Genomic DNA, 119,728 nt, shown 5'->3' on the forward strand with positions numbered 1-119,728 from the left:
CCCAGTAATCCCTTCTTTTTTTCACTCTAAAGTCAGAGCCACATGGCCAAAGCTGCCGTGTTGTGCTGCTTTCTGGGGCTTGAACATGGCCCCGCTTATTCTATTACCAGCTTTCTGCTCCCTGACTCCCTCTGTGTCTCAGATTGGCTTTCCTGGAACTTGCTCTGTAGATTGACCTTGAACTGAGAGATCTGCATGGCTCTGTCTCTCCTAAAATTCTGGGATTAAAGGTGTGTACCACCACAATTGAATTTAAACTTTTCTTCTCCTAGAACCTGCTTTGTCCCAGGCTGGTCTTGTCTCCTGGGATTAAAGGTGTGTTACCACCATGCCTGGATCTAAATTTAACTAGGTAGGATCTTGCCCCCAAATCCCTTAATGTGTTATCTCCTAAAACATAGGATTCAGTTCCATTTCACTTCCTGGTGCCCCTTTAATACTTGAACTATATATTTTACATTTTTCCTTTCTAAGCTTGCTACCCTTGTTCAAAACATTCTTCATGAGACTTAACCAGAGAACAAAGTCTCTGATGGGTATTTCTGAGACTTCCTTTGTCAGTGCAGTTAATCTAAGACTCTTCACCTTAGACTCTTCATCAAAATACCGTAACAAACAAACTCTAGGCCACAAACTGAAATTCTTCTCCACTGAAATCTCTTGGGCCAGGTCAGCACAATTCAAACCACTCACAGCAACGGAGTCTTCCATATTCCTTCTAGAATAGCCCTTTAAGCTCCACATAAAACATTCTAGTGCTTTCCAAATCCAAAGGCCCCAAATCCACATTCTTCCAAACAAAAGCATGGTCAGGCCTATCACAGCAATACCCCAGTCCCTGGTACCAACTTCTGTCTTAGGGTTTAACTGCTGTAAACAGATACCATGACCAAGGCAACTCTTGTACAACAACATTTAACTGGGGCTGGCTTACAGATTCAGAGGTTCAGTCCATTATCATCAAGGTGGGAGCATGGCAGCATCCAGGCAGGCATGGTGCAGGAGGAGCTACATCTTCATCTGAAGGCTGCTAGCAGAATACTGGCTTCCAGGGAGCTAGGATGAGGGTTTTATAGTGCACACACACAAGGACACACCTCCTAATAGTGCTACTTCCTAGGCCAAGCATATAGAAACCATCACAGTAGTATTGAACAGATATACCTGTGTAGTCATGATAATTATGTCTTTATTGATAATAGTCAAGACATAAACTCCACCTAGGTGCCTACCAACTGATGAATGGGTAAATAAAATGTGGCTTGTATACACGGTGAAATATTATTCAGCCATTAATAAGGAAATTGTGTTCTTTATCTGGGAAATATGTGGACTTGGTGCCACTGCTCTGCGTTAAATAAGCCATATTCAGAAAAGCAAATACAATGTTTTCTTTCCAATATACAATCTTTTCACATATTTTATTATTTCTGAGTTTCATATAATTTTCTTGGATCATATTCACCTGTCATTAGCCCCCCACAAGTCTACAATACCCCAACTTCAATCCTAATTTTTTCTAAGTGATCTGCCAAGTCCAACCTGTGAGATGTGTGTGTGTGTGTGTGTGTGTGTGTGTGTGTGTGTGTGTGTGTGTGTGTGTGTGTGTGTGTGTGTTTTAATTAATGAGGGAGATGCATCCACTGGATCATGGTAGACCTACCTGAGGCCATACCTTCAGGAATACTGACTCTCCGCTGATGTCTGAGGTGGAGAACTACTACTTTAGTATTTATTCAGCCTATTGCAATTTTTGCCAAGGGAGAGTGCAATTAAAAACGTTGAGTCTCATCTTCACCTCTCTTACCTACACCCTACTCAGACTGGCTTTTACCTCTTACCTATCCTAGTGATTCTATTTTGAAAAATTCACAAAATTAAAATTAGCAAAGGTAAAAATGTGAGAACCTCCATGACTGTTTTCAGAAAAGAATACACACATGTACAAATTTCAAATGTTATGTGTCTGTGGTTATAGCTATTTTATAGTCATCTTCCACAATTTATTCATGCATGGGGTCATAGGCATTACATAAAATCTAGACCTCTCTAAGAGTGGCAGATCATAGTATCAGATTTGTTCCAGCCTCCTGGTCCATCCCCAACATAAAATAGTTTTGTATTTGTATACAAAGCAACCCATGCTCTTAGTAACATTTCTCAGTACTAATGGCAGACTCTGCAAAGTAAAGGCCAGCCAAATCTGACATGGTGGCCACTTTGCTGACTATGACAAAGCCACTACAGTTCCCAAGTCTCAGTGAAACAGACATAATCCACTAAAGCTCTGGCTCTCTCCATCTCAGCTCAGACTACAATCTAGGTTCTGCAGTTGCATCATAAAGATAAACTTTGTGTCCTTCAGGGATGACTGCTCCTTCCTTCCTGCCTCCTTGCTCCAAAGTCACACTGCTATACTAGATCAATGTCCATGAGTCATTTCCTAAAGCCACCCCCCCACCCCAAGTCTCCACACTCATGCCAGCTAGAAGTGAGCTGTCAAACCTAGGAAGCCAACTTAATCCACAGTTATAAAATATCATTAACAAGAAGCCTTCTACACACCACACTTAGAAGTGCCAGAAGCTACTGAACAGAGCTCACAGGAGACATTTCAAAGGACACAAAGACTGGCAGTAAATTCATTACACCAAGGTGCTTTGTCACCCTGTCTCTTGGGATTTGCTGATTACTATGAACCGATGACATTTGAATGTTATTTTACTCTGTCTCTTTTCAAATGCAAACACGCTCCCTGCTTCTTAATCATTGCATGTGATTGTGCTTCGAGGTTGAAACCTATATTTAATTTTATATGTCACTTAAACTTGGGAGCACAAGGAGGCTTGATAGAAAGAAGTGAATGGCGATCTAGGCTTTTGAGAGAATGAGAGGTATTTACGAGTACACTCCTAGTTTCTCTACCCTTGCTTGAAATGACAGTTATACTTGTCATTTTTAAGATTTTTAAATATAATCTTATACTTGTAAGATTTTTATACTTAATGTTTGCCAACCCAAGAGGTATAATTTATATAACAATGTGAAATCGGCTCGCTTTGTACACTGAAGTATACTTGAATATTCTTTCTGACTGTGTAGATATGCTCCTTTGTGATCTGCATAAGCACATTATGTTTTTATTGTGTTGGGGGGTTATTAAGCTATAGGAGCTCTATGTCTATTATAGTCACAACCCCTAACTAGGTTCATCATGTGCTTTATAAATATTTGTTCCAAATCTAAAAGAATCTGAAGACATTGCTCAAAGATTCTTTCATCTTATAAACATTTTATTGTCTATTTTCTCAGATATGGTTATTTTAAAAAATACCCTATAGCATTTATTATTGTCATTATTATCATGGAGTCCACCCATGAATTCTACCTATATTTTGTCTCACAGGTATTTTTCTAGAATCCTTTCCACCATATACACATGTTAGTTAACATGTTAAATTAATTAATTAGTTAAATTAATTAGTTATTAATTTTTTGTGTATGGCATATAGGAATTCAGTTTTATTGCCCCGTAGATGAACATTTGTGCCATAACAAACCATTAAATTAGCTTTTTCCCTATGCGTTGTACCCAAGAGAAAATGTTCTATATTGGGCACTATCAATAACGTAATTCATTCCTCTTGCTAAGGATGGCGTCATGCACACAGAAGTGGGTCAGCAAAGCATTAACTGATAAACAGTCACTGTGCCTCTTCATTCAGCTTGCTTACATGCCAGTCTTAATGTGGCCCATACATATACAGCCACCCAATTAGACAAGATGGATGAAGCAAAGAAGTGCAGGCCGACAGGAACTGGATGTAGATCTCTCCTGAGAGACACAGCCAGAATACAGCAAATACATAGGCGAATGCCAGCAGCAAACCACTGAACTGAGAATGGGACCCCCGTTGAAGGAATCAGAGAAAGGACTGAAAGAGCTCGAAGGGGCTCGAGACCCCATATGAACAACAATGCCAAGCAACCAGAGCTTCCAGGGACTAAGCCACTACCCAAAGACTATACATGGATTGACCCTGGGCTCCAACCTCATAGGTAGCAATGAATAGCCTAGTAAGAGCACCAGTGGAAGGGGAAGCCCTGGGTCCTGGTAAGACTGAACCCCCAGTGAATGTGATTGTTGGGGGAAGGGTGGTAATGGGGGGAGGATGAGAAGGGGAACACCCATATAGAAGGGGAGAGGGAGGGGCTAGGGAGATGTTGGCCTGGAAACCAGGAAAGGGAATAACAATTGAAATGTAACCCAAGTTAATAAAGATGGAGAAAAAAAGAAGAATGCTGGCTATTTTCTTTGGCTTTGTCTATGTTGATGGGTATTAACAAAGCTCTACTCTCTAACTCTTATTTACTAATTATTGGCATTTCCAAAATATTTTCTATATAGTCACAAAAGAGTAAGGATATCCTGCATTTTATAATACATGTTTTTGTTTGCTTGTTTTAATATGCTAATTTATGGTGAAGCTGTTATTAATGTTCTTTTATTGAAAATGATGAAACTGAGTATTAGAGAAGTAAAAGAACTACTTCATGTCAGAGGCTCATAGGAAGAACCAGGATATATTAAATGCTCTCTCTGGCTCTCATGCTTGTTTCCGGGTCTACAGCAGTGGCTTTCAAGGGATGGTTCCCAGACAAGCAACTGGGTATGCCTATAATTCCAGTACTCAGAAAGTTCAGGGAACAGGGTTGAGAGAACAAGACTAGTCTAGGTGATATATCAAGATGGCTTCAAAATAACAACAAGGGAGAGAGAAAGGAGGCATTTCTAGTATTTACTTCTATTTTCTCTATTGTAATTATAACCTCTGAAGGAAATTCCTACTCAGTTCAGTATTGAAATGACAGAAAGTATAGACAGACAGACAGACAGAATGAATGAATGAATGAATGAATGGATTTTTTCAGCAAGTAAAATTTTTATGAAAGATATTATATGTCTTAGGGTTTCTATTCCTGAATAAACATCATGACCAAGCAGCAAGTTGGGTAGGAAAGGGTTTATTCAGCTTACATTTCCCCTTTGCTGTTCATCACCAAAGGAAGTCAGGACTGGAACTCAAGCAGGTCAGGAAGCAGGAGCTGATGGAAGGATGTTACTGACTGGCTTGCTTCCCCTGGCTTGCTCAGTCTGCTTTCTTAAAGAACCCAAGACCACCAGCACAGGGGTGGCATCACCCATAATGGGCCCTCCCTCCCTTGATCACAAATTGAGAAAATGCCTTACAGCTGGATCTCATGGAGGCATTTTCTCAAGGGAGGCTGCTTTCCCTGTGATAATTCCATCTTGGGTCAAGTTGACCCACAAAACCAACCAGTACAATGTATTATCCTAGAATTTAAGTGAAATTGAACTTGTCGCTTCTGTATTTTCTGTGCACAATTTTCTTGGCTTTAGTTGATCTCAGAATTCCTACAATACTCAGTTGAAAGTGCCTGTCCCTTTCCTCACATGTCTCTCAGGAGACGTGCCCTGTGCCCTACATCACCTAAGATAATGTGGACAATTACATTCATTACCTTTTGCAACAAATTTCTTACTGCCTGAATAAAATTAAGAAGGGACTCCACATGCAGTCCTGTTAAACTAAGAATTTGGGGGAAATGGAGAAAAAATTGAAGTCAGATGGAAAAGAAAACTAATGCATTTTGTTGGGTAAGATATGCTTATCCATTAAAATCGGAAGTAGGCACAAATTTAGTAAGTAGAAAATTGTGAGTGGTATTCTCATTCTAATTCGTATAATGCTGAAATATTGCAGTTACTAATTCCTCCTATTAGAGATAATCCCAGTGGAGCACAGTCCATATTAGAAATGTAATATATTTGTTTTCCATGACAGCAGTGCCCTGCTGTGAATCTGATGAACACTGCCTAGCTCTCTACTAATCCATATATGATTATATGATTTTGAATTCATAGAGTTTTCCCAGAAAGTTCCACATACTTAAGAATTATATCTAAAGGGATTCTGAGAAATAAAAGATACTCTACTCTGTCAAAATATCCCACTCTCCCAAAAGTCAGGAAAAAATGCATTTACCTGATGTTTAAAGATGTTTCAACCAAACAAGCAGATAAGGCATATTGTAATAAAACATAAATGCTAAGCATATGCACATACAGAGAGAGACAGACAGACAGAAAGACAGAGACAGAGACAGGGAGACAAAAAGACAGAGAGACAGAGACAGAAGAGAGAGTCACACATATGGAGGTCAGAGGACAACTTGGAGGAGCCAATTCTTCCTTACTACTACGTGTTAGCTGGGGTCATAATTCAAATCTTAGGCTTGGCAGCAAATACCTTTACCAAGTGAGACATCTCACCTGCCCTCACATATGGCCCACTCTATGTAGTAAGAGCCCTTTGTTGAAGACACCACACTCTTTCATTACAAGACACAACTTAATCTGGGACTGATGAGATTCCATAGTGTTAGAGGTGCTACGCACGTTGCTGAAGGAGAAGAGAAGTCAGTGGTCTTAAGCAATTATAGACCCTTTGTGCTACAGTGCTTGACCTACCAGGCAAGATGTGCATGCTGGTACAATAGCGACTAGACAATTTATGGGGGTAACCAACAGGTCTCTTGATTGGATTTCAGACCCGTTCTTCAGGAGGAAATTCATGCCCGTCCTATAAACTTGGTCAAAACCCATCGTTAGGGAGTCATCATAGGTCTAAGGTAAGAACCTATTGATGTTGCTTTAGTAAATGGTCATGTTGGTCAAATTGCCTTCTAAATACTTGTGTTTATATTCATAGATTGGTGCTGCTCTCATCTTTGGTCAGAGAGGTTTCTTACTACAGTGAGTAGAGGTTAATGCAGAGGCTAGGAAGTGTTCAAAGTGATGAGAACCGGCAACTTTGCACGTTCAGCCATAGATAAAACATCTGCACCAAACCTCCCCTCCATAGAGGCTCAGAGAAGACTTAGTAATGGGGGCAGGAGGAATGCAAGAGCTAGAGAATTGGGATGAGTGTGATGAAAATTTGTATTTAGGACATGACAAGGCTTCTGTGCATGATGACCCGCACAAGACTAAGCTTGTTTAAAATACCAGCATGGGGGACAGGGGGCTCCCAAGTCGCCACCTCTGACTGAGCAGCTATTAACTGTTTGATGGCTGGTGGCAGCCCATGCTCCACTGGATGACTGCACACCCATGCACATATAGGAAACACTAACTGGACTCACTAGGTTATGAAAACGAAGGACGTGCAGTTGGGAGGTACATGCGTTTTAGGAATTGGAAGGGAGTTGATGAAAGGGAGAGAAGAAGAGGGATGTCTCAGATTAAGGTACAATGTATAAATGTCGAAAATTTTCAAAACATACAAAGAAGCCTGAGTCAAAAGCATTTAACATCTGATTCCCAGAAGGTATGCTGTAATGTTTCTTATTTTAAGCAGTTTTAGCAAAAAGTTGTTAATCAATGACAATCAAGATAAGAAACCATAGAAAAGGCTGAGGAAATGGAGGCATGTAAGGGAAAAGAAATATTTAAAAGGCATGTTCTAGAGAGCTTAGCATTCAAGAATGAAAATTCCTTATTTGTTATTTATCAAGTAAAGAAATCTAAGATCCACTACAGCATTTATTTGTTACTATAGTTACTGGTTTATCTATCTTCTGTACAAGACTATGAGAAAAATGAATGTGTATTTATACACGTATTCTATTCTATGTACATAGAACGTAATTGTCACTTAAGCATTTAGTTAATAGATAAGTGAGTCAGAGACTCTAATGGATTGGGGTTCCTTTTTGGTTTTTTAAAGATTTATCTATTTATTATGTATAAGTACACTCTAGCTGTCTTCAGACACACCAGAAGAGGGCATCAGATCCCATTACAGATGGTTGTGAGCCACCATGTGGTTGCTGGGATTTGAACTCAGGACCTCTGGAAGAGCAGTCAGTGCTCTTAACCACTGAGTCATCTCTCTAGCCCAGTTCCTTATATTACGGAATCATGCTGAATTTATCAGATCACACAGGAGGAGATATCTCAATTTAAGAGACATTGAAGGATTTTCTGGTTCCATTTAAAATGGTGTGAACCCACTATACCCTAACTCTTCTGATTACAACTCTTAAAAATGATTTTCTGGTGACTTTGAAGAAACTGGATTCAGATTACATTGTATTATGTTTAATAGGAAGAAAGACTAATATATATATATATATATATAATCAAAAAGAAAGAAAACAAATAAAGCCAGCTTTATTGATGAAAAAACTCAAACCAAAAGAAGAACCTGTACAGTGTTAATTCCAACTTAATGTACACCAAATCTTGGGACTCAGTAGGTCTGTGTAGGAAAACCTCTAATAGAAACACTCACCCTGAACAGAAGACTAGAAAGGCCACACTCTGAAATGGAATACCAAGAATTAGAGAAGAAATAACTGGATTCAGTTTGTTTTTTCTTCTTCTCCATTTCCACCATTACCCTAGATTACAAGATCTAGTAGGAGGAAACGGGTGAGTTCCAAAGGCCTCAGCAAAAGTTTCAGTCACAACCCCAAGGAAGAGTTCTTCAAGAAGTGGGAGAAGCATGGGCTTTTCTCTTCTCACTTGTGCGTGTGCCACACACACTCAGTAGTGTGAGTTGCTGTAAGGGAGCTAAACTTCGGTTAGGGCAACTCTCTAGCCACAGATCTGAGATAAATAGAAACCCTTGAAAATGGGCATCACAGAAGCTAAGGAATGAGACCCTCTGGGCCTGCATACCTCTCTGTGAGCCATCACAGTCCTTAGCCTCACTCCTGAGATGCAAGACAGCTCCAAAAGAAAAGCAGCAAGTGCTTTAGAGCTCATAGAAGTGTAGACCACACCCAGGTACCAGCCTAATGCTCAGTGGCATACAAGGCATGGATCCAGGTAGCGATAATGGTTCCAAAAGCTGGACCACAGGCAGAGAGGTAGCCTCACCAGTGCCTGCTAAAATAACCACGACGTTCATTAATTACAGCAAATTTTTTCCAACACTCACATACATTCAAAACATTTGGGTACTGTACTAAAAGTTCTTTCTATAAAAAAAAAACCTCTAGAGAAAGTTACCACTAAATGCCAACCTTAAGATGCCTGATGCTGGATGATTAGACAAACGTTTGAATGCAGCTATTAAAGTCATCTCCAAGAAACGCATTAGCCTGCTTTAGATTCTGAGGCACCAATACACTGCCTATCTCTGACCCAGGGGCCTCCAGAATCTATGTGAACCTGTTACAGTTCCTTACACTGTCTGCTTGACAGTTTAATGCATATTGAGAATTATAGAAGAAGTATTACTACAGATCGTAACAGACGTTTTTAAAAACAATAAGAGAATGATGTGAACAAGCCCATTCACTCAATAATGCATTACAATTCTTTCCATCTTCCACACAATAAGAATCTAGCAATATGTAAAAAAGCACACCACTTATCCAAATATAGTTTATCCCAGAAATGCAAGAATGCTATTAACACTAAAAGTTGATCAATATAACTCACCACCTTACTAAAATAGAGGGGAAATTATATACAGTGATCTCGGAACATCAAAAGGCATTTTACAAAATTCTGTAAAAAAAAATAATAATAATAAAACCTCATTCATGAAAAATTCTTTAAGTTTTCGTCGAGGGTATAAAGGTTTTCTAAATGGGGTTTAGAGCTGGAGCGATGGCTCAGTAGTTAAGAACATTTACTGCTCTTGCAGAGGTCCTAGGTTTGTTTCCCAGCATCCATATGTTGTCTCACAACCTTCTGACACACGTAGGCTTGTAAACATATGGTGGGCAGACACATAAAACTAAATAACTAAGTATCGAGTAAGTGATGTCGTCTCCTACAATTGTGTAAATTTATGATTATAAGTATTCTTACAGAATAAGAAAAAAATGAGATCATTAATTTAGAATAGGAAAACTATGGCCCCAAAGTGGAAACGAGGGAGCCTATTCAGGCAGCCCGCACTCCATAGACACAGTGAGGACAGTGGCTCCAGATGTAGACACTCAGTGCTGGCTCATGCAGTGCTCAGAGGCAGACTGAGATCCCTTCTGGGTCCAATGTCTATCCACCGGTTAATGCTGTAATCTTGGCAATACTCATAAATGAATTTTTTGCTCCAGCTTATTAATTTGCAAACATAGAAAATACAGCACTAGACTTCTGAAAGGATTAAGGAGCCACAGTCCCCTTAGCATTCATGACATACCCGGGTAGAGTAGACCCTGCAGAAAGGAAACCAATGGATAGCATCCATTGTGTGCTTCTGCTCCCTGGTCCCTTTCGTGTCTAATCTAATCACAGGGAGAATGAAGTAAGCTGTGATACAACAGGCAGTCATCCCACTCAACCCTCCATAACCACTGTGGAATAAGTACTGATTAATAAAAATTGAATTGACTTACAATGTACATCACTAATGAAGTTATAATCACATCTTGTTTTTACTTGTGAGCCCTCTGTCTTCCTGAGTAGTCTTTTCAACACCTAACCCTGAGTCAGTCTGCTTTGATTGTATAGGTTGACTTTAGAAGGGAAGAAAATCACAATTCCAGTATTTTACCCTTCATCCTGAGTGGAAATCCTCTGTCACCCTCACCCACACATCCACCACTTTCCCCTTAAAACATCTTATTTTATAGACTTTTACTGAGTCTGCAAGCTGCTCCAGGAGTTCGTCCATTTTGACTAAGTAGTGAATAAACCATGAGACATACGCAGAAATGTGCCTATATGGAGTGTTTACTGCACATGGGAGTAAGCATTCTTGGAGTGGTTGTGAGGGCAGCTTTCAGAGGTCCTTTCCCACATCACTAAAAGAAACACGGTGTAAGTGCACATGGGAGATTCTCCTCGCTGTTTGGAAGCAGCCTTGGCTGTTTTGGAATGTTTTCTTAGAAATAAGTTGATCAGTTTTTCTGTACTTTATGCCAATGTCTGTGTCAGCATGGCTGATTTGGAGGCCAATTACATGATTTCAGAGCTATTCTGAGAAAACACGAGCATGCTGGAAATAGAGTGGGGATGGGTTTGAGAGAGTTGACTGAAAAAAAAAAAATGGAGACAAGCCAAGTTGTTAATGATTTCCACAGCGCTTAGCAGAAACCATCGTCTGTGGTCTCTGTTGGTACGCAGGACGAAAGCTTTCCAAACTATGGTTACTTAAGAAGTGACTGCATGAAGTCATCCTCTTGTCCTTAAAAAAAAAGAATCTAAATTTTGTTTTAAAAAAAACAAATATTATTCAACAAACACTTTATTAATCAGATTTCCCATTAGATACTATGTAAGTGGCCTATAGAGGCGCTCATGCAACAGTAAATTAGAAGAACAAAAATTTCAGGAAGATCTTTAAAATCAAAAAGAAGAGGTACATGTACTCATAGCAGATCTTTTTGGGGATATTAAAGAACTCAGGTCAGTTATTTTGAGTGCCTTTTTTCCTATACCAACAGTAATAAGCAGGTGACATCAGGTAGAACTATACACTCACCCTCTAAAATAATTTAATTGTCGAGTCCATTAACAATCATTTCAAATAAAAAAGATGCCAACTCTATTTGCCTTTGACAATAAAGAAGTCTATGCTATCAAAACCCCAATTCCCTCCTGCTATTAACTCTGCCCTGTGCGAAATAGGTCTCAGTCTCAAGCCTATATAATGTAACCTTCCCTACTGGTAGCAGTAATGTGGATACCATAAAACCAAATGTATATTAGATCTCAACATCTGGGGGGGGGTAGATGTCTCTTCTGACATTTTCCCTAGATTGCATTTTTGTTACCTTTCTTTGAGCTCAGCAGGCACCATTTTAAATGTCACTGTTCTGGTCTAGTTATGCACCAGTTACGGTCATAGGAGGTACAATCGATCTAACCCAAGGCAGACTGTATGTTCTGCAACAGACACGCCATGTGAGCCCACCCTTTATTATGCAACCACTGACCCTCCCCAAGTGGTCAGCTCGTCTTCGGAGTGTTTTCAGAACATGTCATCAAGTGTCCTTTGTCAAGACCAAGGCGGCCCAATTACATTTTGGTAAAAGTGTTTGGTAAAAGTAGTTCAATTTTTATTTCCCAGAGATGGTTTATTTCCTTTTGTGAGAGGAAAGCCCACCTTCCAACCTAAATAGTAACGGGCGGAGAAACTTTTGTTCAAACTGATGCTTTCAATATTAAAGGACAGCTTTCTTTTGGGAATCCTTTCTTTTGTCTACTTTCCCATGCAATGTCATAATATCCCTTGTTTCCTGCTACTTTTACCCTATTAGTGGAAGCAGGAAGGAGATTATGGAAGTATATGGGATCGACATGCTTGATTAATCTGTTAGTGTGAACTATGAGCAAACTGGGTTTACACCTCAGCATGGATCTGAAGAAAGATTAGATGGGCTGCCCTTTCTGCTTCCAGCATCATGTTATGGCCCTAAGCTCTCTGACACACTGGGCTGGCTCCCAGTCTTAAAAGCTTACCAATGTGATGTACAAAGCACCCACTACACCTTCTAATGCAGTTCACCCAGACTGACATGTAAACTTCAATAACTGTGCGTTGATCTGCAAATGAAAGTTTGTATTGCCCCTGTTTTCCTGGCCTACCTCTTCTTTACCTATAGGAATGCTACCTCGGAAACTATATTATAATCAAAAGACTTTTCAGTGATCAGAGCCTTTGAAAAGGTGATGCATTTTGATTCTGTCTCTCCTGTCTCTAGGCACAGCCCCCCCCCCCTTTGTCACTGTGATTCTTCTCCTTATGAAATTTCAGGGCTAGCCAAGTTCCACATCATCTCACTAACACAGTATTTACTTTATCTGTCACATGCATTCAGTCAGATTGCAGTTGGACACTATCTGGCAAGCCAATAATCTTTTATCTTTTACAGAACATGCTGCTCTTTTGTGATCTGCTGAGTTTTACTTCTCCGTGGGCAGCCTAAAGTGTATGGGAGGAGGAAGGAAGCTGATCTTCACACTCAAATATTCTTAACAAGCAATGATGTTTAATTCCAAAACTTTCCTCTTTAATGTTCTCGAGTCTTGAAAGAGTTGTTTAGGGAAAGACAAAACAAAAAGCAAACAATGTAGGTGGTGCCAGTGCTCTAATACCACAGATTGTATTAGCTACGGGTTGTAGGCATAATGCTTTTGTGCACCATGTAAACATTATCCTTGTATTATTCAAATGCTAACTTCTCTGCCCCTATATCACAATCTGGACATGACATTGCAATACTTATACTAAGAATCCCCCTTCTCATGTTTGTGAGAAGCATTGCTCCCCATTGATTCCCTGACTTGTCAATAAAAGCTCATCATCAGCCAATGACTAAAGAGAGAATAAGGCTTGGCTTCTGCCAGAGAGGGGAAGGAGAGAGAGAGAGAGAGAGAGAGAGAGAGAGAGAGAGAGAGAGAGAGAGAGAGAGAGGAAGAGAGGATTCAGCCACATTCATCCACATTCAGCATTGAGAGGAGACATCATGGGAAAGCATCTGAAGCTCAGAGAGCAAGACCAATACTAAAATGAAAATACCTCAAGGATTTTGGCTGGGAGGTAGCCAGAGTAGCTTAGAGAAATAGATTAGGTTAATAACTGCACGGCTAATGTGCTCTGAAGCTTATCAAAAAGTTGTGTAGTCTTTGTCTCATTCGTTTGGTAGCTAGTCGGGGGACAAAGAAAAACTGTCACTTTTAAAAATGCATTTACACCATATGGTCCTCATGCCAAGGGGTCAGAAGTTCAAAATCACGTATAAGATGAAGCAATCAGAAGTCATGATCCATGAGCAGTGAAACTGAGGATAGAAAGTTAGTCAGAAAACTGGTATAGGTGGGGACCGAAGGAGGCAGAGGAGGATTAGAACTGAAAGAGATCTTTGAAAAAAACAAAATGTACAAGTGGAAACTAAAGTAACTAATACATTTTTTTCAGCAAATAAAAAGAAAAGAACTGAACCCCTGGACAATTCTACAGCAGACCTTGTAAATAGAGCCTGTAAATGGTTGCTCATGAACACCATATTGCAGAGGCCGGGTACAAGAGAGAAAGGTTAGAGAAGATTCAGACAGTTATATAAAGATGTACACAGACATATACACATATACATCGTACACATATATATCATATACACATACATATGCAAGGCAACTGAAGATGGAAAGCAAAACAGATGTTGTGAGGCCACGGCACTGAGAGGACTGGCGATTCACACGCTTTGTCTAAGTTAGGAAGCTTTGCTCTAGTTCCACAAACGTAGGAAAGTCATTGCCGAGCTGGTCTGAAATAACAAACTGAAACCAACTATAACCCTAGCCATGAGGAGAGGTGGTGGGGAAAAGAGGCTGGGTAAGAAAGATGGCCACTGTTTGTGCTTCAAGTTCCACAGCTGACTATGGCGACGGTGCTGAGCACATGTCCTGCTCTAGCCTAATGTGTCATAAAAAAAAAAAAAATCAATGGCCAAGAAATGTTTAGGAAAGGAGTATAATGTTTACGGGGCAGAGATTTACAGTACGCAAAATTTTTTCATTATTCCTAATAAAATATTAATGGTTTTGGCATATGGAATACTGTTTTGGTAACTGTCATGTGAGGTGACTACTTAAATCTTTCTCATAGAACTGGTATATGTTGCTGTAAAAATTCAAAAAAAATGACAGAAATGGTTCCTGTGAATTCCCATTCTGTGAGGATTTGCGTGCTCTAGCTGTTTCTCTGTCAGCCACTTTCACACACTGTCCCCTTGGCGGGTTGTTACCATGCCTGACACATACTTCACGTTCTGCAGGCCATGCTAGCGTGGCCCCATGCCACATTAGCTCCAAGCATTCGAGGGCCTAGCACAGCTTCTTGTCGGGGACTCCGCTCACACTCCCAACAGCCCAGTGACGTCATGACTCAGCAAACTGTAACCCAACAACCAGATGTACATGTTAAATACTCAATGTACAATACATCCACACAGAAAACTTAACAACCAATCGATAAGGATATAAACCACCCTCCTAGATAAGATATAATTTGCTCATCTAGACACACAAAATCCTATACACATCTTAAGAATAGTCATAACAACCTGTAAATGTGCAGAGAAATCTTAACATCTGCCACCATGTTGTCTTGGCTGCTCCCCCTCCTCTCTCCAGTCTCCTCTCCTTCTCTAAAACTTTCTCCCGCCCATCCTTCCTTCTCATCCAATGACAGGCCTCCTTCTATCCTGTTCCTGCCTTTACCTGCCTAATGACACGAACCTACAAGGCATACACTTAGGTTTAGAATGTATTCCCAATCAGAGGCAATGAAGGAGGTTAAGGGGAAACCTGCCAGTAAGGAAAAGGTTTGAGCTGTTGAGAGTCAACTACAGTGATCTAACTCTATTAAAATGTCACGCTCTTCTTCATTCTAGAAGCACGTACTCATGGAGACGACGAGGGCCCACCAGTTCGTGAGGAATCTGACCTTTGACCTTTGATGTCATATTTCACGATTCTTGCTGATCACAGTGACATATGTCTGTAATCCTAGAACTGAGGAAGGCGGCAAATAAGGAGTGGCCTGAGCTACATAATAAGACCAAGGAAAAAAGAAAAAAATAGAAGACTGAGAGAGTGAGAGACAGAGACAGACAAAAGAAAGGAGGGTGAAGGCAAGGCAAGAAGAATGGAAGGAAAGAACAAGGAAGAAGGATGGAAGGAAAGAAAGAAGGAAGGAGGGAGGGAGAGACAGAAAGAAGACGGAAAGAGTTCACCATTCTCACAGCATCTGTCCTCTGATGGTTAATTTTATCTGTGTGCTTACCCAGGGCATGGAGTCACCAAGTTAGGCATTACTTCTAGGTATGTCTGTGAGAGCGTTTCTGTAAGAAATAAACAGTTCAATCAGAAGACACAGTAAAGTCAGCTCCCTCTCAGTATCCAGTCTGTTTGTTTGAAAGAATTGAATTAACACCATCAGTCCTAGTTTCCAGGCCTTACAACACAGGCTGAATTGTACTACCAGCTCTTCTTTCCTACAGATAATAGACAATGGGACTACTCAGCTCCCATCACCTCGAAAGTCAATTCTTCAATGTAAATAATCAGGCAAACGCTCAGCAACTCTGTTTCTCCGGAGAGCCTTAATACATGCTCTCTAAGTCACAGAAGGAAGTCAAGAAGAAAGGGCACAATGAGATACAAAAGCTGTTTCCCAAGTTGAATCAGCCTATCACAGGTTGATTTTAATTGGGGTAAAATTTACATTTTGTTCGGCAAATGTTTTGAGTTTTACATGAGGATATTTGTACCATTAACATCTCCATAAAGGAATAAAATATTTCCATAATGGTAATAAAGTTACTGTCTCCTTCTACTTAGTTACAGTTCTCAGACAGCCACTGTTACCACAGTCTAAACTTGTCTACTCTTCAAGCACCTTATAAATTTGAGTAATAAGTTTTCATGTCTTAATCAATCCTTTCAACATATGACTTTGAAGTGTATTTGTATGATAATATCCGTCATTTCGTTCGTTATGTTGATTTTATTAAAAAAAAAGGTATGCAGGTTTGTTCACTCGTGAATGGACATTTGGAGGCTAGAGAATGGCGTCAGGTGTCTTCCGCTGTCATGCTGCACCTTATGTCTTGAGGCAGAGGCTCTCCTTAAACCTGGAGCTCACCAGTTTGGTTAGACAGCCAATTTGGCCCGTGACCCCACAGGGTCCGCCTTTTCCCTCCCTCTAAGAGTTACGGTTTCAGATGTGTCTGTGCAGTCACGCACAGCTTTTATGAGGATGGCAAAGAGCAGGACTCAGGTCCTCAAGGATTTACCCACAGGGCCATCTCCACAGGACTCGTTCTTTTTCTTTTACTCCTAAAATCAGGTATGAATGCATGATAATATTCATGCATAACTAGTCTAGCATAGTCTCTCTTTAAAATCCTGCTCACTCAGAGAGCCTAAGAAGGACAACATTCTGATGCATCTAGTGCACAATTCTTTATTTTTTTTTCTATTTTAACATTGTAATATATGGTGGTTTGAATAGGCTTGGTCCAGGGAGTGGTCTTGTTGGAGTGGACATGGCCTTATGGTGGAAGTGTGTCATTGTGGGCATGGGCTTTAAGACCCTTTCCCTAACCATGTTGGAGCCAGTCTTCTAGCAGCCTTCAGAAAAACATGTAGAACTCTCATCTCTTCTTACACTATGCCTGCCTGGATGCTGCCATGTTCTTGCCTTGATGATAATGGACTGAGCCTCTGAACCTGTAACCCCTGTTGAATGTTGTCCTTACAAGAGATGCCTTGGTCATGGTGTCTGTTCACAGCAGTAAAACCCTAACTAAGACATAATATAATTACATTTCTTACTGTCATTTCCTGCATCCAAACCCTCCTGAACATCCCTCCCTGCTCTCCTTCAAATTCATGGCCCCATTTTCTTTTTACTAAGTGCTATGGCATGCATATTTGCACATGCATATATATTTATAAATATAACTTGTTCATTCATTATATATGTCTAAATTCAACATGTTCAGCCCACACAATGTTACTTATATGTATGTTTTCAGGGCTGGTCGTTTGGCTCTGGACAATCAGCTGGTGTGCTTTTCCTGAGAAAGACCACATCTCTAGCTCCCTACTTTCTTAAGTTGTCTACCTATCATCGTTTGTGTAGGATTAAGGGCTCATTGGTTTTTCCCTGTCTCTTTTGGCCTATCATTGCTGTTATTCTTGCTCAGCTCACATTTGGGCAGCCATGCTGGTGAGACAGCATGGCCCAGTAACCGTAGCAGTGGTGCACATGACTTGTCAGTGACCAACAGCACTCTAAGTGGACTTAAGTCTCCATCAGCAATACAGAAATCACGGCTAGTACCCGAGACCCAGATAACCACTCAGTGCTAATGAAGTCGTGGCTATTGGAAAAGAATCTGCAGCCACTAATTTACTCACCCAGAGTAATCTTTAACAACAAAGGTGAATGCTATCATTAAACCACTGAACTGAGAACGGGACCCCCATTGAAGGAATCAGAGAAAGGACTGAAAGAGCTTGAAGGGGCTCGAGACCCCATATGAACAACAATGCCAAGCAACCAGAGCTTCCAGGGACTAAGCCACTACCCAAAGACTATACATGGACTGACCCTGGACTCTGACCTCATAGGTAGCAATGAATATCCTAGTAAGAGCACCAGTGGAAGGGGAAGCCCTTGGTCGTGCCACGATTGAACCCCCAGTGAATGTGATTGTTGGGGGGAGGGTGGTAATGAGGGGAGGGTGGGGAGGGGAACACCCATAGAGAAGGGGAGGGAGGGGTTAGGGGGATGTTGGCCCAGAAACCGGGAAAGGGAATGACAATCAAAATGTAAATAAGAAATACCCAAGTTAATAAAGATTTTAAAAAACCAACAATATAAAAATGTTTATTGTTAAACCCACAGATAAGTGTGCTCTTCATTCCTCATCAAGGAAATTCCTCTATGACACAAACTAAAACCACTGGAGTAAACCACAATCAAATGCAGAGATGCAATGATTATATCTAGGAAACACTCCCACAGCTAAGCCTTACAAAGACCACAAGAGCCAAAGACCAGGGAATTTGCAGTGAGACTGTATCTCCACTTATTTCTTTCTCCATTCCATTCTCCACTAAAAGGAAAGTAGTTGATTCTTGGAGAAATGGCTGATTCAAGGATGCCACATGAGCCAGGAACCAAAGAATTGGGCTTTGCTGTTGTTTTTGTTTTTGCTTTTTGTTTGTTTGTTGTTGACGTAATTCTTTAGAAATAACATTTTTCATAATTCATAAAATTATATGTGTGTCTGGACTAAATAAAACATATAAGAAATAGGAAAGCTATGAAATTCCAATGGTATTCCTCTATGAAAGTTATTAGTAACAGTGAAAGGGAGAAGTAACTTTACAGTACAAAATAATTTTCAGACAACACGTTCATAAACATTATGAACTATGTGATAGGCAGAATTCAGCAAGAATTTCATACTCTCCTGCCCAGGAGCTGTCGATGTGTTAGCTGGGTGGCAAAAGGGATATTACATGTGATCACGGATCTTAGGATGGGGTGCTGTGCTGGTTGATCAGTGGGTTCGAGGCATAACAGGATCCTTTATCATGGAAGAAGAAATAGGTATTAGAAAAAGAGATGTGATAAAAGTAGTGATGACTGATAACTCAACTTTGAAGAGCTGAACATTTGAAAATTTTAGACGAAGAACCGAGCAATTTTAAATGACCCCAAACAATGTAATAGAATTATCCCTTGCACTAATCTTTCTGCAGTCGTCTTTCTGCAATAATCAAGGTGGTTGCTGGCTCTGGAGACTCAAGAGGCAACATAGATCAAGGAATCATTAAAAAGGAAAAATAGATCCTGCCTAGAAGAATTATGCTATATTGATACCTGACTTAAGCCTAATAAACTCATTAAAGGCTTCCCATGTGTATAGATGAGGTTACTGTTTTAATGTTTTAATCCCTAAATTTGTAATAGATTTTGATAGCAGTGGGAGAAGTGAGTGCGAAAGGATAAGTGATATTCTTGTGCCACCCAACAGGTTGTAAGAACAGAACTCTGATTTCTGGCCAAGTCACAGCGCCTGAATATACTCAAGTGTGAGGACATTGTACAAAACAGTGTTTGCAATTTTCATGTCAAGGATGGGAGAGTCAAAGGACTCTTGCTTTATTGAAATAGACTGAAGAGGTGTAACAACATCTGTGGTTTTGTACTGAATTTTTAATAAAAGACATAAAGAATAATTAGTAAAACTAGAATGAAATCTGAGAATCGAATAGCAATGCGGCAATCAAAATTGTGTAGGAAAGCATCACTGTAGGAAATGCATGTTGGTACTCAAAGGGAGAAGAGAAATCAACCAGCAACTTAGTCTCAAATGACTTGCCACAGTTCATAGTGCACTTCATTATCCTACACTGGCAACTCTTTTACAAGATGATATTGATTCTACTTTGACTTTTAGATGGAGGAAATCTATATACATAGATTATTCCTTAGTCTACAAAATTGTATTGATTTCAAGACTGACTTTAACAGAATTAAGAAGGCCAGATAACTAGTGACACACATTAAAGGACTCGCAACAAGCATGACAAAATGGAACATTAAATAACCATTAGAAATGTCTAAACTATACCTGCAAAGATATTTCACTGCAGGGGATATTTCTATTCTATTATTTGGGATTATTTAAAATTGGCCTTCATCGAAAACTTCCAAGTGTTCTGTTCTTCAAAGTTGAATTTAAACTGAGTTTCTGATTCCAGTCTCATTGTGTTGTTCAAAGCAGGCACGTGGGTATCTTTGAACTCTTTGGATTTGGCTTAACCCAAATCCAGTTCTTCAGTGACAGTGGGAAATGCTGGAGAGATGAGGGGTAGCAAGGACGGGGAGAGCTATTCTTTCCCTGGGTTCGGTCCCCAACTCCGAAAAAAAAGAAAAGAAAAAAAATCATTTAGTCTGGCTGTCACTCAGTACATTTTGTATACTATTAAAGGATTTGAGAGGGGGTGAGGAGGAACTGAGAAGAGCAGAGGGGAAACAGTATTCAGATTGCATCATGTGAGAAAAGAATAATACACTGAGTAAAAGGGGACAGTAACTTACATCATGACTCCACCAGTTAACATGTAAAGCACCAGTGTGCCCACCATATTCTCTGAATGCCGTCTGCACCACCTTTGTCTTAATATCCTTCTGCTTCTTTCTTGACAGCTCATCTGAGGGCTGACAGCTCAAAGAGGCAGCATATGCTCCTCATTCATTCTTCTCTCAGACAGCTATTTGAGCATTTATTAATCACTGATTTTCCATTTGTCAGAAGATCTTTCATTCGTGGGTTTAACTCTCAGATCCGACTTAAGAGGCCCATGTGGAAGCAGTGGAACCTTTTCAAGTGTCCTTTTGGTCGACGGTACTGAGTCTCGACTTTCTCCTGCCCCTTTCTTTCCTCCCTCCTTCCCTCTCTCACCATTCTCTACCTCTGTCAGACAAACACTCTGCTACCTCCCTCTATTACATTCTGTTGCATTTCTGCTCTTTCATAAAAATCTCTCCACTTCCAAGCACCTCTAAAACCATTCTCTCAGGTGTAATAATGGTTAAAATGCCTTCCCTGCTGACGCTTTAGCCTTGCAAGATGCTAGAGTTGGCTTAGTTTCACCAAGTCCTGTTACGAGAGCAAAGCCTTTTCCTATCATTACTCGTTAGTTGTCTTCATGGAACCTCCTTTACGTCTGATGTCACCTATGTCTTACTCTTGTGTACTCTAGCTTTGAAGCTATGTTAACTATGCATGAGGTCTACATGACCTCCACCACTTTTATCCCTGTGGCAATGCAATGAGAACTTGGGCTACTCCTGAATGACACTAGTTTAAAGCACTGTTAACTGATTACTAGATTTTACTTCCCCGTATACTCTGTCTCCAGCTGGCGATTTCATAGGTGACTACCACCACACCTAGTGTGGTACAATTATCACGTGGTGGACAGACCAGGGAATGATGGCAAGCAGTATCTTCCTGAAAAAAGTGTTCACTCCTTCCCCTCCCCTTGAGATTATTTCCTTTTTTTTTTTCTTTTTCTTTTTTTCAGAGCTGGGGACCAAACCCAGGGGGCCTTGCGCTTGCTAGGCAAGCGCTCTACCACTGAGCTAAATCCCCAACCCCTATTTCCATATTTTAAGCACTATTTAAGCCTTAGCGCATGTTTTCCAAGTAAGCTACCTTATGATCAGCATTAATTAGTGAACACTTGGAGGAGAAACTGGCTTTAGTTGGGTGATATAAAGTGAGGTGAGTCAGTAAATTCAGGGCAAACAAACAGAGCAGTGAGGCCCGGTAGAAGAAAAAACAAACAAACAAACAAACAATGTGAAAATCTAAAGGCAAAATTGTGCAGGTGTGTTTTTTTTAATTTTGCAGCTATGCTAATATATTGCACACCTGGAACAATTTAAGCAAGAAAACCAAATAATGTAGTATAAACCTATAACCTAGTATGTGTGATAAACACCTGTGAATTTGCATTGATGTAACTAAGAGAGTAAATTAATAAATTGGCAAGAAAAATGAAATCTCCAGTGTAGAGTAAGTCCTAATAATGAATACAGACTCTCCACTCTCAAGGAGGAAAGTGTAAAATAACTTGCCACTTGTTAAATGGAGTAGAAACATTGCCCTTCTAAAGAGCTCAGGAAAGGGAAGGTGGAAGATTGTGGGGAAACTTAAGCAGACTCCCTGGGCCAAGTGATCAAGAGTAACACCCACAAGGCATAAGTGGGAAGCTGTGTGGAGAGCACCTACATCTAAAATGTGATGCAATTAACTCTTTACCTCTATGGTCTTCCTCCCCAAAATTATCATCCAAGTCTAAATCACAAGAGTTCCTGATGAATTTCAATAAAGCAGAAGCCTACACAGTATTTTGGCAGCATCCCTCAAAATGCTCAGTCATCAAACATGCAGAAAGTCTGAGAGACCCGCCATTGCTAAGAACAGCCCCACAGATGCGATAGCTAAACGTAATATCGATCCTGGGTAGGATACTAGAGGTGAAGGGGGCTCTGTAAAATCTACAATCTAAACACAGCATGGGCTTATGTTAATAACTCTGTCAGCACTGATTCATTAATTATAACAAACATGCCAAATTATAAAGATCTTCAGAATAAGGGATATCGGATGTGGGCATTGGGGGCATGTGTGCATGTGTGTGCACATGTGTGTGAATGAATGTGAAGATATTTGTTCTCATACAGGAGCATGTGGAGGCCAGAGCAGGATGAAGACTGTCACCCTCTATTGCTCCCTCCATGTGATTGCTTTGATCCAGGGTCCCTTCCTGGTCAGAAGCTCACCTTTCAAGGTAGGCTGCCTGTGGAGTGAAACCTCTGTGCCCTGAATGCTGGAGTAAGAGGCATAGACAATCATGCCTGGCTTTTGACCTAAGTGCCAAGGATCCAAACACAAGTCCTTATACAGAGCAATTGCTTTTACCCACTACACCAAACCCTAAAATCTCAAACTGTTCTAGTGAATGAAGTCTATTCATGGAAAATGACGGCACTGGGAGCAGGATCTGTGGTTGATCTCCAAGTCTATGTTCTGCTTTCTTCAACAAACACCAATTAAAAGTCCAAGCTTCTTAGTATCTTAAAAAATGAAAACTCTAGGGCTGGGGATTTAGCTCAGTGGTAGAGCGCTTACCTAGGAAGCGCAAGGCCCTGGGTTCGGTCCCCAGCTCCGAAAAAATGAACCAAAAAAAAAAAAATGAAAACTCTAAAAATATTGTCCACTGATGATTTTTCAAGTTTTCCCATGGAACAGTGAAGGCTTCCTTTAGGCTCTTTTTTTTTAATTGGATATTTTATTTATTTACACTTCAAATGTTATCCCATTTCCCGGTTTCCCCTCTGCAAACCTCCTATCCCATCCCCCCTTACCCTGCTTCTATGGGGGTGCTCACCCACCCACTCACTCCTGCTTCTCCACCCTAGCATTCCTCTACACTGGGACATCAAGCCTTAATAGGATCAAGGGCCTCCTTTCCCATTGATGCCAGATAAGACCCCTTCAGCCCCTTCAGCTCTTCCCCTAACTCCTCCATTGGGGTCCCTGTTGATCAGTCCCATGATTAACTTCGAGCACCCGCATCTGTAATGGTCAGGATCTGGCAGAGGCTCTCAGGAAACACCTATATCAGGCTCCTGTCAGCAAGCACTTTTTGGCATCAGCAATAGTGTCTGGGTTTGACGTCTGCATGTGGGATGAATCCCCCAGGCGGGGCAGCCTCTGGATGGCCCTTCCTTCAGTCTCTGCTCCACTCTTTGTCCCTGTATGTCCCCTAGACAGGAGCAATTCTGGGTTAAAATTTTGGAGATGGATGGGTGCCCTCATCCCTCAATTGGGGGCTAAGCCTAACCTCTGGATATGGTCTCAACAGTTCTCCCTCCGCTTTGTGGAGTATTTCAGCTAATGTCATCCCCATGGTGTCCTGGGAGCTTTCCTGGCATCTGGGACTTTCTAGTTACTACCCACAATTCCCCATCCCCCATTGCTACACACCTCTGTTCAATTTCCTGACCCTCTGTAATCTCCTCCATCTCCTCCCATACCTGATTCTGCCCCTCTTTTTCCCCTCCTTCTCTCTTCTTCCCAAGTCCTTTCCACCCTCTACTTCCCTTGATTATTTTGTTCCCCCATGTAATAGGATTGAAACATCCACTCTTGGGGCTTCCTTCCTCTTCAGTTTCCATGTGGCCTGTGAATTGTATTGTTGAGTATTCCAAGCTATTTTTTGCCTAATATCCAGTCATCAGTGAGTGCATATCATGTGTGTTCTTATGTGACTGTGTTACCTCACTCAGGATGATACTTTCTAGATTTACCCATTTGCCTAAGAATTTCATAAATTAATTGTTTTTAATAGCTGAGTAGCACTCCGTTGTGTAGATGTACCGAATTTTCTGTATCCATTCCTCTGTTGAAGGACATCTGGGTTCTTTCCAGCTTCTGGCTGTTATAAATAAGGCTGCTATGAACATAGTGGAGCATATGTTCTTGCTATATGTTGGAGCATCTTTTGGGTGTATATACAGGAGTGGTATAATTGGGTCCTCAGGTAGAATTATGTCCAATTTTCTGAGGAACTGCCAGACCAATTTCCAGAGTGGTTGTACCAGCTTGCAATCCCACCAACAACAGAGGAATGTTCCTCTTTCTCCGCATCCTCGCCAGCATCTGCTGTCACCTGAGTTTTTTATCTTAGTCTTCTGTGTTGCTCTTTGAATGTTATTGCCATAAAAAATAGACCTGTGCACTAGAGTGATATCATGGAAGTGAACTGAACCACACTTTCAACCTCTCCATCATACAGTGAATAGACCTGTGCACTAGAGTGACATCATAGGAATGAACTGAAGCACACTGTCAACCTCTCCAGTAGACAGAGAATAAACCTATGCACTAGAGTGACATCATTGGAGTGAACTAAAACACATTGTCAACCTCTCCGTCAGACAGTGAATAGACCTGTGCACAAGAGTGACATCATGGGAGTGAACTGAAGCACACTGTCAACCTCTCCAGTAGACAGAGAATAGACCTGTGCACTAGAGTGACATCATGGGAGTGAACTGAAGCACACTGTCAACCTCTCCAGTAGACAGAGAATATGGCCATCCAATCCCAGTTGATCTTCCAGGTGACTCATACTACTGATTTGGGATACCAAATGTTGGGTGTTTTGTTATACAATAAAGCATCAACTCTGATCTTCCTATTACTTTATCCACCAATTTTAGTCTGTGTTATCCACAATTTCTTAATCTTCTACCCAAACAGAATGTATTTTTATTCCTTTTGGAAATATTTTAATATTCACACATTCATGTGTTTTGATCAAATACACCCCTCTTTAATTCTGCCTCTATCTCCCCATTTCCCCCTTCATCTTCTCCCTCCCTTTTCTAATACTGAAGAGTTGATTCAGTATATGTACATCGATATGCAACCATCAGCTGGAGCATGGGTAGCTTCTCAGCATCTGCCTCACTGAAGAAAACTGACTCCCTCCCCAAACATTAAACAGCGGCTTTGTAGTTTTCTGTACATTATAGAGAGAAGGGTAGAACTTCAAGGTACCATTCTCCATTTCTCTTTTGAAACACTTTGCCCTTCCTAGATGCTCACTCACAACATTCCTTTCTTATATACCAATTTCCTTAAAGAAATTATCGCTCATCTTCCCTGCTTATAAAAGTAACATATAAATATAAAAAGGAGGGAAAAGTTTGGTTTCCTTGATTTCCTCCTAGAATAAAAATCCTATTTTTAAGGGGCATGTTGACGTTAAGAGAAATTATCTGAAGGTCATTACCTTGATTGGTCTATAAACTCAGTCATAGACACTCAAAACATGAAAATCTAAAAACAGTATGAAATTTACTTCCGTCTCGCATAACAGGCAAAATATCATCCAAAGATGGTTTGAGGACTCCAGAAATGTAGTCATTTTTTTTTCCTATTCCTGGTGCCATTATCTATAAAGTACAAGATTTTCTTTATAGCCACATCCACATTACAGCCAAAAATAAAAATAAAATAAAATAAAAAGAAGGAAAGGTGAATTAAAAGGGCAAGCACATTCCTTCAGGAGGAAATCATGTGCTCTTCAGCTTTGCCTGGATCACATTAGTCAGACAATTACACTTGGATTCACAGGGGACTGCAGAATATATTCAGTATCTGGCACTTACATATTCTCTTACTGGGGAAGGAAGTAAAATAGAATGAGAACGAATGGAGTCATTATTCCATACAGAATGCTAGTCTGCTCAAATGCTATGGACAGACTAGGCAAGAAGATGAGATAGCTCCGCTACTGAGAGAGAGCAGAATCATCAAGAAAGAAGCAAGACAAAAGGTAGGAGGCGACTTCTCCTTTGAAGAGTTTGATTCTCATGAATTTGTTCTAAATTCTTTCAATGAGTAGCTGCATAGCGAAAATAAAAAAGACTCGGCTTTTCAAGAGAGCATATGCCTTAGTGCAAGAATTAGAGGGAGAGACAGCTATGGTCCCATTAAATCTTGAAACCTATCAGAAAAATAGGGAAGTCACTAAGTGACTCTGGACTTTGGAATTATGTATTAAGAAAATATCACATTGATTTTATGAGGTCAAAGATGTGAGACACTGGCTGGCACTAAGTATCATCCAAACCCAACAGCACTGAAAGCAGTACTAAGAACAAATAAAACTTACAATTTCTTTTAACAACAACAGCATAGCATTCCAATGATACCCTTTCTACATTTTTGTTTCTTAAATTTTTCATGCACTGTATTTTGTTCATATTCCTTCTTCTCCCCCATGTCCTCCTAGATCTTCCTCCCCACCTCTCTGCCTTCTTAATCTCATGTTCTCTGCCTCCTGTTCTCAAAAAAGCCAATAAAACAAAAGCCAAAAGGAGAGCGAAAACGCCGAAGAATAACAAAGAGCCTACAAAATATCATGGAGTCTATTTTGTTCTGGTTCACTACTCTTGAGTGCATGGCCTGTCCTAGAGTGTGACTGAGATGCCCAGTGCCATTCTATTGAAGAAAACTCATGAATTCCTCACTCCCAGTAGTTAAGAAAGAAGTCTAATTAAAGGGGGAGTGAACACAAAGTCACAGTTATACTTCTTACAGCAGCCATAAAGTCAGCAATTTAAGAGCACTTTGGTTAGGATTAACATAGAATTAGTTTTAGTCACCGAAAAGTAGATCTTGGCTGAAATGTAGACTTAATGCGGCCAGATTTTAAGAATACTTCCAAAATTTTACTACTGTATTTTGTGTTCTGGTCATGATTAATCAATGGGGAAAACAAAATGAATTGGTCAGTTTCTACTCTTTCCAAAAGATCCTGAAGAAACTATAGTTTATCCTTTGAGTGAAAATTATACAACAGATGGAAAACTATGCATATCTGACAGACTGAGATATGCCTGATTACAAAATAATTCATTGCCTAATGGGCCTCGGTACCCTTGGAAACTCTCAAGGAGAAAGCTTAGCTAGACTCAAAGAAATGTAAACCAAGCTTCATTAAGACACCCTGAGACAGAAGAATGACCTTTTTAGTTGACTGGGCAAGACCATCTCCTTAGATGCTTGTTTTGACAAGTCGGTACACTCTTTCTTAAGTACACTGTAAAAGAGGAACTGAGACTGTCTCATCAGCCAAGAATAACATCCTGTCCTGTTTGGGCCATTAATGACTCTTTAGTCATATTCCTAGATAGGTAAGTTCTGTCTACTAATTATTAGCATATAGTTGTGAGGTCACTTCTGTGAGTGCTTGAATTTTTAGTGACATAACAAAGGAATAACTAGTATGTTCCAGGTATTTGGTTCCTGCCTGCACTATAGCTTGCATGGGCTTGTGTAAACTATATTTAAAAATATGTTGAAAATATATGTAATAATGTTAAGCATCAAACATAAGTTTTTCCAAACTCCTATTGGGGGGGGGGCTGGATTCAATATCACTGAATCATGCCTAATACCATTCTGATCTAGTCTCTGTACCCCTCAAAAGGACTCAGGTAATTGCCCTTTGGGAATTCAGAGGCATCTGTATAGTCTAGGATATTCTGCATATTGTTTCTCTTCTAAAAACACCAGTAATTCCCAGGTACATATTCCTTTCAACCTCTACTTCTATGATACAATGCTGAAGACAGGAATTCCAAGACTGAATATAATTCCAGTGCAAAAAAAAAAAATACTGCATATCTGAGTTAGCAGATATGCCATTTACCCTGATATAACTATTGCATCTGTTTCCTGAGAAGCTGTGCCAGAACCTGCCAAATACAGAGGTGGATGCTTGCAGCTAACCATCAGACTGGGCATGGGAACCCCAGTGGAAGAGTTAGAGAAAGGACTGAAGGAGCTGAAGGGGTTTGCAACTCCATAGGATGAACAACAATATCAACCAACCAGACCCCCCCCCCAGAGCTCCCAGGGACTAAATCCCCAACTAAAGAGTACACATGGAGGGACCCATGGCTCCAGGAGCCTATGTTGCCAAGGATGGCATTGTCTGTCATCAATAGGAAGGGAAGCCCTTGGTCCTGTGAAGGCTTGGAAAAGAGTGTTGAGGTGGGAGTGGGAATATCTTCACAGAAGCAGGGGGAGGGTAGATACAAAAGGGGGAAAAGGGGATAACATTTGAAATGTAAATACATAAAATATCCAATAAAAAGAATTTGGCAAAAAAATAACTATTGCATCATCTGCAATAAACTCCATAGATATTTATAATTATTTTATATCTATTTCATGCAACTATTTACAGTTCCACATATGACTAAGAGCAATGGTTCTTGTCTTTCTGTGGCTTTTTATTTCCCTTAACATAATGATTCCCAGCTCCATTTATGTTGTCACAAGGGGCAAGATTTTAATTTTTATGTTGAGCAGTATTTTTCCCACATTATCTCTCTCCCCTTATTGCTCCATGGATACCTGACTAGTTTCTGATTTTTAGCTATCATGTACAGCAGTACAATAAATATGAGGGTCAATGTTACTTTGACATGCTGACTACCCTCCCTTTGTTTGTATACCTGCAATAGGACTGCTTGATCTGTTCTGTTCTCCATGACATGTAATCTAACTTATATTCCTATCAACAGTGTGCAAGGGTAAGAAATATAATTCTGAAATTCCCTAATTTTATCAAAATGTTCTCATGGTAAAAAGACGGGTAGGGATGCATCATTTCAGTTGTACCCGTTTGCAGCAGTCAGTCATTAGAGAGTACTTTATTTACTACTACTACCACTTCAAACAACATACTATTATGTATAGGGCATTATTGAATTATTAGATGTGTTTCCTTCAGTTGATTAGCAATGGTAGGGGCAATGGGTTTCTTCTCAGAAAAGTCAAGAAAGTTTAGTCAAGATCAACATTCTCCTTAATAGAGAATGACAGCACTGCATAGAGTTCTTTGGCAACAGTAACGAAAGAAAGAGTGAAGCATCATGTGAAAAACGGCTACGTTAAAAACAAACCACCACCAAGAAAACCCATAGCCTATCTAGTCACAGTAAAATAAAAGGATTTCACCTTATGTCAGGCAGTGCCTATGATAGCCTTCCATCTTTCTATACCAGGTTGAGCCAATACAAAGAGCTAAGTTCTACAAACCTTCATTTGAAATATAAATAGATATAGGGAAAATTTAGCAATTTTTCTTACTGCTGAAATCACCTATGTCCTTACCCAGGCTTGCTAAAACAGATATAGTACTGATACAATGACTAATTACAAAATATGATTACATATATATTATCCTCATGTCTCGACAGATGGCCCATTGAAATCCCACATTTCTAATCCTGTTGGTATAATTTCATTTGATTAACTGTATATTATTTGTCTGCACTACCTACTTAAGATGCAGTGTGACAAAATATTATGCTTTTAAGTTTAATAGATGGCTATATTTAGTACAACAGAGATATTCATAAATTATTACAGAAGTATTAAAAAAACAGGTTGAGATTTGGGGAGATGCCTTAGTTGGTAAAGTGCTTGCCATAGTATAAACTTCTAAATTTTACTGTCACTATCCATGTAAAATCAAAACAAAAAATCAGGGAGCTAAGGCAGGGCACCTATAGTAGGTACCTATGAGTGTGAAAGAAGCAGAAAGAGGAGACATTTTGGGCTCACTGATAGACAAGTCAGTCTAAACAAATTAGAGAGCTCTGTGTTCAATGAGGGAGCCTGGCTAAAAAGAAAGTTGAGAATAATTACGGAACACACTTAACCTCCGGCCCTCACATGCACCCACCTGTGCCACACTTCACCCCTGCACCTGTGACACATGCACACATGCACACATGCATACTTGCACACACACACACACACACACACACACACACACACACGCATATACACGTCAGCAGCAGCAGCACCATCATCATCAGACACAACAGTTCTCTTGTCCCATGATTGCTGCTTCGTAAAAACAAATGATCTCTAATACCTCAGAGCACAGACACCACTGACAATGCATTTATTAAACAAGAACAATGGACAGAAGCCATCTTTCCTAATATTTGCAGTTTGGCTTAACATGGTGATAGTAAGTAATTTGATTCACATATTGTAATCATTCTTCATTTGTCCCGTGCGACCTCGCCAGCAAGAAAACACGCGGGGACATACGAATCCTTGCTGCAGCTAAAATGTTTATTGAATCTTAAGGAGAGGCCCTGCGCGCCGGAATGGTGTGGCTTATATACACCCTAGCGCGGCGCATCCACACCTGATTAGTTGCTTACCCATGATCTCATTAGGCACGCCCCGGAGTGGGCAAAGACCTGGCACGAAGGCACTCTTGCACATGCGCACACAGTTAACTTACTGAAAGGAAGTCGGCTGGCGCGGCGGAGGCCAGCGCCATCTTATAATGGCGAAAGCTATCCTGGCCTTCCACGTGGGGCGCAGTGGAAGCCAGCGCCATCTTGTGGTGGCGAATGTTATTGCGGCCCTCTACACTCATTGAGTTAATTAGAAAAATGTTTATATGCAGTTACTAGTGATGTAGTAAACTGGCATCTTAACCACAAGATATTGCTTGGTGAGAGCTAGATATGTCACGGTAGAGGAGTGGTTCTGAAGCTTTGTTTAATCGAGAATCTGCGAACACTGACAGTGAAGGTCCTTGTCCCTAACTGGTTCTTGGTCAATTGATAAAGATGCCAGTGGTTAATAGGTGGGCAGAAGAAAGAGGAGAAGAATCTAGATACTCAGTTGGGAGAGAGACAGAACAGACTCAGAGTTGCAGGAGAGATCTTCCAAAATGTCGGAGGAAAGGGAAAGTGGCCCATGGGCTTCATAGAAGATAAGTTGGCAACTAAGCTGAGGGCAGATTTAGAGGTGTTGAGCTAGGGATAAAGGTAAGGGCATGCTAGAGAGCCCAGCCACAGAGCAAATAAGGCAGGTTAAAAAGAAGCTTGTGGGTGTGTGGGGGGGGGGGTGTGTGCGCGCGCGCGCACACATGCGCGCATGCGTGTTTCACCTGCGGCTCTGTGATAGCTCCTAGACAGGTGCACACCTGTGTGCAGGCAGGAACACAAAGGAGAACAGTCAAAAACTACCTACAAGATGTCATAATGTGAGCTGTCCCCTAAAAAATAGATTCCATGAAGGCAGAAATTTCATCTAGCTTGAGTTACAACCATATTCTCTGTTCTAACACAATGCTGAGCACAAAGTAGCTTCTCAGGAGTATCTGCTGACTAGAATGTGTGAGCTCCTGGAGGTGGTGAAGGCATCCATTTTCTTTCTCTTCTGCTGTACCGTGACAAAACCTCTGCGTATACTGACTGAAAAAGAAATGAGCATCGATCTACAATACATCTCTGCCTTATTTGGATTCAGAGCACAGTCCCTACTCTTGGGGTTTCATTATTGAGTTTGGGCCTGAGTTCTTCTCTGTGATCTTCTACACATATCACTAACAATTCAAGCCTCCATATTTCCATCTACTGATAATGCTACTACTCTGAAAAGTTCTCACTGAACAATAGAGACACCTGCTGGTTAAATGATATGCTTTAAAATGTTGCATCTAAATCAACAAGAATTGAGCAGCAGATGTGGCATAGTGTTAACATTGTCCCTCCTCTTGAGGAATAGTAAGTGACAGCATTTAATTTCTTCTTAATGTGGTGATGCTCTGAGAAAAGACTGTGTTCTCCTGCAGACAGACACTACTGCCAAAAAAAAAAAAAGTTTAGCTCCTAATTCTTTTGGTTAAAGACAATTTTTTATATCATGAACAATTAAGTATCCAATAAGTTGAAATATTGTGCCATATGCTGGCAAAGTAAAGCTCTTACATGATAGAGGGGGGCAACATATCGTCTTGGCTCTGTCAGGGCATGTACGCAGCTCTACTCTTAGATGGGAATATTGTTCTTTAAAAAGAAGGAAATTCTGCAACATCTAACAACAAGGATAAACTGTGCACATATGGTACAAAATGAAGTAAGTCTGTCACAGAAACAAATACATTATTGCACTTAAATGAAGTATTTAAAATAGTCAAATTTGTAGAATCAAAGAGCAATGTGGTAGTCACGAGGGATGGCGAGGAGGAGCGAGGAGGAGGAAATTGGAATTATTTATTAATGGGCATAATATCTTAACAGATGACTAAGCTCCAGAAACATTCTGTACGAGATTGTACACACATATTGTGTGTGTGTGTGTGTGTGTGTGCGTGTATAAGAGAGAGAGAGAGAGAGTGTGTGTGTGTTAGTGCTTCATACATTAACACTAGCAAGATGGTTGATCCTATGTTACATTCTTTCCGAAAGGAAATAAACTTTTAAAGTCAGTTAATATCTGAACAGGACTTGGTCTATCACGTACGTGAGTTGTGCCCTTGTTATTTTGTGTTTTATAGGAAAGTAACTTTCTATAAATATGTTTTTATTGCACTGGTATGGACAAACACCTTTCATCTCCCAGCCCTTTCTATGATATCTGTGCTCATTTTTCTTGGCTCTGCTTACTTTCTCGGCAAAGCCTGCTGTTCCCTGTGTAAAGTTCACTTTCATAGCATCCCTGCTTTGATCCTCACTGGATAGAAGTGTATAAAACTGAGACCTCCATCCCCCTGACAACTACTGAAATTTTCCAGTTGTTGAACAACTGAAACACATTTCATCAATTTTCTTTCCCAATGACCCAATCAGTCTCAGCATCATCTGCAAAAGAAAAGGAACTGAAAAGGATATATAGAGAAGTGTTTTTTCAGATTAAAGGATTAAATAGAGTGTAGAAATGAGACAGAGACAAAAAAGGACTTGGAGAAAAGGGGTTTGGGGCTGGAATTTGCTTATGGCTCAGAGGAAAGCCTTTCAGAAGAATAAGAATAGGGCTGAGCCAGAGTGAGGTGGGGATCGAATAGAGCAAATCGCTCATTACTCTGCTAGCATCAGGATCCCCATCAGCTCTCCCAACGTTTGGAAATGTCATCAATGTATTAATAGGATTCATATACTGTATGGAAAGAAAAAAATTACATAGTATTTTTCTTTTACTTTGAAAAATGTCTTTTGTCTGTAGCATACCATCTACTTCCAAGTTTGAATACGTAGTAAAGATTATGAAAAAGAATTCACACCTTAGTAGTCCAAATACTTTTATGTTAATGAATTAACTTTTCAAAAGAGAAAATTAATTTGTATGGTGACATGGGCCTGTAATACTAGAAGTCAGGAGACTGAGACAAGAGGATTATGAGTTCAAGGACTCAAAATAAGGTGGGTGGGAGTAGGGGGTGGGGATGAAAAGAAAAGGAAATATCGAGGGAGGAACTTTCCCCAACATTGAATCTATGATAATGTTCACGAGTCTTATACAACACATGAAACAGTAAATCACATATAGCAAATGCCATCAATGTGCTATGAATGTTTTTATGCCATAATTTCTGCTAGAGAAGCTGATATCTCTCATCTTTAGTTTTCTATAAAACATTTAAATTCCAGTTACTTAAATTCAAGTATATTTAAAATCTAACTGCACACTGATTAAGAATAGTAGTAGTTAAGTGTAACTGCAGACAGGTATTCTGGAATTCAAATCACAGTATAAAAAAAATCCTTATCATAATTATTGAAGTTAAAAATCTAGAGGTATTACTTTAACAATATATTTACATCTTAAATATCAATATTATGACTTCATGTTTTGTTATGCTTCCTTAGTCAAAACTCCCAATCCAAGGCAGTTGATAAAAACTAGATTTGTCTTCCAAATATCAGTTGATGCTGAGTCCTGCACGATCATGGAAAGGACAGCGTGATGTGGTTTCCCAACCCTGGAAAAGAGCCAAGAGGATGTGGGCCTCTATGAGTATTGATGATTGCAGGGCATGAGGCTTGTTTGTATAAAAATATATAGATATGTTAGTTTATGGTTCTCTTTTGAGAAATAGTCTCCCTGCTGAGGTTATTGGGAAATATTCTCCTTGACATGATTATCAGGGAATATCCTCTCTACCAAGGTTAATGGCTCCATAATGATCAGAGACAGTATAAGTCTGGGAGGTGAAGGTATGTCTATGTTCCTAGCGAAAATGGTAAACACTGTGACCTTCAGAACAGTTCTTCAGGCTGTGGGAATGAACGCTGAAAACATGAGTTCAAAAATACATAATTTCTCAATTGTGCAAAATATAAGGATGCAATATGAATCATATGAAGGGCTTCATGAACTTAAAAGAACAGAGGCAGCTACACTATGAGCTGAAGGGCCCTAGAGGCTTTCATCAGCCTTACACCCACCGCCTCAGGTCAAGGCTAGGCCAAGTTCCATTCTCCACCCATAGTTCTCCGGAGGAGCAGGGACATTTTTTTTTTTTTTTTTATTAACTTGAGTATTTCTTATATACATTTCGAGTGTTATTCCCTTTCCCGGTATCCGGGCAAACATCCCCCTCCCCCCTCCCCTTCCTTATGGGTGTTCCCCTCCCGACCCTCCCCCCATTGCCGCCCTCCCCCCACCAGTCTAGTTCACTGGGGGTTCAGTCTTAGCAGGACCCAGGGCTTCCCCTTCCACTGGTGCTCTTACTAGGATATTCATTGCTACCTATGAGGTCAGAGTCCAGGGTCAGTCCATGTATAGTCTTTAGGTAGTGGCTTAGTCTCTGGAAGCTCTGGTTGCTTGGCATTGTTGTACATATGGGGTCCGAGCCCCTTCAAGATCTTCCAGTTCTTTCTCTGATTCCTTCAACGGGGGTCCTATTCTCAGTTCAGTGGTTTGCTGCTGGCATTCGCCTCTGTATTTGCTGTATTCTGGCTGTGTCTCTCAGGAGCAATCTACATCCGGCTCCTGTCGGTCTGCACTTCTTTGCTTCATCCATCTTGTCTAATTGGGTGGCTGTATATGTATGGGCCACATGTGGGGCAGGCTCTGAATGGGTGGACATTGAACTGCCTGAGGATCCAGCTATACCTCTCTTGGGCATATACCCAAAAGATGCCCCAACATATAAAAAAGACACGTGCTCCACTATGTTCATTGCAGCCTTATTTATAATAGCCAGAAGCTGGAAAGAACCCAGATGCCCTTCAACAGACGAATGGATACAGAAAATGTGGGACATTCTTGAAAAACCACAGAATGTACTGACTGATAGTCACCTGACCCTCTGGTCCCAGATAGAGTTCGAAGGCATGCCACATGCTTGCTAGCCAATAGATTCAAAGCCAATAAGTTTAAACTCTTACCTTGCTGATGTAACCTGTACCACTAAAAAGCATGAAAACTGCTTGTTAGAGCCATTCGGGATCACCTTTTAGTTACTCGCCAGGAGGGGCTGATTGAAGGTTAACCTCAACAGGCCAGAAAAGAAACCTCTTGCATTTGCATCGAACTCCGTTCTTGTGTCTCACTTGTGGGGGGCTCTCAGTAGTTATGACTCACTTTGAGTTTTACAGAGCCAGCTTGACAGAAAGATAAAAAGTCAGGCAGATACAAAGGCAGGCAGATTCCTGGGGCAGAGTGAATTTAGGTGGTCTGGATGGTAATCTCAGGATGGGATCCTCCCCAGCTAAATTTATTGTCTGGGCTTACAAAAGCAGGCAGATTTCTGAATTCGTTAGCAATGCTTTAAAAATATGCTTGCTGTCTTTATTTTATTTTATTTTTTCGATCGGGGGGCTGGGATCACCGAATGTTGATTTGTAGGAGAGTTAAAAGGGAACAAGGAGTATGACTGAATTGATATGTAAATAAAAGGCTGGGCCTTGGCCTTTGAGAGCTGGATGAGCTCTCTGGAGATTTTCAGAGAAAGCTGTCTCAAACTGCAATCTTTCCTTGCCTTTCTGTTTTCCAGGCAGAAATAAATTTTCTTGCCTATTTTATCTGAAAGTAAAGAATAAGATGCCTATAGGAAGGATCCCAGTTCAAGGCCCATAAAATAATGCCATACAAAGAAACAAAAAGAACCAAACCTACAAGCCTTGCTACATTTTCATGTTCAGAATCTTAGGGTCTGATCACACCATTTTTCACAATCATTCATTTGCATTTGGCATCCATAAACCTAAGGTAGGGTTCTGGATTGCTTCTAGATATCTGAAGATGGCATGGAAGCTCTGCACCCTTTCCTCCATATTTCTCCCTACATATCTTGTCTGTCAGCAGAGTGCAAGATTACCTAAGATTCCATGGATAAGAATGAGCTTGAAGGGGCTGGGGATTTAGCTCAGTGGTAGAGCACTTGCCTAGCAAGCGCAAGGCCCTGGGTTCGGTCCCCAGCTCCAAAAAAAAAAAAAGAAAAAAGAAAAAGAAAAAAAGAATGAGCTTGAAGTCTGCAATTTAAATGTGACTACTACTTTGGCTTAGTGAACAGACTTATACATATACATATATGAATGGTCTGAAGTGTGTGTGTGTGTATAAATCATATATAATAAATCAATAAATATTAAGTGTTAAATAAATATACTATATAATATATATTAGTGTGTTCCTTCACTAAGCCAAAATAGTAATATATGTATATACATTTACATTCATGTATATATACATATACCTATATCTATATCTTTACTAAGCCAAAGTAGTAGTATACATATACAAAAAATATATGCATATTTTTGAAACTGTTGCTAGGAACCACTTTCTCATAAACATATCAATTATTCTTTAGGTGTAATTATTATTTCATGAGAATTGCTAGTTCGGTCTTTTTTGTTTGTTTGTTTGTTTGTTTCTCTAGTTTAGGGCTTGCTTAGTTTCTACTTTTAATGTCGGGCTCCCTAAATAAGGTATGCTATCTACATTATTCTACAAAGTAAATTTTATCTCCAGAATCACAGTAAATGAAGCTTGGAGATATAACATCATTAAACAATAGAGGTAGTATTTACTCTTAAGTCTGACTCAGTAACCACCATGATACAAAAATGATTTATATACTCATAAAGGTTGAAAATGAAAGAATTCTAGTAAGACACAGAGTGCCACAGGTTGGTAATAAAAATATCAATATAATAACATATTGCTTCAAATTGAATTCTGAAAGCGTCCCCAGACATCAACTTCCTAATTAACTAAATCTGAAAACTGGTTATATTTTGTTTTCGTCATGAAGTGACTCTTGCCAAAGTGTATTTTTGAACTAGATCAGGGTGCATAAAAAAAAAAAAAAAAAAAAAAAACAGGCTCTAGGGCTGAGGTTACAATTCTGACTCTACCATTTGCTTGTGTGACCTGGACACTTTCTACGACTTCACTTTGGTCCCTGGGTAAGATATGATTCACTTGTAGTACCTTCGATGAAGTATTTGTCATCTCTAAGGATTACATGAGTTAATACATATGGATGGCGCACGGGAACACAGAGATGTTGACTTACATTATTCAAATTCAGGGTTATTTAGCCCTTTCTTACCATTTTTTTTTTTAACACAGACTTTTTTTTTTTAACATTCAGAACAAAATTAAGCAGGAAGTTCAGGAAACTCCTACGTGGCTTCAAACATACACAATCAAGAGTGAACATTTGTTAAAATGACCTATAGGATGAACCTATACTGACATACCATTAACTCAGAAAATACAGTTTATGCTAGAATTCATTCTGAGTAGTGTATCTACCAGACCTGTGGGTTTTGCTGCAACTGTAAAAGCATGCTCCTCTTTCAGCACCACATAGAGCTATAGGAACCCCCGCACTCTATTCATTTTCCCCACCCCTGGCAGCACTAATTTTACTGTCTCCATAGTGATGCCCTTTACAGAGTATCATTGTGGTAGACCGAATGAGAAGAATGGCCTCTGTAGGCTAACATACTTGAATGCCTGGTCTCTAGCTGGTGAAATTCTTTGGGAAGGATTAGGTGTGGTCTTGTTGGAAATGTCTGCCATGTCACTGAGTGCAGACTTTGAGCTTTCGAAAGCCCACAAATACCCAAATGGCTCCGTGCTTTCAATGTGCAGTTAAGAATGTAGGCTCTCAACTACTGCTCTAGCCCCATTCCTACCTGCCTGCTGTAATGATCCCCTCCATAATGATTATAGACTCATCATTTAAAATTGTAAGCAATCCCCCAACTAAAACTTTCTTTTGTAAACTGCCTTTGCCAGGGTTGTCTCTTCACAGTAATAGAAAAGTAATCAGAATGGCATGGTCTTAGCATGCAGAGCCTTTTGGATGGTTTTCTTTACTTAGTGACATATATTTTGATTTTTCACTACTTAAGCGCCAAGTAAAATCCTGTTGTATGGATGTGCCTGTTTCTTTATCCATTCACCTGCTGAAATAAATCCCAGTTGATTGCAAGTTTTGGCAAATGTGAATAAAGCCACTGTAAAAGACATGGGAGTCCAAACTGCACCGACCATCAACTCCTATGAACTGTGCCAGACTGAGTATGCCTGATGCATCTAATTTCACTCCACTGGACAAACACTGGTTTTCTCTTTCCCAAGATCTATCATCTGCAAACGGCTTCCTGATTAGGAATGAGACTCTGTGTATCACTAATAGTAAAGGAAAGCAAAGTATAATATATCTTGATTTTATAAAAAAAAGTTAAATGCAGTTGAATCATAAAAGGAACACCAATCGGAACCCCACTGCTCAGCACCTTAGATCTTAGAACTACTTTTTTGTTTGGTTTGGTTGAGATGTGTTCTATGCAGACAACACTGCCTAAAACTCCAGAATCTTCATTCTGCCTCAGTCTCTTCTGTGTTGAAATTACAGTGTAAGCCACTGTACCCAGCATGGGGCTCTTTAAATTAAGCAAAAAGCAGCTTTTTTTTTTTATGTTTTCACCATAGAGTCTGCAGAGTTTATGGCAGAAAACCACAACTGACCAGTGTGCAGTTATAGACTATAGAGTGCCTATCCCTGAAAGAATAAAAAATGCAGCTAAGAAGTCAGAAGTTTAAAAAAGCCCTAAATACCTCAAATTCCAGACCCTGCCCTCTACCTGTACTAGCTGACCATAAAGTTAGATTAAAATCTTAGAGAATAATTTTGAGAAGCAGGAACCTTCTCCCAGGAACTGATGGACCATAAAGTAAACAATCTTGAGAAACAGGAAGCTCCTCCTTGTGATTTTTCACTGGTATTCTCGACATTTTCCAATGATGCCCTCCCTACCCGCTGGGGTTGAGGTTTCTTCCTTTAAATTCCCCTTGTCTTAGTTACTGGGGGTCGAACTCCACTGCCCCTGCGTGGGATATGAGTCTCGACCCCAGTGCACTGGTTCCTGTCAATAAACCTCATGTTTATTACAGCAAGGACGGTCTCAGGTGAGTTCTTGGGGGGTCGCATCATCCCGAGACTTGAGTGAGGGTCTCCCCGCCCCGGGGGTCTTTCATCCCAAAGTGGGACATAGGACATTTATGACACAATCCTTACACCAAAGGTAAGGAAATGTCACTGAAGATGGGGGCAGCAAAAAACAAACAACAACAAAAAAAACCTGAAAGAGGTGGGGAATGGGGAGACTTCTGTGAAACACCCACCACGCAGCAGCTGTGGTATCCTGCACACCACCACTCCAGTCAACACTGCAGCATGGATGGGATGCTGAGGAAGAATCAATTTCCTTCCTGAAGAGACCAGATTGTTTTCTTATGTCCAAGTGCGCAGCCCTACACCCAAGAACATCTGGCTTACATGTGTAGCCAGGGAAACACACACACAGACACACAGACACACAGGAACCAGGACATGAATTTGAGTGGGGATTGGGGATGTCAGGGAGAACACGGGAAGAATTGGGAGTGGATATAGTCAAAATGCATTTATTCATATAAACTCTTAAGGAATCTGATTCTTAAAAGATTGGCATGGGGGCAGGGTCCAGAAAACAGAGATGCAATCGGTGTAGACACCAGCATTGAACTTTAAATCCATGAAGAACTGTAGTCTCCTAAAAGCGAGGTCACACTCACGGAGGACACCTTTCACAATAATTATACCACAGGACCAGAAACCAAGGAGCAGAGAGAGACACCCTGCTTTCTTCTGTACTCTTAAGGCCTCTTCTTCCCTTCGGATCCTCCGGAAACTAAACGGTGCAGACACCTGCTAAGGAAAAGACTCTCCTCTATATCATCCGCATCAGCTAGGCAGGGACTATACGACCGTATTGCTTGCTGAGAATGGCGGTCGACTCCGCAGCAACCCATCAGCTTGTCGACGCAGACGGAAGTGACGTTCAAGGTGGCGCGCAGGTCCGCCCCACGGGAGAGGCGGGCCGGAGAGGGGGGGTACTGAGAGGGCGGGGGCGGGGCGCGGCCGTGGCTCCGTTTCCGGTGGCTGGTTGCGCTCGCTCACCCCAGCTGCAGCCACTCTCTCCCGTGGCTGCTTCCTCCATCCTGGTATTTTTTGGAGCCTCCATCCTGGTTCTTCCAAAGTGCCCGGACCCAAAACAGGAAGTAAGTGCGATGGAACCTTCAGGTCCGGGCCTCTGTCGCAGCCGCTCCGCCCAGTGCGGCCGAGCCGGCCCCTTCGCAGGCCTTGGCTGCCGCCGGCCGGGTGCTGCGGGCGGGGTCGGAGTCCGGTCTTCGTCTAGCCGCCGCGGCAGGCCCCGCACGCTGCGCCCGCGGTCTCCGTCGCCGGCTCATGCAGGTGCTGGCGGCTGGAACCATCGAGCGATCGCTGGGGCGCAGCGGCGAGCCGGCGGGGGCGGAAAATGGCGGCGGGCTGGAGGAACTAAATGGCGCCGGGACCCCTGGGGGTGGGCCCGAGTCGCGGAGGACGGCGCCAGGGGCCCGCGGGCGTGTGCGTGCTGGACGGCAGAGCTTCCAGCCTAGCTTTGCTGGATTCGCGGTCGACTAAGCCCTCTACGCTGCCTGGGCGTGGGTGCGGTTGGCAGGGTAGTGGGGGCGGGGGTCTCCCCAAGCCCACCCAGTTCTCTTTTGCTTGCTTGGCCTGTATGCCCCTCGCCGGTTGTACGGTCTGGCTGGACTCAGCGAGGGAGTCATGGTTGCTGGCCGGACTTTCTCTTTAAAGACTGCACGGGACGTGGCCTATGGTGCGGGGAGAGTCCTCGCCCAGCCAACTAGTAATTGTCAGGATCGTGCGGAGCAAACCTTAAAGCGTTTCAAAACCCTCTTTGGTACTCTAGCGAGAACTTTTTTTGAGAATCTCCCCTCAGCCTTGAGAGTTTTACTCCGAAAGAAGTGGTCCAGTGCCATCCTGTGCTGTTGAATGATACAGCATATGTTTTTATAAAGACTCGGTGTAGCTAAGGAAAGATTGGTAGCCCGTGAAATGGATATTACATCCCTTTCCCCAGCCTAATGCTCGTGATTGATTTTCTGAGATCTTGTACCCCTTTCTGACAGCTAGACTTCCTATTGGAACATCCTCGAAAGAAAAGAGCATTTCAGTACTGTTTCTGATATTTTATGTCTTAAGCTAGATGTAATGCCATTTGAGACTTTTATTAATTAGACCTATATTTTATTTTGTAAATAACTTTTAGGCTATAAATTAAAGAAAAGGCCTTTGATTATGTTGAAAGGTTTACAGACACCAAAGGCTATTTTCCTTAAAGATTTTTCTGGTACTTCAAATTTCTTTAGGGCAGTCATAAATGTACCTTAATAATTCGAGTAATTTACAATAACATTTAAAACTACAACTATAATAACAAAGTCTTATTGGTTTTACTGGGATAGAATAGTAATAAAAAGTGTATATATTTGGATAAACTTAGACTTAAATTACATTTCAAAAATTGTTACGTTGAGTGTACCAAGTTGGTGAGAGACTAATGCTGTCCTCCACCGCAGTCAAAAAATATAAATAAAACCTCCACAGCAGTAAAAAACACAAATAAGGGTTTGAAGAAAATTGTTACTGTGAAGATGGTATTTATTTTATGCTTCTATCCCATTACTTCACTGTCTTTCTCAGGTGCTTTTGAGTACCACCAAACAAGCTAGCATTTCTTCATTATTTTAGATTATGGTAGACTTAACCCAAACTGTTGCTCAGGGGAATGATCTAGAAACTTACCTGTTCTGTTTTCTTGTCTTCAGCATTTACTCTGAAAGTACTGGGTCTTGCATACTTCTTAAGAATTTAAATGTGTATGTTTAGCAGTTTGGGGAAAACATACAAAATAAACCTTTTTCTCCAAGTATTCAGGTTTTAGTTTTTTGAGGGAGGAAATCAAAGTTTTATTCTTAGGGTTTGAGCTTGAAAATAAGAGTGTATCTGGGAAATGGTTACTAGTGCCCTCTGGTCTGTCTGTCTGCCTGCCTTTTTTTTTTTTTTTTAAGTTGTGTTTGCCTATATCATTCGATGTCCCTAACAAACGGCCTTGTTTTACATTTATTAAATAGGGCAGAAAATATCGTGTGGGAAAGAAATTAAAGGATAAGGTTTTATAGAAACAGTTTTACCCTGGAAGAAGTTACCTTAATGACCCAGAGTAGCAAAACGAAACCATGTTATCAAATTGTGTCCATATTTAGCATTCAATATTTATGGTAAATATGTTTTGTTTGGGATTGCCTTCAACCTATTGGTTGCTTTCAGCAATGATTATCACAATATACACAAATTCTGGGTCACCAGCACAGACAAATACATAAGATTAAAATTATGCATTTAGCTTAGGTTGTAAAAGCTAATTGCGTGGGAAATCCACAGCATTGTAAGGTTGGTTACATTTTTATCATAAAGGCAGATTAAAATTAAACAGGCTGAGCACACAGTGGGATAGCAGACTAAGTACACAGTATTAAATGTTCTCAAGGAATGTTATTAGCGTGACTGCAAGAACTGTTAAAAGTTCAGTCTTTTTAAAGATGGGATATTTCCAGAAACCCTACAGTTTTTGTCTCAGTCTCTTGAGTGCAGTGGTTTTTATTAACGTCTTAATAATAAACAAGCCTCCCAACTAAGAGTGTACAGCCAGACTATCAGCATTAGGTTAGGGAGAGAGCCAAGTGTTTTTGAAAGCATTGAGGAACTGGGTGACTTTCTTTAAATTTGTATTTGTAAGTTGCAAACACACCAAGATTTTAGAAGAGCATAGAGGTTAAGGAGGATTCTGTGGTGACCACCTCAGCCTGGTAGATCAGCATCTACTCTACACAGCTGAGCTCCAGTGTTTGTAGAGACTGTGCTAATGTTCTCTCAAACTTAAGTTCTCATTTTACTAATTGAGTACATTCTCTTTTTGCCATAACTCCACTTGAAAGGATTAGAAATTTGTGTGCTTAAATGATACAGTTTCAACAAAGGTGGTACATAAATCCAGAGCCAAATGTTATCTGGATGGAGTGCAGAGGCATGTGGAGTTTGATGGCTCTTGTATCATTGTACATTTGTCTTGATGGTGCTTTTGCTTTGTGCCAGAATTCTTATAATAAAAATTAATAAAAATCAGTTTGTTTGCTTTGATGCCATAAAGGTAAATTGGTTCAGTTTCAATAAAAGGTAACTATTGTGTCTGCTTTTTTTTCTAGTTTGTGGAAAGATAGATAGCCCACTCCATGATTAAAGTTGTCAAGAACAAGTATGTTGGCAGGTCCTATATAAACTTTTGTCATACCTTTTGAAACATCATTTTTTACTATTTGTACCGTGAGGCCATTCCTTCTAGCACTGGTGTTTAGAGCTAACCCTTCACTCCCCTTACAAAGTGTTTTATGCAAAAGAAATGTGTGTTAGGTTTATTCACTGCATAGTGTGTTACAGTGTTTGGTAAAGAAATGTGATTTTAAAATAAACTAGTGGAAAGAACATGGTGATAATTTGTGATAATCTAAAAATCAGATTGTGTTTTTTTAAAAGTGCTGTTTTGAAAAGATAGAGTATAATAAAACACTTAAGTTCTTATATCATTGTTAGATAGGCAATACAATTTTATTGTCAGGCCACTCATGAAGTTATGTGCCTTATTTAAAATCACCCATATTACCATGTAATTTACTCTGTTCAATTACAGCATCATTGATAATTAAGTCAACACTTAAAGCAGTTGAAGCATTACTTTAAATTTCATTTAATAACATATTGACACTTGATGATATGTAGTATTGGCTTACCATCTTTAAATGAAACCATTATGTTCCTTAGTTCAATATTCTTTACCTTGATTTATAAATCTACTTTTCAAACTTCCTCACACAGTCAGTATACAAAAGGGTTTTAAGGGTCCAGAGCTGTTACTGCTAGCAGGGAATCTTGCTCTGCCTGGATAGAAATCCTGAATAGGCAAAGAATATACTTCCAGCAGCGCTGAATTCTGGAGTATCCACGACTTAGGGTCTGGACTGCCATGCTTCACAGTGGTGAACCCCAAGCACTAGAGGCCTATTGACCAAGTTTTGTATGAACCCAAGATACAGCTCTCCCAGGCCTTCAGGCTAAAGGCTGAATGAGTGCTCCTGATTTAACTGCCAGTGGCCACAGCCCTTGACAGCTTTGGTTTGGGGCAGTCTTGAACAGCAGAGGTAAGCAGTACTGTTAGTCTTCCAGCTTTGTCACAGAAGCAGCTATCCCCATCCTGTTGTCAGGGACTAGTGTTAGCAGTCTCACTGTCCAGAGCGTTTGAGAGCCTTGGCTCTTTGGCAGCTTCCTGGGACTCTTTAAATGCCAGGACTCCCTTTTGGCTCTCACCTCTGTTCCCTGTTAGCTCTGGAACCCTTCAGGTCTCCTTACTACTGCCACTGCCTCAGCCTCTTCCTTCACTTCCACTTGTAATTTACTTTTTTCGTGTGTTACCAACTAAGCCTGTAAGAGAAGATGACACTGGAGACACTGGGTAATGATGCAGGTGATAGTGTAGGAATGTCTCCTAGCTGGCTCACAAATGTGGTAGGCTGTGCCTCATTCACAGCAATCCAAACAAATAAGGACAATGTTTGTGCTTGTTGGGGCAAAGCTCCTTATGTAAATGCTTATACCATCACAGGCCTTTAGCTGGACCACCAGGGGAGATGCTCCCTTCTGGCCTGGGTTGGAACAGCTGTGGGGTCATGAAGAGTTCATCAAAGCTTGTGATGGCAAAAAGTCTGGAGGTTGTACTTCAGCAAGCAGGTTGGTTGATGTAAAGCTTTTTCAAAGCTGTCTGTTTAGAACGTTCAGGACAATTGGTGGTGCCATAATGCACTTAGCTGGCTGCGTGGTTGTCCCTTGCTCACGGCAGTGACAGCAGTAGGGAAGGGTCTAACAGCTGTCTGATTAGACAGTCAGATTTGAAGGAAAACATGAACAGGGGTGCTCACAGTATAGACATCCTTACAATGAATGGTGTTTCACACTGTTTAACTCTTAACCCAGTGCCTGAGGAACAGAGGACAGTCTGATCTGTCTTATAGCCATTCCAAAGCATTGCACATCAAGTGCAGAGGGTTCCCATAGGAAGTAGTAAGTACTTCTGAAGATGTTATTCTGTAGGCCTGTATGTTTTCTAACATTTCTATATGCATCCAGGTATGAGATCTAAGAATTTAGATCTTTGTTCCTTTAGGGAAAAAAAACATTAAATATGTTTTTTAAATTACACATTAATAGATAGATATTGCTGTGTGTGTGTGTGTGTGTGTGTGTGTGTGTGTGTGTGTGTGTGTGTGTGCGCACGCATGAGAGAGAGGGGGGGTGCGTGTGAGAATATGCTGGGCATAGAGGCTCATTAAGGAGGGTTTGTAAATACTGTGACCTCAAACTCTCTCCCCCAATACTTCCTGACTAGACAGGTATTCTATACCTATTGAAATGGTGGGAAGTAATTAGTAGGGGGAAAGAAGAAAAAAACATATGCATTTGGGCATGGTGATACAAGCCGGTGATCCTAACAGTGAAGAGGCCACGTCAGGAGAATCATAAGGTCAAGGCTAGCCTGCGTTACACAGTGAGACTTTATCTTTTTTTTTTTTTTTTTTTTTTTTTGGTTCTTTTTTTCGGAGCTGGGAACTGAACCCAGGGCCTTGCGCTTCCTAGGCAAGCGCTCTACCACTGTACCACTGAGCTAAATCCCCAACCCCGAGACTTTATCTTAAAAAAAATTTTTTTTCATAATATTGTAAAAACAAAAGTTTGGTGAAGTATAACCAAAAATTTGGAAGGTAATCATTAAAATGTTTAAGAGAAATAGGTAATTGTTAATACTATATTGGGCCAGGAAATCTCAAACATGTCCTTGTCGCCTTCAGTTCTGTACTCCACCCCCCACCCCCACCCCAGATAGTATTGTATGCCCTCCCCTTCCCTGCCTGTGGATTTTCCAGCATTTTTCTGTGTGACCTTGGCCATTCTGGAACTTTGTATACCATGCTAGGCCTCGAACTCTGATTCACCTGCCTCTGCTCTTCAGAGTGCTAGGATTAACGGTGTATGCTACCACTGCTTGGCTTTATTTCCCATATTAAGAGTATCCTCACTAGTGCATTTTCCTATGCCATCTAACTGCACTCTATCTTCCTAGACAGACTTTGTCATCTCAGGTCAGCCTATGTTACCTCTGGCTTTATATGATTACCACAGGTAGTGTCTGTGCTTAGAAACTGTTAATGAAGTTGACCTCTAAAGAAGACATGAGGCTTCCTGGATTTATTTCCTTTTAATGAATTCTTGACATTTAACTGCCCTAAAATTGAGGGCAATAGAAGACCCAATGGATATGTGAGTCTAAGGACTTTGTATCAATACTGAAGTGAAGGGGAGCATGAGAGATTCATTCTTTAATTTTGTGCTAAATAACAAATGTTGCTATGTTGTAACGTACCCTGTTTGTTCCACCAAGTTACTGTATTCTAGTGAATAGGGACATCTTGGGTGAGCATGGTAACACAAACTTGTACATAGGAGGATAATCAATTTTAGGCTAGCCTGGGCTACATTATGATACTCTGTTACATGCTTTCTTCCCCTAATCCCGTTAGCTGTAAGTGAAAGGTTTATCTTTCAAATGGGGCATATGCAAGAGTGCCATTATACATGTTTTACACCATTTTCAGGTTCCTTTTTCTTGAAATTATTAAGGTATTTATTGTCTCAAGGTAATTCATCAGGGATGAGAATATGCCAGAATGTCAGTTTGTCGGGTAAAATGTTATCTGTCTGTCCTCCCTGGTGTCTTATTTCTAATTAGTGTAAAAGTGACATCACCCCTGATTTGGGGGAAGGCTGAAGAGGGTGATACAGCTGTGTGTAGAACATCCCTGGCAGTGTGCAGGTGGAAGGGCTCCTGCTGCAGCATCATTTTGTGTGTAATGAGTGAGAGTAAGCTCTAAGTTCCTTCACCCCAGTTGCTGTGATTGATTTGTCAGCGTGTTTCTGTTTAGATGAGTATTTCTGACTTTTAACACTGGCATGACCTCACTTCCTTTTCCCACTCTCTTTACCTTCAAAGTGTGTCTTGTCTTCTGTATTTTGGATTCTCTGTTTGCCATCCACCCCCAGTCCACTGAAATTACTTCTGTTAAGGTCATGAGTGTTCTCCATATTTATTGCCTGATCAAGTAAGCACTTCTCTGTCATCTTACTGGCAGCTAGTCATTTCTATACCCATTGAATACTTACTAGGTTTCCTTCTGTGTCACTAGCTAGTCCTTAGTCTGCTCTGCTTGTCTTCCTCGTTTTTTTTTTTTTTTTTTAAAGATTGATGAGTTTTACTTTATGTGTGTTTTTGCCTGCGTGTGTGTATCTATGTACTACAGGCCAGAAGAGAGTGCTGGGTCCTGGAACTGAGATTACAGAAGGTTGGGAGCTGCCTTGTGCTTACTGGAGACCAAACCCAGGCTCGCTCGCGCGCTCTCTCCCTCTCTCTCTCTCTCTCACTCTCTCTCTCGCTCTCTCTCTCTCTCTCTCTCTTAATAGTTAAGGGTAAATTTCATAAAGACTTTGTTTTGTAAACAGTTTTTGTAATTGCACTGATTTGTTCGTCTCTTTGGAGTGAGACGTTGGTGTGGTGTGTATCGGGGAATAACTTGTGGGACTTAGTTCTTTCCTTCTACCTGTGGGTCCCCAGGACTAACCTCAGCTCAGCAGGATTGGCTGCGAGTAGTATCTGTCCATAAAAACTTCCCAGGTTATCCAACACCAATTGAAGGGTCACTGTAATAAGGTCAAATGGAAGGAATGACAACATGGCTCAGTGATAAGCAAGTAATAACACTTGCTGTGCAATCTGTAGACTTCAGATCAGAACTCAATACCCAGCACACACAAACATGGAAGGACACAACTGACTCCTCATACTCACTGTGACATGTGATTACACTCCCACCAATTAACGAGATGGGGGGGCAGAGGCTGGAGAGAGGCTGGAGAGAGGCTCAGCAGTTAGAGAGCTGACTATTCTTCCAGAGGTCCTGAGTTCGATTCGAACCCGAGTTCTCTTAACCTGAGCCAGTCCTTGTCTTCTGTTCGTTCTGGAACTAGAATCTAAGCCTCCAATTTCTAGGTATCTTTAAAAACAACTTGTATACTATATTAAATCAGATTTATAGATATTAATTATAACTGCTGAGCACAACTTAAATGTTCAGCCATTCACTTGGCACCTTAAATACCGTATATATTACATTTAGGTATCAATTGTACTAATACTTAATAAAAACAGCCCATGTCTTGAGTTGAAACCAGAAGCCCAGGAATCATCCAGAGATGGTGTCCTCTTTCTTAGTCGCAGTCTCTTCAGTCATAAAGCCTTGTTGTCTCTGCCCCCAAAGCAAAGCTATTCTCTCCTTCCTCTCTTCTTGAGTACTGTGATGTTTCCAATTCACAGTCACCTCCTAAACACAGTCTTTATAAGTTACACCTTCTGTCTTCTCCATCCTGAGTGATCTGTTAGAAATCAACTATCCCCAGATAAATAAAGGTTAGTTGGTTGGTTCCCACGGATTCCTGAAAAGGGTTGTTTACTTGTCCTCTTGTGTGGTTCCTGATTGAATGGATACTATAAATGGTTTTTAATGGTTTAAGATGAAATAAGGTATTTCAGAGGTGTTAATGTATCATTATAGAAGAACGTGTTAACTGGAAATGTTAATTAGTGTTTCATATGCAGTAAGTTTGCACAATGGTCCCGAGGCCGAACCACTTGTATACCTAAGCCTGTTTTCAGAGGACATCTGACTGTTTGCTGAGTGGCCTATGAGCTCTAAGAGGATAAAAAATGGATTGTTTCTGTCTTTGCTTGTACAGTACTGGTTTGCAGACAGATTTCCATAAAATGCATTCAGAAGAAAGTTGTGCTTCTGTCTCACGTTGTGGGTAAGACATCGGGTGTGAGGCCAGAGTGCTACAGCATTATAACTGGTAGTCAAATACTACTTGTTGTGTCTAAGCCTCATACTATACTGTTACTGTTCTAGAGTGTTGCAGATGCACAAGCATGGAGGAGAAACAGTCTGGATAACGTGAGTGATGCTGCTGGCCAAAGCACAGAGGCGTGATTCTATGGGAAGGGCTGTAGCTAATCTATCTGTGGTCTAGGTAAGCCTCTCTTTACTGCAAAAATACACCCAATGGTTTGCAGACCTGACAGAACTACATCATGATATCCATTTACCTTTATCTTGAAAATGGTGTCATTACAGTTGTAAAATCATGTTCTTTGATATAGTAAGCTCATACTACTCATTGAATCTTTACCATGTAAATACTAATATATAGTTGTCTTTTTGCCAAAGGAAAATATTTTTTAAACAGAATATATATTAATACACACACACACACACACACACACACACACACAGGTTAATATCTATGTGAGCCAAATATTGAGTAAATAAATATACATCAAGACTTTTGTTGGTATTATTAGTAAAAGATATGTAGGAAAAAACTGTTGAAACAAGATGTATAAGATTCGGGGTTGGGGATTTAGCTCAGTGGTAGTGGTAAAGGCCCTGGGTTCGGTCCCCAGCTCCGAAAAAAAGAAAAAAGAAAAAAAAAAAAAGATGTATAAGATTCTACATACTTTAATCAGGCGTTGGTAGTCCAATACTTTGATCTTTGCCAGCCACAAGACACTGACCTTGTTCTAAGATTCCAATTGTTTAGTCTGAGAACAAGCACAACAGCTGGGCTATTGCATAGGAAAGAGCAAGTGAGGTTACCTTAAACAGAAATTCTCTTTGTCAGGAGTAGGCCCAACCCCAAACAAAAGCGTTTGCTTTGGTGTGGTTAAGTATACTGGTTTAATACTATGGGGAGAAAAGAATTATTTAGTGTTCTTATTTTTCAGGGCTTAAATACTCAAAAGGTGCTTACAATCAAGATGGAGGTTTTGGTTAATTTTCTGCTAAAAATACCAGGCTTGAAATGTAGTTCAAAGACAGACCATTTGTCAATCACTGTGGCTGAGAAGACAGGGTGGCAGGCCTGAGACAGCTGGTCACGTGCATCCACATTGTGTCTTCGGCCAGGAAGCAGAGAAACATGCATGCTGCTGCTCAGTTCTCTTCACTTCTTCTACTTAGTCTGAAAACTCAACCCTTGGCATGACGTCACTCAAATTTAAAGTGCATTTCCCAGCTCAACCTAATCTAGAAAATTCCTTATAGTCATGCCCAGAGGTTTATTTCTATGGTGATTCTAAATCTCACATTGACGGTGAAAATTAACCACCACAAAATGTAAATATTATAAGAAAGTTGTTAGAACTAATCAGAGTTGGTCAAATTCTTACAGGTTATAGAATCTCATTAACAATGGGTAGAAACTAAGAAAGGCAGTTGGTGAAATCTGAACTCCTTCTGCAGGTTTATATAAAGACTGTAACGCAGATATCTAGATCAGTTTCATGTACTGTCTGGAAATAATTTTATAAATCCTTACATGGTCTCTTATACAGATTTGAGTATGAGCACAGTTGAAGAGGATTCTGACACAGTAACAGTAGAAACTGTGAATTCTGTGACGTTTACTCAGGACACAGACGGGAACCTCATTCTTCATTGCCCTCAGAATGGTAGGAGAATTGCTAACTAATACTGGGGATTGATCAATTCTATCTCTCCTTTTGTCCATCACTGACACGTAGTTTAGACTTGTGTGCTTGAAAAGGCCATGACGTCTTCAGATTATAGATTAATCTTAATTTATAAAAGTCTTTTAGTTCTTCTTAATGAACTATGACTTTTAGTCTAAGCGTGTGTTCATATTCTTTACTAATCTGCTTTCTGTCTTCTGACTGTTATTTCATCCTGGATTATTTCATTCATTCATTTTACCTAGCATGTACCTGTTGGGGCGGTTCACATTTCTATCTCTATTATGAATTCTCTATACTACTTATAGGCACCTTGGATTTTACATGGCCCAAGGGCTTCTTTCCAGATATTTCCTAAACTTCACTTTTCCTTTTTAGAATCTCTGGTCACAGTTAGGAATAAATTCCTTGTGTCACGACCTAACTGGTGGTATGCTGTCCTAAAACTCCATTTATCCCTGTTTTGGGTCCCTCTTGATTAGACCAGATTATCTTTTCTCATCTGGGTTACTCCAGCCTTTTATCCGGTTTTCCTACGTGTTAGTGCCATATTGAAAGTCTAGCGTGGTTTCTAGAATATATAACTGCGTGCTTTGAGTCCCTCCTGCCACAGCCGCCATGGCGGTTAGAATTCTCAGGCTTATGTTCTTCTAGTAGTTCATAGTTGTTTATTTTCACAACACTTTTTTCCACTCTTCAATTCTACTGCACATTTTTCTCTAACTGCCAGAAGGGACAAATGTTTCCCTGCTTCCATTTTTTTTTTCAAGTTCATGACACCTCCATAGGAAATCTCCCTTCACTTCTAGTCTAGGTGTCTATCTCCGTGCACTCATGACAACTTCTTCATTCCACAGTCACAGCTCTGAGTACACTGTTGTGAAATTGTTGGTTTAGTTATTATTCCACCAGAACTTCCTCGACAGGACATCCTTCATTGTTCTGTCCCCAGCACTTAGAACCAACTATAGACATTTAGTAAATGTTTGAATGAATCCATGAGCAGCCCTTCTCTGTGTGTGTGAAGTCTTTGGAAAACCAAGTTAGTTAGAAGGTGGGACTTGTATCCACAGTGGTGGTGGTTATAAGAACAGGACCTGGGTACTACTATAAGCAAGGAGAAAGCAATGACAATGAGTCCTTGTGGAGCTGGGTGAATTTAAGTGAGCAAGTAGGGGAAGAATGGTTTTAGTGGATGCGAAAATTGCTGCAGAGACTGATATACTAGGTAGAGATTTGTTATTTTTGAAATTGATTTGAAGTTTTGAGCATTCTCTTTGGTTTGTTTTCCCCCTCCCATTAGACCCTGATGAAATAGACTCAGAAGACAGTACTGAACCTCCACATAAGAGGCTTTGTTTGTCCTCCGAGGATGATCAGAGCATTGATGACTCTACACCGTGCATATCGGTTGTGGCACTCCCACGTAAGTCTGTTAAGGAACATGGTTACCTTTGGAATCGGACTGTAGCTTGCAAGAGTCAAATTGGCATTTCTAGAGACCTAAGCTCTACTGTTACCTACTTAGTGAAGAAAATACGTTTTTAAGCTAATGCTTATGAGTGTTTACTGTGTGCCAAGCAAGCATAACTCTTAAATTGCCTTTCCATATTGTGTAATCTTTTCAACACTTCTTTACTCTCGACCTGCTGCTGTGGGATTTGAAAGGAGTATTTATTGTGCCTTATATCTATTGAGGCTCTCCTTGTTTTTTAAATGGATATGTGTTCATCCCTATTTTGTTCAAGAGTTTTTAAACTACACCCGTCCCCAAACCTTTCTCCAGTGCTATGCAGTAGATACAATTATCATCATATATTGTAATGAAAAAAATGAAGCTCAGAGACAGGACATTAGGACGCTCCCAGGTAGTCTAGTTCCTCTAGGCCACACTTTCACCTTTGTGTTGATCTGCATGGAAGTTAGGTAGATGCCTAGGTTTCTTACCCTAATAAGGTTTTTAGTATGCTTAGATTTTGATATCTCTTAGAAGATAGAACAGTTCAGTTGAATGCCATTGACCGGCAAACCAGCAACAATATCACATCCTGTTTCTGATTTAAGTATCAAATGAAATCAAATCTTTATCTAGTCAGTGAAGTTAGGACTAGGTATTTAGCATAGACGATTATATCTTAATAAGAAACAGGCACAGAGCTAATTGCTTCTCAAACTGAACAGACACCGTTTTATTTCAGATTACTGTGTATAAAAAAACAGTTAAGAGTAACATATCCATGCTTCAAACTTTGAACTAAATGAAGTTTCTTCCTGTTGGTTCATGTTTTTAAGTGTTTCTTACTGTGTTTTTGTCACTTTTTAAAAAAACTTGGTTGGCCTATCTATACAGATATAATCCTATATGAATATTTTATAAACCAGAGTTTTTGAACAATTCTCTTGGGCCAAGTTGTGACTAGTTAGTTCATTATTTAAAATACTTGGTTCATAGGTTGGGTCTCTACTGAGCACTTTGTTCTGTTTTATGGTGTGAAGTTCCTCTGTCATCTAATAAATGTAGGTGTGGTGACACTAGTGTGCATGTGTGTGCACTTTGTTACATTTGGGACATGATTAGAAGACTTGACTTGGACTCTTGAGTGTGTTCTCCACATTGATAAAAACTGTTGATAAAATCAACTTAGAAACATTTGTCTTTTGTTAAAAATAAATAAATAAAAACCTATAGTAAAGGCACAGAGTTTGGCCACTTAGTCCCCTCTCAGCCCTTAGCTCTGATGAGTAGCTAAGCTTCCCTGCCTAAGAAGTTTAGGAACAAAAGCAGCCACGTGGTCCTGTCTTCATCCTCATCACCCTGGAAGTGAACAGGTCGCCTTTGCAGTCTTGTGAAGGTAATGTGTGTAGCTTGTACACACCAATGGCCATTCTTTTCCTGTACCCACCAGAGCAGCTTCATCTCCATAGACATGAGTGAATTCTTGGCCACACTCTAGTTATATGTTGAACCTACTGGAATAGATGTGTTTCCACATAGCCTTTAAAAATTAGCAGGTACTTTATCTCCATAACCACACTGACTACATCTTACCTACAAGGGACCATACTGGGTGACTTCATCATAGTTGACAACATCAACCACAGAAACTGCAATTGAACATGTGATGCCTAGATCCACTTGCAAACCACCCCCAACTAGGAGAGATGCATCTTAGCAGGTAGGATAATCCCACTCATACACTGTGGTCTAGGCTACTGAGTCACCCATAGGTTAACAAGTACTGGTTAACATAAACACTTAACTACTGGGCCTCCCTGGATCCAAAGCCAGAATAGCCTGCCCAACACAGCCAAGGCACATCTTTAGGGAAAAAAAATACCTCTACTGCCTGTAAAATTGGTAGAACCAATTTAATGTACATATTTACACACACACACACACACACACACACACACACAAAGACATGAAGAAGGTAACATTACTGCCCAAAGAAATCAGCCAAAGGTCTCGATTTCAAGGAAAAGGAAATACACCAGTTACCTTTTTAAAAGTTTAGTTGTTTAAATAATAACTATAATCAAGAAAATGCAAACAGCTCAGTGAAGTTAGGAAAATACCTTTTGTTTTAAATAAAGAACCCAGAAAGGATATACATTATAAAAATACACAAAATTTGGAGCTAAAGAACTTGGCAAATGAAAATTTAAAATCAAGCTTTAACAAACTAGATCAAGCAAAGCAAAAGCCGCTGATTCCAAATTTCTTGAACTTAAAGTAATAAGTGTTTAAAAATAACTCAGATCAAAAGAGTAAAAAAAGATCCAAGACTTACAAATAAGACTTAACTTTAAGAAAATGATTGTGTTACGGGTATTCTGTAATAGAAGGGAAAGGGACATATAAAAATGAATTCAGCAAAATAGCAGTTGAACATTTTTCAAATCTTGAATTAATCTCAGAGACCTCTAATAGAGTCACTCAAGGAAGGTCTTCTCATGCTGATCGGTGGTGGCACTCAGGAGGCAGAGGCAGGTGGATCTCTGAGTTCAACGCTACCTTAGTCTACAGAGCAAAAACAAAATCATTACATAAATAGAAATGCTCAGTGGCAACATGAATATATTACTCTGTAAAGTGCTAGCATTGAAAGAGAAAATGCCTTTCCAAGACATGAAAAACCAGAGAGTCCACTTCTATCAGGCCACACCAGCTCTACAATGCTAAGAGATTCCTTTCCTAGAATCAAACGAACTATCCCTCACCCAAAAGCAAAAAGAACAAAAACCTGCAATTAAATTCTACCAATACAGAAAAACAAGCTATCCAAGAGGGAGGAGGGAAACTACCACCTAGAAAGCAAACTCCAAATTTAACAAAGTAACAAGAATACATGTTAGCAATACTAATACCATAAATGTTTAGTATGGCAAAACGGATTTAAGGGCAAAAATCTCAAGATATTAGCTTATTTATAAGGACACACAATAGACCAAAAATTAAGGAATGAAGAAAATAAATGAAAAGCATCAGAAAGTTATTATAAGTAAAATGGATTTTACTTATAGTTAAGAGACAACAAAGGTAACCTTAATTATTATAAAGGGATCGATTGAACAGGTGAATCGTTGCAAACATGTATAAATCCCAAGCAGTAGAACTGCTAAATAAACCAAATGTTGGCGTAAAGAGTACTTAATAAAGTAATGTTTGAGAGTTCCAGTTTCCCACGTTGATCTCTGGACAATCAGATAGAAAATCAAAGAAACATTGGCAATATACTATATTATAAGACAAATGACTCTAATAGACTTTTATATATAATTTTATCATGCAGTGAACTGTAGAGTGTCTTCAGTACAAGAAACACTTCTTCAGGATAGACCATGCTTATATTAGGCCACAAAACACATTCCAACAAATTTCAAACTGAAGTCATCAGATCACCATGTGAATGAAGTTAGTTATCAACAGTATGCCATTGAACGATTAATGGGTCAACGGAGTGACAATGTAAAACATGAAGATGGAAATAACAACATACACAGGAGAAGTAATGCTGAGAGAGAAGTTAGTAACATTAAATGCCTACATTGAAGAAAGAGTTCACATAACCAGATGATGTCCTCAGGTATCTAGCAAAACAAGAATAGATCACACTTAAAATTATAAAGGAAGAAATAACAAGTGTCAGAAATAACAACTGGACCCTAAAAGGTCAATATAACAGCTCAGTTGAACAGCTGATTTGTGAAAGCATGTGTATTGAATGGATAAATCATTAGATTTATCAGGAAAAGGAGACTCAAAATTAATACAACAGAAGTACAAAGAGTTAGAAATACTTGTATTTTTAAGCTATTCTATGCTAATGAATGGGAAAACCTCCAAGTAAGTTTTGTGGACATGTGTCCACAAATTGAAGCATGCAGACAGAAAATTTGAATAGACTGATAATGGGTAATGAGATCGATCGGTGCACACGAAGCAGAATGACTATAACTACAGTGTTGACAAGGGCAGAGAGAAGAAGGGCTCTTGTACACTGTTGTTGGAAATATGAGTACATCCATCCTGTAAGACAGTGTGGTTCCCAGAGTAGAACTGATAGGTGATCTACCAGGAGATGCCTTCATTTCCCATTCCCCTGCTTATAGCACTGTTCACAGTAGGCAGGATGTGCCATCAGCCTGGGTGTCCACCCACAGATGAAGAGACTGTGACACATAGACATTGTGAAATATTAATTTAGATATAAAAGAATAAAGTGCTGCATTTAAAGCAGCAGCATGTCTTGGGTGAAGTAAGCTAGGCACAGGAAGCTGAAGATTGGCTTCTTGGAGTAGGGAGTAAAACTGTGGTAGCTGGAGTTGGGAATGGTTGGAATACGGAAGGAGGTTGAGGAAAAGATACCAGGGTGGGGGTCGACTGTAGTGTGATGTAGTGTGATGAAGCTAGTGTTCCCAGGGATACTTAGACACAAAGCTGGGATATGGGAACATGAAATGCTACATTGCATACTAAGCAAAGCATTATTGGCTAGACTTCATGCAGCTCTGTTAGTACTAAGTTATTTAACAAGAAACTCAGGTTTTACATACTTTTTAAAGCTGCTGATTCATCCTCTCAGCTTAGTCATTCTAGCTTACTCCTTTGTGGTTATCTGCCTTTCTGCTGCTTCTCACGTGTCATGGTCATTTCCTGTTGTCTTGGTAATTCTGTTGAGAGTCATTCATCTTTTTGGTCTCCGTTTGCTTCTCCCTCTTGCTGTCTTGGGTTACTTGTTACTGGTGTGCATTTGTGACCTTTCAGACTGGTTGCCTCCTCTTTCCAGCGCGGTCTCCCTGCAGAACTCCAGTAGTCTTTTCAGTTCCACCCCCACGGATTTGCCAGCTTTTCATTGTTCCTTCTGCACTGTCTCTCCCGCTCTCCTTACCCGTTTGCAGTTCTGTGAGCACGTTCACTCTCTTGCAGTTACTTCAGATGCCTTTCCTATCTTCCCTTCCATTGACCTTTGGAAAACTAGAAGCCTATGTAAATTGGTTTTGCCTGTATATTTAACACAACTAATGGATAGCCTTAGAGAATGGTAGCATGAACAATGTGACTTTGCTCTCTCCCTCGTGAGTGACAACATGATCTGTCATGTCACAGCAGCCTTACTCATCCACCCTGAGAATATTGTCTCATATGTCCCCAAACCTGACACCTACGTCTTTTGTACCCAGAGGACAGCCTTGCTTTCTATTTCAAAGAAAATTTACTGTATTACAAGAACGTACACTCTGCATCCCATTGAGACCATTCAGGCTGCATATGCCCGTGTGTCCTGGTGTTCTTCTCCCCGCTGGCTAAGGCTGGCTCTTCTGCTTCCCGGCTCCAGGTCTTTGCAGACTCACAGATGTTCCTGCGGTTCTTAGGTCTTTCTTCTGAATCACTGGTTGCTCGTTCTCTACCTGGATGACTCCTGTTAATGTTAAGTTCGTATTTTTCTGTAAACTAAAGACCTGAAGCCATTTTTGGCCACTATCCAACTGCCTGCCCTTGCATCATGTCTCCTCTCATTTCGCTTTAACATACTGTGCGGTTTCATCCGTGGTCTCCCAGGTCTCCAGAGATCTAGTATCTTTCTTTTTCTCCCCTCTCTGAGTTTGTCTTTTATGTCTATCGTTTAGTTTGACTTGTGCACATCATACCAGCCTCTAAATATGGAATGCCCTAAGACTAAGACTCAACTCTTAAGAGTGCCTCTTCTGTTTTTACTCGTGATCTTAGTTTGTGTTTTTTCTTTCTGGTGATGATGGTCTTACTAATTTTAGCCAAACTTCTCTTAGAACTGCTTGGTACAGAGAGCCACCTTCAGATTTTTCCCAGAACTCTTGGTGTTTAGTAGCTGTCTCAGTCATGTATGTAAAAGTGACTGCACTGCCTGAAAATTCACAGATGCTGAATGGTAGTCTATTCCGGTTGCTTAGATTTAAAAAGAAGGGGGCAAAGCAGTCATCTTGATCTTTCCAATTTCTCACACATCTTGTTTGTTTTCAAATCATACCGGTTCTGTCACTGACATGCGTTCACAATTTGAACTATGTATGCTTCCACCTAGTCCAAACCACTGGCCTTTCCTACTGTGCTGACTCTAGCCCTTCTGCCCTTCAGAATGTCTTCCTCACAGCCACCAGAACAGTCCTGGTGATGAAAGTGAGCTTATGCCATTTTTCTGCTCAGAATCATCCAATGCCTCCTTTCTCGTCTTTGCTGCAGCCTGTGAGGTCTCTTTCCGCTCTTTCTTCATCTGCTGTAACAACAATGCACGGATCACACTTGTGCCATTGTACGCGTGCCCTATCGCCAAGTTTTGTGCTTGTCTTTCCTTAAAGTACGGTCCTGCAAGACTAGCTTCCTTCCTTTTCCCAAGTCGGATCACCCTAGTTCGTACCTAAAATTTGGGACATACTGCCTCACTCTACTCCATTCCATTCCCTGCTTTATCTTGTCCTTGGCTTATATGAGTATTAGCCAACATAGAATCCTGTCCATTTCTAGACTATAAGTCCCGTGAAAAAGTTTCCTACCTGGTATTCATGTCTGTTGAGCAAATATGTGCAGTATAATGATTGGTAAGAAGTGGGTTTGGAAATTAGATGAGCACATTTTCACCGTGGATTTTTGTTTGGGTAATTAGATCCTACAATTACTACTGTGCAGATGAATCATTATTTTCTTGAAGTTTCAGAAAATGATCAGAGCTTTGAGGTGACCATGACGGCAACTACAGAGGTGGCAGATGATGAACTTTCTGAGGGAACTGTGACACAAATTCAGGTATAGTACATATTTTAAACTGGCTTCTGTGAGGAACATGGTTATTACACACAACTTAAGTAAAAAATGATAAGGATATACCTTGACAACATAGTGTCAATAAAGCAAGGCCCATCATCACTGAGGTTTCTAGTCCCAACATGTTGTAAGCAGAAATAGATGCTCATTGTGCTCCCTGTAGAGACCATGGTTGGAATAGGAAGTGATGGGTGTGCCTTCATCTGTGTCTAGAATCCTGCTTGGACTGTGAATAGCAGTGATTACCGTTGTGCTGTTCCGTTGGTGCTTGTCGAGCTAGATAGGTTTTCTCATATGCTGTGAGGCTGACTGGTAGCCAGGCCTTTCTGCTGTTCTTACTGTGAACTTCTTTTGCTGTCTTACATAGTTTGAATCTAAAATGAGTATGTATTCTAAATTTATGTCTACCTGATTGTGCATCTTTTGCTTTTAGTTGGCTTATTCTTTTACTTCATATCTTCATTTAATGTCTGATATTTTTGAATTGAAAATACTTGAACATTTTTATGAAGTATCACAGTGCCCTTTCGCTTAGGAAGTATAAGACTTCCGGGTTGATATGTAATATTAAGAACTGAGAAGTAATAGAAAAATTCTTTCTTCAGATGAGGCTTATCAAATCATTTCACCTTTTTAATATAAAAATTGTATGAGCTTTACTATAAAAAGTCTTGTAAATAAAATAAAGATCACAGACCAAAGTTTACCAGACTCCGTGCCTGTGCATTTCAAAGAAGTTCTCGTAGCTAGGCCATTCTGCTGCTGTGGAGCCTCACACTGAGGCTTACACTTTCACTGCAGAGTTTGTGTTTATACACATAATCTACCACCAACACTGAGTGCTCTCTGGCAGGAGGAGAGTGGGACCACAGCCTTATATCCTGTGTAACTCATGTTCAGCACCTGCATTCAGTCCTTCCTCATCCCTTAGAGTCAGCATTTCTTACTCTCTTTTCTGAGTTATACTTTACTCACATGTATGCTCATGTTACATATATTATGGGCTGGATTCCGCATATGAAGGAGAACATGAAGTTTTTTTTTCTTTCTGAGATTATATGATATATATTCAAAGTCTATCCATTTTCCTGAAACTTTTGTTACTTCATTTTTTAGAGCTGAATAGTATTCTAGTTTTTAAATTTTCATCATTTAGTATTATTTCAATTGATACTGAAAGGGCATTTGACAAAACTCACCATGCCTTTATGATAAAAGTTCCGGAGACTTTAGAAATAGAAGGAACATACCTCATTCACTCACTTAGTCAGTCAATGAGTCAATCAAATAAATAAAGGCTTTATGCAGTTAAAACCGTTGAGACTTGTACTTGTTCCATTAGTTTCTTATATGTTCATATACACACACGCATATCATTTGTTTACACATGTGTACATCTGTGCATGCTACAGCACACATGTGAAAGTCAAAAGATAACTGATTCTCTCTTCTTCCACAATGTGGGTTCTAGGATTCAGGTCAGCAAGTTTGAAGCCAGTCTTTATCTTCTGAGCCATCTCACTGGCTATCCAGTGATTTCTAGCTAGACTGAAAGTCACTTCCACAAATAGTGTCACAAGCAGCAGCCATAGAGACATGGCTCTTTCTCATTGTGCTCTCATCTTCCACTGACAGCTTTCTCTATTCTCTGAAAAATGGGACTGTTCTTCAGATTAGAAATTCAGTTTTCTGTTTATAAGAGAAATAGTACATTCATTCTTGGAACTTACCTCAAACTAGTGACAGCCTCGTAGTTTATTCAGGCCAGAGACTAAACTGAATGACAGTTATCATGTGGCTCTCTGATGTGTCTGTGACAGCCTCATACATACAGTCGCACACTGACCAAGTCGGTCCTTTTTCCAGTATGGCTCCCTTTAAGCCCATGATCAAGCCTGTGTCCATGCCTCATTTACCTGAGTGCTAAAGCTGTAGCCATGACGACATAAAAATCCGTGTAGCCATTACTGTCAGAGTTCTCTGAGAGGAACATACACCAGGAGCCTGTGAATCTTTACCCACTAACACAAACTCCTCAGGAGGTAAAGCAGACAGTGATTCTGCAGTGATCTCTTTTAATTTAGTCAGATAATCTTTTAGAAGAAGTTATACTATGCAAGAGAAAAATCTCTTGAGGACATAGACCAGTCATAACACCCAAAGACAGGAGATCTTTTTCCTGTCTGTAACTGACACCAACTGTATGAAAAAGTTCATTTTGCCTATAAAGACACCTACATGACTTTGGAATATATTCTTTGTTTGTTTGCTTGGTTTGGTTTTTGTTTTTTGAGACAAGTTCTCACTGTGCAGCTCTGGCTGTCCTGGACCTCACTCAGTACACCAGGCTGGCTTTGAACTCAGATCCACCTGCTTCTGCCTCTGCCCTTATGCCCCTCTGCCTCCTGAGTGCTGGGGTTAAAGACGTAGGCACTGCACTCAGCTTGGAATATCTTAACTTTTCTTTTTTGAAATAAGACCTCACCACATAGCCCAGCTGGCAAACTTAAAATCCTCCTGCTTTAGCCTCCCAAATGCCAGGATTATAGTTTTGTGTCCCAACGCAGCTTCCTTAATGATTTTTAATTAATGCAGTGCTGATCAGATTATAAAAGGCAGTATGCACACAAAGTGAACACTTTCGTTAGAATTTTACAATTCCTAGCATCAAAACAGGTGAGTCAGCTTGGGTATTAAATCAAGCTCCGCCTATCTCTCTCTCTCTCTCTCTCTCTCTCTCTCTCTCTCTCTCTCTCTCTCTCTCTCTCTCTCGCTTTTCCCCCTACCCCCAACCCTACCCCCTTCTCTTTTAAAGATTTTACAGAATGATCAACTAGATGAGATGTCTCCATTGGGTACTGAGGAAGTTTCTGCAGTTAGCCAAGCATGGTTTACAACTAAAGAAGACAAGGATTCTCTCACTAACAAAGGTAAAGCAGACTGGATTTGAGATTGCAGTACCAGAAGCCAGGAGTCTAAAGGCTTGTTGTCATCAAGATTCTGTTTCCCTTATGAATACTGACGCACAAATACTCAATAAAATTATTGCAAACCCAATTCAGGAACACATCAAAATGATCATCCATCATGATCAAGTAGGCCTCATCCCAGGGATGCAGTTCAAGATTCTGCATTAGGACTTCATTGGTGGGACAGAGTAGTGCAATCTTTGTATCTAGTGGGTTTAAATTTAGCCTGAATGAAACCATAATGCTATTTATTTTAGAATAACTATTTCTGATACAGAGTAAGTTTTGTTGTGTTTTGAGCATTATATTGTGGTGGTATTTAAGAAACAATACAGTTATTGCTTTTAAGAAGAGAATGTTTTACTTTGGCTTGAAAGTCCTTTAGAAGCTTAAAGTGGGATAGTGTCACATAGCTGGGGATACCATTGCTGGGAATAATACCATAGCTGGGGAAGCTGTTAAAAAACAAAACAAAACAAAAAAAAAAACCACCCAAGTAACTGAAATGCAGCTGTATTACTGTAAGGAAAGGAAGCAGAGATACGTGAGTAATCTCCCTTGCTTAACAGTGAACACTGGTAACAATCCATCCACTTGATATCCAGTGTCTTATGCTTATCTAGCCCCACAATTATTAGTGCTTGTTTTTGTACCTATAAAACAATTTCGTAATGAAAGAAATCTTTTGAGTATGATTTGATTCTTTCCCTTTGTCTAAGCAGTTTTACTTCTGAAAGAGAAGTAGCAATGCTTTAACAATCTTCTGTCCCCATTCAGTTAGGTTACAGTAGTGACTGCACTCAAGGACACCTCAGATGAAAGGCACACACACAAAGGAAGGCTATTTGCTTTGTTCTCCTCAAAGGGGAATGTTTATGTAATAGTTCTTTTATTTATGGCATACTAATATTTCTTTTAAAGGACATAAATGGAAGCAAGGGATGTGGTCCAAGGAAGAAATTGATATTTTGATGAACAACATTGAGCGCTATCTGAAGGTACACCATGATAATGTTTTCACATTTCAATAATTTGTTTATTGATGGTGGCAAGAATATCCAGGTAGTGTTTTGTGTGTAAACTATGAATATCTTACTGACTTTCTTAACAGAAAATTGCTGCCTTTATAATTTCAAGGTCTGTGAACTTACTTGTCACAGTGCTCCCTCCTCAGCCTCTTGCGGTACTGTGATTACAGGTACCTTTTGTGTGTACCAAGGTGGGAGCTGAGAAAGGCTGTGGACTTGAAAGGGTAGGAACTAAGAGTGGGTCAGATATAGCAAACACTGTACATAACTGCTCAGTGGCAAGAGAGCAGGGTCTACAATTCAACACATGTAACCTAACTCTAACTGGAAGCAAGGTACGTAGCGTCCGGACAGCTGCAGAAAGTCCAGGTCAAATGACTAGAACTTTATTTACAAAAATGGGAGGGAATAAAACCTTGAAGGAAAACTGATAGTTTAGGTAAGTGGTAGACTGATGGTGGAAAGCTATACTCGTTACAGAATCCTCTCCAGAGCCTTGCTGCCTTACCCTTGAGGTGGAGTTAGACTTAGTGTTTGAAATGTCGGTTGTTATCATTGGTTGGATAGTAGGATATGCGCTCTTACTGGCTGTTATCATCTGATATACATAAAACACACTGCTGCCTGCCACATCTGTGTTCCTAAACTGAATGTTAACTGCAGTCTTCCTAAGGTAAGCTCTGTAAACTGTAAAGAGCTTTTAAGAAATCTTTCATTCTTTATAAACTCTACAAATGATAAATGGAAGTGCTTTCACAAAGTCAATTTTGAAGAAACAGTATCAACAAAAAGTCAGTAAATGTTGAGAGTGAATTTAAAAGTTGCCCAGTGGTCACACATTCAGTGACAGTGAATTGAGGGTCGCTGTAGGGCAGGGATTCCAGGTTACCTGGTGTGAGGTGGCATGGGCCGCCAGAAAATGCCAAAAGTCTATGTACAGCCATAAAACAGGGTAAAAAACACCAGATTTAGAAAACTAAGAACACAGTTTCTTGTTTAGCAGATTTGAGCAATCTCCTGGGACCCTTCCATTGTAGTGGTCCTGTCTGAGGTTTGAGATGTTTGACAGGGCACGTGTGAGAACAGCAGGAGCTCAAACTGGCGGGAAAGCCCGTCAGCAAGCACTCTGTGCGCAGTCCTAGTGAGGAGGAACTGCAGTAGCTTAAACAGAGTTGATGTTAGGTCATCTGGGGAATAATGGTATGGTAGGATTGACTGGAAGAGGCACTGTTGAAAAGATGGGTCAGTCCTGGGAAGGAGAAGAGATAATTTGTCGTTAGTTCTTGATCCTACTGTGTGATACTCATAGAAGAGTGACGAGGAGCCTCTTGTAAATGTCACATAGTCTATGTGTTGTGTGAAATGATAAACAGAAGTGACTGCCACCAACAGCCTGAGAAGGGCCGACATGGTTGACATGTCTGACAGCGCCAAGATTATAGGTATGCGAAATCTGGCTTTAGTTGTGTGCAGTACTAAAACTATGAATAAATGATAGAAAAGATTCCAAATGTTTTAGAAGATGTTTGAGTATGATTTGACTCTAATTTCACTGTAATTTTACCTGGGTCTCACGGTTATAAAAAGAGATGGTATCTTGTGCATTGTTTCTCTTGCTCCGTATTGTGATTTTTGTCAGACATCGTTTATCGACTTGGTTAGCTGTATTTCACTGAACGAATAAATTTCAGGTTGCTCATTACCCAGGAAATGCTAATTTTCATTCTTTTATGTGTATATGTTGATTTCAAGTTAAATAAGTTTAGATGCTTATTGACCATTATATTTCTTTTTAAAATTTTCTTTGTACTTTCTATCCATTTTGCTATGGGTTTTTTTCTGCCAGATGTTCACAATATATGATATATACTAAGGGTTTATTGGTTCATTACAGGTACTTTGTCAAAATTTAGGGCCTGTCTTTTCCTTCCCTTTGGATAACTTTCCTGGCTTAACCAGTGTGCTGCTCTCTTGAACAGTAACACCTGACAGGGCCGGTCTCTTCCCACTGCCCTATCTATGTTTAGCACTCTTCTCTTAAAAACGTAGTTTGTAGAGAATAAAATCCTGATATAATTGTTATTGGAACTACACTGACTCTGTATAAATATTATAATATTTTATATTCTCTATGACTTGTAAGCTTTGTAGAGAAATGCAAATTTCTATTTATTGGCAGCTTGATACAGTGCTTTGCTGTTTGGTTTATTTTCTCAATGGTTTTTAGCTATCTATGTGTATAGTATTCTCTGAAAATAATTATTTTCAAGTATGTATTTCTGTTATGTTCTTTATTATGGCCACAGCTAACCCTGACACGTTTTATCATTTATGAGTATTTTCCTTATATTTTAAATTTTGACATGTTTTCTACAAATATGCTGATAGGAGTCATCAGAATAATGATTATTTTGAAACTCAACAAGCTTCTACTGCTGGGTGGACTCACATCGATAAATTAACTTTCTTATAGATCTCTGGTTTCAGTGTACTAATTTAGTAGGATTTCGGGATCAATATTGAGTGAGCTTTCAGCTTTGCCCCAAAATTATTTTCTGAGGTTTTTCTCATTTGCTTCACTATTGAAGTTTTGCTGGCCCAATAAAATCAGAAGTTACCAACAGTTACTTACCTCTTGACTGTGTGCAGTGTTCACTGGTAATACCACTTGCGCCTGGCACTTTCATTATGGAAAGATTAGTAGTAATGGTTTTTTTTTTTTTTTTTTTGGTTTTTGTTTTTTCAATTTTCTGGTTTGTCTATTTGATTTTCACTTTTCCAGAACCCATTTTGGTAAATTGACTGTTGAGGGATTTAGCCATTTTATGTAAATCCAAACTTTTATAAAGTAGTTCGCAGTGCTCATTTGTTGATTGGTGTCTGGAACACCTCTACCTACGCCTTTTGTTGTTGTTGTTATTGGTGTTCATTTCTGGTATTTAAATGTGTCTTAATTCATCCTTTCAAAGAACCAATTTCTAAACTTATCTTTCAATTTATTTGATTGCTGGTGGTTAATTTTGCTTTTTTGATTTTCTTGTACCAGTTTCAAGTTTACTTTTTAAATTTTTAATGATTTTTAAATGAGTTAAACAGAAATTGAGTTATGAGAATTGAATAGTTTGTTTTTGTGCCCTTAAGAATCTCATGAATAATTAATGCAACATTATGAAGTTTATATTTGATTTATTAGCAATAGAGTCTTTCTCTTAATGTCATTGCTGACCTTTAACATTAAAACTAATTTAAAAGCATACTATATCCACATACATTGTATTAGAAATCCCTAAATCAAAGAAATGTAACCCATTTAGGCTCGCGGAATAAAAGATGCTACAGAAATCATCTTTGAGATGTCAAAAGACGAAAGAAAAGATTTCTACAGGACTATTGCGTGGGGGCTGAACCGGCCTTTGTTTGCAGTTTATAGAAGAGTGCTGCGCATGTATGATGACAGGAACCATGTGGGAAAGTATGAAAACTGTACTCTGCATGTTTTCACATAACAAGGGGGAGTGGCTAAGAACTGTCAGTTTTTTAAAGTTAATTCCTGAAGTGGAGGCAGCTATGACTCATTACTGGTAATCTTATAATTTTGTAGGTATTGGATATGTGGAGAAACCTCGCAGTAAGGACTTGTTTTAATTAGAGCCTGAACCACCTTACCTTACTTGATCAAATTGACGGGGTCAGAGTTTGCTTTGTAGATGAAACAGTGAGGTGGTTAAAAATGTAGGAACTGTTAAAAGAATTCCATATTCTTTGTTTTCGTGATTTGGGAATTAGTAGTACTAGGATAGTCACTTTGTTTTTAAATAAAACAAGAGTAGAAAATAACAAGTAATGGATAGATTTCCGCCAGAGGCAGCATTTATGGGAAGGTGTCAGGGATGTTCAGTGCAGTTATTTTGGGGTCTTACTGCTGCTTTGGTCTCTGGAATGTTAAGTGCATAATGAGGCCTCCTCTAGCCTGTCAGCAAGCTGCCAGTGAAGAAACATTGTATGAAGGTGAAAAAAAGAATTTTTTGGCTCAAGAATGAATGACTTGGCTAACTTCTCAAAAATCTTCCATGTAGTACAAGTGGTTGTAAAATGGACAGTCTTATATAATGTTCAGATAAATTTTTTTAACATATAAAAGAAACATTGCATTAACTGTGTGGAAATAGAGAAATATGTTAGAGCATCTGCCTGGCTAGAAAAGAAATTTTTTTCTCTTTTCCTCTCATGTACTGTTGTCTGTTGAGCATCTGCTATTTCAGAGACCTAACTAGACAACATAGGGCAAGCAGGTGTTTGAAATGTTGGATTTTCATAAAGTAATAGAGTATATATGTTTATTATACTAACAGTAAGTATTGGGGTTTTTAAGAGTAGAGAAGCATTTAAACTCCCTTTAATACACTTTAATAATATTTTCTATATGCTGCTTGATTTAATGTTCAGCTCTCTAACTAAAACTGGTTTGGGGTAATGTTTTGAGCACTCGGTATTCAATTGATTTCTTCTCCCTTGTTCTGAATTTCTAGATACACTCCTGAAGAAATTGAGAAGCTCAAGGAGTAAGTTTTCCGTTTTGTTTTCATGACTGCAATTGTTGGCTTTTCTAAGACTGGTGTAGTTTCATCTGGCTCTTAAAAGCATGACTTTCTGTTAGAAGATACATTAGGTTTGCCCCTAACCAGACAAATTGGTCTCCTGTTGTCCGCCACCTGGTGCTTGCTGAGACCAGTAATAGGTGTTCCAAAAGAAAGTAAGTTCAGTGGCCGGAACACCATACTTAGGACTGTCCCCTGGAATGACGGGCTGTTACATTTCCAGACGCATAATGCTGTTATGTTGACCTCAAGCGGAGCGTGTACTTTATGTGTATGTCTGTCTATCTGAAGACAGTGGAAAGTGGAGCTTATTCATTAGGACCTTTTTAGATGTCTGAAGATGCTTGTTAACAATATGCTCAAAAGGAGACACTTTGGGACTTGCCTGGGAATTATGTCAATAGCCTGAGGGGAAAAATTTGGTCTTTTTGAACACATATCCAAATTACCTATTTTTTTCTCTGACCCAGAAAAAGGGCAATTGCTGCCTGTCTTTTTTTCACCCATAGACAACTGTGGACCCCACCCAATAAAAGGCCACACTTTCAAACTTTGGCTCTCAAAAATATTGCTGCCCACAACTTCCAAACCAGTCAAAAGGGAAGAAGAAGAATGAAGAATAAATGGTGAAATTAAAAGGGAGAAAACAATTGAACCAAATGCTGATGGGCAGACTCTTGTTCTAGGCTCCGGATAAAGCATGGCAATGACTGGGCAACAATAGGGGCGGCCCTGGGAAGAAGCGCCTCTTCTGTCAAAGACCGCTGCCGGCTGATGAAGGACACCTGCAACACAGGTACTGCCCGTGCCGCTGGGGCTGCCCTGGCGCCAAGCCTCCCACCCCCAGATATGCATGTCTCTGTGGTCATTCAAGGGATCACTTCCTCCCCTTAACAGATAAAGCCCACAAGTGTTATGCTTAAAATACAGGACGTTGAACGTTGCTAGCAAGGACACAGCAACAGCTCATTTGCAAATAAGTGTAAGTCTAGCGTGGCTTAGTTTTGTATCAATTTAAAACTGGTCCACATGAGAAACGGTTCCTTAAGATAGAAGTAGTTTTGATGTAAGGCCATCTAACTAAGAACAGCCTATGTTTATGAAAACTTAATATTCAGGAAAATCCCGTCAGGAAGAACCTGTGTGTGTTTCAGGGTATTGTATATATTTTGCGGATCTCAAACTTGAATTATAGTTTTCTATAAACAGATTTATGGTTATTAGTATTTCAGTGTCTTGACAGATCTGCACATTACCTCTTAATATATGCAAATGTTCTGAGGATAAACATCAAACCTAGTATTTGTGAGAAACGGTAGTCGGTAGAAACTCTGTTATTGTCTCTACCCTTTCTGAGTCTTAATTACTTTGTAAAACAGAAGTTTCAGTAAAAACTTTCAGAGGTCTTCAATCCTGATGTTCCTGAAGGATCCATAATCCTTTTAATTATAATTTATTTCAGGTTTAGTTTCAGCTTCTAAGCAGTGTTTTTCTTTACCCCCTTACCTAAGGAGAGTATGTCCTCTCTCATCATCATTGTTACCAATGAGACGGCGAGAACATGAATCTCACCAGCTTTCCCTCATTCTTTGGTGTGGCCTAAGGAGGGAAGAAGCAGCTATAGATGAAGCTCCAGAGGTTTTGTGCACTGCCGTAGGCACAGAACTCTGTATGTTAGCACAATGTCAGGGGCACTGCCATTCTCTGACAGCAGCCTGAGAGATGGACTTGCCAGCTTCCTTTTGCCTTACCATGGCTCCAGCTGACTTCTCCAGTGCCACAAGACAGTGTAGTCATGCCATGCACATTGTGCTCAGAAAGCAGAGCCTTGTCCTTCTCTGTCAGTCTTATCCAGACAAGGGCTCAGTAAAGGACTTGTTCAGGAGTGTGGTCCTGAAATAACACATTTTATATCCAAAATTAAACAAGAGAAACATTCGATACTGTTAATAAGCTTAGAGATTTGGAAAATACAGGAATGAAAATGTATATGACTATTAGTGTCATGATTGGCTCATATATTGTTGCACTGGCTTGGAGTTGGGATGGTATTTTATTGGGTAAATCTAATTCTTACTGAAGTAGATGAGCTCAGAGATGTTATTCCATGTATGCTTTATTATTTACTCTTAATAAGAACAGCCTCTAAGTGTATTCCATTGTTGCTGGGGCGTGTGTTAACACAGTCAAGTTCCTCCTACTTTACTGTTTCTATACAAAGGGCTTGATTCAGCTTGAACATACGTAGTTCTTCATAAATATGTTTTAGGTAACATATCTGTCCTTAAAAAGCCAATCGAATTCTAGTGCATGTAGTCTCCTGCTGAGTGCTGTTGTAAAGTAAACTCATCAACAGAACTACTCACCTTGGCCCTTGTGCTGAATCCTGTAGTGACGGAGAAGATAACAATGTAGTCTGGATGGTTGCTTTCTCAGGGAAATGGACAGAAGAAGAAGAAAAGAGACTTGCAGAGGTAGTTCATGAATTAACAAGCACGGAGCCAGGTGACATCGTCACACAGGGTGTGTCTTGGGCAGCTGTAGCGGAAAGAGTGGGTACCCGCTCAGAAAAGCAATGCCGTTCTAAATGGCTCAACTACCTGAACTGGAAACAGAGTGGGGGAACTGAGTGGACCAAGGAAGATGAAATCAATCTCATCCTCAGGTTTGTATCCCAAATCTTTGGCAATAAAACCTGCTTGGATACTGTAGACTCCTTGATTGACTTTAATTTCCTTGAGTGCCTAATGAAAAGCAGCCTTCTGTGGATGGAAGTGACCATGTCTAAGGTCACTTTACCGTGAGCCCTCTGTTCCTTTATGGTGGCTGCAGTCAGTGCCCAAGCAAATACCATATGAGGATGCGGAGGCTGAGGCTAAGGCAATAGCAGTGAAGTGTTTCCACTGTCCTCCAGAGGGCCTCAGCCCGAGCCTGTGGGAACATGGCAGAGCGCCTGTGCATCAGTCTTCCTGCGCTCCTGCGCCTCAGCCCCGGTTACTGTGCCTCAGTTGGCAGCAAGGACCTAATAACAGTCACGTGCACCATCAAGTTAGATCAAAGCAAGCACTTCTGCCTCCCAGTTCAGCAGATAGCTTTAAGATAATGGCGGTGTGTTTGTAAATTTGGATATTATTTTGTTTCAACCATAAAAACTAATGAACAAAACAGCGGGGAAAATCTTCAGAACATTACAGTTACAGTTACATCAAAGCCTTTGTGACAATAAAAGCTAGGAAATAGACTTTTAAGACCTGATTTAGCTATACTGTTGTGCTGGGTTTTGATTCATTTTCCATTTTGTTTTTTTTTTTCTCAACTAAGTCATTTTTATATATGGTGAAATTGACATTTTTTATATAAATGGAAAAAGCTTGGAGCCAAGAAATAACTCATTATAAAACAGTGCAAGCACTGTACAGCTGGAGCTGTTCTTGGTCTGGGTGTCATCTCTAGCCTGCTCCCTTTCCTTCACGGTGCTAATCTGCTTCTAGTTGCATGCGGCTGAGCACCTGGTTGCACTTGGGCTTCTTAGCTTTGAGGCTAATCTCTGCTGCTGAAGTCCCTTCCCTTTAATGGTGGACGGCACCTCACTGCCTGACCTCCTGTTCTTCATTGCTGGGCCTGTCACCTGTAGTACAAAGAGGATTTATAAATAAATTTAAGATCAAATAGATTTGTTTTGTAATTTGCAGGATAGCTGAGCTTGATGTAGCTGATGAAAATGACATAAACTGGGATCTTCTAGCTGAGGGATGGAGCAGTGTTCGTTCACCACAGTGGCTTCGAAGTAAATGGTGGACCATCAAAAGGCAAATCGCAAACCATAAGGATGTTTCGTTTCCTGGTAATGTACTACTTGCTTACAGTATCACTTCTGAACAATAGTGGTAGGAGTTCTTTGCCTTAAGTAAAGGCCAGTATGGCACATTCCCAGTGAAACTGCCCTGTTTCCTTGTCTTTTCTGCTCTAGAGAAGAGTCCATGTGATTTGTAATCCCAAAGCCTGTCAGGGAGGACACATTTACATAGGTTCATGTTTTTCCACATAAACTACTATAAAGAGGAAGTAAATGTTACATGGTTTTATTTAGTACAAATCTTTCTAAAAATGAGTTAAGTTTGTTATTTGAGGAAAAATTTGGTACTCTGTTTTGTAGAAAATAGGCTCTATGGGTTTCTACTTTTGTTGCTAAATCCAGGGATCTTAAATTGAATTTACTTAAAGACTTGCTGTTTTGCATCTAGGTGCTAACCTAAGTTAGAGAGTCTCATTTAGGCTCAAACAAATTTCTCATCTTATGGTACACCCAACTTAACAGTTTTCAAAGGAGAATGCAGTGCTGAGGGGCTTTACTTGAACTCAGTTACAGAGGATTAATGTAGATTACCATGAAGGAACAAAAGCTGGACATTGTGGTTCACACTTGTAATCTCAGCACTAAGAAAGCAAAGGCAGGCAGATCACTACAGACTGAGACACCAACCCCTCACACTGGCCAAAAAGAGCAAAGCCTAGAGTAAAAGACCTTGAGTACATATTACAGTTTGGCAGTCAAGTGCAGCCCTTGAGTCATTGATGGAAAATGTACACTATTCATTTCAAAATAAACTTCCTAAATAATTGTACCAGAAGATGCAGGACACAGAAGATAACTCTTTCCATGCCCTTAACAATGCCCAACCATTTCTATTTTGTTGTGGTTCCAACGGCAAGAACAGTATGATTTTAGCATTTTTGGGGTAGGCATGGTGGCACATATTTAAGTCCAGGCTGCTTGAGGGGCTGAGATAGAGGATCACTAGGTCTAACAATTGGAGACCAAACTGGGCAATATAGCAAGACCACTCCCATCTCCAAAAAAAATTTTTTTAAATCCTTTTTTAATGTTATGATGGATGTTATATTATCTAACAGTTCTCACATGCAGTATACAACTATTTACTCCAAATACTTTCCCTCCTTACCCTCCTCCCACCCTACTTCCCTTGTTGCTTAGATGGTGGTCTGTCGGAGAGTCAATGTTCTTTTTGTCTACCCATCTCCCTTCAGTCTTAATAAAAGGTCTTAAACAGTTACATGAGAACCAAAAAAACAACCCAGTGCTTTTGGAGAATAAATCAGGATCTGGCGTTCCAAACAGTAATTGCAATTCCAGTGTACAGCATGTTCAGATCAGAGTCGCCCGCTTGGAAGATAATACAGCCATCTCTCCAAGCCCCATGGCAGCGTTGCAGATTCCCGTCCAGATCACCCACGTCTGTAAGTGTCGGCGCCTCAAGACTCCTTGCCATTGGGCCCTAGGACCTAGTTAATGGCTCCAGTGCCTTTTAGTCTTCTAGAGTGTTGATGGAAATTGAATTGGGAGATCTAAGGCATTTTATGTTTACCTCCGTTAACATTTACACAAGAGTGAATGTGTGACAGGAAGAGCTTCAGCCGCCTACCAGCTATAAGTATTTCTAAATCATCTCTCTAGATTTTATAATTAAGAATAAAGATAAAATAACTGATTAGAAAACTTTTTCTTAATACGATAGTTAGCAAGCAAAGAGATAGTGTTCAGCGTGACATTACGTTTATAATTATCCAGAATGTAGACAACGTAGGTGGATCTGAGGTAGTCTATTTTAAAAATGGGATCTTTATAAAGGTTGAAAAAAAATTAAGGTAGTAAAGGGACAGTTCAATGCACGAGAGTGTTTTTCATCTGTTATCTTTGCCTGTCAGTTTGTGCTTAGATTTCAGGAACCCAGCAATATACAGAGAGGAAAGACGTTTCACTTCAGCTCCAAGTGTACTGTCCTCTCCCCTTTCTGACATTTCTTTAATTGTAGTGACAGAAATGAGTTCCAGTTCTTGGAACCATCTTTATTTACCATACACCCCCCCTTTTTTTTGGTGGTGGTGGTGGTCCTACCTGATGCTGTTTGCCTGTGAAAAGGTTATTGTTTGCTGTGCTTGCTCACGAGCGTTTCCTTATTGCATTTTGATTAAGGTTTGCAGGATACCATCCTATTACATGCTGTTTCTTGACTTCATCTTTAAGATGATAATAGTGTTTTGTCATTGGGACAGATATAAATACACACACATACACTCATATCCAAATGTACCCTCTTGGTGCCCTGGTTTAGAAACAGCGGGCACGAATTGATACTTTGACCACATCTGTCTATATATGCAATGACTATCAAAGTTATCTTTGAGGGGGCTGCACTTGCCTTGCATGGGTGAAGCCCTGCGCTTGATCACTAGCACCACAAACAAAGCTACTTTAGAAACATTTAAACTAACTACATTACTTGCCTTACTCATTATTTGGCCCTCCATGTTTTTTATTTTATAGTTGAAGTGAGAGAAGTGTCTAGCCTAAATAAATATACAAGATGTTACTGCCTAATAAATTGTCCAGGAGAGTGTTAGCCACCAATAGGATGATAATATCCATTAAGAGGACAGCAAATATTTTATACATAGAACCTTAATACTCATTCATACCATCTTTTTAATTTTAAGAGTGTTTTATTACTTACAGCAAGTTATGTGAGTATAGTAAGAGTTCTGTAACCCATCTATTACTTAGCATTCTGACCTCTAATTTTACTTATTAGACCCCTTCAAATTATGGTCTTCCGAAAAAAATACTATCATAAATTCATTTGGTTTTAAGATTGTTTTTACTCATAACAGTTCTATAGAGGTAGGACAGATAAAGTTATGTAAGAAGCAGTGTTGCTAGATCTACTATCTTATGTTATAAGGCCAGTCCACATCTGTAGTGCTCTTTAAACATTTCCAGAAATGTTACTTCAAGTTTCTTTCTCTCTTTCTACATTAGCCTTGATGTGTTCTTGCTTCCTAACACTTGCAGCACCTTCTGATACAACCAAGAGTTAACAGCAGAACTCTTGTATGGTTCCAGTGGTATCTGGCTTTATGAGGCTTCTGGTGTTACAATGGCTTTCTAGAAGCATGAACGCAGCCATATTTTATTTAAAAAACAAAAAACAAAACATGATAAGCATGACTGTTTTAGTAAAGCTGACAGTGGGCTAAATAAAGTTAGCTATTGTGTGTGTCTGATCTTTGTGCCATCCCAGATAAGTCCATCATGTAACTTTAGGTTTACAAACAAATTACTCATTGAGATTTCCTTCATGACAGCTGAATCCATTGGAGAAACTTCACAAAGCATTTTATTATTGTCCTTGTTCTTACTACAGCTTCAACAGACTCCCCTGCTGCTTCTGTTGACTCAGAAACAATAACACTAAACAGTGGAACACTGCAAACATTTGAGATTCTTCCAGTGAGTAATACTTGAGATAACAGTTACTGGCTGTTCTTATGCAAAACAAAGGTCAGGTGTCCTTAATAGAACTGTTACTGTCTACGAGGAAGTCAGATTGCTGAGGCCAGATGGACAGTCTAGACATAGATGTCCACTTCTGTGTCATTGTCACTTTGCTGCTTCTCCATGTGAACATAAACAAATGTGTTTACCAAATCCCAAAATGACAGTACTACTGAGGAAACGGTATAACTTTGTGCTGACTCTTAGACTGGAAGTTTCTAGTTCCAGTCCTTCTTGGTTAGTTAATACACCCTATTTGTATAAGTGCAACGACCTTAGATTCCCAGCATTGATGTAAAAACCTGAACAGGGCAGCACATGCGCACCTGCAATTCCACCATTGTGGGGTTTAAAGGCCACCCAGTCAAGCCATGTCGGGGAGCTCCATTTCAGTAAGACACTGTCTTCAAAAATAAGTCGGAGAGAGACCGAGGAAGACACCTGTGTTGGCCTCAGGCCTACATACACATTTGCACATGTGTGTGCTCGACACACTTGCTATCAAATGATCAAATTCTAACTGCAAGGTCACCTAAGAGAAAGGAAAGTACCTGTTGACGTAAGAACTTATACGTGAATGCATAATTTCAGACTTTGGGTTAGCAGTGTGGTCACTATGCTGGGTAGGAGCCGAAGCTACAGCTTCAGTCAGCCGTGCAGTCACTGATAAACAGGCACTCACCCATAGTGTACTAGCGTGGCCTTCAGTGAGTCCAGACATTGAAAACACGTGTTTGGCTTAACACTGGGTTTATCTACTTGTAGCTCCATAAGTGGAAGAAAATCTTATGGCTCTCACTTGAAATTCCCCAAACAAACATCTGGATATGATAGGAGTAAATCTTGGTTGACTCTAGCTAGCGGAAAACAGGTCATAATTTAAATGATAAGGTTTCTTTTAGGGGCAATGAAAACCTAAAAAAGCAAAAGCCCCAGTTCATGTCTGCCTTCCTAATGTAAGCCTAGAATTAACTCCCTTTATTTTATTAAGAAAATGTAACACTATTCATGTTGTTTCAAGATTTAAAGAATTAGATATTAATACAGTAATTCAGTCAATACCCTTTGCTAGATCCCTGGGAGATGACCAGAGTATCTACAGATTCTCTTTCATCTCTGACTGAAAGTGGTCTCACAGCAGGAATGTACAGTATATTTAACAGTGATAAAAACAGAACTTGTTTATTTTTACTGGGGAAAGGAGTTAAAAGGGTTATTAGTTGTTATGTTAAGGGTTTTTACCTAGGAGGTTATACAAAATGTTTTAAGAGTCTGGCTAGGGCTGGAGAAATTGCTCAACAGTATGAGCCCTAGCTGTTCCTCCAAAGGACCCCAGCTCTGTTCCCAGCACCTATACAATAGCACATAGCCATCTGTAATTTTAGTTCCAGGGTGAGATTCAACACACAAACAGTGGGCAAAACACCCATACATGTAATTTTCTTGAAATACATAGACTTAAGTGTATTAAAACACTTGAAATATATATGCAGATATTCAGTATTTGGAATGACTCCTTGCTATCTGCAGTAAATACCTGTAACATTTAGAAAAATTATTGTTTTACACTTTTCAAGAAAGCAGAGAAAAACTCCATTTCCCAGTGGGCGATAGGCACTCGAACAATTTTTATGTCTACCAGCCCTTTCCATGAGACAGAGATATTATCTCCTTGTTAGCAATAAAAAAATAAAACCCTTGTATTCAGGGATTCTAGACACAGGAAAGATTTTGGTCAAGACAATATTAAACTGAAAAAAATATATTATCTAGCTTACCCACTACCTAATGTATAAGAATACTTATTCTGCAGGTTATTAGGATAACCAAGACTCATCATAGAGCCACTATGACGCTTTTTCTAGTCAGCCATCTCTTCACGTAGTGTCTTCAATTTTCTGACTATATGAGTATTTCATAACATTACTCTATAAAAACACTGAAGTAAATAAGCACTGCTAATATACCTTTTCAAAAGCTTAAACTATTACTAATGCGAGCAGGGGATTATGTGCCTTGATGGTGATGGCGAGAGGGCAGAGGATAACTTGCAAGAGTCTGTTCTACTTTGTGGATCCTTGGGCTCAAACTCCAGTTTGGTTGCAAATGCTTTAGTGGGATAAGACATGTTGCTCATCTTAGAGTTTATTGTTTTTTAAACTACAGCAAAAACATTTAAAGAGGTGATTGAAAAGTGGGTTCCTGTATTGCCCATGGTGGCTCCTGAATCTACTGTATTGATACATAGTTGAAACCAGAACATAGAGCTGCATGGGAGTAAAAGATAGTAGATGGTTGGAGACAGTTTACATAATAAAGAATATTCAATTTATCGTTTGTACCTTCTTGATTTGCAAGTGCAGTTGCTACCTACTAAATTCAAGTCAGTCTTTAATGTAGCTCTAGAGTTAGTCTGTAGGCTTCTGTATCTGTGCTGAATCTCGTTTTCTTCTTTAGTCTTTCCATTTACAGCCTACTGGTACTCCAGGCACCTACCTTCTTCAAACAAGCTCAAGTCAAGGCCTTCCCCTAACACTGACCACAAGTCCCACAGTAACCCTGGCAGCTGCTGCTCCTGCTTCTCCTGAACAGATCATTGTTCATGCTTTATCCGTATGTTATATAATTATAATTTTTGAGTGCCTATTATGGGTCAGGATTACTTGATAAAAATGTAGTTTGGGTATCAGAGTATTTTTCATATTACTTGTCCTTGGAACAGTATTTTGCATGCAGTTCTTCCCTGGTACACCTGTAACCTCCACTATTTCTTTAACAAGAGCGATACCCATTCAAGTAGGAAACGTACAGGAGGAAGGGACTCGAAGGGGTCATAAACACAGGCCAGAGAAGGGATGAAGTAGCTGCAGAGGTGAAAGGTATGGGAGAGGGAGATGGTCAGTTCTTCTTCACTTTGTCATTGATAGTTCCCATTAATGTGTTACAGCCGGAACATTTGTTGAACACAAGTGACAATGTCACAGTACAGTGTCACACACCAAGAGTCATCATTCAAACTGTTGCTACAGAGGACATCACTTCTTCAATATCCCAAGCAGAACTGACAGCTGATAGTGATCTTCATTCATCTGATTTTCCTGAGCCTCCAGATGCACTAGAAGCAGACACTTTCCCAGATGAAATTCCTCGGCCTAAGATGACTATACAACCATCATTTAATAATGCTCATGTGTCTAAATACAGTGACCAAAATAGCACAGAACTGATGAATAGTGTCATGGTCAGAACAGAGGAAGAAATTGCTGACACTGACCTTAAGCAAGAACCACCTTCCGACTTAGCCAGTGCTTATGTTACTGAGGTAAGCTGTGTAGAAGATTGCAGCTTGTTTTGCCTTGGGTCTCACAGGTTCTTTAAAGGAGAGATACTCTGTAGTACAGTGATTCTCAACCTTCCCAACGCCAAGACCCTTTAATTAGGTTCCTCATGTTCCAGTGATGCCCAACCATAAAATTATTTCGTTACTTTATTACTACAAGTTTGTTAATAACTATTGTGAATTGGAATGTAAATATCTGATATGCAACCCCAAACGGGGTTGAGAATGGGTACTCTAGTACCTTCCTTTTTTATTTAGCCTCACAGAATATAAACTCAAAAGGTCTAAGTGAATGAGTTCTTGTTGCTGGCAGAAATGAACAGGCATAGACACCTGGGCATAGTTCCTTGCTGAAGTGTCCCCTCTCCACAGGCAACAAGTTGAGAGACACTGATTGCTTCATCGCCTTTAGGTGGGGTGGAAAGGGTAATTTAGATTTTAGGAATTATGTATATCCCACGGTGCCGCGTGATTTTAACATGGAATGTATTTGAGAGCTACATGTTAACAAACATGACATGGACTCACTGGGGAATGTAAATCAGTCTCCTTCTCTTTGTTTTCTCTTTTAAAATATTCTGTAGGATTTAGAGTCTCCTACCATAGTACACCAAGTTCATCAGACAATTGATGATGAGACAATACTTATCGTTCCTTCACCACATGGCTTTATCCAGGCATCTGATGGTATCGACGCTGAGTCTGTCTTGCCTTTGACAACACTAACAGGTACTCTACTAAGACTCTTCTCATGAGCTGGACAGTTAGTAGGGGGTCAGGTAGTTGTTTTATGCAGTCATGCTAATTTTCTCTTGATCTACCGTGTTCTCCTACACTTTGGTAAAATAATTGGACTGAATGGAGAATCAGTAACATATATTTAATACTAACTATTTAAACTTAACTCATTACAGATCCCATATTTCAACATCATCAGGAAGAATCGAATATAATTGGATCATCTTTGGGCAGTCCTGTTTCTGAGGACTCAAAGGATGTTGAGGACTTGGTAAACTGTCACTAGATTGTTAGAAGCAGGTACTTCAGGAAGCCACATTGTTGACTACAGACTACATTGTCTCCAAAGAAAGGAGCCATCCCAAGAGTCTTGGTCTGCCATTCCTCTGGCCTGTGCATAGCTGCTGTGCTTAAGCCATGCACATCGTTGCTGCTGTTACCTTTTACCTCCTTTTAAGTAGATCATCTGAGGTCCAATTTTATAAGTGTGTTATGATGGAGGACAGGAAGTGTGAGCTGCCCAGACTTGTTAAGTTTTGTGTCAAGAGGGAGTTGCAGTCAGTGCAGCTACTTCTGTCACCAAAGCTTAACTCCTCTGGTTTACATCTAAACAGTAATACCCATCTCTGCGGTGGACACTGAGCTCTGCCCAGACTCAGGCTGGTCTGCTTACAATTCAGGTTATATTAGCAACAAGGTCCAGCTCACCTTAGCAGTGACTTTCAGAAAGACTAACTTAGGAGTTTATGACATGACCAGGTCCAAGATCATGGGAGGTGGCTGTGATGGTTAACCCATTGCTGGCAGTGGGAGCTGACTGAGGCAGGGTAAAGGACGAAGCAGAGAGTCAAGAAAATTCACTACAGGTCTTTGGTTTTTAACTTTTAAAGGGAATGTGGGTAAAGTGGTAACACAATGCACTGGTAACCAAGCAGTTATCACCCTCATCAGAAACCAGTCCTTAGTTTACAGTTAGCACTTTGAAGTGAGATTAAATGAGGGGAGGTAATATTGCCTGTATTTGATAACCATGACTTTTTTTTATTACACGTTTTACTATATAAATTGCCCAGAAGATAGTTGAGGGGTATTAGAGTATGCTGTTCACTTAGTGCATTACCTGGTGGGGGTACAGTATAGCTTCTCCCTCAGGCACTTTTAAAAAACAAAGTTTGCTTCTGTATCAAAAGAAAACAAATCAAGAGTCATTCCTAAGGTAAAGCCAAAAGTAGCCTCTAGGGCTTTAATGATATGATCCTTATAGAAAAGTAAAAAAAAAAAAAAAAAAAAAAAAAAGGAAACTTGTATAAATTATTTTATTTATTACTGTAATTAGATCTTCACAATCAAAGTTGTCTTTTCACCATCTGTTTTATTAATGTGAAACTGTAGTAGTAAGGAAAAGTTGGTTGCCTAGGGAACAATAATTGTATATTCAGTTTAACAGAAATAAAAGAGTATTTGTCTTAAAATGCAAGATTTTGAGCCATGCAATTAAATTGTTAAAAAAAAATTTCAAAACTGAAAATCCTTTGCTATTTAAGGGCTGGAATGTTTCAGCTTTTTAAAGGAAAGCAGAGATGTATGGTACAGCTCCCTTGCAAGAGGGGATTCAGATTCACAGTTAACATGAAAATCATGTAGCAGACGTGTGTGGAGCATTCTTCGTACACTGGTTTGCAGCAGTGACATTCACACAGATTTCCCAGCGTCCTGGTAAGCCCGTGTCTGCAGCCTCACCTTCCCACATCGTGGAAATACAAGTTCGCACATATACACAGCATGATGATAGAAAACAAGATATAGTAAATGAGATTCCTAAATTTCGGTTCTAAGTCTCCTTGTCGATACCAGTAGATCTAAAAGAAGAATCAAGTAAAGATTTAGGTAATGACCAACTATTACAGTGTTAAATACAACTCAATGCTTCTTTATACGGATAGCGTTAAAACTTAATTGTCCTGACATAGTCTTCAGTTTAATTCTTTATGATTCAAGTAGTGCTAACTAACAAGTGTTTCCATGGTCCAACGTCATGTGTATTCCTGTTTTTGTTATCACTGGGTTCTAACCTCAGAGTAGTCACTAATCCGGCTAGATGAGAACATGTGTCTGGATACACTTTTAGTATATTTGAACCACCAGGAGGGCAGACACAAAGATTTATGTCACTGACTCAAATTGGATATGTAAGAGGGCCTACATAAGTAAATACATAATTTAAATACCTCAACCTTGGTCACTCAGGGCTGTAGAACATAGGAGACAAGAAAACTTCAAAGATTCAACCTTAGACTAGCTCTACTCAAGTGTTCACAACCTATGTAGGTTTGAAATAATTTAAGGATTTTTTTTTTTTTTTTGGTTCTTTTTTTTTTTTTTTCGGAGCTGGGGACCAAACCCAGGGCCTTGCGCTTCCTAGGCAAGCGCTCTACCACTGAACTAAATCCCCAACCCCCTAATTTAAGGATTTTTAAAACAAACAAAAACCTTTTGTTTTGAAAAATGGTGTTAGAGGTCAAACCCCTGCATGTTAGATCATCTCTCCCACTGAGCTGCAACCCCATGCCCAGGTTTTCCTGTTTCATAAAGTTTCAAGCCCAACAATTAACCTAAATAACAGAAGAAACAACCACCATCCTCTGGGGTGGGGCTTGTTTTTGGTACACAAAGGGGTCTCTTTGTTTCCTGACAAATGTAATGTGATTTCTATATGCTGGGAGGATCACAAATCAAAGTGGATCCGTGTGTAAATATCAGGAGCAAATCTGGGGGGAGTTAAAGGAGAGATGCCCTATTCTAGACCCAGGGGCATTGCCACGTAAGCGCTTACAGACACTTAAATTCTATATAGTACTCACAAGTATGCAGGCAGTAATACTACTCAAAGAGATGCAGACAGCAAAAAAAATATTCAGTGGTTTGGGAGGTAGTTGAGGGAACAGAAAAGCACTGACCAGTGTTACCTGTATGGAGAGAAATATGTTTAAAAAAAAAAAGGCCTTGAGCAGAATTCCAAGGTGTGGTTAGACTGAGGCGAGGCAAGGTAATACATTTTACATTATAAAATCATGTTTAAGTCAGTTAACACTTTTTTCTAACTTTCCTGGTAATATGAAAGAGGGCAAAACAAGTCTCAAAACAAACGAAAAGCCAACATTAACAGTGAATCCCACTCCCAAGATTAATCTGATTATCCTGGTATTATAAATATTCCTAGCAAGTGAATAGTGCTCATTTCAGCAGAAGATAAACTAAAATTGGAACAGTAAAGAGATTAGGATAGTCCCAACACAAGGCTGACATGCAAACTCATGAAGCATTCCATTTTATAAACATCGTTCCCAAAAGTGGTGTAGCACACACGCATGCAGAAACTGTTAATGCCTATTTGTTTTCAATATTGCCAGGATACTGTGGAAAATTAAAATGACAAAAGTAAAAGGGAAAAAAATAACTGAATATGCACAAAGCTGGTTTGTCTTAGTTTTATGATAAATCCGAAGCAAGAGTACAGTAGGTTTCTGTTCCGCATTTTGTTTCTACCTTGTATTAAAAAGCAATGGGCAAACTAAGGTTTGTTCTTTTTGACAAACTTAATCCCTATTTATCAGACTTTAGGAACTAGTTTTTAGTCTGATAGACCTATATAAAATGTGTATCACATGTATTCTAATGTGCTACACAGAATTTAAAAATTTACTGTGTACTAGCTAAGTCTTTTAAAACTTGGCCAGAGAACATTTAAGGCATTAAATGGGAGAGGTGGCGGTCACTGACAGAGGAGTTGGTTACTGGCACTATCACTTTTCCAGATTTACTAAGCAGGTAACAGTGGCAAACTGCTGACTGTCTTTGCTGTGACTGTCATGTTCTACATGTTTGTACCCTCATTAAAAGTCTTTTGTTTGGGAAGAATTGATACTAAAAGTTCTCAATGCTGGCCAGCAGGACAAACGTGGCAAAACAAAAACAAAGATACTTACTAGGATCAACAAGGTGGTTAAGCCGCCAACTACTAAATTGATGATTCGGTCCTGAAAGAGACAAGAGTTTGTAAGCCAGGTGACTTGCATTCAGCTGCTGCCAGAGTGGAAGCTGGGACAGCACAGAATGAAAAGACCAAGGGCCACGTTGGCCCTCTGAGGTCTTCCAAATAAAAAGGCTGTGGTAATGAGAATGGTTCTGGGAAATGAGGGACACTGAGGAGTGTGTGTGCCCTTAGGGGTGACTGACTATTCCTAACTGAGGAGTGATGGGGGATGATGCCCACGGTGCCAGGCATAACCTTGGCACCAGATTAAGAAATAGGAATGTATGTGAGTGGCATACGAAGCTTCGGGCCCTGGCTACCTGAAACTACTTGATGCTGTTAGAAAGGACCAGGGCACCATGCTGGAGGGAGACAAAGGCTCCAGTGTTGTTTTTTTCTCCAACTTAGTAAGACTTGAGTGATGTAAACAAGGAGTTATTTGACCCAAGAGTTTTCTTATGGTTTCATCCCTATTCCAGCCAATTCTATAAAATATCTGAAGTGGGGATAACCTAAATATTACAGGCTAAGATAAAGTGAGCCCAGTATGTTTTAAAGTACCTGACAAAAATTAGAACAAATCCTGAAACCAAGCTTAACTATGTTACAAAGTAGTAAGGTTGGCAGGTCCTTTATAAGGTTATAGAACAGAGGACTAGAGTTGTCACTTGCCTGGCGTGTACAGGACCCGAGTCTTGAATGCTCAAGAATACCCCTATCCTTGGGGATGGGGAAAATTATACAACAAGGTTGGGATTTAAGACTTGATTAGGAAACAGTACTTCAGAGCCAACCAGAACAACGTATTTGTGCGAAGCCAAAGCTGGAATGAATTCATATTTATGGAGCAGGGGCTACTGGTCTTCCAGCCAAGGCCTTGCACACGATGCTAGGCAGACTCCATAGCACTTTCCTCTTTTAAGTTCTCTACTTTTGAAAAACACAAAGTGGCAGGCAAAGGTGGGTGTGTAGTAGGTTTGGGGTGTGCCTGATCTATGCAAGGACATAGCCTAACTTCACTAAGAACTCAACAGATCTTAACACGACCCACCAAAAATTAGACCATTTCTTAGTAAAGAGACCTGGGAGCAACTTGTTAGCCACTTAACTTCCACGCAGGACTAATGCGTATGTGTTCATCAGAGTGCGTAAGGATAAAACCTGTACACGTCTGCAACTTTCAACTGGCTATTCTGAGGGTATCTTCTCTCAAGAGATTTGCAGAAATGTAGTATGGGTCTTCATATCCTAACAGCTCTGTCACTAACAGGTATATATATATATATATAAAAGAACCAAGGTAAATGGCTGTTTCCAAATGTCACAGCAGCCTGTTCACAAAAATCAAGAGTAAAGAGAGAGGAGAAAAAAAATGAACAAAACAGATGGAGAGCCAAATGACCAGACATGTCTTCTACGAGGGCACTGGGGTTATGGCCTGCTTAGTGAAGTGCCTTCCTTCCACAGGAGCCAGGCGGCCTGAGTTTGGGTCAATCCCCAGCACTCACCTAAAAAGCTGGACGTGAGGCCTGGATAGTTGGGCCCAAGTTTGATTTCCAGCACGTTCTCAAGCAATTCACACTCGTAACCCTAGCTCCAGGGGATGTGACCCCCTCTTCTGGCCTCTGGGCACACACTGTACACACGCACACACAGTTGTGTTGTGTTCTGTGAAAGCTAGACATGGCAGCGTGCATCTCTAAGTGCTCTCCTGGAGTTAGAGGAGATGTAGAGACAAGTAGGGCTGCAGAGCTCAGTGCCAGAGTGGCTAAACTAAGACCTTATCTCAAAGTAGAGGTGGGAAGCGATAAGGGAAATCACCGAACACTGACCTCTGACCTCCAATGTGTACGAACATACATACGTACACACACACACACACACACACACACACACACACACACATATATATATATATGTATATATATATATATATATTGCAGTATGACCTGCACATGAAGAGGCTCAGGAAAATCAAAGTGCCTAAGGCTACAATTCTAAATTAAACAAGATGGACAGGCCTACTTAGCCCATAAAAAAACTTCACATTCCTTGCTAAACAACATATCCTAAAAGCCACTACTGCTGTCAGTTGACAGATGGCACCTCACAAAGCCTATTAGCATGTCCTGTTAGCCTATTATGATAGCATAACTGCTGTCATCATGTAATGCAAACAATCCCCCTGCCTGGCTTCTAGACACTTGACAGAATTTCCTCAATCAACAGTTACTTTGCTAAAATGCAGCCTTTCTCTTGGTTGTTTCTGAGGTCAGCTGTTTAGAATGTGGCACAAATGCTTAACAATGTTTGCTTCTTCCCAGCCAGAGCCTTGCCCTCAGGCCTCCTGCTATTGAGAGCCATAAACCCAGGTTAGAAGAACTACAGAGTTCATTAGAAATTTCTCACTTCTAATGCTGTACCCAGATCTGCTTACTCCAATATGGTATATGGATCAGTTGCATTAGCCTTACCTAAGAGCCTGTTTAAATGCAAAATCAAGTGTCTGTCTGTCTGTCTGTCTATCTGTGTCTCTCTCTCTCTCTCTCTCTCTCCTCTGATCTGCTGTGTCAGATAACATTTTTAACAAGATCTGGTATGAGTCCTGAGCAAACCACTTTGATATAGTTCAAAGCTTACGGTAGAAATCCTTTGTCTGGGACAACGATTATATTCCCGGGTTCAACAGGCTCTTCTAGCCAATCTCCAAATCACAGAACAGATGACTTCATCACTAGTTAAGGTGTCAAAGGGCATTTAAGGGAAGAATGTGCTCCAGATTGGAGATATATAGTACATGGAAACAAACGCTGAATTTATAAGATACACTGAAACTCAAGTTTTTCTGTCTGCAGCTAGTGTTATTTTTCCCAGAAACTACCTATTCCATGCCCCCAAGTTTTATTTTTATCCTAGTTCTTAGATTTTTCTGCCCCTGTGTGACCCCAAGTGGATCCTTTAGCCTCATCTCGTTTGATAGACTAAAATGCACTGAATATCAATAGTTTCAACAGTTTCTAATTCTGAATGTGCTTCAGATACACTTGGGGTCAGACAGGACTAGTCACCTGGTAACTTAAAAAGTCCCCAACTTGCCTGGCCAGTCATTGTCCAGCACATTGTTCGAAGGTACAGGCCATCGACTCACACTCAGGTAGCAAAGGCTTTTACAGGATACTGACAGTAACATCCATGAGTCAGCAGCCATCATCCGCTCTTGGGAAACGCCGTTGCTCTAGAGTTTAGAATGCTCCCAAGCATCATGGTCAACCTTCCGTTTCCATAGCAACTTGTCCCTATTCCCCAAACAGCTTTTGTGGGAAACATAAAAGGCCATGTAACAATAAAGATGAAGCCGAAACTCTAAAGGAGTTTCAAGAACACTTAGAGGCAGGAAGAGGGAAGCACGTTCATGGGTGACACCGCCTGTGAAGTGATTTCTGACTTCATGTCTCCTCAGTGAGGCTTTGCTCTCTATGGCTTCATTACTGGTGCGTCAGAAATTCAAAAGGGAAACTTCCCAAAATAAACAAGTGTATGCTTCAAACTATACATTATTCTGAGCAGCATAATCAAATCACGTCGAGCTCCATCCTGCCTGTGATCTAAACATCCTTTCACAGTACTGACACTACACAGTACCATGCTCTTCGGTGGAACCAACTCAGCTGTCAGATCTGTTACGGCACTTGTGTTCAGTGACACTTCTACACAAGAACGAGGCTGTCAAGATAAGCCACCGAGTGCTGCTTTACATACCACGGTAGAACCTCTCAAGTTGGGGAGGAGGAGTTGCTGGGGTTAATGACATCTACTGCACAAACACATCTGTGAAGTTCTGCAAAAGGAAAAGTTTGTGCTCACTTCACTGTTGCACCTCAAGAGGGAAGGGACAGCCACAGTGCACGGTTAGTACTTAGCTAAGAGGAAAGGATACTTTATTGTATATGATTCCAAGTGTCTCTTGAAGACGGGACACTTCCAAGACGTGGCAGTTCTCACCCATCAAAGTATGTAATCTGGATCAGCAAATGAGGCAAACTTGTGGCTCTAGGTAGAATTTGTTATGTGATATTGCATATAAAATGCAGTTTTTCATACACAACCAGTTCTCATACTGGTCCTTAAAATAAGCTAAATATAGGATAGGTGCACTCACAAAATGGTGAACTGTGAATTCGGAGGTGGAATGGTTGAGAAACTGCTCCCAATTTGACGATCCCTCATCCGTAGCTGAACTCAAACATCTCTTTAACTTCAAACCCTTTCTGGATATCATCCCTCAGGAGATTCCCACTTCAAGACGCCCAAAGATCACTCATTTTACACTTACTAAATCAAAGTGAGACACACTATCTGTGTAAGGCTGGCAGTTAGTAGTGGGGATAGGTGGCCTCTCCTTCAGGATTGCACACTGTTGGTATCTAGGGAATTAAACCAAAAGTGTCCAATGGCATTTCCCTTAAAGCCTCTTGCCAGTAGAGGGAGCCCATCTCTGTCTTGGGACCTGACCTGTATACAGTCAACAATGGCCTGCATGTGTATGGGATGGGCATGTAGCAGAACAGCACCATCTAGGACACACATGGTCCTGCCCAACATCCTCTCAAGTGCTTCCTGGAACCACACTTCAGGCATCTCTTGAAAACAAGAGATACGTGGCAATTCCAAACCTCCCGCAAATAGCTCACGCTCCCGTGTACTAGTCCTAGACTGAACAAGTCAGGACTTCACCGGGCTGGACATTTTGTTTTCCAAGCCAGCTTAAGACACCTCTCAGTCATACAAACTTCACTTCCTCATCTCAACTATGTGCTATGCCAAATCCTTCTTGTCCTACTCTTTTACCTTCTCGCCTCCTGTCCCCAAAACTGGACCACATTCATCAAGCCAAGCATAGCCAATCTGCTATACCAAACCTATGACTTAAGAACCTCCTTTGCAGAATACGTCAGGGGTTAGCAATTCCAGAAATGCAACGAAGACTCCCTGGAGGAAGCCTCTTAGGAAACCTGGCCCTGAGCCACATGGCTGAAAATCCTCCAACAGCCACTGAGGACTGGCACTAGGCCTAGCTCTGGATAAGTCTTAATACCTTAAAACTACTCATCTCGTCCTCTATGTGTCAAATGTTGGGGATGGTGAGGCCAAAGCTTGTTTTATTCTCAGACTTTGAGCCACTTCATATAATAGAAGCCCAGCCCAATAGTATACTTTCTAAGTTTGTACCATGGCCTATGCCCTTGTCCTCCCAGGAGAGGGCCTTTTCCTATCAAGCCATGAGCCTCTGAGAGCTGCCAGTGTTCACAGTGACCTCACTGTCTTCTCAGTCCTTTCTTGAACCCATTATATCAGTAGTCATCCCCCACAAAAAAAATGTTGAGCAAGAAAGGAATGCCCAGTTTCCATTCCATCCTAAAGAGGATCTCAAAGTGGCCTGCATTGCTGTCCCTCCTGTACCCATGCCTTCCTCAATCCGTCATCCCCGTTTGCACCACTGGTCACTGGTTCTCAGGGAGACATACCACCGGCCATAGAATCTCAAGTCCCTCCAACATCAGAAGAGCCCCCTTCTACTTAGATTTTATGCTTTCACTTTCTGTTCTTTCTATAGTGACTGAGAATATAACACAGTAGATGAACAGTGACCAGGGCACAGATTGGGGGGAGGAAGGCAATGAGGAATCACTGCAGTGTGAAAGTTGAGAAGCCCTTTTTAAAGAAAAGCAAGGAAATATACAGGAATCCACAAGAGGGCTGTTGCAAACAAATCTATGCAGCACTGGCCAAAACTGATACAGAAATGAGCTGTCACCTTATGTAGTGACATCCTCTCCAAATTTAATATGTAAATAATCTGCAGGGCTGACTTTAAGAGGTGTCCTCTTTGAAGCCAGGCATGGTGGCTGTGGTGGTTTGAATGCTTGGCCCATGGGGAGTGGCACTACTATGGGGTGTGGCCTTGTTGAAGGAGGCGTGGCCTTGATGGAGAAAGTGTGTCACTGTGAGGCAGGATTGTGAGGTCTCCTATGCTCAAGCTCTGCCCAGCATGGAATTGCAGTCTCCTCCTTACTACCTATGGATCAAGATGTAAAACTCTCCACTTCTTCAGCACCATGTCTGGTACATGATGCCATGTTTCCCATCAATATGATAATGGACTGAACCTATGAAACTGTAAGCCACTCCCAAGTAAATGGTTTACCTTGTAATAGTTGCCTTGGTCATGGTGTCTCTTCAGAGCAATAAAACCCCTAACCAAGACACTGGAGCATGCCTTTAATCCCCCTACTTAGAAGGCAGAGGCTGGTGTCCCTCTGAAGACATGCTAGGTCACATGTCTTTTCTCATGGCTCATATGTGCTGATGGGATGACAGAATGTACTTTTTCACAACAGAGTGAGTTCTAGGGCAACCAGGGCTATTTAAAAAAAAATCTGTCTGGGAAAAATATTTATAGAGAGAGGAAGGGAAAGATAGCATCTTTGGGAAGTGATTAATACACAAAGGTTGAGGGGTGCCTGGGATCAGTACCTCTCAAAGCCTTTTGTCAATCCATTCTGCTATACTGACCACATGGCATTTCTGCCCTCCCCCTGGCCCCCCCAGGGGCAGCAGCAAGTCACCACCTTGAAAGCAGCCCCCACCGGATACTAATCCTGCTGACTCCTTGGTCTTGGACTTCCCAACCTCTTAAAAAGAATGAGAAAATTAATTCCTGTTTTCAATATACACGCCAACTGGCAGTTTGTTCCAGGGGCACCAATGTACTTAGAACAAAAAGCCAGATAGAACCGAAAAAGCAATGGTAACAGAAGAAAAAGTACATTGTCATCCCTTCAGCACATATGAGCCATGAGAAAAGACATGTGACCTGGCCTGTTTTCTGGGATGTAGTTGTGGACCTCACCGATTCGCACTGAACTCTTGAGATCTATTGTCACCATGCCCGGTCAACCTTCTACTCATGCTTCTAGGTCAAGACTCAGAATCTGACCCGATATTCTTGAGAACTCCAACTATGACAGGGCACAATATAACATTTATCAGTTCTTAGCTTCTTATCTCACAAACATCTGAGGACTGGGTACTCCTTCTAGTAAGGGAAGCAGAGCCAACTTGCTAATGTGCAAAGCCTACTAGGCAGACTTTCTCCTCACTGTTCTCTTTAAGTGAGGCAGTGACAACTGGAGCCACATCCTAGCTTCCTGTTTCCTAAACTTAAGGATTTTCATGGTGTAAGTAAGGTTAGGAGATAGATTTTCAGAAATTACTTTGCTTTCTTTCCAGTCATAGAGGAAAACTTTGTGTCATACAAGCTCTAGAAATGGCTGGGTAAGATAGCCATGAGAGGGGACAAAAAAAATACCCTGAGAAGAAATGAAACATAGGAGATTTCCTTTTACTGAATGAAGAAGTAAGAAACCACACGCTCTGTCAGTGAGTTGGTTTCTTCTGGGCTGCACGTCTCTGCCTAAATGGGATCTTCCCCTTATAAGCTCACCAGAGACAACCAGGGGGACATGAGTGGAAAATGAGACTTCTTGCCTCACTGGCTGACTCTGTGAACAGTGAACTCTGCCCAGCAGTACAAGTGTTCTGAGACCTCCCAAGGGAACAGTGAACTCTGAACAGAACCATAAACAAAGCTCAAGGCTGCAGGTGGCTGGCATGGTGGCACATTCTTTTAATCCCAGTATTCAGGAGGCAGAGGTAGACTGATTTCTGTGAGTTTGAGGCCAGCCTGGTCTACAAAGTTTGACAAAAGCCAGGGTTATGTAGAGAGACCCTATCTCAAAAATTAATTAATTAATTAATTATTAATTAATTTAAAAAATGCAGGTCTACTGACAACACATTTTCTATTACCACACATGGATTTGAATACAAAATTCCCTCTTCTTTTTGATCAACTTAATTGAGACATTTATTAATTTCCCGTTATTTCGCCACATTCACGGTTTGAAGCATCTCCAGGTTATGAATATTTTTGTATATTCATCCCTACCAGATTCTCCTCACAGATAAAAATGTACCTGAAATAGATTGTGTTCCCTGAAGCACCATTTATGGAAGCTAAAGTAAAAATAGAGCACAAACACGGTCCTACATGTTTAAGGGGAGAAAAACAACCATCGTCGGTAACCACAGAAGAACACGATGACGATGCAGGGGCATGGCGGACCCGACTCGCAAACCTTCTCTTCAGCTACATACCGACTAGTAGGTTTGGATAAGTCACTTGGCATTTAAGATACACTTTTCCAGTTGTATACAGATTGCTACGCTGCTGCAAAGATTAGGAAGTAAAAGTCCTCACAACAGGATAATTAATGCTCAATGGTGGCCATGTGCAATGGGAAGTCTCTGAGCTTAGTGGGGGCTGAACTGACTCCTCTGTGCTTAGCCCCAACTTCTAAAGCAGCCAACAATTTTTAACTCATTTTACTTCCACACAAGTCTGTCAACAGTCTGGGCTCATCAAATAGTATTACCATATCTACACACAACCGTGAGAAAAATAGTTATTCAGCTCATAGGAAGTAGCCAATAAGGACACCTGAGCAAAGGGTTAGTCTTCCCAGGGATGGTAAACATGAATCAGAGCTTCCAGGGGGATAGGCTCAGTTTGTTTCTCACACAATACTGTATTATACACTCATTTAACACTGGCCTCCGCTATATATACCTCAACAGGAAGACAGCAGTAACTGAACTGCCTGAGAGTTTAAAACACCACTTCCTGTTTGGGCAGCCAGTGTACCCACATTTCCTAACAGAAGTGGCCGTTGTTGTAGAATCTCCCAAGCATACAGGTCACGTTGGGGTGATGTTAATCCCTCACATTACCCTAAACCTTAATATATTTAAAAGCCTTACATAAGAAGGGTCAAGAGCCTTGGGAACACATACCTCTAACCTTGGGAAGCAGCCACCTCTAACCACGTTCCTCACAGTTACACACACCAGTGCCAGGAGGCCCCCTTGACAGCCAGGTTTGTTGGAGGAAAGCAAGGACAGAGCGGGGGCTGTAAGGTTCCAAAGTAGAAAGTAAGACTGACTGAACAGGATTCAGGTTTGCCGGGAGAGAGAGCACTACAGGAAGACCACAAAAATCAAGAGGCGCTTAGCTATGAGGTCAAGGAAACAGTTTGGTGAGTGAAAAGCACTTGCCACACAAGCCTGATGTCCTGAGTTCAATCCCCAGAAGCGAGGGAAGGGGGCAGGGGAGGGGGGGTCCAAAGGTCAGAGGAGAAATGTGACCTTGGACGGAGCAGCCAGAGCAAGGTATGACTAGTGCATCTCAACTCTCTCTGGATGTCTTCTACAGAGCTTTCCACAGGAGTCCCAAGTCCACTGATCTTGAGATAGGAGGAAGAAAACTTAAGGAGTGGAAAGGAAGAGTTCGCTGCCTCTGTTTGTCCAGAACTGCAACTTGGGCACAAGAAGGGAATGTGATTGGGCAGGCTAGATGAGAGAGACAATGATAGTTCCTTTGAGGGAGACAGAGCTGTGCTCACTAGGTAACACAGAAACTAGGCTGTCGAGAGAAACTAGAAGCTTTGGCTGCTCAGAGGGCGGCCTTGTGGGGGCCTAAGCAAGAGAAGGCAGCAAAGACACAGAGTCCTTAACCACAGCTTTGTCCTTAAATCAGCAAACAATAACTAAATTAATTAAATTTAAAGGGGCTAAAAACCACATAAAGAGCATCTTACATTTCTCATCTCGAATTTGAATAGTCCCCGTTCAAACAACTTGCCTAGGGCACTGCAAGCAATCAAAGTTTTGCCCCTTCTCTTTGCTCGCCCCTTTACTGGAGGACAAGAGGAGAGCATCTTGCTCTCAGAACCACTGTCAAAAGCCTCAGAGCCCACTGACCTCTGCAGAAAGCCTCTCTCTCTCCCCCTTCCCATCTGCTCTGGAGTTCACTGCAGTAACTCCCTAGCCTCACCTTCCACCATGACGTTCCAATAGGGTGCTCACTGCTCTTCTTAGATCAACTACAACGACTTTGCGAGCAGTCACCATCACGGGAACACATGTGTCTGGAAACCAGTTTCCATCACATCTCACCAGGGGAAGCGTTTGTCCTCTGCCCATCTGCATTAGCCATGGGGAAGTGCTTCTTTGCTCTCTCCCACTGGAAGAATCATGGTCCCTCTTCTCACCCAGGTCCACACAGCCTAGACAATTGAAACTGACTTACCTAAGAAGTAATTATTAAGTCAAGAAATGAGGACAACCAAGCCTGGACAACTGGATGCCCTTCCACTGCAGAGAAAGATGTTTTTCTAAAACCAAGGACTAAACAGGTTTTAGCAGCAGGGAAGGAAGTGGAGGAGCCAAAAAAAAAAAAAAAAAAGAAAAAAAATAGAGTCCTGGGTCCACCATAAATCGCTCTATAGACCCATCTTGGAATGTTCCCACAATGAGCATAAAACACTACCAAAGCAGTTCAAAAAAACCACTCACCTGGGTTGGGGATTTAGCTCAGTGGTAGAGCACTTGCCTAGGAAGCGCAAGGCCCTGGGTTCGGTCCCCAGCTCTGAAGAAAAAAAAAAAAAAAAAAAAAACCACTCACCCACCCTTATCAACTAGCATCTGACTGGAAAGCCAGCACATAGAGCTTCTGAAACTCTCACACAGAGTTTAAAAAAAAAAAAAAAAACATAACCATAAGTCACTAGTTTTGGAACACACTGTCCAAATGATAATATCGGCCAACTGTGCTTAGTACTGAGATATACAGCCCAGTGAACTGAAACGGACTCCAAGCATAAAGCATACACTGACATCCAAGACAGTATAAAACTAGTTATATCCTGAAACAACAGAACTAGTTATATCCTGAAACAATGGGTTTAACGGTCTAAATATTTTAGTAGGTCTATAAAGAAATTCTAAATTACATATAAAGCCCAAATATTTCTTTGCAGAGAGAGAGAATATGAATATGAATGTGTGTGTGTGTGTTGGGGGGTGTTGGTACTAGGGATCAAATACATAGGACCTTGTCCCATGTCAGGCAAGTGCTCTACCACTGAGCTTAAGTCTGTTGTGTGGTGTTTTAGTTGGTTGTGTAGGTGGTTGGGGTGGGGGTGGGGGTAGGGAGTGTTGTGAATAAAACCTGGAGTCTTAAACCTGCTAGGAGAACATGTAACCCCTGCACCTGTGGTCCACATATGGGTAGCCCTGTTTTAGAGACTACAAAAGCTACAACACAGCCATAGAAAAACATCAGACATTTATTATTTTGCTCTCTGCCATGCTTGGTTTCCACCTGAAAGAAATGCACTATGGGAAAGAACTTAGGAATGTTTTTGGGTTTTCGTTTTTGTTTGAAACCGGGTCTCACACTGTATCTCAGATTGGTCTGGAACCATGGAGCCAGGGCTGGCCTCAGACTCACAGCAATCTTACTGCCTCCTCCTAGCTGGGAAAAGATGGTTTAAGACAGTGAAAATAACATTCTGATATTCTGACCAAGACTGGTAACATTTTCAAAGGTATCAATGAGGTATAGTTTCTCACAAAATACGACCACTGTTCCTTCCGTCATCCCTCACTCAGAATAAGAACTATTTTAGTCGCTCCATCTCCGAAGCTATTCCTAAACCTCCCAACTGAAGACTGAATCAATTTGTAATTCCAGTAATTGAAGTCACCGAGGTCATTCAAGTATGGAAGGCCGGAGATCCTTCTGGTCTGCCCACCCGGGGGGCCTCTCAAGGTCCACCAAGTTTTAAGTTTCCTCTTCGGGGGTAGATTCCAAGAGTGAAAATTCGCTACCTGAGCTGGGGCAGCCCTTCACCCCTACTTCCTGGGAAGAGGCAACAAGTATTCGAATGTCTATAATATGCAAAGGGAGAGCATGCTATGCAGGCTACATTCCTATTTTGCCAAAAGGAAGCTGGCAAAATACTGGCAGAGAACTGGCTGAACAAGTAATACTGTGGAAGTTCACTTCCTTAGCGGTACAACAGAAATAAAAACATCTGTCTTAGAAAGGACTCTCAAACAAAGAACGCTGAGTGCCCAGCCTGTTGCCTAGCGCTGAGGAAACACAAACCCTGGGACGCCCCTCTGTCTGGGCGTCAGTGTTCTTTGCCTTAAGAATTAAGAGATCACACCTACCACTTCGAGCCTATACCATGTTGGTTGTTCTAGGGAAATGAGATCACCAAATGAGATCTCTTCGTCCCAAGAGAGTGGGCTTTCCCCTGTCTGGATTTTCTCTGCTAAGTAGTAGTTCACCATTACCAAGTTTCCACTTAGGTGGCTATTGTGTCTAGTTTCCTGGCATCTGAAAAGGAGTAAGTGAGAGCCACTCACAGGAGAGAGAGGAGAGAGGAGAGATTGACTGCCCACAATTCCCAAGAATCCTCCAGCTCTAGTGGTTCCTCCCATCTAAGGGAATAGCTGTACTGAAATCTGGCCTATCACTATTTAGACTCCATTCTTGTTCCTGTCCCCAACTCAGGCCTACAAATAAAGTTCTCTACTTGCTGTAGACAAGGACAGATGCTTCTCCAGATCAGGCATCTCAGTTTATTGAAAACAGGTTTTGCCCCACATCAAAGCATGGGTCACTTTCCTTTCTCCGTTCCATGGACTTTATAGGCAATGGTCCCGTCCACCTCACAGGACAAGTTGTAGCAAACTTTTAATTATTTACTATTCTTAACTTTTACCTCGTTGACACCAGTGCTATGTTCTGAGGCTGCCTGAGTAGTGCAGGGCATTTATAACTGGTGTACGCTTGGTCTCAGGTGTTTCGTGAACAGAGATATATTTAGACACTGGTGTCCTTGGATGGGTTTCAAATGGATGATGGATGGTAGGAAACTTTTAAGCAGTAGGCATTTGGCTGGCCAATAGCATCAATTATTTCTCAATATCTACATATTTGTTGGGGGAGGTGTTGCTATTTTGCTTCTAAGGTTTCTGGTTTTGATTTGGGGTCAAGATTGAACTGTGTACCTCAGTTCATCGTGAGCACCTGAGGGCGATCGATTCTCCTACCCCAGCCCCCCAAGTGCTGAAACTGACATAGTGAGATACCTCACCCAGCTGACTTCAGTGTCTGCCTCAGTCAACAAGTCCACCTGGAAGCCCAGGGCTGCAGGTTAGAAGTCCGAACCACTCAGACTCCCAGTCAGTAGTACTCAGGGAGCTACGTGCAGGAGGTAATGAACCTCATTTGTGGACAGTTGGACACATTTTTCTCACATCAGTGAAACCAGTTTCATCTTCTCACCTAAAACACATGCCCTCCATGCTGTGACACCAGAATCCCCACATTATGCACAGATCTCCCATTCTTGATTGCTTTAATACCCAGGTCCCAACGGATACACTCGGAGGCTCAGTGGTGTCTGCATTAAGAGGAGGAACGTTACTGAACCTGAGCTCCTGAGCGTGGTAAGCTGAGATTATCTGGTCATCCATCTTGAAACGTCTTATGAAAGCACCCCAAGATAAATCAAAACCCATGTGGAATTTAAGAATAAGAATAAGCTGGCAGGTTCCCAATTTGGGCTTGCCTGTGACTACCAGGTGCAGAAGCTCTGTGTGTTACAGGCTCTTCCCACGAGGTAAGAAATCCAGCTCTACACTAAGAACAGCAACTTTTGAAAGGTTTACTGCTCTTTATCAGGGGTCAGGGGGCAACGGTCACCAATGCCATTTACAAGTCCGGAAGGGGCGGGGTGGGAAACAGCAAGTTAATCTTGCCCAGACTTCTGATAAAGTTGTATGCTGAGTACAGACTTTCTTGATTGTCCCCAAGACAAGTATCATATCGGGGAAACAGCAAGTTTCAGAAAGTTAATGCTAGGGCCAGAGGCTCTATTTAATCAAGCTTCTTGAAAACTGTTATACATTCAATGGACTTATATAATGCCTCTGCCTATTTGAGGGCTGGGACCCTTTGTTTGATCACCTGGGATGGTGGCCAACATCCACCTTCATGGAATTGCTTCACATCCTCATCCCCTTAAGAACTCTAGTTAAACCACCATCAGAAGCAACCCTGGGCTCTGGGCGCACTCCTGAAACCACTAAAGCTCTGAACGCACACCTGAAGTGTGCAGCTCAAAGTGCGCTGCTTGTGCAACCTTCGCAGGGCTCTCATTCCACCGCGGGGATTTCCGCACTCTAGTGAAGGGCTTCCCACAAACTGCCCAGAACTTTCTGAACTTTTCTCCACTCCAAGCTGCTCTGGGTGCCGGGTGCAGGGCAAACATCCCAAGAGGGAGGGAGGCGGGATTGCAGGACCAGCTCTTTCCAAGCACTCTCCAGGCCGGCTGCAAGGAGCCAGTGGGATGGCGGAGGCCGGATTCTCGCACTCTGGCCCGGGGCCCACTCCCGCACTCACCTTGGCAGACGTCTCCCCAAACAGAGGTCTGTTATCCAGGCCGCTGGTCCCATAGGTCCTGGTAGCAAAGTCCTCCATTTTGGGGTTGCTTCGCTCGTCCCCAGCCGCTCAAAAGCGAGTCCGCATCAGCTCGCGAAGTCCGGACGCCCGCCCCTCACGGCGCACGCATGGCCCGGGCCCTGGGGGCAGTGGGGGGTACGGGAAATCCCGACGGGACGACTGTCACTCCCGGGGGCCCCCGGGCCGCTCCGCCCCAGCCCCGCCGTCCGCCTCTCCAGCGGCTGCCGCGGAAAGTGAAAGGAAACAAACAGCGCTTGGCCGCCGCCCTGCCCGCGCCCGCCGCCCCCAATCTCTGCCGGGCTCGGCGGGGAGAAAGTTTGCCTGACGCGAGTCCCCCGCGCGGCGGGGCGACCGGAGTGAAGTTGCGGGCCGAGCGCCCCAGCACACCACCCTAGCTCGGCTGAGAGCTCCGCATCCGCCCGCTCCGCGTCCCGTCCCCGTGCTCCCCGCAGCCCCGGCTGCGCCCGCAAGCCAGACCTCGGCGTCCCGCGCCGCGCGCGCGGCGGATCCTGGCAGCGCCCGCACCCGCCGCGACCCCGAGCCGTGGCCCCCAGACGCCAGCGGGACCCCGGCGCGGTGCGGCGAGTCCCCTAGGCTCTCCGGTCCGGGACCCGCGGCCACTGTCGCAAACTGGTCGGGCCCGCCCAGACCGCGTCACTACTCAGGCAGCCAATCCCACGGGCAGAGGCGCCGCCTCGGCTGCAGAGCTTTATTTACAGAGGTGCGGGTCCTCCTACCCGAGCGCGGGTCTCCGTTTCTCCGCCTCTTGGCAATTAGCGGCTGCGCGATGCAGGTAGCCCAAGCCGGGTTCCGAAGACAGCCTCGAATTTGTCGTCTTAAGACCCATCAGCCTGCTTTGACCACTCCAGGATCTGGATTTGGACACTTTACCGGAGGCAGTTGTGTATGCTTGTTTTATTCTGTATTCCATACAGAATTAGAGGTCCTAGTTTACATAAACAAGTAGAAGTGGTGCTAGGTATTTCCTTGACTGGTCCAGTGAGGGTGCTGACTGAACCCGTTTGCTGCCACACACACAGGCCAGAGCTTAGCATCCTGGGCCTCTTTGAAGTCTTGGGGCTTAGATAGCTGAATGGAAGTGGACAAGCCGCACAAATACCTTCGCTCTAAATTTGAAGTTCTTCCTAAACACTAAAATCCAAACAGCTACACGGGATTAGGCTGACCCTAGTACCTAGATTCAAAGGAGCTCTGAAAGTGTTAGTGTGCAGGAGACCCTAAGGTGAAGCGGCACAGCCACGTAACGCTTAGAATCTAGACACAGGTTCCAGTGCCACGCAACAGTTTAGAACAAGGGATGGGAATACTAACCACGACGAACTTCCAGTGTTGAGTACACGTATTATACGTATCCCTATCGTCCAATCGTTATACGTGTTTTACAAATTAGCTGTTTACTCACGGCTTCTCCTTAGCAACAGCAATACTACATAATCCAGCACCCACTTCTATTAAAAGGTTCTATTTAAAGGTTCATATTAAAAGGTCCTACAAATTAATTCACCCACTTATATTCAGCTCCATTCAACAAAATATTTTAAGGCACTAGGCTGTAATCCTTTAAATGACAGGAACAGTTCCAGATCAGTCTAGACTAGGTAGCAAGACCCTGTCTCAATAAAATAAAATAAAATAAATAATAAAATAAAGAACAGTAACGATACTTTGAGAATCTGCTGTGTGCTCAGTAACTATCCACTAGAGTAGCCCAGTAATTATGGACCTTGGCCAACAACCCCTAAAGACAGTCTTTGATGCTATAATACCAAACTTGAAGTACAGGCAATCAGAATCCCTAAAGTCATTCTGGGAAATATATAATTTATAAATTTATAATTCTGGGAAAAATAAAGACTCTGAATACTAGTATATTTTTTAAAAGTACAGTTATTTGGGAAACAAGAGGACATACTATAGGCAACTTTTTATATTAAATATATACTAAAATAGACAACATACATATTTTGAAATTACATTCACTTCCTATGCTGCCATGGTGCTTGGGGTGGGGAAGAAGCATTTAGAACACACACAAACACACACAGACACACACACACACACACACACACACACACACACACATATGTTTTTGCTGAGGACCTAGGTTTGTTTCCCAGCATCTACATGGTGGGTCACAAACATTTCTAATGCCAGTTGGAGATAAGTGACATATTTCAAAGCATTTTAGTATCTGTGTGCATGTGTTTGTGTGTGTGTGTGTGTGTGTGTGTGTGTGTGTGTGTCTGCATGTGCTTGCCAAGTAGGCCAGAAAGGGTGTGAATTTCCTTAGATATGGAGTTACAAGGAACCGTGAGCCACCCAACCATTTGTGCTGGGAACCAAACTCAGGTCCTTTACAAGAGTAAAGAGCCGCCTTAATTGCTCAATCATCTCTCCAAGTTCCTAAACAACATATTTTGAAGCTAAATTTTTTTTGTTGTTTCTGAAGTCCATAGCCACATTTCTTCACAGAATTAAAATTTCTACTCCTGATCCAAGAGCCTCTTTCCTTGGGAAATGCAATTTTCAAAATATGGCCTTTGTAGCAGTTTGAATGAAAATGGCCCCATAGGCCCATAGGGAATGGTACTATTAGGAGCTACTGGAGCCTTGTTGGAGGAAGTGTGTCACTAGGGGGCAGCTTTGAGGGTGCAGATGCTTAAGCCAGACCCAGTGTCACTCTCTTCCTGCTGCTTTGCCAATCTAGATGTAGAATTCCCAGCTATCTCTCCAATACCATATCCGCCAGCATGCCACCATAGCTCCCAACATGGCAATAATTTATTAAACACCTGAACTGTAAGACAGCCCCCAATTAAAGTGGACTATCAACAGCAATAGAAGCCCTAACTAAGGCAGCCTTCGATGTCCCCAAATTTGTCATCTTTACCTTTTGAGATTAAAATTGGGAGATTATAGATGAGATGTTCTGGTCACTTGGATTGTGTCTCTTAGGCTTGTGGTCAGTACCATGTCAGCCCATAAGCAAGGGCACAGTCTTGAAGCTGAAGTAAAAGACAGACCAAATACATGGTCACCATGAAGGGGAAGGAGAATGTACAGGCACAAGCTTTACAGTTGATGGCATTCGACCTCATGCCCAATGCCATCATCTAGAAGCTGTGTGGCCTTGGACGAGTTGCCTAGCCTTGCTAGAACCCCTTCCTGTATAAAGGCTGAACATGAAGGTCCTGCATAGTGAATGCTACATGCTTTCAGCCCTAGCATTCGACGGGCAGAGCCACTTGAATGTAATAAATAGAAATATGTCACTTTAAAGTATTGACATGAATACATTCCTGGAGCCAGCCAGCCAGTCAGTGGGAAAACCATGCCTCAGGGAGTGAGGATGACTATAGGAAAGGTGGAAAGAAGATGACGCAAGAGACAGATATGGGAGGGCTGCTGGTCAATGCCATGCCAGCAGTGAGTTTATTTCCTCAGGGTCTTTGAAAGGCAACAGAAAGCATGACCAATTCCAGGACGTTCAACAGTGACCACAAATGCTTACATGGCCAGTTTATGGTACACAGTATCTGTTTGACTGAGGCCATTTCCTTCAGGCTTGGACAGTCTCTTAAGGATGTATGTGTAAGGGCAAATGCATAAGCAGAGGACCTTGGAAGGATATAAAGCACATCCTATCTAAAACCAAAGATGTCGGCAGACTCCTTCATGAGTAATCACAAGCAAGAAGTCAGCAAATGCTAACTCCAGCTGTGCTTCCCACGTCTCCCTTTTTTATCTGTACAAGCCAAACTGTCTCAGCTATTGGCACGGAAAGACTGTGCCTGTCTTTGGCATCCCATCTAGGAGTGTGGACCTTACCTGTCATTGGTGCATGAATCCTAGCATCCATGCCCTGTCTTAGGTTGATCCACCACTGAGAGAATCTTACCCATCTTTTTTATCTATAAGGTGCACTTTATCAGCCATAGAGCGGGAAGTTGTGCCTGTCTTAGGTTGCCATCCAAAACAGCTCTCACCTGCCGTTGACACTGGAATAATCTTGTATCTGAGGTCTGTCTTAGGTTGAGAAGCTTTTCAAGGCAATCTTGCCCATCACTGACTACCAACTTCTTCTGGAGGAGATGTTGGAGCTTGAACTTATGTGACTCCGCTTTGACATCTGTGAAAGCTCTGGTGATTCCTCTCAAAAGAACAGGTAACAGATATTCCATAAAGAGGATCACAAAGCCAAGTCCTGCTGTGCCCAATTAGAGAGATGTAAATGAGAGCCATGAATCAAAATTGGCCTGCATTTTTTTTTTCAGAACGTCATTGGCAATGCCAGCAGCATCAAAACACTAAAGCTTTGCATTTCTTAAGCTTACAAGGTCCCAATTCAGGGCTAACAAACCTAAAGAACTATTAGTATTATGCCAAATATGTGGGTTGCTGTCCATATGCAGGGGAGGGCAGGTGAAATATAAGACAAGAGTCTGTGATCAGACAATGAGAAAGGAAAGGCGGGGCTGAGAGTTTCAGAGAGAGAGGACAGAGGACAGACAGAAGGACAGAGGAAGAAGACCAACCAGATCCACCTGGCTTGAAATAGTCACAGGTTGCTATAAATAGCATAGAAGGGATATAATAATGTAGGATAATTTGTCCAATCTAGGTGAGAAGCTTTTATCAATGCCAATTGGTTCTGAGTTCATCGTGTGGCCATTTTGTGTGTTGAGAATTTATTGTTATAAGTCTAACTGATAAATAACAAGCCTCTAGAGTTTTGATTTTACTGGGCTACAAGGACTTGTGACAGAAAGCCTTAGGTGGCAAATGACTGGGAAGATATGAGTGGTTAGGTAGCAAGCAAACCACAGGAACAGGTGCTTGCAGCTCTCAATGGGGGAGGGGAACCACATTATTAGAGCATAGCCTGCAATAGCATGGATTTTTTGTTTTAGTTATTACACACAACTCAGATACTTTGAAGGTGCCTTTTTACTCTGGTCCTATTATGCTGACTCTAATTATACATTTTTGGAGTAATACTGAAAAAGCCAGAGTTGGGGTCAAGCCAAGGCCAGTGGGAAAATTCCACCACAAACCTCTGAGCACAGAAAAACCCCTCCCTTTCAGTAGGAGTAAAGTTAGTTTAGTTCCTGGAACAGCCACAAGCCAAACTGTCAAACAAAGCTACCTGTGACTCCCAACTGACCCCTTCCCCCCAACTCCCAACCATCCTCCTCCTTGGAAAGTTCAGAACAGTCCACTGACCACAAGTCAGCTTGGAGGTCACTTTGCCCCATCAATAGTACCCTGCCTAGTTACCATTGTTTGGATTCTGCCCCACTTGTTTGCAAGGTATATAACTCCCCATTAGAGTCTGCTCAGGGTCGTCTCCTCTTGAAGTGGGATGACCCGGACATGTCAGAATTAAACTCCTCTTGCTTTTGCATCAATAACTGCCTCTGTGAGTCTCACTCAAGAGGTCCTGGAAGAGGTTCAATTTGGACCTCACAATACAAGTCCTTAGATATGAAGCACGACATTCCAAATGGCTTCTTACTTTCATTCCCCATACCTCATCTCCCATGATCTGCAGAATATCATTGTTTTACTGATGTGAACAGACACCATGACCAAGGCAACTCTTAAAAGGACAACATTTAATTGGGGCTGACTCACAGGTTCAGAGGTTCAGTCCATTATCTTCAAGGTGGGAGCATGGCAGGCATGGTGCAGGAGGAGCTGAGAGTTCTACATCTTCATCTGAAGGCTGCTAGCAGAATACTCAAGGAAGCTAGGATGAGGGTCTTCAAGTCCACACCCACAGTAACACATCTACTCCAACAAGGCTACACTTTCTAATAGTGCCACTCCCTGGACCAAATATATACAAACCATCACAATCATATAATGTATTTATCTTTTGATTTAGCCATCTATCCAAATCCTCTTGTAAGCTCATGCCATTGTTACATTTCAGCAAGATGATCAACAAAGCTAACTGTACCTCTTGTGCAAAAGCTAGTCCAAAAGTAGTAGCACTATCTATACTAAATACTACAGCAAGAATTCTAGCAATGATCAATACAACCATTCCCTTAGGTCTACTCAAATATTTTTGAATTTGATCCAATATTTATAAGCCTCTATCTGAATCCCAAGGTTTTCAAACATTAACTGGGAAGCACAACAAATGAAGGTTGATGAAATACCATTAACGGAAATTCCTTGGACAATGTCAGATACACAATTAGTCAAATTGTAGCCATAGCAAATTGCATTGAATTTGGACTCACATAATTCCTAACAGTGTAATTGTCACAGATTACATTAAACAAATCTCCAGACACAAGAACTTTCATTTGCCCAATCATCAACACCTAAGGAAACACATACGTCATTACAAAACCTGACATCATTACAAAACCTGACAATGGACATGGGCTTGCTTTCAGAATGTATGCAATGGGGATTCCTTTTAGAACTAGCATTTCAGCCTGTAGAGTAGGACAATGGATGTCCTATCTCTCTTCTGTATCTACTTCCTGATAACATTAAGATGTTGCAAAGGGACCCAGGATGGCTGAAATGCTAATAAAAGTCTGGACAATGGGACATTTATCAAAAACTTACAATTAGCTGATCCAGATGAAGGACAGCAGTCACATTGGCTGGACTGGATGACATCAGCCTTCAGCAAGTCCATAATTCAGCAGCTTCACAGGTGATCCCTGGACAGAGTCTGTCAGCCAAGTGAAAATATGCTGAGACAAATATAGACTAGGAACAGAAATTAAAATTGTCTAGCAATTGGGGAAGGTAAGAAATCCCAAGACTAAGGGGGAAATCCCATTTTAAGAACAGGCAAATGTACTTATCTAGAGTCCATTTGATCCGTGACAAGTGGGTCCAAGTCTTAGAACTCTTGATTCTCTTAAGTTTATATGAACTTTAGTTTACAAAAAGTTGTACATTAACACTTACCATTGTATTGAAATCCATATTTTAGAAATATAGTTAACAGGTGCTTGTAAGACAACAGTAGACTCAGGCCTTCGAGACCTAGTAAAAGCTATAGGTTAGGATTAAAAGACATGAAACATTTGTTCCTCAATCCAGAGGGCTGGATACACAGATTGATAGAGATGTTTTTAGCATGATGAAAAGTATCTTTAAGTTTATATGCACAAGGAAACCAAAGGGAAGCTTGTGAGTAAATTTTAAACTGCCAATGTTCTATCAGCTTATCAGAACTTCATTGATCAGTGTTAAAATTCTAAGATTTGAAATACCAGTAGCATGTGAGGGAATATGAAACATTTTCCATTTCTCCCTCTTTTTTATATACCTTAAATCATTTCCTACACCTCTAATAACTTCCATTTATATGCCTTAAAATTATGTTCTTAGACCCCGCAATATTTATAGCTTGCATTTACCAGCTTTAAGCATCTTCCATCTATCTGAAGTACTTTATATTCTAAACCACCATCCAAATTCTTTTACATGCTCTAGTCTTCATCACTTGCATTTATCAATCTTAAACATTTCCCATGAACTTTTTTTTCTCGGTTCCTAACCTGGCTGAGTTGGATCATAACTCACCCAAGCTGGAGCTTGCGAGTCTGCTGTGCTGTCCAGCGCTGCCCACAGCGCTCTGTGCCTTCTTGCCTCTGTTGCTGCTCTGAGTCCTCCCTCCAGTCCATGCTGGCTCCTCCGTCCACACATGTCGTTCCCATCCCTGTGTCCTGCTGCTGCCTCCACCTCCTGCCCCTCTGGAGGCTGGCGGGCACTCCAGTGGCGAGGCCAGTGATTGGCAGTCACTGGGCACCCTCCTGTCTTGGTGGTGAGCATCGACACCTGGCTCAGGGGCTGCTTACTTCACTTTCCTTCTCCAAAACCCACTTCTCTCTCCCTGCTCTATTCAGGGGCCAAAGACTAAAAGTATCTACAAGTATTTTACCTACTCCATGCACATCATAATAGTTTTGAAGTCTTTCTCCAACTTTCTTCCAGATTGCTATACTTACTCTACCTTCCTCAGGAAACCAAGGCCAAACTTTTTCTACGAAAATCTAAAAAGATAGGTAATTACTGCCCTGTTTTAGAGAGTCATATTCATTTAGGATTTGTACAAAAAGCATATGTCTGTTTCCACTTCTCCCTTTTCATGTTTCTTTTCTAATTTTTTCTATATCTATTGCTTTTTCTGAGCTCCCTTACTTGTTCTAAGCTCTCTTTTCTATGTCTTCCTATATCTTTTAGTTGTAAAAGTTACTCAACACTGCCAACACTTTCACTTTTCCAAAGCACTCCATCCACTTCTAGCAATGTCCTTCACTGTGTCCCCAGTAGCCAAACCTTCATACTGGGTGGGCACCACCTGGAGCCAGCCACCATGAGGATGATTATAGGAAAGGCAGAAAGAATCTTCTGCAAGAAGACGCAAGAGATGGATATGGGAGGGCTGCTGGTCAATACCACGCCATCAGCAAGTTTACTTTCTCAGTATCTTTCAAGGGCAAGCAACAGAAAGCATGAACAGTTCAGGATGTTAAACAGTGATCACAAATGCTTACATGGCTAGATATGATACACAGTATCTATGCTTGACGAAGGCCATTCCCTTCAGGCTTGGACAGTCTCTCAAGGATGTGTGCATGAGCAGAGGAACTTGGCAAGATTTAAAGCACGTCTTAGCTAAAAACAAAGACAGAGGTTGGCAGACTCCTTCATGATTAACCACAAGCAAGAAGTCAGCCAAAGTTAACTCCAAAAGTTTGCCCCACAATACATAATGCACTAAAAAAAATAGTAGGTTTCAAAACAGTGCTTGTCATACATGGTGACAAGCGCTATAATCTGATGTTAAAATCCTTTCCCTGCTGAGATATACACAATGTCTAACCCCGCCTCCTGATGTCCCAATGATAAAACAAGCTACAATTCTACCAAAGCTTTCCTAGGAAACCAATGAGTTTATTAGGTCTCTAAAATGGATGAGGGGTTATGAACAAAAGAGCATAAATGACCCTGATGTAGCCACAATGGATGAAAGGTCTGCACTGAGTAGAGATGATGGCTTCCCCGTGGCTATGAAAATGGAGCCTCCTTCCTCTCCTTCTTCCCCACCTATATCCTCTAACCTTTCCCTCATGAGTTCTACCTAATCCATGTACAAATGGGGAAGAATCATATACAATTGTGTGGGAGAGATGACTGGTTACTCAGGTGAGGATCTCAAGACCCTCTCCACACCATTGCTTCTTTGATGTCAACTGTGGGATGATGTCATACAGGTGAGGCAGATACAAGACAGAATGAGGCCTGTCATTGGATGAGAAGGAAGGATGGGTGGGAGAAAAGTTTGAGGGAAGAGGAGAGACTGGGACGGGAAGGAGGAGGAGACAGGAGGAGACTGGGAGAGTAGCCCCAGAGAGACAATGGAGGCTGACATTAAGATTTCACGCTGTACCTTTACGGGTTGTTATGAATGTTCTTTTTTTTTTTCTTTTTTTCGGAGCTGGGGACCGAACCCAGGGCCTTGAGCTTCCTAGGTAAGCGCTCTACCACTGAGCTAAATCCCCAGCCCTGTTATGAATATTCTTAAGGGATGGATGTGTACAGGGCTTTGTATATTTAGGTGGGCAATTATTTCTTATCAATTGGATCAGAGGTTATTGTGTTGTGTGTTCTTTCATGTGCAGATTTAAATGTAAGAGAGTGTACGGTGGCTAGAGACACTGGGCCACCACAGAGTTGGTGTATTTCTGGCAAGATATCTAGCAGATATCTTGGGGCATTGTGGTGCCAGAGCTAGTGGGAAGTAAAAGGCAACATTTTATTTTTATAATTTTGCAACAGCAGTCAACAAGCCCAGCTTTGGCAGTCTTTTGTAGATTCTGCTAATCTGGCTTAGGGTGGTAGTCCTAAAAAGTGTGTGCATGATGGCATGTGTGAAGGATGTCCACTGGCTTCAAGTGACAGGGGAAAAGCCTTGTGAGAGAAGGATTCTAAATCAAGACTCCAAAGAAGAATATGAAGCAAGCCAAGAAGAGCAAGAAGGAAGGGCGTCAAAGCCAGATCCTGTGGGCTTGGGAAAAAGGTTGACTCAGAGGCGGTGACCTCACTCCATTGATAATTTTTCCTCTGGGTCACCAATGTTTCTAAATGCTACTTCTTTTTTCCCTTTAAACTCCAGTTTCTCATGGTGTCTACTCCTCCCACACTTTCCCATTTGGCTTTCACTTGTTTGGGTGATAGAGTTGGGAGAAGTGGACCCATATTATGGCTTCTCACTGTTGCCAGGCCCAATGTGATTTTCTACTTCAATTCACATTGTCTTAGTCATTGTTCTGTTGCTGTAAAGAGACCCCATGACCCAGGCAATGTTTGTAAAAGAAAGCGTTTAATTGGGGACTTGCTTATAGTGTCAGAAGATAAGTCCATTATCATCATGGCATGGTGCCAGAGAGGTAGCTGAATGCTAGATCCTGACTCACAGGCAGAAGGCAGAGAAGGAAACCCAGGGCTTGGCCTGCCAGGCCTTTTAAAACCTGAAAGACAAGAGCTGGTGATGGTTCACCCCTTTAATCCCAGCATTCAAGAGGCAGATTTCTTAGTTCTAGGCAAGCCTTGGTCACACAGTTCCAGGACAGCCAGGGGGCTACACAGAGAAACCCTGACTTGAAATCTGAGCCTCCCTCCCTGAAGAAAACTTCAAAGCCCACACTCTTTGACACAACTCCTCTCTCAAGGACACACCTATTCCAAAAAGGCCACACCGCCTAATCCTTCCAAACAGTGTAACCAATCAACTGAGAACCAAGCATTCAAATACATGAGCCTACAGGAGCCATTCTTATTCAAAGACACACACACACACACACACACACACACACACACACACACACACACACACATGAACAAATTTTGTAATTGTCTTGGTTTTGGTGCTGAGGATAAAACCCAGGGCCTCTGGCTTAGCAAGCAAAAGGTTCTGCCACAGAGCTTCACCATTCTCCCTTCTCATAAAGAATTTTAATTAGCTCAGTACAGATTATGAACTGATTCTTAGGTGCATTAGCCATCCCATACCCACCCCCACCAGACAATGTCAGGGATCAGGTAGAACATTATCTTTTAAATTTGACTCCTTTCGGCACATGACGGCAGAATGTTGGAAGGCAGAGAATGGATGTCAATGGCAGGATGAGCAGTGTCTTAGCACTCAGTGTGGTGTTAGTGTGATAGCTCTCTCGAAGTATAGAATTTCTTCCCTATCAATGTTTATGGCATCACTACTCCCTCTAGCTTAGTTATTGAGGCAATAGAACTGCCCATCAAAAGAGGAACAGGTAAAGGAAATACACCCTATACGACACAAAGAATTATTTTTGGCTGTAAAGAAAAAGGAAGTTAAGCTATTTCAGTGCAAGTGGCAGCAACTGAAGATAAGTACCTGAAGTGAGTTGGGCCAGTTTGAGGAAGTATGGCCCTAGATTTCATGCAGATATATAAAGTCATGTATGTACAGCAGACAAGAAGGTAGAACTGAAACTATCTATGGGAATGAAAGCGACTGAGAGGAGGAAAATGGGAGGAGAAAGAAAAGGGGAATGGGGGATGGGATTATGCTGGAAGCATATTGTATGCTTGCATGAAAATTGTCCTTTCATGATTCCACTTAATACAGTAATAAAAACAAAGAAGACAGAAATTTGAGTCTCACCTTAGAGCTAATGAATTATATTTGCCCTTTACTAACTCTCCTGAAGAGTCAAATACACAAAGCTTGAAAAAAATCACTGACTTCATTGTTACACAATGGGTTAAGGTCACATAATCACCCTCCCCCATCCCCATCTGAGATACACAAACACCACCACTGCCACTGCCATGGTCATCACAACTTGCACTGCCACCACCACCTCAGCTCCTGGATTCTGGATCTGCATCCTGATTCTTGATCCGCACCCTGTCTCTGATGTGTGTTTTGCCCGTTTTGAACTTTGTCAACACCCAGCATACAGCATGTCTTCTGTGTAGTCTTCCCAGCTCTCGCTCTTACCCACATCAGTCTGTCCTTTGGTGGTACTGAAAGCCACACTGGGTTTCACTTTCTTCTGATTGAGATTCTGTGTTCTGTCACTGAGTTTTCTCTCCCCCACAAGTCTTCAGTTCCTTTTTCTATTTGCACTGCTACAAGTGCTCGTAAAGTCTCCTGTAACAGTAACCCATCTCCTCAGCCTCTGTGGCCAGACAGCTAATAAAGATGAGGAGTTTAGCATTCTCCCGATCACACAGCCAGCTTCAACTGTGTGCTGAAAAACACATGGAATTCCTGTGTTGCCTAGGCAACTCTTCCTTTCAGCTATCCCGATGGAAAAAAAACACAACCCTCGCCTCAAAGTGATCAAAGAGATAATTTATTCTGAAGCCAAATTTGAGTGACCTTGGTTTGGGAGCATGGATATAAGTCGCCCCCAAATTCCGTGTTCCACTGTGGAAGCTGTTTCATGAGAGAAAACAAAGAAAGCCACAAGTCAAGGCAAGTTTGAAGTGCATTTGATGGGTACATCAGAGAGGCAGGTACATACATACAGGGAACTCTCTCCTAGAGGGCTAAGGTGGGCTATCTGATGACATTCTTAGTTTCTAAGTTAATAGAGCTGCTAGATTCTAAGTGGATTTTGTCTATCCCTTACAAGATGCTAGTTCTGACACAGAGTTGAGTAAGGCGTGGCTATTCAGATGGCTAAGCCTGAGATAAGGTAATTAATTATCTGGGCCAGCAGCATTCCAACCTGTCCATGTTACTACAGTTCTAACCAGTCATTCAGACTTTGCAGACATAGATTCTTTCCAGGAATCTCACTGACACATCGAGCCTCTGGCCCCTTTCCATTCGGCAGATGACTCAGACACCTAATGGCCAAAAGAGGACTGAAGCCATCATATGGGAATCCCCTCAGTCCCCAACAACCTCTTTCCACCTCTCCTTCCATCTAATCAGAATAAAAGACGTGCCCACCCATCTCATATTTCTAGGTTCCATGGCATCTCACTATCACAGAAGTCTCACGCTGTAAATATTCTCTGTGACAAGACCTTTAAATGGGTTGTTTCAACCAAAACCAAGCAAAAACCTTTCACTGAGTTGTTGTCCTCTCAGATGCTACACGCTCTCTTTTCATCCTCTGTGGAACTCTTGATTATTTGCATAACCATCTTGTCCCTCTCAACCTTCCTTGAAAATGTACCTACCTAGTACAAGTTAAATATTAGACTTCAACTTTTCCTTGAAGCTGAGGGATGAGCTGAATGCTTAGGCCAAGGAGTCCTTAGGCAAGTCTGTTCAATCTCCTTGGGAGGTGTGTCTGGGTCATAAATTAACATCAGCTGTCAACCTAGACACCAACCTAGAGCCACTTGAAAAAAGGGAACCTCAACTAAACAGTTGCCCAGGTGAGACAGGCCTTTGGCCATGTCTGTGAGGGCACTTTTCTTACTTGCTAATTTATGTAGGGAGGCCGACTACACTGAATGAGGTGCCACCCCTAAGAAGGTAGAGGTGGACTGTGTGAAAAATGAAAAGTGGATGAGCAAGCCTAAGGGGGCAGGCCTGAGGGAGCAACCAGCCACCCTGAGAAAGCAAGCTTGAGGGAGCAGGCCTGAGGAGGACTACCCTAGAGGTACAGGCCTGAGAGGCAGGCCTGAGAGGGGCCAGCCTGAGGGGTAGGCTTGAGGGAGCAACCAGCCACCCTGAGAGAGCAAGCTTGAGGAAGCAGGCCTTGGGGGGTCGGGGGGAGGCCTGAGGGAGTAGGCCTAAGGGGGAGAAGCCCAAGGGAGCAGGCCTGAGTGGGACTATCTGGAGGTGTAGGCCTGAGAGGCAGGCCTGAGGGGGTCTAGTCTGAGGGTGTAGGCCTGGGGAGGAGAAGCCTGAGGGAGCAGGCATGAGGAGGACTAACCTGGGGGAGCAGGCCTGGAGGTTGGGGGGTGGGGGAGAAGCCTGAGGAAGACTAGTCTGAGGGAAAAGGCCTAAGAGAGACCAGCCTGAAGGATCAGGCCTGAGGGGCAGGTTGGTTTGTCGGGGACTAGCCTGAGGGTGCAAGCCTTTGGGAGAAGGCCTGGTGGTGGTGGTGGTGGTGGTGGTGGTGGTGGTGGTGGTGGTGGTGGTGGTGGTGGTGTGTGTGTGTGTGTGTGTGTGTGTGTGTTGGTGGGGGGAGGTGCTGTGCAGGCAGGCCTGTAAACAGTCTTCCTCTATGATTTCTGTTTTTTTTCTCCCCAGTTACTGCTTGGATTCCTGTTGTTTTCCTGTATGATGAACTAAAACATGGAAGTGTAAGCCTAATAAACCCTTTCCTCCCTCAACTTGGTGATGGCCAAAAAGTTTTATTACAGCAAAAGAAAATCAAGCTAGGGCAATCAGAAACATGCTCTCTTTGGTGAAATAAAAAGGCTATCTGAGGAGAATTGTCACGGGAGAACATGATGTCTGCACATGATTTCAACATCTTATAATCATGAGAGACTTTCAAGAGTATCCTAGAGAAGTCATCTAGTCTAAAACTGTGACCTGCATTCCTCTGGCTTCCAGTTTTATGATGTGTGTGTGCATGTGTGTATGCATGTGTGTGTGTGTGCATGTGTGTGCATGTGTGTGTGCATGTGTGTGTGTCTGTGTGTGCATGTCTGTGTGCATGTGTGTGTATGTATATGTGTGTGCATGTGTGTGCATGTGTGTGCATGTGTGTGCATGTGTGTGTGCATGTGTGTGCATGTCTGTGTGCATGTGTGTGTATGTATATGTGTGTGCATGTGTGTGCATGTGTGTGCATGTGTGTGTGCATGTGTGTGCATGTCTGTGTGCATGTGTGTGTGTGTATATGTGTGTGCATGTGTATGTGCATGTGTGTGTGCATGTGTGTGTGTATGTGTGTTATATAGGAGAGTTTCTTTAGATAAGTCATCTCTATTACTTAAGTATGCTTATGAATATAGCTACAAACATTGATAATATTTTTAAAGTCAAAATTTCTATTAAAAGATATGTACAGAACTATAGACTATCTCTACTTCCTTATTTTCTGTAGTTGCCTGAGATGATCAGAGTCAGGTGTATTTGCATGGTCCCATAAGTATCCTCCCATGAGAACTACAGCAGACATAAATGCCAATACCAGGGTACACGCATTTAGGCCTCCTCGAGTCTGGACGATTGGCAGGCAGCACTTTGCATTACCTTTTATTGCAGGTCTTTCCATCTTCTCTGTCTATCTCTTCAGTGTCCTCCCACAGGGCCCTGCACCTTGACTCTTTCCACTACCTACTCTGCTGAGTCGATCATACATACCGCAGACATACATGCTTGGACCCCAACAGCCTGGCAGGAAACATACAATATGTAAAACACTTTTAGAAATGAACACAAATAACTATTCATCTCAGGTGAGACTTAACCTGAGTTCCCGTTTTCCCTGAACAGCTGCCTTGGTAGAGAGCAGTGGCTTGAGATTCTGAACATTAAACTATTTGGCAAGGTATTTAGTAGCCTAAGGCCACGCGTCAGATCTATGAAATCGAAACTGCTGGAGATAATGCTCAAACATCAGTATTTTTAGAAGCTCCCTAAACACTTCTTATTTGTGGCCCAAATAGAGAGCTACTGGTTAAAGCTGAACTTCTATTGACTGTGGATCCCAGGTCATCCTCAGGCAAGGCAGTGGTATAGACTGAACCGTGGTGAATTGAACTTGTCCTAGAACATTCTTATGTCAACCTGACACCCACTGGAGTCTTCTGAGAGGAGAGAAACTCAGTTGAAAAGAAGACAGCTGGGGCTGGGGATTTAGCTCAGTGGTAGAGCGCTTACCTAGGAAGCGCAAGGCCCTGGGTTCGGTCCCTAGCTCCGAAAAAAAGAACCAAAAAAAAAAAAAAAAAAAAAAGAAAAGAAAAGAAAAGAAGACAGCCATAAGATCTGACTGTAGACCCACTGGTAGGACATTTAAATTAGTGATTGATGTGGGAGGGCTCAGTCCATTATGGGTGTGGCCATCCCTCAGTTCTGCAAGAGTTCAGGCTGAACAAGCCAGTGAGCAGCATCCCTCCGTGGCCTCTGCATCAGCTCCAGCCTCTAGAAGAAACATGACCTTCTGCCCTGACTTCTTTCGGTGATGAATTATGATACGGAATGTAAACAAAACAAAACCTTTCCATGTCAGGTTGCTTTGATCATGGTGTTTTACCACAGAAACGGAAATCCTGACTAAGACACCACCCTCTGTTACTCAGCTGACAGGAGTCTTCTTTGTAGTGCTAATGTTAGGTAACTGCTCTATTACATTTCTGCACCTCTAGTAATCTGCTTTTTATTTATGTGAGACTAATACTAATTACCCTATAGAATTTTGTGAGAATTTAAAAAAAAAGAAACTGCTTGCATATAGTTAACACTGTACATTACACAAACAATGTATGAATCTAGTAAAATGAGCCTATGACCATTCTAATAAAATGGAGAAAATTTCATTTAATGCTATAGGGAGAAAGTGGACAAAGTACAAAATTCATTAACTTGCTAGGTCCAAATATCCAGAACGTTGTCTTGAGCTGAACGATAGGTTTCTGGTGGTTAGATAAAAGCCAGCGTTTCTCAGGAACTCGTGAAGCTGGTTCTATCAAAGGTCTATCAAAGGGGGTCATTTCCCTTGCCTCTGGCAGGAAGGACATATGGCTATGTGTCCTTCTGTATATCAACACATCAAAGCCTATGCTGGTCTCCAGGCTCCCTCAGCATCACAGTGAATACCTGTGAAGCATTTCAAAGTCGGCACTAACACCTTGGTCCTTTCCACTGCACAGCAGCTTATCTTCCTTATAGCCTTCATGACCTTTCCACCCAGACCTTCTCTCCATCGAACTCCTGCTAGCCTCTCTGTCTCTTGCTATCCCCCTCCCCCTCCTCTTTCCCCCCCCTCCCCCTCCTCTTTCCCCACCCTTCCCCCTCCTCTTTCCCCACCCCTCCCCCTCCCTGTCCCCACATGCTCTGCTCTGGATCTCTTTATCATTACCTCTGTCCTCTCTCACTCTCCCAATCCCCCAGCCCTGGTCATATCCACTTTGCTTTCTCTTTGTTCTGAACTCTTCTAGATACCTCTGGCTATTTTCTTCTCTCTCTTACAATGAAAACCTTCCCTTAATAATGGAGTGGTCAGGTCAGCTCAGCATTTTCTCTACTGCATGAATATATATGTATATATATGTGTGTGTGTGTGTGTGTGTGTGTGTGTGTGTGTGTGTGTGTGTATGATAAACAAAAAAAGCATGCTTAGTCTGTGTTATTAGTTTACAGCATATTGCTTTTAAATGCCTCTGAGTTTCCTGGGCCATATAGGATCTATTGTTCTAAGCAGCTGACTCTTGGTGAGCACATAGGCAACATCAGCATGGGCACTGGTCACCAAGAAAAGCAAGTCATGGTTAGACATACACAACTCCCAGAATGAGCGAACATGTGTTCACACTTGCATGATGAAGCCTCCATAAAAGTCCTAAGAGGAGTTCTACTTCAAACCTATCCCATGTGTCTATCCCAGCTGCCCGCCCAACTCCACGGTGGGCAGAGGTTCTGTATGCTGGACCCTTGCAGACTAAGTACCTCTTCTTCATAAAGGCATTCGTCTGTGTAACATCAATGGCAAGTAGTCAAGGGCAAGAGTAGTTAGAAACTGGAACTGGAGTAGTTAGAAATAAAGACCGGAAGGAAGAGGCTGTTCTCAAAGTCAGACCAGGAAAGGGAACAGGTAGAGTGAAAGGAATAATCAGAACCCAATGCCTGTCAGTGCCAAGGGATAAACAGGGTTGGGGAAGATCAACTGGCCACAGGAAATCTGTTCTCTTCTGTTGCTTTTTATTATTGTGTTTTGTGGTGGTGGTAGTGGTGGGTGGTAGTGGGTAGTGGCGGTGGTGGTGGTGGTGATGTGTTTTTGTTTCTTGAGACAGGTTCTTAAATGGCCCAGGCTGCCTTTGAACTCACCATGTAGTTGAAGATGACCTTGAGTTTCTGATTCTTCTGCCTCTACCTCCCTAGTGCATGGACTTCCACTTCCTCAGACATGCACTTCCACTCCCGGTTTTATAAGACAGTTCTGGAGATCAAGCCCAGGACTTCATGCATGCTAGGCTAGGACTCTCCCAAGTAAGCCATCACTCCAGCCGACCACACAAAAGCTTGACTGGTGCCTGAACTATATCAAGCAGTTGGATACTGGCAGGGTCACACTCAGAGCAGAACTGTTCTGCTCCTGGTGTTGAAGAATGCAGGGCTTGCAAACCTGGAAAAGTGCCGGAGGTTTGCCAACCTGTCCTGGCTCACCTACCTGCTGTGTCTCTTCCAAAGGCAACATTGTCTCGAAGCATTTCTGCACTGATTGTGACCTACCGCAGCCTTGCTCAGCAGACCCCAGGAAATAGGATAAGGTAAATATCAGCATTGCAACAACCTATACATACACACACTTTGTGTGCACCTGAAGGCAGGCGGGACTGGGAGAGCCTCCCACACAGCCTTGAAAGTAATATAGCCTGGTTGGGAAAAGCAAGTCAATCACTTTTGTTTTCAGTGCTGGTAGTCAAGCCAGTGCTAGGTAACTGCTCCACCACCACCAGCTCAATAATGGGAAGATTCCAATCTGGTTTGATCTGGGAGGGTCTGCTTGGGTGGTCGTTTCTTCATCTCTAGGAGGAAAGGTTATGATTACCTGGCCAGATGTAAAGTGCAAACAGGCTATGGGAATAGAGGGACTAATCTGTATGGGGTAGAGTATGGCAAACCCTTTCTAGCATCTCCATGGGCACCGAGCAAAGCTAAGACTCAGTGGTATCCTGTTACTGCAGACTGATACTGCAGACTCTCCTGGCCTTTCTCTCTGAGGCAGACAAATAGCAAGAACTAAAACCCTGAACACTTCTCAGAGCTGTTCACAGAGCAAGAAAAGGCCCTTCTTTCCCGAGGAAGTTGTACGAGTGAAATAGATCACAGTAGGTGAGCTGTGGTTTTATTCTCTGAATTGCTACTCACTAGAACAGCCTCAAAGGATGAAAGGCAGTTAAAAAACATTTAGTGGCTGATTTTTTTTTAAAATACTAGATTTTTTAAAATGTATTCATTGAAGACAGTCCCCTTGTCAACCATATTGAAAAGATGCAGCTGGGTGCCATTCCAGCAAGTGAGTTCCTGGGGGAACTCCATTTGGGGTAAGCTAAGTCCTGGACTACGCTACAGAAAAGAATTTCAGGACGAGTCAGAGTAAAGCAAGGTCATTAAGTTTATTAGGTTAAGTGGTAGTACAGACTTCAAACTTCAGCACAGGCAGAGAGAGAGAGAGAGAGAGAGAGAGAGAGAGAGAGAGAGAGACAGAGACAGAGACAGAGACAGAGACAGAGACAGAGACAGAGATAGACAGGCAGAGACAGACAGACAGAGACAGTACACAGCAAGACATGGGTACAGGCCTCTTGCTCAAAGAGTGAAGTTTCACAGGATGGAAAATTAAGCTAACCTGGTGAGGTTTGTAAATGCAGTTGTAAGGGGTTTTGTGGGGAACGTTGTTTAAGATTTAGGAATGAGAGAATTCGTATAAAACTCAAGGGCAAGAACAAACTGGGTCTACAAGAGCATAGTTCATGCCTCTGGGAAAGAAGGCATCATTGTCTCTGCAGGAAATCTTGGTTTCATCAACTGTCTTCGAGGTTTTTGACTCTCAGCCAGGATGTCTGTCAGGCTGAGGGACTTCCCCATTTTCCCAGGTCCCCTTTGTCTCCTCTTTCTTTTCTGCCTTATTCTCAGATAATATCCAAATAGACTCTTGAATAGACCATTTAAGTAAGTCCTCTCCTTCCCTTCCTCTCGTCTGCTGTCCTCTGCCCTCCACTCTGTGCAGAGGGGTTTAAAGTCTCTTTCAAAAGCAAGCTCGCCATTATAATTCAGTGCTTTTACGCTGAAGCACAGTCAGGCCCAGCACGACTGCAGTGAAGCCCAAACCTGACAGCCTTGCCTTCCCACACAGTTACTCTCTAAATAGACGCAACAATGGAGCAATCACACATCTTTTCTTAGGATAATGCCACCTGTTTATTTTTAAGATGAGAAGGAATACAACCTTATCGCTTAAAAAATAATGTTCATAATGAAATAAAAGTGAATAGGAAGAAGTAAATGGCGCTGCTTACCTAATACTGCGATGTTCAACTGGGTCAAAGGGCAGAGAGGAAGAGTCTGCTGAGTGCTCACCTGTAAGTGAGACATCTATGTCACATCTCTGACCCCTGAGGCTCGAGGAAAGGTATGGACAGAGTAAGAAGGATGGTTCCGAAACAGTCTTCTAAGCATGACAGGCTGCTTCGGTCACGAACTCACAGCCTCTGTGGCTGCCTGCAGATGACCTGATGGGCAACGTAGCTCTTTGACTGTCTAAGTGTAGAGATATGGCAAAGGAGCACCCGAGAGGCCGGCTCTGTTGGTAAACAGCTCTATACTCAACCTCGAGGACCTGAATCCTGTTTCTTAGCTTCTCTAGAGAAGTGAGTGTGATGGTACATGCTTATCTCCTCTAGGAGGCAGGAGTTTCCTTGGTGTTCAATGGTGAAGCTTTCCAGGCTAATTAATGAACTCCAGGTCCAGTGAGAGATCCTCCTCCAAAACTCAAGATGGAGAACAATAGAGGAAGAAAAGTGCCATTGACCTCTAGGCTCCATACTTACACACACACACACACACACACACACACACACACACACACACACACACACATACACACACACACACAGACACAGAGAGAGACAGAGAGGGAGGGAGAGAGAGACAGAGAGAGACAGACACAGAGAGAGTCAGAGAGGGAGGGAGAGAGAGACAGAAACAGAGAGAGACAGAGAGAGAACACCATGCACCACATATAAATACAGAAAAAGAAACCCAGAGTAAAAACTCAATATTTTGCCATCTTTAATAATGACTTTTTAGATAAAAATAAATAAGACATCACAAGACATTTTTCAAGGTCAGTTTGTTTTCCCCCCCTTAAGAACTCTTGAGATTTTAATTTTTAGGAATGCTATGAAGATTGGGAATAAAACAAATGCAGATTTTCTTGGGGTTGGAGAGATGGTTCAGTGGTTAATACCAGAGGCCTCTAGCTTCCTGTGCTCAGGGGCAAGTACTAGGGAAACCGGGAATGTTAAACATGTGGTGTTATCGCTCCAAAGGGAGAGATTCATACCTGGGTTTCTACCCAGAAGGCTGGTAGGAGAAGTGGTTAACAGTCCAGTGACTTCCGTCCTATCTGTGTGACCAGGGCACACCAGGTGTACTTCCAGACC

The 119,728-nt window shown here is 41.5% G+C and overlaps 2 protein-coding genes and 1 pseudogene across 6 annotated transcripts; 2 read left to right on the forward strand and 1 right to left on the reverse strand.

Moving 5' to 3' along the window:
* The first annotated feature begins 40,355 nt into the window (after positions 1 to 40,355).
* On the forward strand, positions 40,356 to 81,381 carry Dmtf1 (cyclin D binding myb-like transcription factor 1). 4 transcript variants are annotated; one of them, XM_017592381.3, is made up of 18 exons: positions 40,356 to 41,052; positions 49,957 to 50,077; positions 51,441 to 51,557; positions 52,882 to 53,004; positions 59,765 to 59,859; positions 62,693 to 62,807; positions 63,768 to 63,844; positions 67,189 to 67,346; positions 68,404 to 68,436; positions 69,159 to 69,268; positions 70,909 to 71,137; positions 72,165 to 72,316; positions 73,522 to 73,731; positions 75,696 to 75,781; positions 78,284 to 78,439; positions 78,774 to 79,148; positions 79,751 to 79,895; positions 80,081 to 81,381. In XM_017592381.3, the coding sequence occupies exons 3-18, from the start codon at positions 51,449 to 51,451 to the stop codon at positions 80,188 to 80,190; spliced, it is 2,283 nt and encodes a 760-aa protein (XP_017447870.1). In that variant the 5' UTR covers positions 40,356 to 41,052; positions 49,957 to 50,077; positions 51,441 to 51,448; the 3' UTR covers positions 80,191 to 81,381. The 4 variants fall into 4 exon arrangements, with proteins under 4 accessions (XP_017447870.1, XP_063141465.1, XP_038962841.1 ...); NM_053693.1 differs by lacking the exon at positions 73,522 to 73,731 and having other exon boundaries at positions 40,906 to 41,052; positions 80,081 to 81,200; XM_063285395.1 differs by lacking the exons at positions 78,774 to 79,148; positions 79,751 to 79,895; positions 80,081 to 81,381 and having other exon boundaries at positions 73,628 to 73,731; positions 78,284 to 78,416.
* Positions 81,205 to 99,053, reverse strand: Tmem243 (transmembrane protein 243). 2 transcript variants are annotated; one of them, NM_001109219.1, is made up of 5 exons: positions 98,852 to 99,053; positions 98,315 to 98,493; positions 83,891 to 83,941; positions 82,766 to 82,870; positions 81,205 to 81,763 (listed from the first exon to the last, which is right to left on the reverse strand). In NM_001109219.1, the coding sequence occupies exons 2-5, from the start codon at positions 98,390 to 98,392 to the stop codon at positions 81,641 to 81,643; spliced, it is 357 nt and encodes a 118-aa protein (NP_001102689.1). In that variant the 5' UTR covers positions 98,393 to 98,493; positions 98,852 to 99,053; the 3' UTR covers positions 81,205 to 81,640. The 2 variants fall into 2 exon arrangements, with proteins under 2 accessions (NP_001102689.1, XP_063142535.1); XM_063286465.1 differs by having other exon boundaries at positions 81,257 to 81,763; positions 98,315 to 98,595; positions 98,852 to 98,992.
* Positions 83,138 to 83,238, forward strand: LOC120102603 (U6 spliceosomal RNA; annotated as a pseudogene).
* Positions 99,054 to 119,728: the final 20,675 nt, after the last annotated feature.

This window comes from Rattus norvegicus, chromosome 4 (genome assembly GCF_036323735.1).
Source record: "Rattus norvegicus strain BN/NHsdMcwi chromosome 4, GRCr8, whole genome shotgun sequence".
NCBI lineage: Eukaryota > Metazoa > Chordata > Mammalia > Rodentia > Muridae > Rattus > Rattus norvegicus.

What these genes read in the sequence shown, in the direction of transcription:
- Dmtf1 (XM_017592381.3), top strand. Translation starts at nt 51,449, where the DNA reads ATGAGCACAGTTGAAGAGGATTCTGACACAGTAACAGTAGAAACTGTG. An exon ending in GGATTCTCTCACTAACAAAG is followed by an intron (nt 62,808 to 63,767) that starts GTAAAGCAGACT and finishes TTTCTTTTAAAG; the next exon opens with GACATAAATGGAAGCAAGGG. An exon ending in TAAGGATGTTTCGTTTCCTG is followed by an intron (nt 72,317 to 73,521) that starts GTAATGTACTAC and finishes ATCTCCCTTCAG; the next exon opens with TCTTAATAAAAGGTCTTAAA.
- Tmem243 (NM_001109219.1), bottom strand. Translation starts at nt 98,392, where the DNA reads ATGGAGGACTTTGCTACCAGGACCTATGGGACCAGCGGCCTGGATAAC. An exon ending in TTGGGGAGACGTCTGCCAAG is followed by an intron (nt 83,942 to 98,314) that starts GTGAGTGCGGGA and finishes TGTCTCTTTCAG; the next exon opens with GACCGAATCATCAATTTAGT. An exon ending in TAACCACCTTGTTGATCCTA is followed by an intron (nt 82,871 to 83,890) that starts GTAAGTATCTTT and finishes CTCTCCATACAG; the next exon opens with GTAACACTGGTCAGTGCTTT.